This window comes from Cryptomeria japonica, chromosome 9 (assembly GCF_030272615.1).
Source record: "Cryptomeria japonica chromosome 9, Sugi_1.0, whole genome shotgun sequence".
NCBI lineage: Eukaryota > Viridiplantae > Streptophyta > Pinopsida > Cupressales > Cupressaceae > Cryptomeria > Cryptomeria japonica.
The window spans coordinates 672024645-672168823 of record NC_081413.1 but is presented as its reverse complement, the minus strand read 5'-3'; the positions used below and the strand labels follow the sequence as shown (position 1 = coordinate 672168823).

The 144179-nt window shown below is 37.2% G+C and overlaps 1 protein-coding gene across 3 annotated transcripts; it reads right to left on the bottom strand.

Annotated features, from left to right (window-relative positions):
- Positions 1 to 38805: 38805 nt before the first annotated feature.
- On the bottom strand, positions 38806 to 80654 carry LOC131033844 (transcription factor-like protein DPB). 3 transcript variants are annotated; one of them, XM_057965137.2, is made up of 11 exons: positions 80300 to 80654; positions 77434 to 77622; positions 76949 to 77204; positions 76698 to 76780; positions 76400 to 76443; positions 75193 to 75255; positions 74907 to 75053; positions 74600 to 74668; positions 74204 to 74302; positions 39746 to 39816; positions 38806 to 39549 (listed from the first exon to the last, which is right to left on the bottom strand). In XM_057965137.2, the coding sequence occupies exons 1-11, from the start codon at positions 80310 to 80312 to the stop codon at positions 39255 to 39257; spliced, it is 1329 nt and encodes a 442-aa protein (XP_057821120.1). In that variant the 5' UTR covers positions 80313 to 80654; the 3' UTR covers positions 38806 to 39254. The 3 variants fall into 3 exon arrangements, with proteins under 3 accessions (XP_057821120.1, XP_057821121.1, XP_057821122.1); XM_057965138.2 differs by having other exon boundaries at positions 80223 to 80632; XM_057965139.2 differs by lacking the exon at positions 80300 to 80654 and adding an exon at positions 80049 to 80168.
- Between the last annotated feature and the right edge of the window lie 63525 nt (positions 80655 to 144179).

Genomic DNA, 144179 nt, shown 5'->3' with positions numbered 1-144179 from the left:
CATGTATTTATATTGTCATTTTGGACTATGTCTTGGATGGCTCTTGGTAGCCGATTTCGTAGACTTCATTGTACTCTAAGATATGAGATGATATATATATGAGGAGATCCCATATTTTGTGATGATATGTATTTGGATATGTATGGAGTTTATGCTTGATAATGATTTTATGAGTTATGCTTATATGGATGGTTGTACTTGCTATACGTATGCGTTTATGAGATGATTCCTATATGATGTCTATATGATGTCTATATGCATGTTTTATGATGATTTATTCTTACATGATGTCTATATGCATGTTGTATGATGTTGGATGCTAACATGTGGATGCAGGTTGATATATGTGTGCATTGATGTTTCGGGATAAAAATGTCTGATGTATGTAATGCCATGATGGTCATGTATGCATAATAAAATGATTATTTATGATGGTATAGATATTATTTTGTACTTTATATCAATACAATGATGAGATAATGATATGCAATGATGTTAATGTAATGCTTTTGAATGAATGATTTATTTATGGATATGCATCTAGATGGTTTAAAATAAATGTCTATGTGGATAAACAAGTGTAAAGTACAAATGTTTAAATGATGATTGCTAAATGAAAGCATATGTAAAATGGTTAAATGTCAAAATATGATGAAGTAAAATGATAACGTGATGATAATGCAACTCATGTTTAATGAACAACTGCACCTTACTGCAATTAAGAGGAATAATGAATGTAATCCAATGAATCCTAAGTGAGACAAAATGAGTATAAGAATATACTAAAATGGATGAATGAATGCACTTGAACTAATGGATAGATAAATGAATGTATGCAATTTATGGAAATCTAAACAAATGTATGATACATAAGTGTGAAAATGATGATAAATGATTATCACTAACAGATGTTTTTAAATGAATGTATAGTAATGAGTAATCATGGTAGGAAATGCAAATAAGTACAATTATCTATGCAAGTGAATCTAAAATGTTATAAGGGTAATAATGAAAGGATACAATGATACTAATGCAAATAAAATGAGAATGAACTATATGGGGTAAGTGCAACTAAATGATATTAAATGCACGCTAATGAATGACTAAAGAGTAATGCAAATGTGACTAAAATATAATGAAATGATGAGGGGATGATGATATATGAATGCAAGATTGTTTTAGACTTTGCATGATGCACTCGATGACGTACTAGAGTACTCTATCACGATTGTATCCAAGACCAGCGCAATTTTCATAGAACTGCTTGTATTGAACTTTGTTCACACTTGCATGCAAAATTATGTACATAAATAATGAATGAGTAAATGGATGGACGGTATGCAACGGAATGCAATATATACAGATGAGATGAAATGGCGATCCATAGTGCTTTATTTTCATCATTGAGCTTTAAAATGTTGTAAGAACATACAAGCAACTTGACATAATGATTCAAGATGACCTAAGTAGTTCTTTACATGGATTTTGATATAGCAAGTTAATACAAACAACTTGATATAATGGGTCAAGTTGACCTGAGTATTGCTTGCGGAACAGACAAGGATTATCTCCTTTTATGCATGACTTGGATCGTCCTGCTTGATCTTGGGTTGATCATATCCTGATACAAGTTCATATCGTAATAAGAGATAAAAACCTTTATCCAATTTGGATGAGGTAGGAGGAACCAAAGAAAGAGCATTGTACCTGTAAGCAAACAGCATATATAAAGAATAAAGAATATGGATCCTCGATAATGGTTCATGCTCATATGGTCGAGATATACGATGTAGTCAACAAGTCGTAGTGATCTATGACTGTATTTTGCCTATGATCATGTAGCTTAGTGAACTTCCCACGTAGACACCATTAGGACATGCCCCAGTACTTCATCGGAATAATGCACCGAAGATACACAAACAATGTTGTAGGAACCTGATATGAATAAATAACCCACAAATCAACCAAGTATTTGATAGCTGAAACAGAATTTTCTTGTCAAAGAAAATGCCATCTTGTCTTTGTTTTGGTAAGGAAGGATGCATCCTTGTTGAAGACGGTTTGAGTGTTGATGTTGATTGTTTGGTCGATTTGGGAAGTGATCATCGTTGGAGTATTTCACAGTGTTTGTTTGGTATTTGCTTGGTTGAGTATGTACAATGTGTTTGCCATGTTTTTGTTTGATTTTCGATGTTTTTTTTTTTTGGTGATGTTTTTGGATTTTGTGAGATAGTTTTTCAATGTTTTGGGATTTTGTGAAACAGTTTTGAATGTTTTTGGATTTTGATGATTGTTTTGAATGTTTTTGAATTTTGTGAGATAGTTTTCCAATGTTTTTGGATTTTGATGATTGTTTTGAATGTTTGTGGATTTTGATGATTGTTTTGAATGTTTTTGGATTTTGTGAGATAGTTTTCCAATGTTTTTGCATTTTGATGATTGTTTTGAATGTTTTTGGATTTTGATGATTGTTTTGAATGTTTTTGGATTTTGTGAGACAGTTTTGAAATGAAGAACTCAGTGAATCACCAAACAATCTAGTATCCACTTCTATCAAACAGGTGAAGGGCATTGCCCCCAGTTTCTAGACATGACTCCGAAAAAGCGGGATGCAAGGCGCATGAAGTACTATCCTTAATTGCAGATCAATAACGAGCCATGGTTTGGACGGAGGGATGAGTGAATGTAGTGAATGTGATCGCAATGTTTTTGGATTTTGATGATTGTTTTGAATGTTTGTGGATTTTGATGATTGTTTTGAATGTTTTTGGATTTTGTGAGATAGTTTTCCAATGTTTTTGGATTTTGATGATTGTTTTCAATGTTTTTGGATTTTGTGAGACAGTTTTGAAATGAAGAACTTAGTGAATCACAAAACAATCTAGTATCCACTTCCATCAAACAGGTGAAGGGCATTGCCCCCAATTTCTAGACATGACTCTGAAAAAGCGGGATGCAAGGCGCATGAAGTACTATCCTTAATTGCAAATCAATAACGAGTCATGGTTTGGACGGATGGATGAGTGAATGTAGTCCATGTGATCACAACAAGTCTAAAAGACAATGGAGCCATAGCCTTTACGAGTGGCGTCTGTTTGCTAGGTTTTCACCATCGTACTTACCCAAGGTGCCATCGGAGTGGTTGTTCACCGTTTGGATACATGATTTTTCTTTACTATTTTGAGGTGTTTAGTATTTTCTTCAAGACATTTTTCTGAATATTTTTGGTCTTTTGCCAGATATGTATGGGAGCCTGATGCTTTGTGCAGCTTATGTATAAAAATTTTTAAGGTGCATGCTATTGATCCGATCTGCTAGCGGTTCTCCTTCTGAAGTAGCCAACTGATATGCCCCGAACCCAAATACAGTAGTGATAACATATGGACCTAGCCAATTTGATTCAAACTTTCCCTAATGTTCTCGGTTGGGTTGGTTATAAGGATTTTCTCGAAGAACAAGATCACCTACCTCAAATGTACGAGGTCTAACCCGATGATTATAGCTTCTGCTCATGCGCTACTCATAGGCCTTGAGGTGGTTGTATGCAGCTTGTCGTTTTTCATCAAGTAACTCTAAATATTTGAGATGTGATACTCTGTATGCTTCATCATCTATTTGTGTAAGGAAACTCATAGAGATGGTATCTCGACCTCAATAGGTAAGATAGCTTCTACGCCATAGACTAGTGAGTAGGGAGTTGCACCTGTAGGGGTTCGAATGCTAGTTCGATACGCCCATAGTGTTGGATTCAATTGAACATGTCAATCATGACCGGCATCATTGACTATCTTCTTGAGGATTCTTAATATGTTCTTGTTTTATGCTTCGGCCTGACCATTGCCTTGTGGGTAATAGGGAGTGGAAAAGCGGTGTTGGATGTGAAATTTCTCACAGAGCTCACGGACATCCTGATTTTTTAAAGGAAGACCGTTATTTGTGATGATGGACATGGGTACGCCATACTGGCAGATGATGTAATTGAGGATGAATGAGGCAATCTGCTTGTTGGTGACTTGGGTAAGTGGAACAGCTTCAATCCAGTTTGTGAAGTATTTGGTTGCAGTAATAATGAATTTATGGTCGTTGGATGAAGATGGATGAATTTTACCCACAAGGTCAAGGCCCCATTGACAAAAAGGCCATGGTGTTGTGATTGGTTGAAATTCCTGTGCCGGTGCATGTATCAGGTCTCCATGAACTTGGCATTTCTTGCATTTTCTGACAAAGTAGTAGGAGTCCTTTTCCATTGATGGCCAATAGTATCCAGTGCACAGTAGTTTCTTAGCGAGTGATGGACCGCTTGCATAAGTTCCACAAATTCCTTCATGTACCTCTTCCAAGGCCTTTGTTATCTCATCATGTTCTAGACATCGAAGGAGAGTACCATCAAGACTGCGTTGGTATAGGGTTTCAGCAATAATGGTATATCGAGCGGTTTGGCTAATGAAGGTTTTATGTTGGTTATTCGATTGGTTAGGAGGAAGTGTGTGATCGCGGAGGTAGGTGTAGAACTCACCGTACCATGGGGATTCGGAACCGACAAGGCGACATATCATCTTGGATTTAGGGATATCATAAGCGGGAATCCAAAGTTGTTCAACCAAGAACTCGTAGTGTGTTGAATTATGTGGAAGATCCAGGAGAGATGCAATGGTAGCCATAGCGTCAACATCTCAATTCTGATCTCTTGGTATCTGCTCAAAGGTGATAGTAGTGAATGATGCCTTTAATTCGTCCACCATTTGTTTGTATGGCATGATTTTGTCATCTTTAGTCTGATATTCATCTGTTGCTTGTCGAATGACCAATTGGGAGTCGCCATATACTTGTAGTTCTTGTAACTTCCATTGTATGGCTAGCCTGAGTCCTGTGATCAAGGCCTCATACTCTGCTATGTTGTTGGTGCATGGAAATGTGAGTCTGTAAGATTTTGGGATGCTGTCACCTTGAGGTGTGATAAACAGAATGCCTGCCCCCCAGCCATGCCTAGTGTATGAACCATCAAAGTACAGTTTTCATGGTTGTGTTGTGATCATGAATATCTCTTCATCTAAAAAATTGGAAATGAGGGGATGATCGCCTATGAGTGGTGCATCAGCCAATTGATCTGCAATGACTTGACCTTTGATAGCCTTACGGTCCACATACTCGATGTCAAATTCACTTAGAATCATCACCCATTTGGCCAAGCGGCCTGTCAATGCTGCTTTACTGAGTAAGTATTTGAGTGGATCGATGTTTACAATTAACTGTACTTTATGTGTCAATAGATAGTGTCTCATCTTAGTGGCTGCGAAGATTACTGCTAAGCAAGCTCGCTCAATAGGTGTGTAATTGAGTTCATAGCCAACTAGTGTGCGAGAGATGTAGTAAACAACACACTCTTTCCCTTCTACATTATGTTGTGCCAATAGTACACCCAATGTTGTATTTGTTGTTGATATATAGAGTAGTAAAGGCCTACTTGGATCTAGTGGAATCATCAATGGTGTATTCATGAGATAGTCTTTAAGTATTTGGAATGCTTGCTAGCATCTGGTATCCCATTGAAATCACATGTTCTTGTGTAATAGATGTGTAAATGGGTGACACTTATCTGCTAGTTGTGCAATGAATCTTCTGATAGATTGAAGTCATCCTTGTAATGTCCTTAGCTAACTCATGTTCTTTGGAGGTGGCATGTCAATGATTGCTTTGACCTTTGCAGGATCGACCTCAATACCTTTGCTTGAAACGATGTATCCTAAAAGCTTCCCCGAGGTTACTCCAAAGACACATTTCTTTGGGTTGAGTCGAACATGATATTGTTCCAGTCTGTCAAAGATTTTCTCTAATATGTCTAGATGACCTTCTCTTGTTAGTGATTTTGCTAGTAAGTCATCAACATAATCTTCCATTATAGTATGCATCATGTCATGGAAGATGGTGGTCATTGCTCGTTGATAGGTCGCTCCTGCATTCTTGACACCGAAAGGCATTACATTCCAGCAGTAGGTGCCCCATGGACATGTGAAGGTGGTCTTATGTTGATCTTTTGGGGTGATCTTTGTCTGATTATATCCTGAAAACCATCCATGAGTGAAAGCATGGCATGTCCTGCTATTAGATCCACTATGATGTCAATGTTGGGTAGGGGGAAGTCATCTTTAGGACATGCTTTGTTCAGATCTTTGAAGTCAATACAGATATGGATGCCCCCATTCGGCTTGCCGACAGGCACAATATTGGATATCCAATCTGCATAATCAATTGGTCTAATGAAACCAACATCTAGGAGCTTCTTAAGTTCTTCTTTGACTAGTACTGCAATTTGAGGATGCATCTTGCGAAGCTTCTACTTGACAGGTTTGGCTCTTTCTGCTACAGTGAGGTGATGCATGACTAAATCCGAATCAAGCCCAGGCATGTCTGCATATGACCATGCAAAGTTGATCTGATGCTTCCGGAAGAACTCTACAAATTTAGGTTATTCCTATGGAGTTAAAAGAGATGCCAGATGTATGTGGTGAGGCGTATCAGGATTCCCCACATTGTATTCTTTTGTCTCTTCAATGAGAATTGTTGATCATTCCTGTTGTGTACTAGCAGGAAGAATGTCAAACCTTTCATCCTCCAGCGCCTCAGAGAGGTTTTCACCATTGGATACGCTCTTTCTTTTTACTTTTATGGGATCAAACAATGCCACGGTGTGGTTTTCACTAGAAGATCCATGTTTTATTGTTATATTTTTGCAGTTGAAAGGTTTGACATCCACCTCGAAGTATGTTGTGCTATTAAGTTCAATGGCGAATCCGGCTTTGTGATCCCCGCTTGGTATGTTATCCCGTAGTTACAAGAAGTCAATGATCGCCTCATCGTTTTGGAAATGGTCAAGACATGGGGGATTAGGTTGGTTCCATTCAATGAGTTCCGGATGGATAATGGGAATTACCTCATCAATTAGGTTAAGTTTGTTAGATGTGTCAGTGAGGGTTAAGATGTTGTGGTGCAGGTCTTTGATGGTACTCTCCCTGTCAGAATCAGGTGTAGGATGGGACGTAGGGTCTGTGAAAGATGTTTCCAGCTCAGGAACCCAAGAGGTCTTTATATGTGCTTCTCCGTAAATAGGAATATCTTTGTGAGGTGGAGGTAGTGATGTATCTTCCTCATCTGAAGTATTAAGCTGGATGGAATCAAATTTCCATTCATGTGAGTTAGTCTTTGAGTGACTTTCTAGTATCTGATTACTATACCATACTGGGATGTCTTTTGAGTTAAATACTGCAGGTGTGACCAGTTTTGTAGATGAAATGATCGGTGCTGCAGGAAGGATTATGGGGATCAATGAATCCGATACGAGGAGTATCAGTAGTGTTGACTCTGCTGCTTGTGCTGGAATTGCTGGTGTCGTAGATACTGTTGTGGGTTCTAATACAGTTGTTGTTGCTAATGGTGCTATTGATGTTATTGATGTTGTTGATGGGATCGTTGGTTTGATTGGTGGGATGATGGGTATTGTAGATGGTTGTGTTGGGATTTTTAGCCTCGATGGAGTAGTTGCCATGGCATTTGATGTTGCTTTTATAAGCAAAGGTGACCTCTTTGTAATAGGCTGATATAGTGGTTGGCTGGATTTTCCTTTGAATCTAAGCTTAGGAAAGATCTCCTTTTGAAAGCCTAGTCCTGTATTATCCTTGGGCTTTAATTCCGGCTGCAGCGGTTCATGTTGTCCTTGCTTGCAAGGTCCCAAAGCACTTTGACCATCATAACCCATTCTTTGCATAATGAGAAGGCCTTTTCCATACTGATCTGTGGGGAGCTTAGCTTGTGGGATTTTCGTGATGATAGGATCTTTATAGATCCATTATGCTAAGTCCTCATCTCTAGTTTCTTCTTGATTCTTTCCAAGAATGAATGGCGTCAAGGTACATGCTGGCTTGATCAGTGATTTTTGAAGTAACCGTTGAGGTTTACCGTGAGTTCTAGGAGAAGTAGGCATTTGTCCCACACAAAAGAGTTGGCTAAGATTGTATTCCCCAGGACCTTCCTCTGCTATTTTCATTTTGAGCTTCTCTTGCTTGGGTATAGTGGTGTTTGAACTAGAAAGAGAGGCTGGACTTACGTATGATGTGGAGGAGATAGCTTCTCTATTGTTAGGAATGGTAATCTCTGGTTGATGACTAATATTATGACAATATGCAAAGGGGTTTGCATCTCCAAGGATTGTGATCTCTACACCATTATGCGGGAACTTGATACACTGATGGTAGGTGGATGGAACGACTTGCATGGCATGTATCCAAGGTCTTCCTAACAATAGATTGTATGGTAGAGGAAGGTCCAGAACTTGACAAATGATGTGTTTCACCACAGGGCCCACTCGAATTGGTAGCACTATGGCGCCTTTGGATGAACGCTCTGCATCATCGAAGGTTTTGATTGTGATCTTCTTGCGGGGATCCACTGATTCAATTACATATCCCAATGCAGTGACTAATTGTACTGTACAAATATTCAGGCCTACTCCATTATCGATCAAGACTCGCTTGATCCTATGCCAGTTGATAAACCCTTCAATATGGAGTGAGGCATTATGAGGTTGCTGGAAGGAGGAGTTGTCACTTTGCGAGAAAGTGAGACAAGGTGATGATCTTAGATTTCTGACCATGGCTTGGAACTGATCTGTATTTAGGTTTCCAGGGACTGACGCCTCTTGGAGAGCTTGATCCAAGATTGTTTTATGGGATGGAGATAGGCGCAATAGCTCTAAGATAGATATCAGTGCGGGCGTTTTGTCTAACTGTTCCACAAGGTTATACTGCTTTGGGATAGATGGGGTGCCTTGTGGAGCTGCTTTTATAGTAATCTTGCTGCGATGTGTAACAACATTGCAAGTGGAGCTAGGATTTTTTATGGTTATAGTTGCAATTTGTTCACTGGCATCATATAGGTGATTCACAATGTAATTATACGCAGCTTGTGTATAATTGGTGGTATCTGTGTTTCACCCTGAAGTGGAAGGACCCCTTTGATCTTGTGATGGAAGTGGATTTTTAAACATGAGATGATCATTGTTTGTTGTCTTAGGGTCATGTCCTTCAATTTCGATTTCACCTCGGTCAATAAGATCTTGAATAAAAAAATTTAATCTGAGACAATTGCTTGTCTTATGTCCTTTCCCTTGATGGAAATTGCAATGTTCGATGGGTTCCCCTAAGGGAGTGTATGTTCGCTTTGGTTTTTGTTGACGTTGTCTGGGTTCATCTTGAAATGTGATGTTGCCTTGATTTGGAGGAGCAACTAGGTTAGTCTTAGGTGGGGAATTATGTCCTGCAAATCAAACTACAGGTTGTGCACTTTTGATAGTTCTTGCATCCACAACTCCGTTGTTGACGATATTTTTGTTTTTGTTCTAGAAGTTTGGTTTGTCACTATTGAAGCGTGGGCAAGGGCTGTCCTTTGGCTCATTATTTATTTTGATAAGTCCTTTTTTTATGAGAGCCCACTTACATTTTAAGCCTTTGGTGATCATGTCATTGAAAGAGTCTGTGTCTTTTACGTCGAGGTGAAATTTCATTTCGTCATTTAAGTTGGAAATAAATATTTCCACTAGTTCTTGTTCAGGTAACTGAAGAGAACGTCTTCTAGACATTTAATGCCATCATTGCAGAAAGACTGAAAATAGCTCACCCGGTTTTTGTTTAGTGTTACATAGATCAGCCATGGTGATATCACGTTCAATGTTGTGTGAGTAATGTGCCAAGAATTTATGGACTAACTCTTAAAATGTCCTAATGCCACCTAGTAATCGGGAAAACCATGATGTGATTGTTCCTCCCAAGCTTTGGGGAAAAAGGCACATTAGGTATATGTATACACCTAAAAATGGTCTGAAGATAGTTAATTAAATACGCATATATTTGATTAATTCCCCTTCCTAATTAATTGAATTCACAAGTAATTTAATTAATTTCTTTATTCATCTACTAGTAAATAAATCTACATGATTTATTTATATAGTTCATCTCACATCCTTCTTTGATTAATTAATTCTAAATTAATTAATGTCTCCCCATATTAATCAATTCTTCTAATCCCTAATTGAGATTAACAAACTCAAGTTTGTTGAGATTAATTACCATTTTCCAATTATTTGAATTTCTAAATTCAAATGAGCACATGGCTCCTAACTTTAACCACCCAACCTAACCATCCCCTAACCTAACCCATTCAATCTAATCTTGGGTCTAACTAACCCTATCCTATCTTGCACATTCTAACCTCCTTATCCTAACCTCTCATGGTGTGGATATTCTCTCATTGAGACACATGGCACTTTTGCCACATGTCTCCTCCCTTGGACACTTGCCCTCTCATGAGAAAGGCTCCTTGACTCTTGTCACCACAGAGATGACAAGTGTCCCTTCTTCCGACCTCTTCTCCAACTTCCTCCATCTTGGCCCTTGATATCTTCAGATCAAATCCAGACCGTCGATTCCTGCCACCTCAACTTTGGCCTTGGAAATCCTATAAATAACCCTCATTTTGGAGCAATAAGGATCCGATCTCATTTCATCTTATGCATTGTTACTATAGGCACATCCCATCTCATATCAATTTAGGCATTTGCATTTCACTTATCTAGTAATTAGCTTTGGATTTATCATAGCATGTTCATCTAGGTTCTTAAATCATGCATTTCATATCATCTCCATAGTTAATCATGATCAATTAGATACTCAACTCTTGAGTTGTCACTTTGGAGGTCATTGCTCCGCTGAGAGCCCATCAATCCAACACCTTCAAGGTCCTCAAAAATAGAGGAAAATGGGACATTTCAAGGAAGGCTTATGAAAATTTCATTGACAGGTTGATTAGCTCTTTCGGAGTGCAGATTAGCTCTCTTGGGCTCCTGAATCACGTTCTTGGCTTCTTTTGTGGCGTTTCGGCACCTCAAATGACGTTTATGGGAGATTCCTCAACTCTGTTTTTATGTTTTTCTGTACTTTAGCGCTTTCAGTCTGTACTTTAGCATTTTGGGTATGTATGGTGGCGTTTTTGGTACATTTGTCTGCGTTTTCAGTCTATTTGACAGCGTTTTTGGTTTGTAGAATAGCGTTTTTGGTTTGCAGAACAGCGTTTCTGGTGTGCAGAGCAGCATTTCTGGGGTGCAGAGCAGCGTTCTTGGCACATATGATGGTGTTCTTGGTCAATTTGATGGCGTTTTCAGCTTTTTGTTAATTTTGCAAATATTGTATGTTGCATTCCTCATTTCTGCTTCTGGATTATCATTTTTCCGAACCTAATTTGCAGATTGTTGGTTTTGCAGGTACTTATTTCGCTGTGAAAGACCGGAGTTATAAACTATTTCGCCGCCAAAGAATGCAATATAAACTACTAACTTTGCTTGCAGTCACGGGATTTTGCACTTATATTTGTTAAATTAGGCACATAGACTAATTACAATGGAAATGAACAAACATGTCTTACGTGTCTTGATGATAGGCGAGTATGCTCTTACCTTTCTTAGGTGATCAAAAACTAGACTCATCCTTTGCTTTCAATTGCATATCTTTAGAAGGCCTGTCACAGTGGGAAAAAGTAATCACCCTGTGAGAACGACCCAAGTGAGTACAGCTGGACCTGAGCATTCCAACTCACTATAATAAATAGGTCTCTGATGATTAAAGTCTTAGAGAATGGGATTATTTGAGTTTTCTCTTTGAGATCTCTCATATCGAACATTTTGTAGGGCCTCGTGGTCTCAATCACGTTTATGTGACTACAGCTTGTTTCGGTACCTTGTTGGGCTATAGGCCTCAATCATGCTTCCGTGACTTCAAGGGGTAATTTCAAATGGAATTCCTGACTAAGAACTTTAAAAATAGAAGCTACCTGATTCACCTCTGAAAGGGTGATAATCTTTGTGCAAGAGAGATAGTAACTCTCCCAAGACACTTGCCATATCGTGCCCCCATTAGCGTTTGGAGTCGGATAATACGGCGTTGAGAATCCATTGTGTGAGACTCAGCGGTCGTATTTTGATTAGCTATTGGATGTGTACCTAAGTCAGCAAGCAAAGGTTTTCATTCTCAACCAATCTCCTTAGGATAGACTGATTGATGTGTTTTTAACAATTAAAAACTTTTGGGACAAAAATACAATCTGAATTCTATGTTTGTAAGTCAATTCAAGATATCATCCATTGAAATACAACAAACATTAAACACTCAAACTTCAAACTATCAAATTCACAAGTTTCACAGCAGGTTAGCTCTTTCAGTCCAAACAATCGCACCTATGGTCCAAACAGTTGCGCTTACAATCCAAACAGTTGCACTTTCTAAAAAAATAGTAGCTCTTTCAGTCCAAACAGTCACATTTGCATATTAACTCTTTCAGTCCAAACAGTCGCACCTACAGTCCAAACAATTGCACCTACGGTCTAAACATTCGCACTTATGGTTCAAATAGTCGCACCTACGGTCCAAACGGTCGCATTTCTAGTCCAAACATCAGCTCTCTGGGTATGAATGTCAAGTTTCTCGTGGTTTAACATAAACTCTCCAAGGATGAGCACAATTAGAGTTTCTGGTCTAAACAACAGAGTTCTTAGTTTAAACAATAGCTCTCTTGGTCTAAAGGTCAGCTCCTTTGGTCTAATAAACAACTCTTATGAGTTGCATATCAAATTGCTCATGTTGGAACATCAAATCTCCTAATTTGTACTTGTTAGGTCTTAATCCATTGTCTGAGTCTGAAAATCACAAAGTTGGATCAAAATTGAAATCTCCTAAGTTCAAATACTTAATTTGCTAAGTCTACACATCATTATTTGAGCTTTAGAGTCATTCTATTGCAGAACAACGTTTTTGGTATGTTTGTCAGTGTTTCTAGTCTATTTGTCAACGTTTCTAGTATGCAGAGTAGCGTTTCTGGTCAGTACAGTAGCATTGTTGGTGCATTTGTCAGCATTTCTAGTAAGTTTGTCAGCGTTCCTGGTCCGTATAGTAGCGTTTCTGGTAAGTTTGTCAGCATTCCTGGTCCATATAGCAGAGTTCCTGGTCATTTTGTCAGCGTTTCTGATAAACTGCATCAAAATCAGAAAACAAAAGCAACCCATTTCTCAAACAGTCTAACATAGAGACTAGGTCATCTTCTTGGATCATTAAATCAGGTTATCTTCTGTCAAAACAAATTCAAGAACAAGACACACAAAGGTCTCAAGTATTCACCTCAAACAAGTTAAAGATCAAACACCTTAAAGTGTATTATCACCCTCTTTGATAAACTGGTCACTCAAACATAGTTTCTCATCAGGATCAATCATCCTTTAATCATGAAACTACAACGCTTGATCAGAATAACCTCGTTCTTATCATAGGATATATCGTTCCTATTTGAACTTGACCATATCAAAATCACAAAATTTGCACTCCAAAACTAAGATCGAAAAACTTGCCAACAACCAAATACTTGAAAAGATCATTTCCCCAACAATTGCTCACTTATTGCGACACATTGAGCAAGATTTAATCACAAAAACATTTAAAACACAATGACCATTTTAATTACAATGCAAAGACATAAGATCGCTAAAACATTGGAAATACCTGAAGATCATAGAAACATGGCATACCAAAGCAAAAGACAAGAACACATAACAAGCCAACATATTGGAGAAATCAAACAAGTCCAGAATCAAAATCCAACCATGTCAAAACTTAACAGAGATTCAAATGCATATCCAAAGAAAGGTGGCTCTTTTATGCGCCTCTTAAAGAGATCCCTAAAGGATTTGGTTAAGGAAGATCAAAATCATGCACCCGTGTCTAACAATGATCCATCCATCCATAAGCAAATTAACTCTCCAAAGGCATCTATTCTTACACTTCTTAAAAAAGTGCAAAAACCTTCCATAACATCCTCACCAGACAATACACCCAAAGATGATGTTCCCCAAGGGATATCCATAATGGCCATCAAACCTATTTCAGAGGATCCTATTCAAAACCCATCTACTTCATATCCAAGCATTGATTCCTTGCAACATCCCCATAGCGATTTCTTGCACATTGAAGTCCTCATTCATAAAACGCTCGTTAAATGTGTCCTAATAGATGGTGGAGCTAGCTTAAATATTTGCTCATTGAGTCTTGTCCTTGCTCTAGGTTATTCAGAAGATGCAGTTGATCCCCTGAAAAGGATCAAAATCAAAGCACATAATGAAGAAGAGAATTCCTCTAAAGGAGTTGTGGTATTACCCATCAGAGTGGGACCTTTGCAGAAAAACACAGCATGCCAAGTTCTAGATTTGGAACTACCATACAACATACTCTTGGGAAGACCATGGATACAGGACATACAAGCTATTACATCAACATATCATCTATGTGTCAAATTTCCATACAATGGACAAGAAATCACAATATCAGTAGACTCAAATCCATTGCAGTTTTGTAATAATCTGAAATTAGCTCAAGAGGTCATTGTTTCACATAACAGAGAGGTAGCAGCTCCAAGCACACAATCCAAGGAACAATCATTTGAATCAATTTTGTCAAAAATGGAAAAACAAACGCAGCTAAAAGATCGAGGGAACGAAGAATATTTGCTATCATGGAAAAACAAACAAGAGCAACTTCAATTTGAAAGGGATGAAGAAGAAGATATAGTAGTCGATGTAGTTCACATGTATGCAGAACAAACGTTAGGAACTAGCCTACTTGAATCAGAATCACATACGGCTGACATGGACTTAACCGAGGACGATCAGGATTTTCTTGTACGAGGTCATTCTGATGAAAGTATTGTCATAGACATAGAAATACCTACCAAAAGCTCTGACATCTCTATCATGACTCCAAATATCTCTGAAACATATCAACCTGAAGATCCTTTTTCCTTAAGCTATCCTGAACCTATGGACTGGGAAAATGAAGGACATACTGACATTGATACCTTACCTAATGACCATGCCATATCCTTATATCTTAATTTAATCAAACCTACAACAACTTTCACCAGGGATTCTGCTAACGTATCTTCAAGTCAAGTGGGTGTTAAATCTCCTAGTCGCAAAAATGAAAAGAAAGAAAACAATATCAGGTATAATGTGGAAAACCATTTATTGGCAACATTAGACCGGGAAAAAGTAAAAATAAAGGACGCATCTATCAGTGAAAAACTCCTCGAGGCGTCGAAAGATGGGAGATTTGGCACCTTACATGTGTACTATCAAGAGAAGTCATCTATCCTAATAGAACCAGCAGTTATCATTGACACAATCGATCTACATCCAGCAACAATCTCTTTATCAGAACCAGCAAGGAAAAGATATTTGGAATCTGTTAAAAGATGGCAAATCAATTTTACCTGGTCATATGCAGACATTCTAGGGTTGGATCCAGATCTTACAATACATCACCCAAATATCAGTCCAGGAGCAGACATCAATAGAGGAACACAACATGGATCAAGAGCAGACATCAATAGAGGAACACAACATAAATCAGGAAAAGGCATTCTATTTATCAAAATGGCTACAGAATGGAACATTAAACAACTTCAAGTCTTTGGAGACTCTCAGCTTGTCATTAATCAAATCAATGATGACTATCAAATAAACTATGAAAAGTTGATGCCTTACAAAAAGATGGTGGATGATATCAAGAAATACTTTATACAAATCACTTTTGAGCAGATTCCCAGAAATGATAACAAAGCAACAGATGTCATGGCAACACTTGCTTCTCTATTGCAAACACAAGAAAATCAAGAGCGTTATGAATTCCTGGTTGAAGAGTTGTCATACCCTTCTCATAATTGTCTGGATTCCCAAACCCTCTACCAACTTATTGGACATAACCACCCCATCATACCTCTTAATGTCCCATACCTGAAAGATAACACCTTACCTCTTGACCTATCAAAGAACCAAAGGAGAAACTTTATTCGCCAATCCTCCCATTATACTCTCGTCGTGGATACCCTATTTAAACGAGGTCTAGACGGTACTCTCTTAAGATGTCTCAAACAAGAAGACTCTGAGAAGGCCCTAAATGAAGTTCATAACGGCATTTGTGGCACTCATTCAAGTGGTCTTAACCTTTCAAAAAAACTCATACGGTTGGGCTATTATTGGCCAACTATGGAACGAGATTCTTTTCAGATAGTTAGAACATGCAAACAATGTCAGATCCATGGAAATTTGATTGATGCACCAACAAAAGAACTTCATGCTTTAGAAACATCTTGGCCTTTCGGCCAATGGGGACTTGATCTAGTATTAAAGGAAAATCCACGAAATCAGTCAGATCGAGAAAAGAAGGGAAAATTTGAACCAAACTGGTTAGGTCCATTTGTAGTCACAACAACATTTGGGTCAAGAGCATATCAGCTATCAACACAAGATGGAGATCAGCTCGAGGAACCCATCAATAGCATGCATCTGAAGAAGTTTTATGTCTAAAAAAATCCAAAAACAGTGAAAAAGCAGAAAAATCCAAAAACAGTGAAAAAGCAAAAAAAATCCAAAAAAAAGTGAAAAAAGCAAAAAAAAAAAAAATCAAATATGAGAAAAAGTGCAATAAAAATAGATGGTGAAACTTGGCAAACAGGCGCTATCTGTCGGCTAGCTCTGCCATCTTTTGGTTCGCGCTTTCTTCCGCTTGCTTTCATTTCCATCAGCGTTGTTCATATTCATCATAAAGCTTTTTGTATATATGCAAGCATCCCAAGTGATTCCTCATCATGGTTTGGATCATTGACTATATCATAATAAGGCTTGTTTCTGTTGGGAAAAATGGTGTCTCAACCTTGCATTTATGTGAGGTTACTATTTATAGAAGGTTTTCATTTGAGCACAAAATGGTGCGAAACTCTCCCTGAAGCTTCTAGTTGGCTAGATAAGCATTCCGGTAAAGTTGCGTCGCAAGGTCACAGCTAGTTTTGAAGATATTAAAGTTTTCATCTTGGAGGGGTGCGATAAAATGTTTAAACTTAATTTTGGGGGCTTTAGAGGCTCCAAAACATCCTGAAAAGTGGTCGTAACCGGCACAGCGGGTTATGAGATGATAGAGCACTTCGCGAGCTTTCCGACGCTTGAAACGGTTCATCAATCGGACACCTGGTTCTCAAGTTATGGCCTCCGGAAGTTTGTACTCCTGAAATAGGAAAAAATAATTTGTATCGGATACATAAATGAGCTGTAAAAGGGAGCGACATGTGTTGATGTGTGCTTTAACATGTCATAGGGCATCTAGAAGGGAGATAAGGTCGGCTACACCTTATTGGGTGGTTTTAGCCCATGGTTTTGTAATACCGTTTGACGGTTTCTTGTATTGTATCTCCTATTTATGAGGTGTGTGAGATAGATTTTGTGTGTAAGAGTCTTATGGCTATTGAGTTGCCTCTGAATCTCTGATTAGTGGTACTTCTGCAAAGAGCTTGCTCTGCAAGTATGTTGTAATCTATTTTGATTGCTGAATAAAATATCGAGCTGCTTTTGGAGTGTGGGGTTTTTTTCCCGAAAGGGTTTTCCCCACGTAAATCACTATGTTGTGGTATGAATGCTATTATATCTATTTCTATTTTCTGTAACTGTTGTAATGATCTGAAAAAGTTTTGCATTACCCTCCTCTCAAGGTTAGTGTAGAAAGTTGTTTCCGCTACTTAACTTCCTTACAGTTTCTAGGCTGGGGGCAAAATCCTGAACCTAGATGGAGACAAAAAGTTTTGATCATTTTGAGCTTAATCAAAGCAGGTAGAACAACAGTCAAACAACGCTTGTCAAGTGAAAAACTAAGACACATCCAACATTGAACATAAGATCACATTATCAACCATTAACTATCACATATCAATCTAAACATGACAAAATACATATCAATGGATGATATATCTTGACTCATGATCTTAACACTTCAGTAATAATGGTTCAACAATTTTATTTGGATTTTCGCTATCATGATTTCTGAGTAACTCTCGGATGTCTTTGACTAGAGGAACGAGGAAAGAACATGATATTTTTCTTGTCTACTGTCTGTAAATTAATCATTAATATGTGCAAAGTTGTCTAAGGAAATGATCATCAGAATATCATGGAAGACCTTTCGGACTTGCATATAGAAGTGGTTAATACTGCCTGTTTTACGCAAGCAACACTCTGGTCATCTTGGTTCAATTATACCTCGATGCTTGTGCTAACTTGCAATATCAAAACCCAGGAAAGTAGTGCTCAGGTCATCATGGTTCAATTATACCATTGATGTTTGCACTCACTTCCCACATTTTAGAGGCTCAATGATAAAACAAAGCAAAGACTCCATGATCGGTCTGATCATTGCATTGCATTGCATTTTAAGATAGATTTGCATTTCATTCTGCATGGGATCACAATGCTCATCTTTTCCAAGGCCAAAGCTAACATGGTGTTATCTCTCTTATTACATGATTGAGTACATTGGACAATAACAAAAATAATCTATTCATTCATCCTGCATGATAAGTTAGTTCATCTCAAGTAACCATTGCATACCAAGGCATCATTCATAAAAAGCATCAAATCATTAATTCATTTAATAGGATCATTGCATGACATTCATCAAATCTCAAATCATATAAAATAACACCATTGCATTGCATTGCATTCATCTCATATTAACATGCATGAGAAAATCATAAAAAAAATATATAAACATAAAAAGCATTGCAATCACACAAACATCACATATAAATTATAAGCATCACCATACATCATGTAAATACTGCATCATCATATATTCATCATCTAGAATTCATAAGCATATAGAAATTAAAGCATACATCATGAGAATGCCTGCACATCATAATCATATGTCAAATAGCACGCATCCATCATCTCATAGGTCATGTAGAGCGAATAAGATCGACTGCATATCATATCATCAAAACAAGATCAATGTCCAATGTACAATGATATCACAAAATATATGAGATATATCACAAGTATACATCACGGGAATCATCAATATCTCATCACAAATCATCAAAAATCGAAAAATCATCAAAAATCGAAAAAATTATCAAAATCGAAAAAATTATCAAAATCGAAAAAATCGTCAAAATCGAAAAAAATCATCAAAATCGTCAAAATCAAGAAATCGTCAAAATCAAAAAACCAAAAAAAAAAACAAAAAATCGACAAACCGAAAAAATCAAAAATAAAATTGAAAAAAAAAAAAGGGGTTCCCCCCCCCCCCCGGCCTGCAGTGGCGCCTAAGGCGCCGCTCGCAGTGCCGGCGGCAGCTGCAGTGGCACCGAAGGCGCCTCCCACAGTGCTGGCGACGCCGGCGGTGGCGCCCGCGATGCCTCCCGCAGCGCCGATGGCGGGCCTTTGCCTCCGCCCTCCTCCGCCTCCTCTCCTCCAGTCCGCCATCCGCAAAAATCAAAAACAAAAATTTTAAATGTATTTTTTTAGTACATAAAAAAATTTGCGAGGCATATGGAATTTTTTTTTAAAAATCTGGAAAAACCTAATGCAAATCTTATGCTACTCCCCCAAATATGCCAACATCAACATATATGAATCTCCCTGCAACATGATATCAACAAACTGTCAGTTCTTTATCCAATCAATCTTATCAATTCTATCAATCCATCTCATCTGATCCTTTCTATTAGGTCTTATACAAGATGATTCCTTCCTAGAACCAGACATTTTGATCAAGTCTTATACAAGATATATCATTCCTGAAACCAGACGCTTTGATCATCTTTACCTTATACAGGAGGTGTCATTCCTGAAACCAGACTTGATCTCGATCTAATCAATCCTATCAATTCAATCAAACTTTATCAATCATCACATCAAGAACCACATCAAAATGATCGAATAACTCACACTTTCATCAACCACAGTTGCAGGAATCATCCAATAGTCTATCGGGAAATCAATTTTGCAAAGATCCAAAAAACTCCAAAGGTCAATTATCTCAATTGATCTCCCGAGGGGGCATCCTCGCATCAATATCTATCAATCAGCATTTGGGGCATCATATCAGCATCATATCATCTCAAACATCGAATCAACATCATATCGAGATTTATCATCTCCAAGATCGAAACAAAATCATATCGAGATTTATCATCTCCAAATCAAATCAGTATCACATCGAAACCAAATCTGCATCCAATCAAAATCGAATCTGCATCCTATCAAAATCAATATCAAGAACATCATCAAATCAAGCTTTCTTTGAACCAACGCGTCGTCACACGTCGCTTCAAAGAGGGGCAAAATGTATAAACCTAAAAATGGTCTGAAGATAGTTAATTAAATACGCATATATTTGATTAAATTCCCCTTCCTAATTAATTGAATTCACAAGCAATTTAATTAATTTCTTTATTCATCTACTAGTAAATAAATCTACATAATTTATTTATATAGTTCATCTCACATCCCCCTTTGATTAATTAATTCTAAATTAATTAATGTCTCCCCATATTAATCAATTCTTCTAATCCCTAATTAAGATTAACAAACTCAAGTTTGTTGAGATTAATTACCATTTTCCAATTATTTGAATTTCTAAATTCAAATGAGTACATGGCTCCTAACTTTAACCACCCAACCTAACCATCCCCTAACCTAACCCATTCAATCTAATCTTGGGTCTAACTAACCCTATCCTATCTTGCACATTCTAACCTCCTTATCCTAACCTCTCATGGTGTGGATATTCTCTCCTTGAGACACATGGCACTTTTGCCACATGTCTCCTCCCTTGGACACTTGTCCTCTCATGAGCAAGGCTCCTTGACACTTGTCACCACAGAGATGACAAGTGTCCCTTCCTCCAACCTCTTCTCCAACTTCCTCGATCTTGGCCCTTGATATCTTCAGATCAAATCCGGACCGTTGATTCCTACCACCTCAGCTTTGGCCTTGGAAATCCTATAAATGCCCCTCATTTTGGAGCAATAAGGATCCGATCACATTTCATCTTATGCATTGTTACTATAGGCACATCCCATCTCATATCAATTTAGGCATTGTTACTATAGGCATTTGCATTTCGCTTATCTAGTAATTAGCTTTGGATTTATCATAGCATGTTCATCTAGGTTCTTAAATCATGCATTTCATATCATCTCCATAGTTAATCATGATCAATTAGCTACTCAACTCTTGAGTTGTCACTTTGGAGGTCATTGCTCCGCTGAGAGCCCATCAATCCAACACCTTCAAGGTCCTCAAGAATAGAGGAAATGGGGACATTTCAAGGAAGGCTTATGGTTTGCATCTTTGATTTAGTTTTCAATTAAGCTTTCAATTATATTTTTATTGTCTCATTATATGTGTATGTCTCTTATACTAACCACATTTTTAGCATCACAGTATGTATCCTCGTATGCCACTTCGAGGCAAGCTTAATGGAATTCTCTAACATGATCACGTGGATCTCCTCTTCCTCGGTACTTTTCAAACTTGGGTGTTTCAAACCCTCGCGGAAAAGGTGGCATATGAAGATTCCTATCAACGGGATAGGGACAAATGTCATTGAGTGAAAATTGATTTGTTTTTACACCACTATGAAGTTGTTGGGCGAGATTTTCGAATTGTTGCCGCAACATTTCTATCTCATTTGGAGGAGGAGGAGGTGGGGGATTACCTTGATGAAAGTTGTATCTAATGTTTTCTCGACCTCTTTCATCCTCATTACGACTTTGGCATTCTGATGCTTGTCTTTGTTGTGCAACATAAAAGTCAGAGGGTAGTTTAGCCCCTTCTTGAGCAAGTTTTAAAAAGTGAGCATCAACATTACTCTTGAGTATCTTATCAAAAAGTCTATTGAAGAGAGGGTTGTGTTGCGCCCTTTCTATTGCCGCAGGAGTAGGAGTGCCTAGATTGTCATCATTTACGTTTCCTCCAAGGGCTTCTTGGAATTCATTAATATTTTCCTCTTCTTCCTCTTCAATTTCTTATTGTCTAGATCGGGACCTGGTATGAGCCATTTTGTTTATAAGTTTTTGTTGAAGTTGGGTGAAAATGATGATGAGTTGTTGATGAAATGAGAGATTTATGGTTGGTGTGGTGTGTTGCATATGGATCTCTAGCACTTAAAGGTAGATGTGACCAAAGTTTTCTTCTTGAATTGCTTGTTGTTTTTTATGAGATTTGATGTGATAAGGTTTAGAGGAATCTGAGATGTGTTACAGACTCAACTACTTAGTAATGAGAGGATTCACTCATAGACTAGTTTTAACCTGTGTAGAAATGTCTCTTAGAACAAGTTTATCCTAAATGTAGAGACACTCTAAAAAGTGACGTTTTGCGTTTGATTCAAGCAATATTAAAATAGAACCTTAGAACAAAAACCCCTAGGTGTGTTGAGAGTTGGAATGGAACTGATGAGATATGGATATGATAATAGATGAAATGTTTAACTTCAATAAAAGTTGTGTGTCACATATGGGACAAATTCTTCCTCTTTTCTTTCGGGAGTTGGTGGTTCTTCCTGAGCTACGTTATATGTGATGCAAATGTCTGGAAAGAAGTCAGGATTGATCTTGCCTCCTTTGTTTTTGTGATAACTCAAAGCTCGATATTGTGTAAAAGCTCTGCGGTTTAATGACTCTGGATCAAATTCGTTTGATTTCCCTTGAAGATAAAGACGCATGTGGCGTAAGAAGGCTCTATGAGAGACAAAGATTTGTCTATTAAGATAGAAGAATTTCCTCCGTTTGATAAGAGCCTTTGAGCTCAATGGTCTTTTCTTCAAGTTGATGTTTTGATGAAGATTCTTCTTTCTCAAGATGTGAAGAATGGTCATATAGTTTGATACTTTTGTTGTTGCTCTTTGTTTTTGATCTTCTTGTTTTATTTGGAAATGTTTGTGTAGGATGAATACTTGTTCTTTGGAATTTGATTTTTGATTTTTCTTTGACAAGAAAACAAAGCAAGAACACAAACACAAGAATGTTGCCTCAAAAGACACAAATAAGTATGGGTCTAGATCAACCCAATCCTTGGACTTTTTATGACCCTTTCTTTTAAGTTTATTTTTACGTTTTTTCCAAAGCCTGAAGTCGGCTCAATTTGCACTGGTCTTGACTCAAAAACGAAAACACTTTCAAACACTTTTTATCCCTAAGTTCAAATGGCCAGTTGCGATAAATTCACCCCACATCTTAATATTTCTTCGACTTTGGTACTACATACCTTAGGAATCTCGTCGTGGCAGGTAAGGATGTGATATACTAAGTCTTGCACGAACATAACAAATAGATGATCCCTATGATGTGGGAGTCATCACTTTCATCAAGCCACAAGTGACTTTTCAAAAAGCTATGTTTCTACTCAAAGAAATATGTATGGTGAGTATCTTGGGAGCAAAACCATCTATGCTCTTGCACTGAATTATATCAAAAATATCTTCAATCAATAGAATGGGTGGGCTACTACTTAAAGGTATTTAGTAATGTTCGATGTCTTTGGACATAAGTTCATTCTGCAGTGACTCACTTGAGAGCCTTGTAACTTGTGGTGGGGCCCATTTGTCCTTTCGGCAAGTTACACTGTAGGAACAGCTATACCCAAGGCTACAACTTTTGCTCTCACCTGATTTCTATAGCGGCTCGAAGGATTTACCGCGCGAGGTCGTCCCAAGAGTGATGTGTCCCTTGGTAGGCCTCTCTTAAAAAGATAAAACTTTGAGTGTTACTAACACTTTTCTCTTGCACCTAGGACCACGAAAGTCAAGGGAGAGGATAGTGTGTGTTAGAAGTAGGACCACTCGACAAACTCTTTTGCACAAATGTGTCAAACAACAAATAAACTTGTTATTTTTAACTTGTCATTGCAATGATGTTTTATCTATTTGGAAATGTTGCTCTAACAACAACAATGTTCTTTTTAACTTACAAAGCAAAGTGTTTGAGTAAACTAGAATTTGAAATCCTAGTCAACTGAAATAAGAGCACGTATGCATGAAGTAAATCATTTTGCAAAATAAGACAAATTGATTATTCTTTTTAGTTGCCCAAAAATGGAAGTGTGGATTGTGAATTCTTAGTTTGATGCAAGAAATAAAATTTTGTCTTGTCTTGTTTTAAGCACCAAAAAGAGAGTGTATCCTATCTTGCAAGAAATGAAATTTGTGTTGTTCAGTTTTAGAGCACCAAAACAAAATTCGTCCTAACTTGCAAGAAATGAAAATTTTGTGTTGTTCAATTTTAGAGCCCCAAATGACAAATTTTATTTTTTAAACAACAAAAAGGAGTTAGTTTAAACCTGCACAAGAAATGAATAGTTAGTAAAATCTGAACCTATGGTGGGCTTCTACAAGTCTAAGAAAACTTATTTTCAATGTTACAGTCTTTTTTACAACGTTTTGTTACAATAGCGCTACTCTATGTACAAACAGAAGCGCTATTTAACACAAACGTGCTAAAAGGAAGACAAAAACGCTAAAAACAAAATTTTAATAGCAAAAACAAAAGCGCTAAAACATGTGCAAATGCGCTACTTAAGTCTCAAAAGCGTCAAAAGATGGGCAATAGCGCTAAATTTGAGACAATAGCGCTATTGTGAATACAATAGCGCTAGAATATCAAATTTGCAATAGCGCTAAAACATGATCAAAAGCGCCAGAGCGCAACCTGTGTGTCAAGTTAAACATTCAAACAAATTAGTTTTGTTAAAAAAAAAATTGTGTTTGGGTGTTTGGATTCACGTCGAGTTCACCAAATGATGCTCTGCGAAATGGGAGAAGGTTAGACTAGAACCTGTGGTGGAATAACACACAAGAAACAATGATCAAAGTTAGTGTTATTCAATCAAAGACTAATCTAAGCAGGCATATCAAAAGAGACACCAAAAACATGAAAGAATATTTAACTAGGAAAGTAAATATAATGAGACATCTCCAAATGCCTCCTAACATGCTCTTAGCTCCTTCTCCTTTGTTCCTCTCCTCTCCAAATTCCAAACTAGTGTAGCTCTCAACAGCTTTTTGCACTATGGATGCTTATGGAGGTTCAAGATTGAAATGTTTACTCTAAAATGCTATGCAAATGTGAATAAAAGCTAATATTGGATGCTATGATGCTAAAATGATTTATTTTAGGCTAAAATAACAAGATATTAGTGGTTTATGCTAAATGCTCTCTAAAATTTTCTATAACTTAGATGCATACAAGTTTTCAGGATCTAGATTATGAAGAAATGGGCTCTATTTATAAGAAAAATGGAGCAATGGATGGTTGAGACTGAGTAATCTCAACAAGGGTCGGGATTGAATGATATCAAATCCATGTGAGGGCTTTCAACCCAATCCCAAGATGACAAGTGTCAATGTGAGATAGGTTGAGAGGAGAGGGAATAAGCATTAAATGATTGACATGATCTGAGAGTTAACTTAGGAGTTAAGGTCAAGGTTAGGTTGAATGAATAAATTCTTTATTCAAAGAATAAAGCTTTTATCCAATGGATAAACTCTTGTGCAAAGGCAAAAGGGATAACCATGGTCAAAGCAATAAATGTTTGAGGAGACACATGAGTGCAAGTTGATTTAACCATAAATGGTTATGTAAGAGCCATTAATGGTCATGTAAGAGCCATTAGTGGTTTTGGAAGACTTTAGAGGTTAGATTGTTGAACACACAAAGCATTAAATGTTTTTCAAAGACTTCAGAAGTGACTCCAAGTTGCTCAGGAATGTGACAATAATTAGGAGATGGATTAGGTTAATTGATTAAGATTAGATAGGTTCTATAAGAATTTAGGAAGGGCAAGTGGGAGATGTAGGAAAATGCAAGTGGGGGGAATAAATGATTTAAATAAATGTTTTATTTAATTTATTTAAAAGAGAAACGATGATTAAATGAAATAAATATGATTTATTCATTTAATTGATTGTGAATTTGGTTTAATGAATTAATTAAAATAAATTAAATAATTTATTTAATTAATAGAAGAATGTTTGAAGATGAATTAATTAAATATTAATTTAATTAACTGATGGCTAGTGGTTTTTTAATCAAATAAATACGAACTATTCATTTAATTAAAATGGACAGATTTATGTGATTACAGAATGTCTTTACCTCTTCCAACTTTGCAACTGAATCTGTCCATCTGGCATCTGTAACTGCCCTGGCCTCAACAATAAACTTTGCATGGTCAACCTCAACCTTGAACAGTGAATCAATCATATCGTTAAGGAAATCAGCATCAACCTGTTCATCTATATGCTTGATTATTTCTTTTTCTTCCAGAATCAAATCAAATTCATTGGTCCAATCAGAAACTGATTTCAAATCTTCATTACTACCATAAATTGAAGGCACCAATTTACTATAACCTTCCCCAAATGTCTGCAAATTTTCATTTATAAGCACATCCTTCCCTATGAAAAATGCATAAGTTGCATTCATTACCTCCACCATGTCTTTAGTGTCATTGATCTTGGGAGGGAACTTGTCACTATACATCATTGTAGTATCTAGCTTATCCATTAATCTACTTCTTCCTGACCAAACATTGAACAAAGGTCCAAGAAAAGCGACAACCTCAAAGGATGTTTTACTTGCCTCTTTCAAAGGACTGTGCAAAATCATGCACTACCATCAATTTTCCTTTCAATACATTAATCTTGTGTTTCAGAATTCCTGACACAACAGAGATAGCCTTGACATTTTGTTCCTTTTCAAGCTTTTCAAATTTTTTTTCGTGTATTCCTCCATTTTTGCTATCACATCAACTAGTATTTCTTGTACTTGTTTTGTAATATGTATTGGAGGGGGCTCATTTGCAATTTTTTCTTTCAACTCCATTAACTCTTCCTCCAGCCCGCCCTTCTTCATCAGTGTCTCTTCATATTTTTAAGATAATGCAATCAATTGGCTATATGTTTCTGTGTATCTTCTTGACAAATCCTCTATTTTTGATAAATTCATGAAAGAAACTTGAGTCAAAAATGAGGCAATCTCCGTGTCAGTTGTGTTCTGCAAATTCCAAATCATTTTGTCAGCTTTCTTTTCTACTTGGATATTTAGAAGGTGGGGTTTTTGAGTGGAAGGGGCCAAAGACCAAGTACCAAGTGTCTTTACCTTAGGATTAAATCCTAATCCTCTTATTACATCTCCAATTTCAAATTCAGTTTTAAACATTGGGTCCTCTTGTTTCCTAATCTGATCAATAATAAAAATAGACTGGATATCCCAGTCAGGCATCATAATCATACCAGTACTCTTAATCAATCGTCTTGCATGTTCCATAGATATTTGCTCCCTGTCAGGATCATATTCCTGTAGTGCCTTGATGATCTCCTCTTTCTTTTCTACATTTCCTTCCTCTATGATCAGATTTTGTCTTAATTGATTTTGTTTCAACCTTGTCAAAAAAATTTTAAAGTCATCATCTTTCATGAACTCATTTGACAACATCACATGCTCATCAAAGCCTTGAGCAAGGGCTTCGTTTGTTTCTCCCTGTTCTTCATTCTGTCCTACTTCTCTTAGACGTGTCCTTATTTGATGAAAGTAGTGTCCTTGTTCTGTAATAATTGCTCTAGCAGGGTCTCTCCTCACAATTGTACCGACCTCTTTGGTTTTTTGTTTCTTTGCAGTTGGCACTCAGGTAGATTGAACTTCATCCCCAATTTCTACATCATCAACAGACACACTAAGTGGCCTCTTGCCATGTGAAGAATGTCCATCTTGGGGGTCTTGCTACTGAGCAGCCAATTCTGGAATTTGAGGCATTTGTTCCATCAGAGTTTCATATAAACTCAGCATTCTGTTAATCCTCTCCAGGTACGGGTTATTAGGACAAAAACTTGAGAAACTAGGGTCAACAACCTTCAATTATGCTTCAACTCTCATCAAATTTTTCCATTTTCTTCTCCTTTCTTGTACTTCCTCTTTTCTTAACAAATTTCTAACCACATCTTCATCATCCAATGGTTCATGGTCTTTTATTGTGGCCCAAGGTGTCATTTTTGGCAATGCACGTTTAATAAAATGTTCAAGATCACGGAATCTAGACACAACATTAACCAACCTATATTGTTTAAGGAAATTGTTTACTTCATCAAAGGAACTCCTACCAATGGTAAAATCAGACACAACCCAAAGCCTAGGAAGAAGAGAACCCTTCTTGTGTTTGTCAAGGTATTCTTTTTCAACTAGGGTCAATTGCCAAATAAACTCCATAAAAGCAAATCCTAATTGGAACAAATTTTGGTAAAATATGGGGAGGCTGAGGACACCCATAGACTCTGGTCACAGTAAAGTTATCACAAAAGAAAAATTCCCCCCAGTTATGTGAAATAGACCAGTTTGGAACATACTGGTAAGGTCTCAAAACTCTCCTAACATTAATTGACAATCGTTCCCTATTTATTCCTAGCATTTCCATAATTGGCAAAACAATCCAATTCAAAGAAAAGGAAAGAAGAATGGGGAGAACTACTGTCCCAAACCTGGGTCCGTCTTTGTATTGGCATTAAGACACCCAATTCTTCTTTGAAAAGCTCCAATTCTTTATCCATGAACTCAACATTATAGAACAAGATTAAGTGCACCACTCTGAATTTCAACTAGAGCATTATGAATGTGTTCAACCACATAGCCCACATAATTGTAAGCGTTGTTAACATATGGGTGTTGAATGTCCATAGCCATCATCCGTAATTCAGCTGACACTATTGAATCTCCATCAAAACCCAACACTCTGCATAATCCATAGATTGTACAATGCATATAATGGTGGAAAGGTGTGATGTAAAATGGTGATTTGATACTATCTGGAATTATAACCGGTTTCCTATTCACCCTAGGCATGTATATGGGCATTGCATGCTTCTTGATAACACCTTTGTATTTGTCATAATCCTCTGCAATCCACTCCAAATCTATATATGTACATGCAGCACCAGTAATCTGGAAAGCTTCAACAAAGCTAGCTCTATTAATTGAAACTAAGGGAGACTGGTTCTTTCTTCTGATTACCCTGGATACTAGGCAATAGCATTTTGCCAACTCTTTGATCAAATCCACATCAACATACACATCTGGCACAATTAACTTTGTCATATTTAAATCCCAAGGGTTTGACATCGGGACACCCTTAACCCTATTATTCCAGAAATAATGAAACAGAGCAGAACCAGTCATATGCAGCGTGGTCGGGTTTCTGCATTGGCTCCATAAATTTTTCCATGCCAAATCATTTGTATTCAAAGCAACGGAAGTCCCTGGTAGCAAATCTACAAATTCTTCTTTGTATTTCTTATCCTTTTTTTCCTCAGTGGCCTTGGGCTTGGAACCTCCAGTTCCACTCATCGCCTTGCTCATTTTAGCTGCAGGAGAAAAACTTAACCAATTTTCTAAAATTTTCCCACACCCAACACTCTGAATTCTCCAACGTTGTTGCAGAGCTCAATTCACTAAATTACCTCGAAGATAGAATGCATTAATGCAATTATACAAAATCTCGACTCGATCATGCAATTTATGGTATTTGGGCGCCATCACTTCTCTCAAGTCTCATTAATTGCCACACTTGCGTGAACTAGCTATTGTGGCATTAATTCAAAGCTGAAGTACTCGAGCGAAATTCGAATTCAAGCCCTTCTATTTGATTGGCGATTATCATTCAAAACTTTTACAGAACCCGACAAACAAGTCCACGTTGCAATCCCCATCTTTAATCGCACACTCGCAACCGATTATAACAATTTGGAAAGTAACCGACGAGTAAGCGACAATGCTACCAAATCCTCTTAATCGCAAGCTCGCAACCCTTTTTACGAATCCTCAAAGAATCTTGCGAGTGAGTGACAGTCGTTGATCTTCATCAAGCCCTTCAGTTGCAACCTCGCAACAACATTTGTAATATTTTTTCTTTACCTACGAGCTGACGACCACTGTAAATCTAACGAAACAACTTATTTCATCGCAAGCTTGCAACTCGAAACTTAGCTTGACTTAAACCCTTGCGATCTCGCGACAACAAGACACTTAACCGCCATCGCATGCTCGCAACACTTTTTGACATAAGACTTACAAACCCGCGAGCATGCGATGACCACAAAATCAGACCAAAACTTACCTGTCGCCAGATCGCAACATAAAATGCTAAACAGCTTCAAAACCCACGAGCAAGCAACTAAACCAACTAAGTTGCAATACCAACCACATCGCATGATCACAAATTAAAATGACTTAACCGCAAACATCTCACGACCTTGCGATAACATAAAATCACACCCAGACGCAACCTTGCAACATAAAATGGTCAAGTGCGACAACTAAAATCTCCCAGTACTCGCAAGCTCATGACTTAAACTGACTTGATGATAAAGGACCTGCGAGCTAGCGATAACCATAAAATCTCAAAACTATTTATCTATTGACCGCAGCGACCCAATGAGTACCAACAAAAATCGATGTTTTATGTTAATTACCTTCATAAACAGGCGCAAGCAGTGGTACACAGACCATTAATGACGTACTCGCTAACTCTCGCGGCTATAATGCATGGCATCAAACCAAATCGAGACCTTATGACCAAAGCAATTTCATTAACAATATCCAACTCGCTAACATAAAATGCTAACACCCAAAAAAATTAGAGACCTCGCTATTTAAACTCAAACCAACACTCGCTAACTCGCCACTTAAATTGTTAAACATGAAATTTATCTGCGAATTAGAGATGAAACATTAAACATGTCTCATTGTCTGACCAACTGTTTGACCACACTTGACGTTGACATGGACAAATAAAGAGAGGACAACTCAGATTTTCAACGCACGACAACTTCGGTTTACTAGCCAACTAAGACAAAAAACACAAAACACAAAACCCTAATCGCCATGAACATCATGTTAAACATTTAATGTAGAACAATAGAAAGGTTCTAACAGTTATGCAATATGAATAATTTTATGGTTCTTGTGACACAAATTGTTGCATTTCATGTTCAACATAATGTGGAACCAATTTACGAATAATTCAATTGTTTACTAATAATTCAAAAAATAAATTCTAATTGTTTACTAATAATTAAATTCACAATTAAAATTTTGAAATAAGTATCTGTTCTGATTGACAAATTCAAGGAATACAATATCAAAAATCATCAATGACAACTTAGTATTGCAAATTGAAATTGTAATATGACTCAAGAACTGTAGTATAATTATAAATACTTATAAACTGACTGCTAATTCACTTCAGTGACTCAGTTTGAGGCTTCTATATCCCAAATGGACTCAAGATCTGGAAACTGACTAGTACTAACAGGTTCATCTTCATTCTGAGTCGGGTATTCAAAAATTTATTTGTCTTCATGTTGACTTTGAGTCTGCGATCCATCATTTGTCTCAACAGTAGCACTAGCAGTAGCACCACCAGCTTTTAAAGTGTTGCACAACCCTCGTCTTTCACGCATGGAATTCCAGATTGTTAGTGCCCTATCATATGGAAAATCTCTAACATTATACTGAGTTACAAACAACCTCAAGCAATTTCCAAATTTTTGTCTAAAATGTTTCTGATCTTTGATTTCAAAAGCCCTAATGCAATGAAAATTCTCTCATCTTCCACCGACCCCAATATCATTGTTTGACATAAATCAGCAAGTTTCAAATATTCTGGTATTGCAATACGCAACGCTTCACTTTGATCTATCCTTTTTCAAAGCCTTGTGATTGATCCAGGTTCAAATGGATTCTCCAAGTCAACCAATTGTTGTTTCATAAACAATGCAAAGTGTTTACATTGTTTTTTAAGATGATCTGAATTTAAAATTTCTTCTATTGGTTGTCCATTGCAATATGCATCTTTTGAAAATATCAATATCAATTATTCTAGTTTTTTTATGAAACATCTTTGCATCATTTGGATTATCTCCAATTGAATGTCAAAATTGAGGATACACACAACCCATGGCTTCAAGTATTTCTTCTCGAGAGAATCTTTCACGAATCTCAATTGAAAGTTCATATGCAATAGACTTCAAATTATCACTAACAGATTTGACAATCCTGTCAAAATCTTCCTTTTTAACTGGCTCTGTCTCGCTTGCCCATCTTAGATTGGTGCATTGGTATCTGAAATCCTTTTACAAAGACACATAACTCATTTTTTGTATTGAAATGAAAAAAAAATTCAGCATGATTCAAATCTGTAATTATCTGCCACCTCAAAAAATTCAGGCTTTCGCCCTGTTAGATCTGAATATAGACCATCCAGGCTCAAGCATGTCATTTTACGTAGAGTGCTATACTCATTGATATACATAGTTTTGTCTTGGGATTTCTTAACAAGTTTGTTCATTGAATCCAGCATAGGGAGAAGACTACCTAAAGTTAACAGATTTATATCACTTAACTTATGTAAGAGATCAGGAGCTTTGTCTACTGTGAGGCGATGCTCATACATTAGTCCGATCAAGGATTGATATTCTATTAGAACTCGTTCCGCTGGTCCATGCAAGGAAATCCATCTGGTCTCAACATCCCTGAGAAGCTTGTTTCCTGTTGTTACTTCCTCAGCAAAAATTTGAAATTCTGCAAAACGTTTAGGACTTCGACAGAAGTATGAGTGGAGCTCGTGGACCAGATCTTCAACTTTTGACACTGTATGGTGCAATACTAGTTTGTAATCTTGCGCAAAAAACCGGTCCTTTAACCTTGCATTACTGCAGCTCCATCAGCTCCAACACACACCAACTTCTTGGCAATTGTCAAATCATCCATACCGGCAATTTCATTCAAAGCTTTCTTAACTTCCAAATATAAATTTTTTGTTGTTAAATTGCCCCTCATTTTACGAACACGGAGTAGATGAGCTCAACGGACGTGTTCTTTTACGGTATACACATGCATACAAACCCAAGCAGTGTTATCTACCACAGTAACTTCATCTATGGATAATGAAATGAAATTTGACTCTTTTACACTTGTAAATTTTGTTTTTCCACCTCAGTGAGACAGTTTGCCATTTTCCATCTAGCGTTTATTGACCAATGTGACATAGGATAGTGAAGAACATTCAAAAAAGATAATAAATTACTAAATTGTGGGAAATCTTTCATAGGACATCCTCTCGACAAAATATGAAAAATAACACTCATCTTAACAGTCTTTGCCAGGTTTGCATCTTTCGCTGCATATTCAAGCCCAACCTTGATTGTATTTCCAAATCCACTATTACCAATCAGTGTCATTTTGTGGTTATGCTCTTCATATTCCGCAGCATACTTTACATGAAGACATTCTTCTTTTGATTTCCATCTTACTACTGGTGTTTCCTTTCCATCTATGATCTGTTTTTCATAAACCTTACCAATATGTTTTTCTATGGTGTCAAGCTTTAGCTGCATCTTCTTCTCTCTTTTAGTTTTCCAACTACAAATCTTACACCTGCATTTTGTTGGTTGTTCATCATTGTTTGGGACTGGTTCAATGAATGGGTACTTTGCTACCCAATCAATCTTCAAACTCCTTGTCATCTCCCACTCTCGCCTCAATATTACTTTTCTTCTTCTTTTCTTCCTACCAACATCATCTTTAGTACTAGCATTTGCATCCGAGTGAATTATCTCATTGTGTGTATCCCTTAGAACATCTTCTGTCGTGTCAATATTGTCATCCTCATTTGATGCATTTAACTCAATGAAAATTCCACCTTTTGGTGGTGGTGAGCTATTACGAATGGCTTCTGCAATTGCAAAAGTTGATGGACCAGAAACTTTGCCAATTCCAAAGAAAGACTTTATGGTAGTATCTTTAAGTTTAAGTTTTGGGTGTTTTGATGGCCTCCCAATCCCTTCATTTTCACCGCCCTAAGGAGTCTTACCCTTGTCTAACATCCCAATCCCTTCACCACCTTGTCTCAGTCTCAACCTTGTCTAACATCTCAATCCCTTCACCACCCTGAGGAGTCTCACCCATGTCTGACTGTGACATCTTGAGTCTTGACCTCTCACTACAAATTAAAAGTTAAAACTAATACTATCAAGTATGAAGAAATGATGAATCAACTTTATGCCTTCTCAATTCTCTGAATCATGAATCAGGAATGCATGGGCCTGTGTTGCAGGATTGTAACTCTGGCCCTCCACCCCACAATGAACTTTGACATTCCAACTCAAATTGCGGAATGCGAATCGAGAGCTCCCAAATTTACTAACAGACATGAACAAATTGTAAGAAAGAGTGTATTTATATCAATCCATGATTGCATTTTTGGCGAATTGCGCGGGCGTTTCAAAATGCATCTTGATTTAAGCAAGGCAAAATGGGTCATCGAATGCTTATAATGTTTTAATTGATATTGGCGAATTTGGCTGACGCGTGCAATGAACATTTAATTTACCGCTCGCAAATTAGGTCATGGGTACGTGGTCGTTTTACTATTTCTGGCGAATAACAGAAGTGATCTAATACCCATGTCTGAGTGATTCCAGGCGAATATTATGAGCATGCACGTCGAATGGTGTGGTCAATGGCGAAGCCAAAATACAGTGTACCATTAACCCCAAAATTCTGGTCAATTTGACCACTATGTTGCCCCAGACTATTCGCCATTTCCTCAAAAAAAATACGCGAAATTCGCCAATTGGCAAAGATTCGCCACTAAAAAACCTCCACAAGACTCCAATCCATCATCTTTCCCTCTTCATCACTCTCATTCTTTATCACCTCATCTTCTCACCCATTTCGAGAGCACACCCGTGTTCTTCGAACCTGCATGTCCTCTCGAGGGGGCATACAACTACTTCCTCGTCTTATGACTGAGGCATCATGCTACTAGTTCTTATCCTTTTCTTCCACTATGTTTTATTCTTCTTTGATATAACATCACTTCATGACGCTATATCAAAGAGGGGCAAAGTGTAGACACCTAAAATTAGTTAAACCAATATTTAATTAATTTAAGCCTGTCAACGTAATTAATTGATTTAATTGAGTTATCCTTATTCTTCTCGATATTTGTTAAATCTAATTTAATTAATCATGTCACTATAGTCTAATAATTAATTATTTCCCTATTCTAAAGTCCATCCAATAATTATTTCCTCTAAACCCACTCAATTAGTTAATTTTAATTAATTAACCTCACTTTAATCCCACTTATCATTATTCTCCAATTTTAAATTTCCCCCCTCATGTCACATCAATTCGATTTATAGTCAACCAATATAGATTTATAATAAACTATTATTTATTTTTATTTTCTCATAATTGATTATACTAGATATATCTTATTTATTTTTTATAATAAATTTATAATTTATTGTTTCACTTTATTTCTATAATAATTGTAACTTGTTATAATTCATTTTTATTATAGTCCATATTTATTATATACAATTAACATATTGAACATTTTTTTTTTTACTGTTGATGTTGTCTATTTCACCGTTTTGGCTCCTCCTATCCTGATGGACCTTGTTGCCTCTGATTTGTAGCTTCGCTCTACACCTACTAGTCCTACTCCTAATGCTCTACAGCAACCTTTTGTTCTACAACTAACTCCTATTTTGCAAAAGTTGGTTGTCGTCTTGCAGCGGCCTATTGTTGGCTTCACTAATGGTTTACAAGCGAGTTCCTTACCGCTTGGTCATTCCCTTGATGGCCCCGATAATAGTATCACCTGGACTGTTGTTTGTCACAGGCGAAAGGGGAAGTCCTCCCCGGCCCCCCAAGGATCGAGTGTCCACACACCCCTTCTTGAGTTGGGTTTGTGTTGTTGAAGGTTAGACAAGTTTCATTTGTTCAACCTTGTTAATCCCGAACTTGCTCCGATGCGCTGTCTTTTTGCCTTGTCGGCTTTTCGTTTTTTGATAGTCTATGACTATGTTAAGGGTCAACACCCTAGATAACGTTGCTTTTTTAATCAAAAACATATTGAACTGTGTTATAGTTTGTACAAATCCTTTAATTTACAAATATTATAATTGTAAAGTGTTTTTTATTAATAAAGCAGCATTAACTAAGAAGTTGACCCTTAACATAGCCAAGACTATCAATTTTACAAAAACAACAGACAAGGGTGTTGACCCTTAAAAAACAAAGCCCAAAGGCAGTAAAGGAAACAACAAAAAAGGGATAGGTGAAAGTAACCTATCAAACCTGCAACAACCCAAAACCTAGCTCAACAATGGGGAGAATCATCCGAGCCAAGGCAAATTTGGGGGAGGGGGGAAAATTTTCCCTTCCACCTGCAACAAACCATGGTCCAGGCAATACTATCATAAAGACCATCAAAAGAAAGATTGAGCAGGAAGGGCCCCGTAGAGTTATAGTCAGCAACAACAAGCTATTGTAGCAGATTGTTGTAGCAGAGCATCAGTAGGTTGTTGTAAAAGAACAGCATCAAGAGCAGATTTTGTAGGAGTGGATCGGTGATGTTAAGTAGGAGCAGTAGTCATAGGGCCAGAGGAGACCAATTTAGAAGCACCGAGGGGTTCAATAGGAGCTTCAACAGCAGTGAGAGGCACTACCTCATCCCGAGAGGAGTCATCATCCGCTAGAGAGGAGTCATCAGTAGTAGTAGCATTGACCGTCAATTGATCAGCAGTAGCATCCTTCCACCAAGTAGCAGAACCTGTGTCGAAAGAGAGAGAAGAGTCTGAAGCCAAGTGACCTGTAGAGAAGAACCTTTGGCAACGAAATGGTAGGCCCTCATAGTCCAATGATTTTGTCCAAGGCCTGTCCCCAAACATAAGAACCACATCCCCAGGGAGAGGCTTGGAAATGTCAATGTCGATTAAAATGCGGGCAAAGGTAGAGTGACCCAATGGCCTCATAACAGGAGTGCTCCCAAAAATGAAGAGGAAGATTAGGTAGGCGAACCCAAACCGGATGCACATTGAATGGTTCGGTGAGGGGGTTAAAGGAAGATGTCCAAGGTTTGGCAAATTGAGAGTGATCTCCCCCAGCCCACAGATTGCCCAAAACCAAATCACAATCATGGGAAGAAGCAAAAGCAGCAATGAAAAAGCCTTTAGCACAAGGGAAAAGCTCAACGCTCCAGGTCACCAAAGATTTCCAGGAAACACTCACCCAACAATGGAGATCCGAGAGAGAAGGCCGGAGACCTATAAATCTGCATACCAACGCAGTGCGCTGGTAGCAATCAATATTCTCAGCAACTTGCAGACACATACCACCGCAGGAGAGGTCTTGGCTCAAGGAAAAGGGTGGATCCCCTTGGCAATAAGAGCAGCAGAACGAGCCACACGAGCAAAGCTCCGCCCACCAACAGAAGGTTTGGAAACCTTAGAACCCGCAACATTGGTAGCAACAACGGTAGCAGATAAAGCAGCTCCAATACCCAAGACATTTTCAACAGAAAGGAGGGTAAAAGCAGCACCCAGCTGAAAGGAATCACTAAAAAACCCGAACACCAAAGGGCGTGAGTGCAGAAAACCCAAGCAAATCCCCATGGGGAACGGCAGCATCACCATTCACCCATGGAGCATCACACCCAAACCCAGCAACGCTGGCAGGGGGAAGGGAGATGACAGAAGGATCCGTGACGGGAAGAGCACCTGCATCACTGCAAGCAACGCCAGGGTCCACATCAAGAGGAAATACCACCACGGCAGAACATTGCAGAGAGGGCTCAGAACGGTTAGCACAATGGCTGCCACCAGCACATAACACCCCAGACGCCACAAATGCACTACCAACGGGACCGTAGGGCATGAAGCAGGCAGGGGAAGCGGTTGCAATGGTCGAGTTGCAGCTGAGAACGAGAGCGGGAGAGGGCATTTTGAATTTTCTTAGAAAGTCTAACATTGTAATGTGTTTATTGTAATAAGGTCAATAGGTATTAATTCATTTTTATTACCTTTTGGACTTTTCTCTATGTTTTTAGCTTTGTATTGTCTTACAACTCGCCTTGAGTTCCATGTGCTTCCTTCCCCTCTCTCTCCCCTTCCCACCCCTCCTTTTTATTGTGTCTTGGTCTGCAACTTACCATTTCTCCTTAGGATGAATCACGAAGTGTGATCCTAAATGTTGATGCAAAATCTACCACACAATCAAATCCAGAAACAGCAAATCTATCAGCATAATGGATTGTGGAAATCTAATGTCATTAACTAATTTCCTTTATGCCCAGATCATTTACAATAGTATGCTCTAGTTATCAAGGTCGACAAGGTCATAAGAAATTCCTACATGCTGTTCAACAGGTATCTGCTAAGTGTGGGCTTTCTGTGGTGGTCTAGATTTTCATACCTGAAGCTTAGATTCTCTACATCAATCAGAAAGCAGCAATGTTTTTCAGAGAGGGGTTGTCTACTAATAGTTTCTGAAACAGTATTTAAAGCACATAAAAATCAAAACTAGATCGGCACATTGTTGTGTTCGACTGTCTATCATGTTTGAAGCACTACAAAACATTTTTTATGCAGACCCTATAAGTGAATCGTCTCCCATAAGAGCCTGATATAACGAATAATGCTGTGTGCAATACTCAAAGTTCTGTTTTGTGAACACTTACATTTACACTTGAATTCTGTGCAAATGTTCATATTATGCATTTTAAAGTAAAAGCATACTGAACAGAAAATAGGCACTAAAATAGAAGTGGCTTATTCTTTTAAGTCATCTGCCAAATAAATCAAAGGGCGTTTATATTTAATGTACTCAATGAATCATTTCAACCACCAAACTATTTAGTCTATGTTACCTAAGTCAATACATGCCAATACGATATAATACTGCACGGCATTGATTGTGGATTTGAACTGATTTAAACAAATTAAATCATAAGCATCAAGCAAAAATGTGTTGCTCCAGAAAGTTGCAAAAGAATATTAATCATGGGTATCTTGATTGTGGATTTGAACTGATTTAAACAAATTAAATCATAAGCATCAAGCAAAAATGTGTTGCTCCAGAAAGTTGCAAAAGAATATTAATCATGGGTATCTCCATGCACTGGACATGCTGTATATATTTGCCACTATTTTTTAATAAATTATGTGGCATACAGAAGCAGACGAAAGTCTGCAGAACTCACAGCCCTATATAAAGACAACCATGACTATAGGCAGGCTAAGTACAACTTTCTTTTAGGCTCTAGCTTAAAGTATACCAGGACTCTTTCCGATGGGATATTTGCCATACCCATGCTAAAACGACATTCTTTAACTCATGATGTCATGAACAACAAAAATCACAAATGAGAACAACTTCAGATTGTATCTGCAAAATGCACTTGCACTAAAAATACATACTGCACAAATTCACATCGTGGGTCATTGTAAGATGTGTTCATGCTTAACACGGCCTTTTAATATACCTGGAACAGGTGGATATGTGTATTTTTTCACAGGAGAGGAAGACATGGAATATGAACCACCAATGCCCTGCAACTGAGGATGTGAGGGCGTGTGATAAGGCTGCAAGCTAGATACCAGTGACTTATTTTCATCAAAACTAGTTCCATTGCAGCAATCTTCATGGCCAGCATGCACACCAGTGCTAGATGGGCTTTCACAAAATCCCATTTCTTTCAGTACATATGCATCATCCCGTAGCTCAAATGGTGTGCTGCAACCATTTGACAAAAATAAACATGAGAACTAAGAGACTAATTATATGACTCTCTAACTGTGATTACGACCACAAGTCAGTGTCTGAGTGAAAACCCATGTGCGCCAGACTTAAAGACTACAAGTGCAAAGAGTACAAGGAAAACTGAAAAACACATGATATGGATGCTGCAAAACAGAAGGAGATGAAATACCTGTCCAAGTCAAAGTGAACGAATTGCATATCTTCAGATATCTCAATCTCAACAGTTGCATGTGGACGTGTCTGTTTTGACAAGAAAATACAAACAAAATCAGGGAAACATTAGGAAAATGAAAAACTCAACAATGTTAGAAATTTTAGTCAGGAATTTATTTTTCTAACAGTCGTCTATGTACAGTGTATGTTGGAGAAAAGGAAGCTGCAATATATAAAAAATTGCTAACTTATGCTTCAACAATGATCCATAAACTGCTCTATATATTCCAAAACAGCTCACCAATTACAGATTCCTAATGCTAGCTACTAAAGCATCCTTCAAAAGAATACAAAAACAAGAAATATAGTGCCACAACCATAACCATAGGAAGCATAGAAATAGAAGCATTAGAGTTGTAAGATTTGATCTGTAGAAACACAAAAGGTAGAAAAACTGCAGTTGAATATTTAAACGTTCTCCAAAATCCACTATAACCATGTAAGTACTATCAATATGGAGAAAGGTCATTCTAAATCTAACCTTTACAAATCTTCAATGAGTGACAAGAGTGATTCCATCCATCCACAAGCTACACTGCCTCAAGCCCTATTCCAACAATGGTTGAACCAGCATACTTTCTCTTTTAATGAAGGTAAACAAGAGTACCAACCCCCAAAACAGATTGCTAAACTCCCCAAGTATGCGTTTGAACAAAAGATCCAGGACTCACCAAGACTCGGCAAGTCCCGAGCCAGGTGACCCTAGGTGAGTCCCAGGAGCCCGGACAGGTCCGAGTCCTTGGCAAGTCCTGGTGAGTCCAAGGACTTGCCGATCCGGCCCAGACCTGGCAAGTGTCAAAGCAGAAATAAAACATGAAAAAAAAAGTTTGAAATGATTGTTCTAAGTTATTGTTTTTTTTTACTTATATTGCATCCTTGACCCTAAAAGTGAACTCATTTGATTGTATTGGAAAATTAGGAGAAGACTGAGTTGTGAGGAAAAACAAGAATGCATAGTAGGGCAACCAGCAAGGAAAAAGAGTGAATTTTCTTCAACAAATCGCATTGGGGCAACTTAATACTTACATTTGGCGCATCAAGAGCTTGTTAGAAAGGATCGGAAAGAAGTTGCATTTCAATTCAACCTTGTTCTAAGAGGTAAGATTGAATTTTTTTGGTTTTTTTGGTGTTTTCTAAGCAAAATTTACATTGTTTTAAAAAAAAACATTTCTATTCATTTTCTTTCAAAGGACCTACAACGTACATTGTTTTTCTTCAAAACATTTTCTTCTTTGAAAGAAAATAAATAGAAATTCTATTACATTGTTTTTTTTGTATTCGTTTATATTTTAACAATGCACAAAATGTTAATTTTTTTGTAATTGAGTCTTATTCCAGCAACCTTCAACTTTTGAAAACCACATTTTTCACAATGTCTAGTTCTACTCCTACCTCCTAGAACAATCTTGGGTAGAAGAGATCCAGCTTGGAAACATACTGAATATTTTCCCAGGCAAAAAAAAGGGACAGGCAAAATGTAAATATTGCAAAACAATCTTTCATGAAGGCATAAATAGATTGAAATAACACATTGTCGGCATACATTGTCATGATGCTCCTTGCACAAAAGAAACTCCTGAGGCTATTCGACAGTGCCAAGTGCAACTAGAAACATTTGAAGCTCAAAATGAAATGAAAAGAGGCGAAGGGAGGAGTTGGCTAGCATTGATTATATTGGAGAGGCTTCTTCCATGCCTCCATATCGTGCTAGTGCTTCTACCAGTGGTAGTGTGAGTGTTAGCATTGATCCTAGAGTTCGTAAATCTAGGATGGATTCATATTTTGAGCCACGCACTACTCCTGGTGCCCGACTGTCGCTTGAGAGCAGTGTTGGAACAAAGAGATACATGATGCGGCTAGACGTGCAATCAAGAGACTTTGGTAATTCCTTTTTATTTGATTGTTTTAAATTTTTTATATTATAGTTTTTATTTGTGGCAAGTCTCCTTATTAGCAGAGCATGGTTAATGCCATCACTATTTGTAGGGCGGGGTTCGAAGCCCTTTCTAAATCTGACTTAAGTGGCCAAATTTTGACAAAATTAGTGGTTGATGTATAAGCCATATTATAGGACCAACACGAGATATGGAACAAGAAGGGTTGCACTCATTTGATTGTATTGGAAAAATAGGAGAAGACTGAGTTGTGAGGAAAAACAAGAATGCATAGTAGGGCAACCAGCAAGGAAAAAGAGCGAATTTTCTTCAACAAATCGCATTGGGGCAACTTAATACTTACATTTGGCGCATCAAGAGCTTGTTAGAAAAGATCGGAAAGAAGTTGCATTTCAATTCAACCTTGTTCTAAGAGGTAAGATTGAAATTTTTGGTTTTTTTGGTGTTTTCTAAGCAAAATTTACATTGTTTTAAAAAAAAACATTTCTATTCATTTTCTTTCAAAGAACCTACAATGTACATCGTTTTTCTTCAAAACATTTTCTTCTTTGAAAGAAAATAAATACAAATTCTATTACATTGTTTTTTTTGTATTAGTTTATATTTTAACAATGCACAAAATGTTAATTTTTTTGTAATTGAGTCTTATTCCAGCAACCTTCAACTTTTGAAAACCACATTTTTCACAATGTCTAGTTCTACTCCTACTCCTAGAACAATCTCGGGTAGAAGAGATCCAGCTTGGAAACATACAAAATATTTTCCAAGGCAAAAAAAAGGAACAGGCAAAATGTAAATATTGCAAAACAATCTTTCATGAAAGCATAAATAGATTGAAATAACACATTGTCGGCATACATTGTCATGATGCTCCTTGCACCAAAGAAACTCCTGAGGCTATTCGACAATGCCAAGTGCAACTAGAAACATTTGAAGCTCAAAATGAAATGAAAAAGAGGCAAAGGGAGGAGTTGGCTAGCATTGATTATATTGGAGAGGCTTCTTCCATGCCTCCATATCGTGCTAGTGCTTCTACCAGTGGTAGTGTGAGTGTTAGCATTGATCCTAGAGTTCGTAAATCTAGGATGGATTCATATTTTGAGCCATGCACTACTCCTGGTGCCCGACTGTCGCTTGAGAGCAGTGTTGGAGCAAAGAGATACATGATGCGGCTAGACGTGCAATCGAGAGACTTTGGTAATTCCTTTTTATTTGATTGTTTTAAATTTTTTATATTATAGTTTTTATTTGTGACAAGTCTCCTTATTAGCAGAGCATGGTTGATGCCATCACTATTTGTGGGGCAGGGTTCAAAGCCCTTTCTAAATCTGACTTAAGTGGCCAAATTTTGACAAAATTAGTGGTTGATGTATAAGCCATATTATAGGACCAACACGAGATATGGAACAAGAAGGGTTGCACTCATTTAATTGTATTGGAAAAATAGGAAAAGACTGAGTTGTGAGGAAAAACAAGAATGCATAGTAGGGCAACCAGCAAGGAAAAAGAGCGAATTTTCTTCAACAAATCGCATTGGGGCAACTTAATACTTACATTTGGCGCATCAAGATCTTGTTAGAAAGGATCAAAAAGAAGTTGCATTTCATTTCAACCTTGTTCTAAGAGGTAAGATTGAATTTTTTTATTTTTTTTGGTGTTTTCTAAGCAAAATTTACATTGTTTTAAAAAAAAACATTTCTATTCATTTTCTTTCAAAGAACCTACAATGTACATTTTTTTCTTCAAAACATTTTCTTCTTTGAAAGAAAATAAATAGAATTTCTATTACATTGTTTTTTTTGTATGAGTTTATATTTTAACAATGCACAAAATGTTAATTTTTTTGTAATTGAGTCTTATTCTAGCAACCTTCAACTTTTGAAAACCACATTTTTCACAATGTCTAGTTCTACTCCTACTCCTAGAACAATCTCGGGTAGAAGAGATCCAGCTTAGAAACATACTGAATATTTTCCAATGCAAAAAAAAGGGACAGGCAAAATGTAAATATTGCAAAACAATCTTTCATGAAGGCATAAATAGATTGAAATAACATATTGTCGGCATACATTGTCATGATGCTCCTTGCACCAAAGAAACTCCTGAGGCTATTCGACAGTGCCAAGTGCAACTAGAAACATTTGAAGCTCAAAATGAAATGAAAAAGAGACAAAGGGAGGAGTTGGCTAGCATTGATTATATTGGAGAGGCTTCTTCCATGCCTCCATATCGTGCTAGTGCTTCTACCAGTGGTAGTGTGAGTGTTAGCATTGATCCTAGAGTTCGTAAATCTAGGATGGATTCATATTTTGAGCCACGCACTACTCCTGGTGCCTGACTGTCGCTTGAGAGCAGTGTTGGAACAAAGAGATACATGATGCGGCTAGACGTGCAATCGAGAGACTTTGGTAGTTCCTTTTTATTTGATTGTTTTTAATTTTTTATATTATAGTTTTTATTTGTGACAAGTCTCCTTATTAGCAAAGCATGGTTGATGCCATCACTATTTGTGGGGCGGGGTTCAAAGCCCTTTCTAAATCTGACTTAAGTGGCCAAATTTTGACAAAATTAGTGGTTGATGTATAAGCCATATTATAGGACCAACACGAGATATGGAACAAGAAGGGTTGCACCATCATGACCAATGGTTGGACCGATAAGAGAAACAAGACACTCCTGAATTTTCCTGTTTCTTTTGCAGGTGATTGAATTATTTGAAATTGATTTACTGATTAGTATTTTTAATTTAAGATTATATTGATGATCATTGATTTTGTTTTATTTTCAAATTTCAGGTGGTACCATGTTCCTAAAGTCCATTGATGCAGGTAAACTTTTGATGGAGAGGCATCCATCTATATTTTGGTCTCCATATGCTACCCATAGCCTTGACCTCATGTTGGAGAATATTGGCAAGTTTCCATGGATCAGGACATTTGTAGAGAAGGCAAAAAATATTTGCAAGTTTCTATACAATCATTCATGGGTCCATTGCCTAATGAAGCAATACGCAAGGCAAAAGGAGTTGGCTCGTCCAAGAATCACTAGATTTGCCACCAATTTCATCACATTGCAATCCTTGATTCGGTGTTAAGGCAGCTTTGAGGCATATGTTTGTTGGTGACAAGCGGACTTCCTCATCCTATGCTACAACCACTGCAGGGATTGATGTGGCAACTTGCATTTTTTATGAGCTAGGCTTTTGGGTCCCATGTGTCGAGATTGTGAAGATAACAAATTTATAAATTCTACATTATGTTTTAATTTTTATTCATATTTTTCTTTTATTTGCTTATTCTCATTCACACTTAAGTTAATTGATATTAGATAATGTTTCGCAATATTTGCAATTAATTGATCCCTTGGTAGTTCTCCTACGAATAGATGGGGAGAAGCCCGCATTGGGCTACATATACGAGGGCGTGGATAGGGTCAAGCAGGCCATCAAATATGTCTATAGAGGGTATGAGAGTAAGTATCGTCCCATTTGGGATATCATTGATAGGAGATGGTAAGTCTAGCTTCACAAGCCCCTCCATGCACCCGCTTATTACCTCAATGCACCATTCCATTTTCGCCCTGATTTCAAGGCAAATGAAGAGGTTCTTAATGGGCTCTACTTAATGATAGAGCAAATGTCACCTAGTCATAGTAGCACTATAATCCACGAGATAGAGGCCTTTTCTAATGAAGAAGGGGAGGTCTTCTCTCTTCAGTTTTACAAAGACAATGAAACAAAAACGTAGCCAGGTAAAAATATTTTTTAATAGCATAATTTTAATTATATATTATTCAATTCATTATCAAATGAGTGATTTTTTTTTCTTTTTCTCATCTCAAATAGATGGTGGCAAATGTTTGGTCCGAAAACACCAAATCTTCAATGGATAGCCATTCGTATTTTGAGCCAACCATGCAATGCTTCTGATTGTGAGAACAATTTTGAAATATTCTAACCTCTGATTCTTGGTAGAAATTACAGTTTTGTCTTGTTTAATACATCCAAGTTTGTTTCATAACATAAACTGATTGTGCATGCAGTAGCAGAAATGCATACTTTCTGAGTTTATTATTGAAATAACAGAAGTATTACACGCTTGTATCAATTTATTTTGAAGTGCCGATATCGGTCATTAATCGCTTGTATATTTCAGACTGCTTTGGCATCTCAGATCATCCTTGTATGCAGCAATTTTTGTAGCAATAATTCACTGCGACTGGAATAATTCAGTCTGCAATTTCAGAAGTCTGGCTGTGAATACCTTCAATACAAGCCTTCCCAAAACACACAGGAATCTGCCTTTAATCCAGTAGATAAATTTGTTGCCTTCAATACTGGGGAAGAACTGATTTGCTGTATTGATTCTATGAGAATCTTCTGGGGTTTCATCCAGAAGTATCCTCTCCAGGGGTTCTGTCCTGAAAAAGAATGGCTGAAGTTCAATTTGCAGAGCAAGTGAAAATAATTAACATTCATCAATAATCATCCATAAGGAAGTCGATCCCTTTAAATAACAACTCCAGCCACTCCCAAAAAGCCATCGATTGCCTCCAGAAGATTCCTCATTAGCGATTTAGGCAAATATTATAAGTTGTATTAATTATTAAATGACCCCTAAGTATGGTCGCCTGGGAGAAATAACGTTATAACTTAAATATTTTGCACAAGAGTTTAGCTTTTTAGGGCTCATTCTTCAATTATTCATTTATTCTCAATATTCCCTTATTAAATTTGTTCTAACCTTTGGGAATAAAAATAGGGGACATTACAGTCCTCCCTTCCCGAGATTGCTTTCCCTCAAGGAATCATCAAGCACCCTGCTACTCCACTCTAATCAAGACATCATACATCACAATCTGTGAAGCAACAACGTGGAATCCATACAAACTACCAATCAATACCCGGATCCCATATCAATATGTAGAACCTGCTGTAAGGGATGAAGAAGTTTGTCAACCAATTGTCCTTAAGTAACCATCCATATATGTAGGACACCAAGACAATGAGAAGATAAATTCCCATATGCCAATAAACCAACACAAATGGCCACCAAACCCAACTGTCATAACTCTGATCAGCAACATAGATGATATCAAATATGCCATCAAACCAATGCCAATCAAAGAAATTCACTCCACACTTCATTTCTATCCAAAAGTACCCCTCAACATTCCCAAACTCCTCAATCGCTGATGCAGTCACTGTAAAATCAAGAAATGCTACATAATTCCAACTAGGACAGCCACTAATCCACAAGGAATCAAAGAATATGAAGTCACCAATCAACAAAGATATCACTGCCATATCAAGAGAAATAGGTGACAAATTAAAAAATGAAGAATTTATGCCACTATCGCCCAACACAGACAACTCTGGAATGGCTGGCCCACTAAGAGAGTCATCATCCAAGTCACTATCACCATCATGAAAATGACTATCTCAACTGGAAACTCTGGATTAGGCAACACATATCTCTCATCATCAAGATAAGTTTGCATACACTTGGCTGCCACAACCTGTGGGTTGGCCCCAACTTAAGTCATAACGAATAATTAAAATATTTTGCACAAGACTATAGCTTTTCGGGGGTCATTCTTCAATTATTCATGTATTCTCAATATTCCCTTATTAAATTTGTTCTAACCTTTGGTAATAAAAATAGGGAACATTACAAATTTAAGTATGTTTGAGCACATACACTCCAAGAGGTGCAATAGATTGTTTGTGGAGAGGTTGAATGATCTAGTCTTTGTTCATTACAACCTCAATCTTAGATAGAGACAGGTTTTGGACCATGACACCACCCCGATCACACTAGAGGAGGTCAATCCAAAATCTAAGTGGATGACTAAGGCTGCGGATCTGTCTTTAGTGACGAGGACCTTGATTGGATCAACCAAGTAGATAGAGATGTTGAGGTTGTAGCCATGGCAGAGGAGGAGGTTAGAGCACGAGCTGAGCCAGACATAGAAATAGCTAATGTTGGTAAGGGTGGACTGGCGTCATGGGCAAACACTATGGCTGTTGAATCATCAAGGACCTACCTTAGATGCCTTCGTAGTAAGGATGTAGGTTCCTCTAAGCCATAGACTTATAGTTGTTTTGATATTGAGTTTTGTAAAATATGTTTACATTTGACAATATTTATATATCTATATTTGTTATTTCCTTCAGCTACAATTTGTGTTTATACTAATCTGATCAATGTATGCTTGTGTATGTGATCAAATTAGCTTCTATTTGATGATGTTATTGTGTATTTGAGGTTTATTTAATAAAGGGTACATGAAACAAGTTTTAAATCCTTAAAAATCTCTAAATTTCTTGAAGTTGAAATAGACTGAGAATTCTTTTCAAATTTATTACCACAATCATATTGCCTACATTCACCTTTGTTGCTACTACCGTTCACCAAAGTGACCAAGCATTCACCCAAGTGTTCTCCTGACACAACCAAACTGTCAATTGAGTGAACATGCAAATGCGAGACAACTCTATTTTTCAAAATCATGTATAAAAATTGTCTTCATCCTTAGGATGCTCTGGATCACCTTAAGTCTTTAACAGTCCTATACATGCCTCCTCAATGTGCCCAACTAACAGAAACGACTCTCCAACAGAAAAACATGCTTGAATTGAACTCCTCAATTGAATTAACTTGAAACTGACCTTTTGATTGTAAAATAGAATCAAATTGTAGAATCACTTCTCCCCAATTAGAGGTTTTTCGTCCCCAAAAGCTCAAAGGCCAATAAGATATGAAAATTCCTTCCCAACATCATCTTTGCCAGACCACTTTGCTTTAGATGAAAGTTGACCCTTTTAGCTCAACCAAACAGATCAAAGGCACCTAAATATTTGCCTTTCCTCTTCTAAAGTAATTCTGCTCAAACTCTTCCAATGGTCATGAACTGAGGTCTTCCATGGATGGTAAAAGTTAACACCAATCCCTCTTCCTCATCTAACATTGAAGGCTCAAATGATCTTAAATTTTCCACATTAACCATCGAATACACGTTCATCTATGCTGGCAAATCAAGTCAAAAGGCACTTTTACCAACTTGTTCCAAAATTGAGAAAGTTCCATTCCTTCAAGGCTTCATCTGCCTTGTGGCCCCATGAGTCCTACCCTTGCTCAAATTCAACCAAACTTGATCACCCACCTTGAATTTGTGTTCAATGCATTGATATCAGGATCAATGAACCTTCCAGTTCTATCTACTTCCGAGTTAAACTCCTTACCTTTCTCATATAATTGTCATGCAAGAACATCCAATGGGCTAGGAGGTAAAATACCATGACATATTTTATATAGCAAAAGCTTCATAAATGAATAGATTCCCCAATTGTAGGAATGTTGAATATATACTGTGCTTTCATCCCATGCCACCAAAAGGATCAGAATATACCCACCAAATAACTAAACCAAAGTCCTATTTACCACTTCAGTGTGCCCATCTGGTGTGCACCTTTTCAGCTTAGCGTCCTATTTCTCCCAAAGTAAGTACCAAAACTTAACAACAACAAAAAAATTAAATCCCTCTCTAAAATGATGCTTTGAGGAAAACGAAAGTCAAACCATTCATTTGCGAGACAACTCTATTTTTCAAAGTCATGTATAAAAATTGTCTTCATCCTTAGGATGCTCTGGATCACCTTGACTCTTTAACAGTCCTATACATGCCTCCTCAATGTGCCCAACTAACAGAAACGACTCTCCAACACAAAAACATGCTTGAATTGAACTCCTCAATTGAATTAACTTGAAACTGACCTTTTGATTGTAAAATAGAATCAAATTGTAGAATCACTTCTCCCCAATTAGAGGTTTTTCGTCCCCAAAAGCTCAAAGGCCAATAAGATATGAAAATTCCTTCCCAACATCATCTTTGCCAGACCACTTTTCTTTAGATGGAAGTTGACCCTTTTAGGCGATTTTAAGAATTGTTGAGCGAATTGGCAAGGAAATGGATAAGTTATGCATCAAGGGATGAGTCTGGAGGTAAAGTCAAGTCAATCTTAGAGGAAATCATGCCAAGACTAGGATTTCGCTCCTGACCCTTCCAAAGGGTCCAGAGCGAATTCCTCCACAAGACACTCCATCCTGACCCAAACTCTGAGCTAGCCCATTCCTAGGCTTGAAGGAAGGTAAAAGCACTTGTTTGAACGAGGAAATGAGAAAAATGAAGTCAGGATCATGGCCTAAGGGTGAATTTCGCTCCTGACCCTTCCAAAGGGTCCAAGGCAAAATTCATGTAAAACCCTATTTTTCAAAAAACCTTGAGTTATATGTCGGCTTGAAGAGCAAATTTGCATGATCATGATGGAAGAAAGCCTAACAAAGTGTGTCCAAGACATGAAACGAGAAAAGAGGTGAAAGACTAGCCTAAAACTAGGATTTCGCTCCTAACCCTTCCAAAGGGTCCAAAGCGAAATCCTCATTTGACCCTCAATTTTGGCCTAAGGCATTGAAAATGAAGATTTTGGAGCCAAGTGGATGACAAATAGACTTGGATGTGGCGAGAGGAGAGCAAATTTGATCAAATTTTGAAGATGGATTGGATGGTAGGAAATCAAGCAAAACTAGAATTTCGCTCCTAACCCTTCCAAAGGGTCCAGAGTGAAATTCTTAGAAGAGACCTTTTTCCTCTTTGTTTGCACTAAAATGTCTTTTTTCTTGGACATGGTGGGGGTAAATGATATATCTTTGCCTTTTCAAGTGATAGAATGTGAAAAGTGAAGGAGTTTTGACCAAGACAGGAATTTCGCTCCTGACCCTTCCAAAGGGTCCAAAGCGAAATTCATATTTCCTTTACTTTGCTCTTTAGCTTGACCAAGTTTGGAGCTTCTAAGGAATGGCTTGGAGGACTTGGATGCATATTTGCCTTGGAAAGAAGGTTTGAGGCAATAAAATGATGGAAGTCAACCTGGAAGGAGAATTTTGCTCCTGACCCTTCCAAAGGGTCCAAAGCGAAATCCTCCATTTGACCTTCTTTTTGCCTTAAGCCCTAGGTTGGCCTTGTCTTGAGCTAGTTTTGATGATGGATTGCCTTGGATATGATGAAAGGACCTTGAAATTGATCAAGTTTGAGAGAGAATCGGATAAATGAAGTGGAAAATCAAGCCAAGAATGAGGATTTCGATCCTGAACCTTCCAAAGGGTCCAAAGCAAAAATCCCCATAACTCTCATTTTCTTCCTTGTTTTGGCCAAGTGTTGGTTTCTAAGACATGTTGGAAGGTGGATTGATATGTTCTTGCCTTGAGAAGTGGTTGAAAGCATTGAAAAGATGAAGATTTTGCCTAAAGGATGAATTTCGCTCCTGACCCTTCCAAAGGGTTCAGAGCGAAATTCTTTATAAACCTCATTTGCTTCCCTGCTTAGGCTACAAACCTTGTTCCTTGGGCAAAGAGTGATGTATTTTTGCCTTGCAAAGGAGATTGGAGTTGAAAAGATAAAGAGTCAAGCCTAGAATGAAGATTTCGCTCCTGACCCTTCCAAAGGGTCCAGAGCGAAAATCCCCATAACCACTCTTTTCTCTCAATTTTGTGCCAAGTCAAGTGTGGGTTAGGATGAATTAAGATTGGAGATGTCTTTAGGCATGACTTTGACTTGCTAGTAATCAACAAATTTGAAGGAATTGAGCAAAAACTAGGATTTCGCTCCTAACACTTCCAAAGGGTCCAGAGCGAAATTCCTAAGATCACCCATTTTGCTTTCAAAATAAGTCAAACTTTTGGTTTTTATGGTTTAGAGAAGAATGGAGTAATGTTTCCTTGACCTTTGAAGTGAGTTGAAGTGGAAGAATGAAGAAATGAACTCAAAAACAAGGATTTCGCTCCTGACCCTTCCAAAGGGTCCAAAGCGAAAATCCTAAAACCTATTCTATCTTCCAAAATTTGTGTCAAGACAAGCCTAGACCAAGGTGAGAGAAGTTGGGAGATGCCCCTAGGATTGCCCTTGAATGGATTTTGGCCACCAGAAATGAAGATTTTGAGCTAAAACAAGGATTTCGCTCTTGACCCTTCCAAAGGGTCCAAAGTGAAATCCTAAATAGGTCCTGTCCCTGGCCATGATTTCTAGCGAATTTCCCCTTTCAGGCCTTTCGGGGGTCAAGCAAATGTTGTCAGGTTGAGAGATGGATTAAAATGAGAAAGTCAGGGAAGAACAAAGTGATAAGGATGGAGCTAAATAAGAGAGAACAAGCAAGGAATGAATTTCGCTCCTGACCCTTCCAAAGGGTCCAGAGCGAAATTCTTCAAATCAACTATTTTCTCCTTGGGTGAAGCCAAAACTTTGATCCCTATGACATGATTGGACAAGGAGTGATGTATTTTCACCTTGCAAGATGAATTGAAGTGAGGGAGATAAAGGATCAAGTATAAACTTGAATTTCGCTCCTGACCCTTCCAAAGGGTCTAGAGCAATATTCACAATATATCATTTTTCCTCCTAGTTTGTGTTAAGCCAGGACAGTGATCAAGGTGGATTGGACTTGAAGATTGCCACAAGCTTGCATTTGAGTAGGTTATGAGTTCAAGAAGTAAGAATTTTGAGCTAAGGGATGATTTTCGCTCCTGACCCTTCCAAAGGGTCCAAAGCGAAATTCTCAAGATCACCTAATTCACCCATGATGGAGGCTAAAAAATGAACCCCTAGGCTTTGGAAGAGCTAAGACTAGCATATGCTTACCTTGAAGAGCAATTCGAAGTGAAGGAGTGAGACAATTGAGACCTAATCATGGAAAGGGCGAAGTCCTTAGAGATCCTCATTTTTCACCATAATTAAAGGCAAAACTCATGATGGCAAAAACATTATAAGGAGGATCAAGATGGTGGAATAATAACGAAAAATGGAGAAAATGGCAAACATTAAAAAACATCAATATCTCCTAGGTTTGCCTATAACCTCTCAAGAAATTCACAAATAAAGCCACATTCTAGATACACTTTTTATGAGTTGCTAATCAAGCATCATTTGGGTAAACAATGCAAATCTCCCTTAATTAAAACTTGTAAAATGTGTTAAAATTGATTTTTTTTAAGCCTTAAAATTTAAAATTTCACCCTTGGCTGCCCAATTATTTTTTAAAACCTTATTTGCTAGGTCGGCCACCTCAAGGATGAGATTTTTTTTTTTAAAGCCAAGAGGTCGGCCTCTTGAGGAAATTAGGAAGTCGCCATATAAAGGGAAGGAGGTTTGTGAAGTTTTTATCATTCATTCATTTGTGTCTTTCCTAAAGCGAATTTTAGGAGCAGAAATAGCAGAGCAGATTACAATAAGAAGGCGAATTTCTGATCCATAAAGGTTAATTAAGGGCTGGATCATCTAAAGTGCAGATCAAAGACTTTTCAAACCCTTAGAATACCACTTGGAAGGAGGGCAAATCCAACAGAAATCTTCATTTTTTATCCATCTTTTCAAATTAACAAGTGGAAATCGAAGGTAAGGTGTTTAATCTGATTTCTTTGGGCAAGGTATTGAAGATCTAATTCAAGTTTCTATTTTAAATTTTCTTAAGGTTAGGTCTTCTATATCTAGTTTAATTTCTAGGTGATGCCTAGTTTGAAAAATTACATTTTTTAAAGGTTTCATCTTTTAAGGAATCTCAACTCACTTAGCTAAGATTCTACACTTAAACCTAACTTAAGCCTCTTTTTTGTAGGTATCAAATGACGACCCCCAAGGCGAGTGGATACGCTACCCAACAAGCTCTCATCAAAGAAGACCAAAAGAACGATGATTTGGAGACCAGGATCGTGTCCAAGTGGGGCAACATTGGAGACACCAACTTAGGGAACTTCGATGTAAAGAAGTTTCGACAAGCACCCTACATAGGCAAACCATCACCCGTAGCCAAGAAGATAATTGAGAGTGGCATCATCAAGGCTACAGGCTTCCCTCCCGCAATTAGATGTCACGAGCTAATGATTGAATGTGCCAGGCACTATGATTCACATCCGAGGACAATCGTAGCCGAGGATGGAACTGTCCTAGCCTATCTTTCAGAAGAAGCTATAAGTGAAGCCTTTCATCTCCCGGAGCCAAGAGATATGATCTATAAGAGCTTGGAAGGAACTAGGTCTATCTACGAAGATGATCCTGATACTTGTCTGAACTTCATCAATAAGAATTGGTTACTCAAGAGTAGGCCTCACTTGAACAAGATACATAATACGGCACACAGAATTGATTTCCAAGAGGAATTCAAAGACTTGATAACCATGCTCAATTGGGTTATAGGTGCCTCTCAGGCCTTCTTCTTCGACAAGTGGATGTTCTTCTTCATTCAAGTGATCGTCCAAGGAAAAGGAATGTTTAATTGGGCCAGAATTATTAGCAACAACCTAGATGTGCAGTTGAGGAGGCTAGTCCCTACTAAGTCATTCCACATGAGTTCATATGTTATATATTCTTTAGTCAGAAGTTTTGAGTATGCAGGGCTACCACATAGAGGAGTTGTTGGGAGAGGGACAGGAGAGATAAGAGCATGTGATTCTTATGCTCAACTGCATCATCCGCCTAAGAATGACTACAAGTTAGTCAATGACACCTTCACAATGTATATCACTAGGACATTGCAAGGAGGGATTCACCATCGACTGTCTTCGGAGGTGCAGGAGCTAGTGAAGAAATGTGGTGCATGGTTCATTCAATTTCTAAAATTCACCTACGTTAGGGTCCATGGATGTCCTTCACCTCCCTATATGTTGCCAAGGTATCCTACAGACAGAATAATATTGTAGCATAGGAAATTAGGAATCATCACAAACAAGTATAAAAACTAATCTAGCTCAATCACAAAAACTAAAATGTAATGATCTATCCTAAAACACATTCAATAGAGACATAAAGATAAAACATTCAAAAGTAAATACTATGCAAACCATATGTGGGTATGAATGCTTCCTTCATGCGGCTCCATTGTTCTTCTTTCCTCTTCAAATAGTTTGGTTGTGGATCTCACCTACAAGTGCACATACATGATTGAAAGCAAATAGGTAAGAAAATTGCTCAAAAGTACTCGAAGCGTGATTGATTACAAATTCGATAATCTGATTAGGGGATTTGATTGAAGAAATTCATCCAATTTATAGAAGGATTGGAGAGATGATCAAATTAGCATGATTCAATTCAAATGGAAATTGCAAATCAATTATGTCAATTATGACAAATTTATGACAAATTATGCACTTTCTATGCAAAATTTGTTGATTGATAATTTATGACAATTTATAACAAATTTCTATGTCAAGAATTGATTGATTGTCAATTATGACAAATTATGACAAATTTCTATGTCATTCCCATGAATTTAGGAGAAAAATAGGAGGAAATTGAAATTAAGAATTTAGAAAATTAGAAAATTAGAAAAAAAGGAATTAAGAAATGAGGAATTAAGAAATTGATGAAAATTAGAAATTAGGTAAATTAATTAATAATCTTTCATTTATTAATTAATTCACAAAGAGGAATAATTAGCCAATTAAATGAACATTTAATTGTGACAAGAAGACTTAGGATAAATAAATAAATTATTAATCCTAGAGAGAGAAATGACAAACAAGGTTAAATGATTAAATCACGAAACCCTAGAAGATGAATTAGGTCTTGATGAAAGATAATTGATGTTGATTCGATTATGATCATGATTCTGACTGACAAAGGACCAATGTGATAAATGATTTGATTGATAAATGCGCCAATTGACGAGGAACAATGACTAATTGATCCAAATTGACATAATTGAGACAGACAACAATCGATAGAGAAATGATTGCAAAATGACAAAAATTGACAAGGATCGATGACAAAATAGATTGCAAGACGATAAGATTGAAAAATGACCACGATCGATGACAAATCGATCGCAAAATGACAAGATCGAACATGACAACGATCGATGACAAATCGATCGCAAAACGACAAGATTGAAAATGATAAGGATTGATGACAAAACGACAAGATTGATAAGAGGACAAAACCCTAATTAGGATTGACGATGTCCAAAATGATGACAAATGAGTACGCACATTGATGCGAGAGGCTAAAATCGATCAAAATCATGATTGGATAGTGTTGTCGACAAGACCAAATTTGAGAGCGAGACAAATGAAGAATGTAGAAGAATGACTCGATGTTCGCAAATGATAAAAACCAAGTGCGTGTCATAGGAGAAATGTTAATGCGACGCAAAAACCTAAAATGAGGCAATGCGCAAATGTTAAAGTATGACTCCGCAAGCATTGACCATTTTTAGGTGTCTACAAATATTACTTGAAGTAACTAGACAGTTGGCAGCTTGTGCTAAAGCATCAAGACATAAGCATGGAAACGGTATCCCCGTACCTATTTTACTGGGAAATTCAATTGAAGTGTGTCCTAATACTCAAGCAGTCGAAGATGCAGAAAAGGAACTGTCTCTGTCTTCATTCACCTCCTTTGCCTCGAGAGAGAATTTTGATCCCCATGGTCATATGGAAGAGACAGTTGGGAAGAAGTACAAACATGTGTTTCAAGTAGAAGACTTCTGGATGAATAATCAGGATGATCTGGAAGTGAAGAGAAAGATGTATTCCAAATTGCCTTTGGAGCTTCAATTGAAATTCAATTGAAGTGTAAGACATAAGCATGGAAACGGTATCCCTGTACCTATTTTACTGGGAAATTCAATTGAAGTGTGTCCTAATACTCAAGCAGCCAAAGATGCAGAAAAGGAACTATCTCTGTATTCATTCACCTCCTTTGCCTCGAGAGAGAATTTTGATCCCCATGGTCATATGGAAGAGACAGTTGGGAAGAAGTACAAACATGTGTTTCAAGTAGAATACTTCTGGATGAATATTCAGGATGATCTGGAAGTGAAGAGAAAGATGCATTCCAGTTTGCCTTTGGAGCTTATCGGGAAGTGTAAATTTTATAGAGTAGCCGATCAAGCCCAGGACAATGGTCGATATCTCCAATCATCCTATGAAAGGGAAGACAAAGAAGTGAAAATAGATTGGAATGAACAAGAAGTTGCAGACCTGAGAGTATTGATGGACCCAGTTTTGAATTGCACTCACAGATGGGTGGATGTTCAGCATCAAAAATTGAAGGAGCGGAACATAGCCATGACATTCACCCTAGAAACAAGAACAGAAGAAGGAGAAGCAAGTGTGAGTGAGAATACTTCTCATTACAAGGGATCGAAGAGAAAGGAAGGGCCTAAGAAGAAAGAACCATCCAAGAAGAAACAAAAGGCGAATCCCAATCATCCATCGAGTACTTCTTCTAGACATGAGAAGGAGATAAGTCAAGGAGAGGATCAAAGAGAGAAGGTGCATGAAGTAGATGAGTCTATGGAATCCACAGTACAGAATGATAAACAAGGCAAAGGACGAACACCTCAGCACTCATCAAATCAATCTCTTCAAGTTGGTGCTAATAAGCAACAAGAAGAAAAGAATAAGGATGAAGCCACATCCCCTTTCAGAGACAAAAGACCTCTACCCAAGGAAATACAAGTAAAGGAAAGAAAGTCTTCCATTCCAGATTCGCTGAAAGAAAGATTGACGAGGGTAGTTGTAGTTGAAGAGGAAGAACAAGTATACGATTTGGAAAGTCTTCTAGGAAGCTCCCAAGAAGAAGGCTACAAAATTGTCAAAGGTAATTAGAGATGATGCAGGATCCAGGAAGATACAGGTAGCTACACCAGCAGTGGACAAGTATGAGGATGAGATTAAGGCAAAGGAATATGATTTAGAGACATTTGATCTTGGTCCACTTACCTCCGAGCAGGCCATGGAAGCTGATTCAGTGAGAGCACTTATTGATAAACTCAAAGAAGAAATGGAAAAGAATAAGAGGCTAGAAAGGGAGGTTAGCGCTTGGAGGAATTATTTTAGCCACCTTAATCAACCATTAAGGCGACAAGATCCAGCAATATCACCTTTGCATGCACTTCCTCCTGAATCAATGAATGAGGCAGAAAAGATGAACAACTTAGCCCAACTCATGAGTTCATGGATTGATGAATCTTACAAGGTAGCCATTGAATTTGTAACAAGAATGATGAAGACAGTCCATAGGGCTATCCAAGTCCTTGAGATCATTCATAATCTATTGATAATTGTAGATGCATTCACTCACACTAGAGACATTGTCATCCCGATCTTACAAGTGATAAGAAGGACACCAAGGCAGGTTTTAGCACAAGAGAAGATAATGAATGGAGGAACTCATAACCTTCTGCAATGGTCAACTTTGCTCCAAATGAAGGAAGTTCTTTTCGAAGACATCAATACCAGATGTAGCCGAGTTGAAGGCACTATCCACCCTATTCAAGACAAGGTGTTTGATGTATTATGTACAATCCTTGACAGAAGGATAGAGATCGAAACAGACGTGGATCTCCAAGAATTGGAAGACAAGATCAAGGTTATTTTTTGCAAAGAGGAGAACATGATCACAGACAAGCAACGAGATGAGATGTATGCTACTATGTTCCTGATCGAGAAAACAAAAGAACTAGAGAATGGGTGGGAGATGACCCTTCTTGCAGCGTATGATCAAGCCCTGCACTTGGAGGAGTGAATGAAGAACCTTCATGAGATCCCCATTGCAGATATTGAAGGGATTATGTCCAAATTCATTGAATATGCCAAAAAAGAACATAGAAAAGGGAACAAAATTCTAGATGAGAAGTTGTTGTAAGATGATGTGGCAACTCGATTCCTATTGGGCTATGTTTCCTCATTATTTGTGCCAATTTCTATTGGCTATGAATTAATAATGTTTATCTAAATGGGGTCTTTTTGTAACAAACCCTAATTAGGGTTTAGGTGTGTCAAAATATCAGCCTTTGATCTTCTTTAGATCCAGGTCGTTCATTGTATTTGAAAGTGCTATATAAGCCCTCACTCAATTCATTCTAAGAGGTTAGATTTAGAGAAAAAGATTAAGATTGTTAGCAGCAGAGAAAGAAGTAGTGAAGAGAGAAAGTTGAACAATTGTTGTTTTATTTTGCTATGAGATCAATGAAATATTGAAGTTATGGTGTTTTATTGCAATCCTTGTGGCTATCTTCATGGTTGTTTATCTTCTTGAATCACTCTTAGTAAAGATAGTACTTAAATTTTAGAATTAGATTGAAGGACGAATGTTGTGTTTGATCTTTGGTAAAACTCATAGTCCAAACCACTAGCTCCATACTAATTGTTAGCACGCCTTGTGTGGTCTACTGGAGATATTAAGATTGTTTCAAGAGTTCAATCATTGTTGGAGATATTGATATGTATCTTAGTGATAGTATCTATTCCATTGATGATTCGAAATCATTGAATCCCCTTAGAAGATCGCATCAATTCCAGTAGAGTTGTAATCTTTTGGCAATACTGAAATTGGTAGAGTTTTACCAAGATCACTCCTCATTTAGTCATTCCTAGGCTTAGTTTAGTACCACCTCCTTAAAACCCTTACCTTTTACCTTTTTTGAAACATCAAGTAAAGTTAGGAGAATTTAGTTTCCTCATTGAAAAGTAGTTGCAAGAACAAGCTTTCTTAAAAAGTACATAAGGCCCCTTGTAAAACAGCAAACACAACGACCACTAGTGCTTATCCACGAGTAGAGAACCTACATAACAAAACCTTGGAGTTTCTCCGATTGATCCTTCTAATATCTTCAGCATTTGGGGAGCTTTATTCAATAGAGGATAAGATACCTCTAGGTATTTTATTCTGTGTTTGGTCGTGTACAAAGGACACATCAACACCATCTGACATGCACATTTTCAGCTCAGCGTCCTATTTCTCCCAAAGTAAGTACCAAAACTTACCATAAAAATATTAAAATCCCTCTCTTAAATGATGCTTTGAGGAAAACAAAAGTGAAACCATTAATTTGCGAGAGGATAATTCAGCTGCATCATTCCTTTGTCAATGGTTTTCTATATGGAATTAAAACACGCATTTTGTTAAATCTATCAAACACCACAAACAAATAATCATACCCTTTCCATGTCATAAACAACCCTTCAGAAATCCATTGAAATTCACTCCCATAAATGAGTTGGGACTAGAAGTGGCTGATAAAATTCTAATTTTCAATTATTGGGCTTACTTACATTGCATAATTTACAACTACAAACAATTTTTTTTTATCTTTCAGCACATAAGGCCAACATACATATTGCTGCAGATTGGAAACTATTTCTGTAACCCCAAAGTGACCAGCTACTCTAGAGGTATTTGTTTCTCTTAAAAACTCCAATCTCCTCTCTGTTTTGGAATCCACAAAAAATTAACTTTGGTAATCCATCCTTAAAACATAAATCACACTTTGCCTAGAATATATTGAACTTATCTTCTTTCATCTACTAAAGTCTAATATAACTCTCTTAAATCTGCATCATGCTCATAGTTCTTTGCACAACCTCTTTCCCAAATGGTTCAAGCCAAGATAAGTAAAAATAGCTGAGACCAAAGGTGACCTGGAAGATATATCATCAAGTTTATTGGTTATAAGTTCATTGTACTTAATGACCAAGTGGAACCTATTGCAAGAAGCCCATCCATTTGTAGTGCCTCAACTTTTGTATCTTCATTTAAACTATAAGATATTTTAGTTGGTGATCTAAAAACACTATGGTTTCATTGCCCAATAAATAATATTTCCATTTTTTAACCATTTGCACCAATGCACATAATTTTGTCACAAGTGCAATATCCAAGAATGGATCTATAAAATAATTCTGAATGATAAGAGATTAGCCTTCAGCCTCACAATAAAACGCCTCCATAGCATTGCCATTATCTATCTCCACCTCGATAAAAAGTTGCCAATTGGGTAACGCTGAAATAGTTGCATTACTGATTTGTTTCTTAATCCATCAAATGCCTTCAACAGCACATTTCCCCATTTAAAATTCATCTCAAGACTAGTATCAGCATGTAATGGAGTTGCAATGGATAAAAATGATTTTACAAAACTTAAGTGAATATTGAGCTTCCCCCAGAAAGCTAATTGTATCAGTTACACATGTGGACTTAGACCAATTTACATAGCCTCAATTTTTGTTGGGTCAATCTTAAACATACGATGCCATGTCCACGATAAACAAAACTCTTTTGAACAAATTCGCATTTGTTACAATTTAACTGCAGCCTGTCTCCAATAAAATCTATAATGTCTTCCACAAATGCTCAACATGCTCTTCATATGTCTAGCTTAAAACAAGAATGTCATACAAGTAAACTATGACACACACATCGGCAAGGGGGTGTAGCACTTCATTCTTATATAGAAGGACTAGCCATTCAAGTAATCCATGCCTAGTCTTGAATGTTCTTTTCCAGATATCCTCTTCTTTAACCTTGAGTCAGTGATAACCAAACCTTAAATCTAATTTTGTAAAATATTTGGCATGTTGAAGCTGATCTGAATAGCTAATTAATGTGTAGCAAAGTGTACCAATTCTTTACCATAATTTTATTTAGCACTTGGTAGTCAATGCACATGCACCAAAGACATGCCATGTATTATTTTAATCTCAACTGCTAGCTCTTCGTTGTTCTATCCCCATAACACTAATAAAGCAAATTTTCCCATAGCATTTATTAATTGTCTTGCTTGCGCAGCACTCATCCTGAATACCTTGGATATAACCCTCATACAATTTTATCATCGTCCCTTCTCCATTTTTCTTAAACCAGCATTTGTTCAATCTGCAATAAAAATTTGCATCCCATTTAGATAGAGATTAAGGGCTACCAAGAACAATCCCACATACATCTGATGGTGTAACATCCACGGTTACCTCATCCTTTAATTCCACTAAATATGCAAAACTAATTGTGCATTATGTTTTGACAAAAATTTCTACTCCCTATTTCAGCCAACCCAAAAAATATGGTTTTGGGTGCTTCATTGTTTCCAACCCAAGTTCTTGCACTAGACTTTGAGGAGTTAAATTTGGCAGAGAACTAGTATCAAAATGAGCATCATTTTTCCTTTCAGCTGAAATTTCACATGAAAAAGCTTGGTAAACTCATCCTCATCTTGAGCTTCATCACAAATCGCATTTGCCTCCTTCTACATAGTTGTACAAAATATTCAATCATCCATATCCAAAGTACATTCAATCTCCTTCACCTTATGTGAATCTTAGTTCTTTTTAAACTTTTACATGGGCATAATACCATGCAGGTGTCTTTATTATGACCCTTCTTATCACAAACATTTGCAATAGAATTTTTCTTTGGCCTTATCGTTGTTCTTCAGTCTTAGTAGAGTTTTTTTCCTTTCCATTTATCTTTCTCTTTTTGTGAATCATTTTTCTCCCAACCATATTTCTTACCCAGCTATTTTTCCTTGAACGAGCTGGATTTCTTGTTAGCCATCTCCAAACAATGGACCTGCACTTGCCTCCTCATCAAGATTTTCAGGTTTTGCCATGAATACTACCCTACAAAGATGTCTAAGCAATCCTCCAGCATACTTCATTAGCATCTCTTTTCATCACATCTCTTCCCAACTAAACTGCTTTTTTTCAAAATTCGCTTGCATTCATTGAATAGCTCTATCATCTTCATAGCCTATAGAATAAAATAGTTTGTTTTTCAGTAACTCTTTAAAATCTTCCCCATTTTGAAATGGATGAGGCTTTCATCCTTGCAAGAAAGTTACATGTGCTTTGTACCATCTTAATGCATGTCCAAATAGCTTAATCTGCTGAGAAGAACTCAATTTATGTAAGCGAAAATATATCTCCATTAGAGAGACTGATTGATCCAACTTTTATACATTTCTCTGTCGAATGTTCGATCTCTACCTTGGACTCCACTTTGAACAAAAGTGAACCCTTGTTTTCAAGGTCTCACCATGCTTATAAGTTATATGTAGCCTCGGACACCTCTACTTCCACGTTTGGGTTCTCTTGAATGCCCAATTTATGAGGTATGGTCATCAACAAACTCACACAAATATTCATTTTCCCCATATGGAAAATCACAGCAAAATCAGCCCCTAATTTCTTGAATCTCTTCTTAGCCTCATCCATACCTTTTCCACCCTCACATTCCATCCAACTTTGTACCTAATTCCAGCTATGGGTTCAAATTCTCATGAATCTCCATTACCACTAGACCATGTTGTGGACAAAGCAATACAATCCCACTAAAAATGATTTAAAATTACCTGTAAGCTTTCCAAACCGACTCTGATACCAATCTGATCCATAAATTGGACTGAAATTCCCAAAGAGCTCACCAATTACAGATTTCTAATGCAAGTTACTCACATTCTTTAAATGAATACGAAACAAGAAATACAACCCACAACCATAGCCACAACAGTAGGAGGCAGAGAAATAGAAGCATAACACTTGACAATCATAAAGACACAAGATTTGGTCTAGAGAAAACTAAAAGGAGAAAAACTCCAATTGAATAAGTTAACACTCGCCAAAATCCACTATAACCAATCAAGTAAATTAATATGAATGAATGCTGGTCTAAATCTGCCCCTTACAACTCTTCAACAAGTGACTCCATCCATCCACAAGCTACTCTGCCTCAAGCTCTATTCCCTGTACGTGACTCGTCGACAAGCTACTCTACCTCAAGCTCTATTCCTTCATGGTCTTTAATATGAAAGAATGCTCATCTAAATCTGACCTTTACAACTCTTCTACAAGTGACTCTATCCATCCACAAGCTAATAAATGGTTGAACCTAGCAACCTACATAATTTCTCTTTCAATAATGCTAAACAGGGGTGCCAACTCCCAAAATGGATTGCCAAACTCCAATAGTAGATGTTTTAACTTCCCAATTAATGAATATCAAGAACTCTACCTCTAGAAGTCAAAACAAACTAACACTTAATTGTAATCTTATTGCCACATTCATACTCTGCGTTCACCTCTATTTCCAATACCATTTGCCTTGTGACCAAACTATCAACAGTGGCAAAACTACCAATGTAAGCTAAAACTCCATATTTCAAAATTGTATACAAAAACCTCTTCCTCCCCAAAATGTTCCAAATCCCCCAAGTTTTCAACAAAACTATTAACACTTAATGTACCCATATAAGAGAAATAGCTCTCCAACACTAAAATAGGATCCACTTTCTAGATCACACAATAACGTTATGAGGCAAAAACAAAACTACTTTCCATGTTCACACTACAAATATCAGTAGATGTAGAGAAATTCCATCCTCTCATTCAATTCGATACACGATACAATAAAATTACCAAAAGCTAATAGTCTACTGAGTTGTGCTTTCGGCTTGCACATGCATTGTGGCCAATTCTGCATCTGATGGCTCAAGGTAATGACAATATTGGGGCTGACATCCCTTTTAAAAGGGACCTAAAATGTAACATAAAAGTCCTAATATCTCTAGGTAATTGAGATACCTGATTTATGAGGGGAAGAATTTGTATCCCAAACACTTCTGTTCCATAACAGCAATTATCCGACTGGATTTTCTTTGTAAATAATCTTCCTAGATCCAGCCATAGAGAAAGTTTACAACGGGTCCCTATAGCCTCTAACCAGACCAACCCTCTTACTATTTTTTTCATTAGCTCAGATTATCAAGGAGCAATTTATTGAATGCTCTATCAGCTCCATAATAGAAGGGGTGCCTAGAAAGTTGCTTATTTGTAACCTATGTCAAACATCTAACATGGAAAAAAAATTATTGTTTTGGCTTACTTTGTCTTAGACCAGAAACCAATACTATTGATGACAACAAAACCTAACTACCCACTTTCATTTCTTATTCCTGTCAGATGTATCATTCATTTGCTCCATTAAATGCTCCCTCGAAGAAGCTCTCTTGCAAACATTTGGATAAAAGATGCAAGACCAAACTGCATAAGATCTCAATAAAAGTAATAAGCCCTTGGCATAAAATGTCTTTTAATCACTGGACTGCGTGGGAGTGCCACAACATTTAGGTCATGTTACAAATGATGCCACACGACATCAAAGCTATACTCAGGTTTTAATATTTTGTACATAGATGGTGCTTTGACCATTAAAGAGATTGTACCTGCATTAAAAGAATGTCTCAACCAAGATTAAAACAAGAGCCAATGATAGTAACATCATGATTACCATCTGCTACAGCGTACAGAGTACAAAGGATTCTATATAAATCTCGAATACAGTCAATTCCCGGTCAGACAGGAAATCCTCACTCAGTTAATCAAATCCTTCCATCAATTTGATGGTTTTACTTTTTGATTCAAAATCCATCAACTACCCAGTATAATAATATCAGGGACTGGTTCCACAACCCAAATCAATATAACATCTTCCTAAGATGCATTCTGGCCAGGTTGTTATGAAAAATGCTTTCGAAATTGTCAAAGAGCAAAATAGGAATTCCAAACAGATTCATCTTAAGGAAGATATTGCCCACATCCTGAAATGGGTGAGCCAATGCTACAAAACCCAACACCAAAAAGGGTTAGTCAAAGCCAGTATGGTATTGCTAAATCTAAGCTTTTCACCTTGATAGTATCTAAAACACCAAATTGAAGAGAGGATGGAAAACTAAGTTAGAAAGGCGACAAATGGAGGTACTGGAAGCTGACAAGGGTGGTACCTTAAACACTAAAATGAAGAGCGGATGGAAAACTAAGTTTGAAAGGCTACATAAGGAGGCATTGGAGGTTATCAGGGCTGGTACAAAATTGACCATGGAAGCTCTCTTGTCTCAACTGAGAAGGAAATTTTTGTCTCTTCTTTCATGACATCTTCAAATTATGGTAATGACCTTTAAGGTTTCTGTTTTGAAAGTTAGATGGTGACCTATAGATGCTAAGTCAGTGCTTCCTAGGTTATGATTTTTGAAGGGCTCTTTCCCTGGCTTTTTGGCTAGCTCTGGTGGATTTTTCCCATTGAAATTGGGAAAATCCCATTCTTTTCTTACAAATGCTGGTCACATTTGTTTCGGTGTGAGGAACCCTTAGCATTTATTTTATCAAGCTGAAAAAATATCAGCATGCAGTCTACAAGGGATGACTATATATATATCAACATTTCGGTTCACATTCCATGATCCACCATCAAGATAATAGAGAATTAAGAGAGACGTAGTTTATAATGTCCCCTTCCAATTTTTGTCCTATAATTATAATTATAACAAATTAGTGTAGGGTTACTCTTAACTAAGTAAGGTTAATGATACTTCTTACTAGGAAGATCAACAAATTTCAACATAACTATTATGCTTAGATTCAATTATTGCAACTAATGAACATTTAGCTTTCATAATACATTTGATAACTATTATATTTAAGCTCCAATCCTTACTTCTAACCTAATCCTCAACTCTACAAAAGATGGGGAATAACCATGGTAGGGTGCTAGAAACTATCCTTCACAAATAGTGCCTTTGTATGATGTATCATGTAACACATGCCCATTCCACCGCAGGTCTTATCTATTGCCCTTGTATGATGTAGCATGGTCCATTACACCATAGGACTTACCTATCTGGCGAGGCATTATTACCGCCTCTCCCTAACATTCCCACATTCAATCCTTCTTATAGGGGCAATAGGAAAGATTAAAGATTTGGCTACCATATAACAATGTATCTTTAGTCAGGCTGGTTATAATAATCAGACGGAAAATACACACACACACATATATATAAGGCATCCTATATTATGTCACATTCCTATACCTTTATATATTAAGCAATCATAAGCGATAACATAATATGTATTATCAATGAACTGATAGGAATAACATCCATTATGCTATATCAAGCATTCATAAACAACACAGCAAGTATTCATTAAACTATGCATAAGGAACTCATCCCACAGACCCCAGTATATGATACTCTTCATTATTTCTGCCCTTTGAAAGGGACACAACCTTTCACAATCAGATCTGCACTACTGATTCCCAAATTATCCCCCCTTCAAATGAGTTCTCTTCTCCCTTTTATAACTCATATTTGGGGGAGTCGCAACTTATCGTTTCATGCCTTTTGAGCATTCATTAAATTTAATAATATTTTAATTTTATTTTTATTTTTATTCTTTTGTATTTTGATTTGATTATTAATTATTATTAAATTCTATTTCAAGGTGGGGACATTACATAGTTGTTCTTTCGTTATGTTTTCTTAAGACTGCTTGTTAGTTCTGGTTATACTTTTGTATTTTGTATTTCAAAACCTTTGGATAGGTCCCCCATAGAACCTCTAAATTTATCCGAAAAAAAACAATGTGAAGATGTTTAAATTTAATGAATCGGATACCTTAAATTAATAAGGCAGCCTTCAGAATGTCTTTCAATGAGATTATTCTTTCCAAATGTTATGCTAGATTGAACGAGACAAAAAGATGCATATAAATTGAAATCGTGTGTTGAATTATGTGATGGTCTTGAGCTAAAAACTTCAAGTTCGTGGAGCTTAACCTCAACCTCAGTAACAGCACATGTATAAATTGATTCAATACTTGCCAGATGATTTTGCATATGTCAAAATATAATTATTGTAAGTTTCCAATGCAATTAAAGTAACAGATTTAAGCATCACAGAAGGAAAAACACAACTGGCAAATTTCCTTCGAGAATAACATGAATGTATATGCCAAGCCAACAAACACTACAATACTGGCGGTATTATTTGCTGTCATTTCCATATTAATTGCATTTATTAAACTTATGCAAACACTATCAGTCTAACACTGTGTGATTTAACAAAGTAAAACAAAAGTTTTCAAAATGGTGCTTCTCACCCAGCTCTCTCCAAAAATCTAATGCAATTGCTGTTGCAGAGGAATCAAAGATCAATCAGCAAGCAGTACACAACAATGGATGTTGTTCTCGATAAAATGTAAAGATGAAGGGGTCTTGGATTTGCAACTCTGGGCCTAGTGGATATTGCAGTTGTCGATCTTACAGCTCCAGTCACACCAAACAAGAATATTTTATTTGCTGAGAATAGATCCACTGCAGCTCAGGGGTTGTTGGATGCACCTTGCTGAAAGCATATTTCATTTGAGATGTCCAATAAAACCAGTGAGGGACTGGTTTCAGCTGGAGGTGTTCAATCCAAGGAAGAGATTACTTATGAGGACAATGCAAACTTCAAACCATCACATGTGGCCCCAGTTGCAGGCACTTCAAAGCTGTAGCACAAAATGGATATCATCCTCTCATGACTCATTTCCTTTAACACGTGAAGTTTTACCATGGGCTAATCTGTAAGTTTAATTCTTTTTAGTCTGGTTTAGTAAATTTGCATTCTTGGATAATGGTAACATGGAAATGAATTTAAAATAATCAGTAGAGATCTATTCTAGTGCCCAAGAGTTTTGAGTTATTATCTAAGTCTGTGGAAGATGGGGATTTCGTTCTAGGCAAGGGTCCTTGATTCTGGGAGAGCCATGTTACATTAATAAAGCCCTGGCTTCTGCCTTTTATCTCTAGATTCTCTACTGCTGAGATTTTTCTTGTCATGCGCATCTGGGTCCATTTACCCTATCTAACATTGCATTTTTGTGTAGGTTCTTGTTTCCTAAGTATTGGGAATGCTCTGGATAGATTTATTACAATAGACCCAGCAACAGATGAACTTATTCATTTTATTGCAGCCTGCATACAAGTTGGCATTGAAATCTTGAAAGTCTTACCTGATGAAATTAGTTTAAGGTTGAAGATAGGGTATGGAAACAAGTATTGGACTACAACAATGTTTCATCTCATTGCCATAAATGCTTTCAGGTGGGACATGTCGCTGCTAATTGTAATGTTGCTAAAGCATCTGCTTCTAAAAAAGTGAGTTTGTAGGAACATGTATTCATCATCTATCTGCAAACTAACCAGTTCCAAATTCTTCTGGAGATTGGACCTGTTCATCTCCCAAGTCTCCTCAAAACACATGATCAATGCTAATATAAATTATCCCAAAAAGATCAATCTTGGAGACACTCTACTTTTAAGGCTCGCCAAACGAATCACTCACTGGTGAAGTAAGAAGCACTACCTGAACTTAAGGATGGTATTGAAGAGAATAAAGACCAAGCAAATTTGAATGGCATGCATCTACATTCTTGTACTGGTGGTAATCTTGTGCCTAATCATCCTAGCATATATAATTCTTCTTTTGATTAAAAACTTTAGTAAATATGTCCACAACAAAATCTCAGACGGATCGATCTAAATCTGCAGTAGTTCATATGCCCACTCCCCAGCCTTTTTAAGTAGGAAAGAATTTGTGGCAAGAGAGATTGATTTAGGCTGAAAAATGGGATCTTGGTAAACTGCTACAAGATCAAATTAATCAGTCACTTTCTGCAGGTCAAGAATCTTGCGAATTTGATGAAGAAGATAATAATACTGGATGGACTGAAGTGCTATCCAATAAAGTATGGCCAAAGAAAAACTGAGAGGATACATATGGTTCTCAAGTCGCAAAGGAAAAAGTGATGTTATGGTGCTAATATGTCTAGGCATTGTCTTCCTTGAAAGCCTGTCAACTTTATTTTGTTTTGCACGTGTTAAGATTTTATTTTAGTTCCCAAGGTTCGACTTCAATGCACTGTTCTGACTCCTGACCATAAATCCAAGACTCAGACTCAGTGAGGATGACTCGACTCAAGACTTGGCAAAAGGCAAAGTGAAAAACACAAGAAACCTAGAGATTTTTAAGGATTTAAAACTTGACTCATGCACCTTTTATTAATAAACCTCAAAGACACAATAACATCATCAAATAGAAGCTAATTTGATCACATACACAAGCATACATTGATCTCATCAGTATAAACACATATCATAGTTGAAGGAAATAGCACACTTAGATATATAAATATTGTCAAATGTATACAAAACTCATGGAATATGAAATCCATGACATCAAATGTTCCAAACAATATCAAAACAATAACTAGAAGTCTATGGCTTAGAGGAGCCTGCATCCTTCCTAGAAAAGCATCTACAATAGGTCCTAGATGATGTGGCATCCATAATATTTTTTACCTATGAAGATGCAGAGATTTGCTACAAGGGCTATGTATTATGTAGATTTTTATGATCATGATTCATCATTGACCTATTACTTACTTAGTCTTATAGTTTGATGGGGATTTGGGGACAACACCAAAACAAGGTTGAGAGTAGCAACCTTCGTGGGTATCTTAGGGTGAAAGAGAGAGAGATAGGCCAAGATCCTGAAGGAGAGAGGAGAGTGTGAGATAAAGAGAGGTAGAGAGAGGGGATAGAGGAAGAGTGATAGATCTAGAGTTCAAGGCACATAACATGAGTGAGATAGAGAGAGTGAGCGATATAGGAGCCTATCAATTACTGAAATTTGACTAAGTCTGAAAATTTAAAAGATCTTCTAAAACCTATAATTTGCATTACAACTCCTAGAGATCTGAAACCACTCTCAAACATCCTGTCAAGATATACATGAAATATAACTTTTAAGTATTTCATGTATATTCTGAGGGCATTTCATAAACCAAAACCACATTGAAATTTTGCGACCATAAAAAAAAATTGAGTCTAGCCGAATCTAGGTGATGAGACTCACCCAGACTCAGCTGAATCCAAATCCGGGTCACTAGGACATGCCGAGGGTGACCCGACTCGTGACTCACCAAGTCTGTACGAGTCTGGGCAAGTCTCAAAAGTATGGTCCTGATAGATCCCAAATATTCAAACCCAAAAAAGAAAAATGCCATCATGGTGTATATTACCTTGCGCATCTAATTTGCCAAGGTTTATTAGAATATTTAATTATATTTTAGTCACCTATATTTAGTTCCTTGTTTAATGGTCATTTAGCTTTTTAGTTAATTAGCTTTTAAGCTTTATTTAGCATTTAGCTTTTTCTTTTTAGTTAATTAGCTTTTAAGCTTTATTTAGTTTTCACGCTCTTTAATCTTTTACTTTAACGTTATGTTCTAATTATAGAACATCGTCTTGTAACCTCTATATATACGTGTGTATATCGTTCAATGTAATCATCCAATTATTGAATCATTCATTCAATTTATTTTTCATGGTATCAAAGCATGTAAATTCAAAAAATTCAAAAATTTTTGTTATTAAAATTTTTCGAAGTTTTTATTGAAGAGATTTTTTTAAAACTGTTTTTTTTTCTTAAAAAGAGCAGATTTTTTTGTAGGTTCAAATTTTTCCTAGGGTTTCTGCAATTTTCGACTAGGGTTTTGACCCTTCAGTTCAAGTCGAAATTTTATTCTGGTTGCAGATTCTTGGTGGGTCTTTTGAGACCTCAATTGGGTCATCGTCAGATTTTTTGGGTGCATTGTTTTCCGTGCCTCAAATTTTGAGCCGTTGGATCTGCATTTTGTTTTCAGATTTTTGGTGGGTTTTTCGAGAGCTTTTCTAGGTTGGTCTCAGATTTTTCTGGGTGCCTCGTTTTCTGTGCCTCGAATTTTGTGCCAGCAAATTTGCCTTGGAATTTAAAAACGGTTCGCAATTTCTACTATTTCTGTGGACGTTGGGATTTTGGCTATTTTTTGGGCACCGTTTATGCTGTTTTAAGTGTGCAGGAAATTTTAATTTTTGGGTCGAAATTTGTGCATTGGAATTCGTGCCTGAATTCTCCTATAGGGTTTCAATTTTTTCAGCAGCTGCTTCTATTCTGATTTTTTTTTTAAATCAGATTCTTCTGTCTCTTGCTTTCACTCAGTTGACCTTGATCAACCTCAATTTCCGTGATGGCATCATTAACCAACATCATGTTGGAACACAGTCAGAAGTTCAACGGCCCCAACTACAACACCTGGAAACAACATATGCTTACCATCTTTGAGTATCGTTGCGTTGATCAGCTTGTTTTGGGCAAGGAATCTTGTCCTACAACAGCAGGTGATGATCAAAACAAACATGATGTGAACAATCGAGGCTGTCATGCTTATCAAACTCTCTGTCACAGATGATCAACTCCCACAGGTGCCTTCAAGTAAAACAGCAAAAGAGATCTGGGATCTTTTGAAGGATCTTCACGAAACGTCCAACAAGAGCCGAGCTTTCTTTCTGAAGAATATGTTGTTTTCTTTCATGATGGATGAGAAGTCATCTATCCAGGCACATCTTACGAAGATCAAGGACATCCATGATCAGTTAGAAGCTATAGGCCGAACCATGGAAGAGGATATGGTAGTGATCACACTAAAAAGCCTTCCTAGATCCTACAAGCATTTCATTGATACGCTCAATATCTCCTCTACTAGTGTTGATTTGAAGTTTCCTGATCTTAGCAACAAGCTGCTACAATAGGATCAATGGAAGCAACAGTTTGGAAGCAGTGCTAGTTCATCCACTGAACAGGCTTTCACAGCCTCAGCTTCGCATAAGTACAAGGGTAAAGCTCCATCCTTCCAGCAGAAAGGGCAAGGCAAGGTCAACCTCAGCAGTCTTCCAAAAAGAAGAGCTTATAGTGTTCCTACTGTCATATATATGGCCATTTGGTGAAAGATTGTCGGAAATTGATAGCATCCCAGCAATCCAAACAGGGAGGGTCCAAGCAAAAAGCCAATTCTGCCACGCATCCTAATCAGAAGGAATCTGCCTTCTATGCGTTCATGGCCCAAACCTCCTCTGATGATGTTCAGTCATCAGCCTAGTACATTGACTCTAGAGCCTCTCGGCATTTCACACATCGTCGGGATTGGTTTACAGAGTACATGCCTTTCACTGATTCAGTGATCTTTGGTGGAGGTGAAGAGTATACTGTTGTCAGCAAGGGCAACGTTCAGATTTCATCTGGTGGGAGGGATTTAATATTCCTCAATGTATACTTTGTACCTGGTATGAAGCTCAATCTACTGTCAGTCAGTCAGATTATATCGCATTCACCACAGCTGGATGTCATCTTCGGGTTGCACAAGTGCAACATTGTTAACAGGGAGACTCGCACTACAGTTGCAGTTGGTATTGAGGATCATGGTCTATATAGACTTGTTGATTCTACTGATTCTCAGGAGCTTGCCATGGCAACTAGGAGTACTTTCATCAGCACTCTTTGGCATCAGCGCTATGGGCATCTCAATGTCCACTATCTCTCTCAGTTGGTTCGAGAGGATCTAGTCGTAGGATTACCTGAGATTCAAACTCAGAATCATGGAGTTTGCGGAGCGTGTCAGCCCCAAAAGTTGAACATTGGGTTGCAGCAAAGCGTGTGCTTAGATATGTGAAGGGCACTCCTGATTTTGGCATTCTGTACAGCAGAAGCAAAGATCCTAGGCTGGTTGGTTTCACAGACTCAGATTGGGCAGGTTGTGTTGATGACAGAAAGTCAACTTCTGGGTATGTTTTCAGCTTGGGTACAGGTGCAGTCACATGGACCAGCAAGAAGCAACAGGCAATAGTTGTTTCTTCGACCGAAGCAGAGTATCGAGGAACTGTTAAGGCAGCATGTGAGGCAATTTGGCTACGTAGGATGCTTGCAGACATGCAAATGTCTCAACCAAGACCTACTCCCTTGTTTTGTGATAATCAAGGGGTTCTAAAATTAGCCAAAAATCCAATTTTCCATGAGCGGACAAAGCATGTGGAATTTCATTGTCATTTCATCCGCCAGCATGTTGAAGATGGATTAGTGATACTGCAGTACATTCCTACAGAAGATCAGACTGCAGATATCCTCACCAACTCCTTGAGCCCAGCAAAGTTTCTCAAATTTAAAGGGCAGCTTGCTGTGATAGATAGCATGACCGTTAAGGGAGGGTATTAGAATATTTAATTATATTTTAGTCACCTATATTTAGTTCCTTGTTTAATGGTCATTTAGCTTTTTAGTTAATTAGCTTTTAAGCTTTATTTAGCATTTAGCTTTTTCTTTTTAGTTAATTAGCTTTTAAGCTTAATTTAGCTTTCACGCTTAATTTAGCATTTAGCTCTTTAATCTTTTACTTTAACGTTATGTTCTAATTATAGAACATCGTCTTGTAACCTCTATATATACGTGTGTATATCGTTCAATGTAATCATCCGATTATTGAATCATTCATTCAATTTATTTTTCAAGGTTTGACTTCGACATACTGTCCTAATTAAATTTACAATTGTGCTTAAGTAATAGTAGCCATATTGAAGTGGTGGAATGCTGAATGTTGGGGATTATTCTACCAAAATTGTAGAAGAGAAAGTAACATTGAACTAGAAATGTAGTGTGTATATGGAGTCGTTAAGACCAGCAAACTGATAAACATCAGGTCAGTGTTTTAGGAGGGCCTTTCAAAGATTTTGCCTCAAGCAGAAGATGCAAGCATTGTGTTCCCATCCAAATAGTTTATCAGACAAACACAAGTATCGTTCTTTAAATTTAGTCACTATGGCTACAAGATGTCCTCATAGCCTCTCCACATTTCCTAAACATTTGGAAACTTTTTTTGTTTCAGGTAACTTACTATTAGCGTAATGGAAAAGGAACAAAAGACACACATAAAGAAATGCAATTCTATCAGAAAATCAAAACGGGACTGAAAAAACATTTTACAAAACATATTTGAATAATATAATACCTGGACCAATATGAAAGGTAATGTTACACCCCGTGCTGGAGTATTTCCAGAACCATATAAATGTGCATTCCTCGAAACCAGATTTTGTATGCCTAAATACTTTGACCAAAAAGAAACCAAGCATTAATCACAAAGTGAGACATGAGTGAAAAGAAATAACAGAATGAAAGAGCATTAAAAAATTTGCAATAAAGATAACAAAACATCATGTTTTGAATATTAGAACCTATAAAGCATTATGAAATACAAAAGACAGCTTCCCCAGCATATGAAATTGTTCTTTCCTTTCAATTTGAATTTGGGAAACAGAATGAAACACATATTGCTTGGAAAAGTCTCAAGGGACTAGAAATTACTATATAACTGGTAAGATTCAAGTTGATTATAAACTATTACCTGTTCTTCAAGTTCACGTAGATAAGATGCTTTCTCCTCAATTCTACTTTTCACTAGCAACTTCTCAGCCTGTAAACATTTTCATGATACTGATCAGCAGCCCTAAATTGCATAGAATTATGCTCTCTCAAAGTGAGAATTTCTGAACATATGATACGATCAATCTATTAAACATCAGAAGGAATTACACTAGAATATCATTAGCACTTAATTCATTTATTCTTCTTTCGTATAAACACCTGTGTAAGTTCATAACCTGGATCTTTATAATGAAATTCAATTAACCATTAAGGATGTCAGGACAAACCTCAAGCTGTTCAACATCCTCTACACTAGTGCTAGGCAAACCTTTCCATTGAATTTCCTTCTTCTCCTTTGATATTATATCCATTGCCATGAGCACATTTAATGCATCATATACCCTCCGCCTAATATTTTTCTCTTCATATTGTTGCTGCAAATAAACCAAAATTAATATCTCATGTAAATGTCAATTAACTCATATTAGTTTATACAACTTGATTAAGAACGCCATAACCCATAGTAATCAAAAACCAGTAATAAAATATCAACGATAAAAAAGGGATACCTACCCTTTCTGGCGAAGCACAATTGCTGTCGACATTTACAAATTCAGCTACAAGTTCATCTGCAACCTGAAAAATGAATAAAACATTAATTATGTGAAAATTAAATAAACTAACAAACAATTTAACAGAAGTTAAACCAAAAAAACAGGATTCTTAATTATTCAAAATCAAATAACATTACTTGCTAGAAAATATATTAGAAAAAATGAGGTTAGACTGGGTAGAATATTATCCTACAATCTGTGGCTAATCCAAATCAAGTGTCCGTACTAGAGATAAGCTGTGCTGATCAAAGACTTCTGAAGAAGAAATACTTTTAAGGATCAAAAATCAGAGATACAAGTGTGTAAACTTGCTAGGTGCAAATTATTGTATTAGACTTCTGGCTTGCTAAAGCCTACAACTTACATTTTACTTCTGTAGCAGAAATTTAACCATCAGATTTTAGACAGCATTATTCCTGATGAAAATGTAAAAAGTCTATAACAAATAACTATGAAGACTATTTATTTTTCTAAATTTCTTGAAGTTGTTCTCCAACAATGGGAAAATTCCATCAGCATAAAACAGAAATGAACTATTCAAGTGGCATATAAAGCAGGGCATAAAATATGTATAGTAAACAATTAATTGCAACAAAGCATTTAACTGTACTCAAAAGTTAGGAATTAGTTACATGCCCTAAACCAGACAACACTCACATCTAACATCAGCAACCTACTAGTTGAACAAAATTAAGTGCCTTAGTTAAATCTAATCCAAAAGCAAATTTCCTATACTTAATCTATAAACACACTACCAACTACCTTCCTTCAAATTACTACCTCTAGACATTCTCATGTATACAGCTTAACAAGTCTATCATTTCAACTAATCTTGTATCATTCTCAGATTCTTATCTCCAAAATTATGTAATTCACATATACTAACTTGATCATTATATCATGCTTTTGCAATCCTAGGAAAGTTCTTCATTACTGTAATAGAATAGCTACATGGTCCAAGTGCTATAACGCTATGACACATTTTCTTCACAGATGCCTAATGAATTTCAGCTTGGTTAAAATTAATAATACGAGGGAGATTAGCAAATCGAATTACACATAAAATTTAAATAGATAAAAGCAGATTGAACGTATATGTTTAACAAATAAAAGAGGGAAATCAGCTAAAGTTAACAATAAGCAGTCAACTGTTGACATGTATTTACCTCATTATAGGTAGTCCGGCCCTTGCTTTGGACCTTCTCACAGACTGAACACAAAAAAAAAGCTAAAAGTGAGTGAAAAAATCCCCAAGTATCCATTAGTCATAGATACATAGAAACATCACTATACACGGGATTTCACAATGGATAAATTCTATAGATAACAAAAAATGATCTTTATGACGCATGAATTCAATACATGACGGATATAAAAGACTCATGGCATTCTCATTATTCTAAGCAAGAGATGTGTTTATAGGTTCAAATAAATATTATAAAAAATTAAGAGACTAAAGCACACCTTTCATGCTAAACTGTCTAAGACCCCTCCCTCCTTTCTCCCCACCAGTAACTCGTGTTCCTCTTTTCCTCTTCTTTGTGCTCCTAACATGCAAAAAACATTTGCCAATCAAACATGGTGGCAAAAATCAAGGTATTATCCTCGCATATTCAATCATTGCATAATGAGTCCAATTATGATGCCTTTTCTTTCTAATGATGTGCATACACTCCAACAGATCAGGATCATGGCAGAACCAAAATGTGGCTCACCCTACAGTCTCAGGAGAATCCATGTCAAGAGAGTCTACAGGTGCCCTTGCAATGTGCTTGATTGGTGCGACCATAGTGATTGCTGCACCATTACCTCTAGAGGGAGAGTCGATGCTTCCACTGTCCATAGATATTGATTGTCCTGATGCACATCCAGAAGTTCTTGAACATCCACCAGCCATAACATTGGGTTTGACTGCTGGATGCTCAACCTCCTGTTGCTCTGAATTTAAATGGTTCATATCAGCATTTGTTCCTGGGCAGAAAGAAATTAGTAAGTGAGATTCAAAGATAGACAACCATTGTAGTATATAACTATTATATGTAAACTCTGTAAAACCATCCAACATGTACTAATCAACTAAAGCAGCAGAAAATTGAACCTCTCTTATAAGTTGGATAAAGTGACCAATTAAGGTGTGAGCTGTGAAATTTTACAAGAAGAATATGAAAGCAGCAAAAAGAATGGAATACAAAGTATTTACCATTGGTACTTGTCCCATTTAGAATAACACTGCAGCCTTTGGCATATTTGCACATGCCAGTTTCATGAAAGTTACTAATATTATTCTGTAAATTATTGCTACTGTTAGGATGAGTTGATCCAGGAGACTGTGTGACTCCTCTTCTGCTCCTGACTGCACTTCTTGGTCCAGTCACCCTTCGGATAGAACCTGCAACAAGATGATTATTCATTTCAAACCTTTCCGTTTTTTATCATACCATAATTCATCAACTAAATTGTCCACAATCCATTTCACCAAAATACTACACCTTTAATTTGGTTTCTAATTTCTTTATACATTAGAAAGCTGTATCAAAATAAATCTAAAGCCTTAGAACCTTCCCACTTTTGCTACATCCTTGCAAATTCTTTAAACTCTTCAAAAGCCTAATGCTAATCCGCCACTCAAAAGCTAGTGAATACCACAGAAACTCAAAATTATTCCAAGATATCATAAAATCCATTACTCACATTTACATTATAATGATGTGAAAGCCTAGTTCCAACTGTCACTATTAAAAAACCAACTATCCAAAAAATTGTCCATACACAAGGATTGTAACAATCAAAAATGAGCATATAAGAAAATATATAATTAATATTGATATAGGGCAACAAGAAATCTAAACACGAGCTATTTAAATCTACCATTTAATTGACTCATTCATAAAAGGCAAGCTATCGGCTGTAATTATATAGGCCCACCTTTATATTGTGAATATCCATAACCACTTTTTCAAACAAGAAAAAAGGTTCCATTAATAAGACACATACCGTTTAAAAACACAAAATTAGACATCAAGAACACCCTGCTCATGCTCCTACGTAAGCATCTGACCAAGCATTTAGAGTTTAGGAATAAAAGTGTAAATGTGAAAAAGCTAGGGAACAAATAACGTTACTAAGTCAATAAGAACTAAACTCAGATTCTCTACACACAAAAATGAGATCAGTGTAATTCTAAATTGGTAACAACATAGAGGATACCTGAAAGTGGTTTGTGTTTAAGTATTTGTTTTTCATCTTAAAAATAAAAATATATATGCAAAAGATTTATTCTCTATTCATTTAAACTATGCAGTGATTAAAGGTTTTCTTAACATGATTGGCATCAGGATTATAGCAGCTGTAGATATCAAGGTCTAATGGTGTGTATCACCAATCTGGAGGATTCCTGAATAAGTGTTATCATGGAATTTCTGTACAGAACATGTAGCTAAACGTATTTATTCCTGTTGTTTTTTAATTATAGAGACATTTAGGGTTTGTTTATGATGCTTCATATATGATATCTACATAAAACCACCAAGCTAAGCATTTATAATTTGAAAAACATCATAGCGAAAGTGCTAGCAACAAACAAGTTGTCCAGCACATAATCCCAATATACCAAACTATATTGATTTAATAAATTACTTCTAAATGACTAATGTAGAAAATTTTGGACTAGATGTTATGTTAAAGGACTATTTAGACCTTAAAACTATTAGACATGCACTTAAAATTTATGCCCTGCTATTTTGAAGCATATAGGCAAGATTCTTTCAAGCAGCTCATATCAGGGTTGCATCAATAACCAACTCCAAAATCTATATTTACACAATAATGGCTCATCAAAATCATAAAAAAATTACGAGACAAATCAGTGCTCAATGGGAAGAAAAAATAATCCGTAATTCCTAAAATTTCCTGGAAGTGAAAACTTCTTTTCAAAATTCATGAGCAGAAGCAGCAAATCGAGCTCACAGTTCAAATTTGGCTACACACAACTATGAAGCCAAACATTTAAATCTTGGAAATAAAACATAAATGTGTAAATGCTAGTAGAAAATGAATGCATAACAGGACCTCCAAAATACAAACCCTAGTACACAAAACTGAGATTTACTAATTACGGTCATGCTGGACCTCCAAAAAGACATATGCCTGACACATTTACTTCTTGTTATCTTCAATTTCTTATGGTCAATATCAGCGTCCACTTCAAAATCTAATCTCACAGAAAAATACCCCATCTAAAACATAAAAAGTGACAAATTTCACAGTCAATAAATCGTTCCTAACAGAATCTCAGCTCTCTGAAAACTGAGATTTTTCAAATCTTGAATTTAGGTCTTCAAACTAGAGGTATCTTGAAGTATTTGTTTTGCTTTAAATTCAAACATATGTGTGACTTGGAGACCTATTTTATCACGTTTGAATCATGAATGTGTTACAAGTTGACTTCTAATGATGAGGACGAGGATTGCAACAATATCAACTAGATAAAGATATATTTACACAATATGACACATCATAAAAGCGAGAAAATATCAGTCTTTTCACCAACCACATGATTTAGAATTCCTACAATTTCCTAAAATATTTTATTTGATATGCATAAGGAACACCAAAAAAAGTTATCCATCATTCTTGCTAGTGTATTTCAATCCAATTTCACCACGAATGCCATAAAAAATTTAACCATAATCCTACAATTTCTGGAAATTTTTGTTTCAAATTCATCCGAGATACGCAAAAATGAGCCCTGCAGCTCAATCTGTTTGCATACTATAATCCAAAAAGCAGTTCCATACAATAAAACAGTCTACATACCATCTCAGAACCCTAACCAATTCAACAAGCCAAAAGCTATCCAATCAACAAAGCGCAAAATGAACCCACCAACCCTCCCCACAAATCCCACCAACAAAATCCAATTGAAAAACGATACCAAAAAACTCTTTTTTCAATGCCCGCTCAAAGAAACAAACCAAAAGCTGAATGTACCAGCTCAAAATTAATCAAAATCCCAGCTGTCCGCCTAATACAGAACTCAGGACAGAAGACTCTTTGCACAAACCCACCTCGAGGCAGCATCTTAACCCATTCAGCGAAGCGCCCACCAAAGACAACCTGCAAAACTGGCCTCAGCCCCCTAAAATTCTCGGCACCCACCAAAACGACCTGGAAATCTGGCCTTTATCCCATAAATTCGAGGCACCCACCAAAGATTGCCCCTTGAAACACAACGCAATCCAAATCCTGTTCTCCCCGTTTAAAGGCCAAATCTGCAGCTGGGTACTTCTAAATATAAATTGGGTGTTGGCGATCGGAGTAAGACAAAAGTAATGAACATTGAAATCAAATTAGGAGAGAAGAGAACTTGATTGGTTGTGGCAATTCAGGACTATTCATTTCATGGCTGTGGACTTCTTTTTATATTTATCTTTTTTGTGATTTTTATTTTTTGGTTTATTAATTAAACTGCCAAATTGAGACGACGGCAAAGTTCGCCACGTTGGAATGAATAAGCTGCTTTATCCCACGTCACATATATTCAATGATTTTATTTTTCCCGGATTTCCGTGGAGTTATTATAATTAGTGGTAAACATATTTTTGACCTTTTCTATTTGTATTGAAAAGCGTTCCCTTCTTAAGAAGTATCAGATGAAATATAGTATTCTATATTATAGATTAGAAAGATTACCATGAAATACTATCAGTAATTGCTTTTTCTAATACGATAAATAAGAAAATTAATAATTTTGTCCACTGAGGGTCAATTACTATTTTAATTTTTTGGTCTTATTTCAAGATTTGAAAAAAAATCTTATTTTATAAAATATTTTAACTCATAAATATAAAGAAATTATTTTTTTATAGAAAATAGATTAAATTTTTAAAATAAATTGGTAATAGATGTTGAAAGTAGTAATACCAATTTACATCATGATATGTCTAAAAAAATGACAAGCAAAACACTAGATGATATCAACTAATAGATGGGGGATTTCTTTTGGAAAAATATATTTGAAGGATTAGAAATGTCCATTGATTTCATGAGAAACAATATGAAGGTCAAGAAAGTTAATCGTGTCGGTCTCAAAAAGTGGTCAATTGTTAATACAGTATTAGACCAAATTGATATGGAGAATCTACTTGAGATCACATTTTAAATGGGTCAAGATACTACACCACAAACTCGTGGATTCAAAGCTCTAGACAAAATATTTACCACTATTAATCCTTCTCTTTAAGATCTTCTTTTTTTTTTTTGCTATCATGCAAACATGTAATTGTGAAATACATCACTTTGAAATATAAAAATGGCATAAAAGGGCCTTGCTTTTGGAGGGTTCATGGAATGGTTGTCCAATTCTCAAGGACGTATCCAACATAGAATAAGTAAGAAAAACATGGAAGAAAATTGGGTTCAATATCTAAGAGGTTACTTGATATCGATCAAAAAAGAAGGGAGACGAGAGTGGCAATGGAAGAAGTTACAAGGATTGAACATTCATTCAAATTGGAGTGACCCTACTATCAAAAAAGAGATAGAGGGCATAAAGGTCATTATTATTAATGAGGAAGACAACATCAAATCATGTGGAGCTAAATTAGGTAATCATAACATGAAAATTGGATACATTATGGAAGAAACAACAACCAAAAAAGAAGGATGTACAACACATTTATGTTGGCATAAGAATTGTCAGCCCAAAGTTTAGGTTTTTGCATGGTTAGTCGTATAAAAAAGAATTATCTTACTATAGAAAGATTTTGAAAAATGTGGTTGTGATGTGTCATTTAGGTGTGTAACATACAAACATGAAGAAGAAAGTGTGTACCACAAAATGTTAAATTATAGATTTACAAAATATGCTAGCAGTGGGTTAAAAAGAAACTAAAACAAGTTGGCATAACCCAAAGAAATTGTACCCCTAGTCATGGCATGGTTGGTTCTCTACAAGAAAGTTATCTTATCTAGCATCTAGATAATTAGCCTCTTGTTGATCTTTTGTGAGATATGGAAATAAATGATAGAATAATTTTTCAATAAAAAAAAATGTCGATCCACAACTTTCTCTCCAAACTAGAGAATGTTATCAAGAAAATAGTTGATAATGCAACCAAAACACATAAAATAATAAAAACAACTATTTTACATCGTGGGATAATGGGATAATGAAGGAATGGAAAGGCTTTATGGTCCCCCCATTTGTGGAGATGTAGGGGTTAATCTAGAACTAAATCCAAGGAAAGAAGTAAAATGGTTCTCACCCTTCAAAGGATGGTACAAGCTTAACTTCAATGGAATGTCAAGAGGGAATTGGGATTATAAAGAGTTGGATGCCTAAATGGGAACCGTGAAGAAAGGTTCATCGAGGTAGCATACAAAAATTTTAACTAGGTACTAATAAAAAAGTTGAAACTCAAGGCCTCCTTTTGGGACTACAATATTACAAACATTATAGAATAAAACAAGTACATGTAGAGAGAGATTCGATGACTTATAAATTCTCAAACTAGAAGATTAAAAATATTTTAAATCAATGTTGGACTCTAGTTGAAAACTCAACTACCTACACTTATAAAAATGTGTATCATGATGCAAATGGGGAAGAATATGTATTAGCCAAGATGGCAATTTATTTGGAGGTTGGGTACATTGTAGATGACTCACCTCACTCTTGGCAACAAGTGGCACCAAAAATCACCCACTACTTCCTATGCAAGATAAGCAAGAAAGAATCATGATTTATAGCATTATTGCATTTGGCACAAGAAAAGCCGAGAAAGGATACTAAGGGCAAGTCCCCATGTAGTTGCTTAGCTTATTTTGGCTAGTTGTTGCTTAGCTTATTTTGGCTAGTTGTTGTTAGCTTATTTTGGCTAGCAGTTGCTACTCAACTTTTTTAGCAGCAATTTGTGGAGTTGGTGGCCCCATGGCTAATGAAATTTGTTGCTTATTTTTTAGCAGACCTCTTCAATGATATTTCAATGTGAAATTCTTAAAAATATAAAATTTCTAGGCAAAATTAAAGGCAAATAAAAAGGAGAAGAAAAAAAAATGGTGAAGCCACGTGTCCCTTTTTCTAATAAGCAGTGGTTGCTTTTTTTAAGCCGCTCCTTTTTTCCTACAACCTATTTTCAATTATTAAGCAACCTTTGCTCCACAAAAGGAGGAAAAGATTCCAAATTTTCCTCTTCCCATAATTAAAAGATTACATGGGGACACTTTCACTGCTTATTTTTAAGCAGAAAGTGGAGTTAAGCAGCCGCATGGGGACACGAGGTAAAATAATTTATGGTAAGCATACAAAACATTGCAACAAAGTATGTAAATATGCCACTCGTCACATTCGTAAATTTAAGGTTGTTTCTTTTGTCTTAGGGATGTTGGAGAGTTCTTGTAAATGGATACCACAATCCATTTGGTTGCCAAGAAGTAGATTATTTTTCATGGGGAGATATTTGGCCTTAGACTCGAGAATATATTTAAGGTTAGTGTTGTGATCATGCTCCATATCATTACGATTAAATTGGGAAGGACATTTCTCTCAATTCTACATCATATTAGAGTAAATGTAGGCATCTCATCTATGTCTTTAATAATTTTACTTGAAATGCATGAAATAAAGGAAGTTATTAAAATTGTCTCTAAATCCCTAATCAAGCCAAGATGGAGAAAAGGATTAAGGCCCATCCGTGATGACATTGTTATAGTTTGATTTCCATCTAGGAGTGGTTGTTTAGTTTATTCTCAACCCAATCTCAACCAGTATGTGGGTTCTATTTGTGGTATCAATAGTTAGCCAAAATGAGACTATGCACAAACACCAAGCAAAGCACATAATAGAATTTCTCAAATCCACCATGGCAATTGTGCCCACACAAAGAATGGAATGGTCCTTTGCTTTTAATATGTAGAGTTCAAATAGCAAAATGGAAGAGGAAACTTGACCAAAGTAGAGTGTGTGAAATATCTATGTAAGTTGACAATACAATATGTAATTGGTAGGTATATAAATCCATTATAGTCTATAAATATATAGTTAAAGTTGTAAAGAACAATGGCTACTAAAAAACTATCACCCTTTAGGGTTTTTTGATATTGCCAAGTCCATTGGAGCTACTGATAGAAAATGTAAAACTTCTTCAATATCAATACTATGGGTATGGCACCCTAAGCCAAATTCCCCATTAAAATTAATGAATAAAATGGTAACAAAAACATAAATCAAACTATACAAAAATAAATCAATTCATTCGTAAACAAGGCCACAGTGATAGAAATACACAATAATTTAATGTGGTATATAATATAGTAATAGTAGGTTTTGCGGTTCGTGAGGAAGTGGTTGGTGGAAGTGAAGTAGATAGTGAGATGGGTGGGGTTGTATAATAGAAAAGAAGGATCTAACGACCTCCTCTTTGGTCTTTGATGTTGGGACATTCTCGGTTGGGTGGGACAGTTCCAAGGTACTTGTAGAGCTAGGTGGTTGTTAGGAAAATAGTGTCTCAACCTTGCAATAATAAAAGGTTACTAGTGTGTTTTGAAGGTTACTCGTGTGTTTTGAATGTTGCATAAGGTGCCTTTGGAATTCTAGATAGAAACTTGATTTATTTTTTTGGTGTGTTCTGAGTGCTAGATAAGATGCATTCTAAATGCTAGATAAGGTGCATTTTGAATGTTGTGTAAGGTGTGTTTTGAATGTTGGATGGGCATTTGTGTTTTTTGAGCTAGTGCATTCAATATGTTGTGAAAACGCATCTAGATTGCTCGATAGCTAATAAAGCCACATTTTATGTATAATTTATCATTATAAATCTTGACTATATATCATTAGGTCATAGATCTAATGATGAATATTTTGTATGCTTTGTTTGTCCTAGAAGGCAACCCTATCTTTATGAGTGTATTATATTATGATTGTGCATTGTGGTCTATTATAAGAGTTTGATAGTTATTGAGTTACCTATGGATCTCCCTTGGTGATATTCCTATGGGAAGCTTGCTCTACAAGTATATTATAATTTATTATTGATTTGTGAATAATATATTGGGAGGATTTTAGAGTGAGTTTTTTTACCCGAAAGGCTTTTCCCCACATAAATCATTGTGTTGCAGTATGCATGATATGTGTGTGTGTGTGTTATTTTTGTTTGGTTCTATAATTGTTATAAATATTTTAAAATTTTTGCATAACCTTGCTCTCAAGGTTAGTGTACGGAGTTGTTCCATTACCGTAAATTCCTTTCAATGGTCAACATTGAGGTTTTGTACCCAAGATTTTTGGCTTATATTATTGTGTAATTGGTCAAAAGAATAGTAATAGTCATGTTGAGACTCCTATTATCTCGAAGCCCAACTAGGCAGCTCTATTTGGTGCTAAACCTAAAGGAAAATGCACCTTTTCCCCTTGTCCTTTGCAAGACTTCCTCTAACACTAGTGATTTTTCCACTGTTATCCCTAATTATATTATTGAGAAAAGTGTGTCCCTTACAGATATGTCTTTGGTGGTGTAGCGTCCTAAAATTGCGACACTTGCAATTTCGACTGCATTTGGGTCTTCACGATGGCGACGCAACACTGAACCTGAATGGAGACCCCGAAACTTGTTCATGACATCAAAAACTGCATTTTTCAGCACCTGGCCTGATCCTCCTTGCACCCTGTTGTCCTTGGAGGTGGGACCATGGCGCCCAGCGCCCTGGTCCTTGGCCCTATTTTGGGCCCGGTCTCTTTTGGGGCCTCGGGTCTTTATGTTTGCAAATTGGAAAATAATTTTTCCTGGTCGGCCTAAGGTCGAAAAAATCAGTCTTTTGACCCTAATTAGCAAGTATATAAACTACATTTCCTCTCCCATTTTGGTAAGAAGATGGAAAAAAGGCGGAAGCGATATTCAAACATTCAAGCATTCAAGCATTCAAGCATTCCTTCAAGCAATTGATCATTCTAAGTCTCCATTCAAGGCTAAGTGTTGCATTCAAGACAAGGATTCAACCATTGAAGAGGAGATCACATACCACATACAACATACAACATACAACAACATCTACACCTTCGCATGTAAGAATACAAACATTCTTACAACAAGGTACTAGTACTTGTTTTACATTACAATCATTTACATTTACAGCATTTCTCATTTCTTGGTTAATTCCAAAACCGGGGTTTGACCTAAGGGCAAACCCCTAATCCCTAACCCCCCAATCGTCTTCACCTTTCTGTGTGTAGGTTGCAGGTACGCGGCTGTAATTGAAGATCTGGAATCCTTGTGCAGAGACGAACAGATCCCCCTTCATTTCACGGATTTTTCGGAGGACCGTGTACACGCCGAGCACCATCGTCCCGTCAACTTTCGCTCAAATTTGCAGGACAACGTCGTCTCGACATTTTACTGCTAATTCATGGTCCACAGCTTCATCCTATATTCCTATCTCTGTTTATAAGCGAATCTTTCTTACTTTACATGCATTCCTAGTTCAATCTTTCTATCTACATTCTTTACAAAAGAGGGTAGCCTTGTTGTCTTAACCCTCGAAACTCATTTAGAATCCAATCTTGCATTGTGTGGGATTGCATCTTATGGGTTTCAACCCCTCTTTTGAATGTAAAGTCTCCTCTAAGTGAAAACCGTCAACCCTAGTGACCCCCTTTCTCTCTCCTTGGAGTGGCGGGGGGAACACTTAGGGTTCGCTCGCGATTTCCGCTTTACATTTTGGTGAACCCGACGTGAACATCCTTTCTGATTATTCATGGTTAGATCTGAAAAATTTGCTGCCTTGATTACATTTCCATGTTTGATCTTTTGCAAAATTTTAGAGGTTAATTGCATAAAAACCCTAAATTTTCTTTTTAGTAATTGAGCTTGCGAAATGTTTAATTGTTAATGCTTGTTTTAGATCTCCCTTCTATTGCAAATTATCAATTCATATTTGTGCCTTAATTCTGAAAATTAAGTGGTTAAGTGTCAAAACCCTAATTTTTAAAACCCTCTTGATTCAGCTTTTGACTGATGATTTCACTTATTAAAACATCTCCAAATCAGCTGTAACTTTGGATTCCGCAACAAAATCATAATATCTCTCATCCCTGAAAATTTGGAAAAAAGTTGCGAGGACCGTGTGCACCCCGAGCGCCATCGTCCCCGACATTTTTTTCAAAATTTTGGGAGTTAGATCTTACTGTATTTTTTTGCTAAAATCCAGAATTTTGGCTGATTTTATCAATTACAACACTTTCAAAATTAAGGTCAAAGTTGGTCTAGTGATTGCTTGGATTAAGGCTTCTAATCATTCAAAATTTGTTGAAATTGAAATTTTGTGTCAAAATTGTGTTCTTACTGTCCTAAATCTGAAAAGTGTGTTGGCATTCATTCGAAATTTCAGTGCTTCATTCAAATTCTTGCAATTTGTGACTTTTGAAATTAAGTGTTTAATTACGCCAACTTTGATTTCCGCTTTCAAAATTGAATTTTGCGTGAAATTAAGTCAACTTTCAAATTTCAAAGCTTGCATTGCTCTTGGTATTCCCTCTAAAATCATAAAATTCAAAATTTCAGTTTCCCTCTCTTTTTCAAAATTTAAATTTTGCATTTTTCAACAATCTTGGTAGGGTTCAATTTTGAGATTGCAACTTTAATTTGGCCTATCTACAGATCGTAAAATCACTCAATTTTTTCAGGTTAGCTTTAAAATCATCATAACTTTCATCCCTGCAAATTTCGAAAAAAGTTGCGAGGACCGTGTGCACTCCGAGCGCCACGGTCCCTGACATTTTTTCTGAAATTTTGAGAGATTGTCGTGATTGCATTTAACAGCTTAAATCTAGGAGATTGGCTAATTTTATTGAAATTTGCTACCTCTAAATTCAAAATCTTCTCTCTCTCTCTAGTGCATGAGTTTTACAACAATAAGCCCTACTTACACTATTCCCGTTAGACGAAGCCTTAGAATTAAGTCTTTCCAAGGTTTAATTACCGAGGAGATGGAACCTAATTTCAATAGCCTTTTTAACGAGGACATGGGTAATTCCTCTAATCCTCTTAATGATGAAGAAGCTCTCCATGATGTTTCTGAATAGCAACTTTCGAAATTGGATAACCAATTTGGTGATTTTCAGCAATGGATGTCTCAAGAATACCCCGATAGTCAAGCTCTTCCCTTAATTGAGGGTCTAAAACGTATGGTTCAAAGTGATAAGAATGGAATTGATATTTTGCGTGGTATTGCACACATTGTGGATTCGAATGTGATGCCTATGAAGAGTTGTGCCAAAACTTTAGGTTATACACAACCTCCCACTCAAGTCAATCATTCTATTCCGTTGACAACTTCTATTGCTAGCATACCTACCTTTACATCAAACATAATGACTACTTCAATACAAGTCATTCCTCCTATGATCACCAGTCATGGGGGCAATCCTTCTTCTTCAATCAACCCTCTACCTTCATTCAATCCGACTTCTTCATTCATTCCTTCAATAAGTGTTCCTATCACATCTCCACAAATGAACCTAGCGCAAGGGGGCAATTCATTTAACCATTCCATTCCTCCTTGTAGTGCTCCTCCTTTCCAATCATCTCCTATGACTAACTATCATAGTGTCCCGCCACCTTACTCTCAATCAATACCTTCTTTCAATAACATAATACCTCCATCACAATCTAACACGTCTAATATGAATTCTTCGACTGAAGCGACCAGTAACAATCTTGCACAAACTGTCTCTTCTTTACGGCAACAAATTGCCTCTATGAATCAATCTAAGTTTAGTGTGCCTACATTTGATGTTGCAAGCCCACTTTCTCTTGACATTGTTCGAGCTATCCCTCCTAAACATGTTGAAATCCCGCATTTGGAGCTTTATAATGGTAAAGGTGATCCTCTAACACATGTTAAGACTTTTCAAACAATATGTACCGATTTTGCTTATGACCAAAGGTTGCTCGCGAAACTGTTTACTAGGACATTAAGAGATAAAGCCCTACAATGGTATTGCTCATTGCCTTCTTATTCTATTACTTCTTTCGAACAACTTGCAAATGCTTTTATTCAACAATTTCAAAACAATATAAGTCCTAAAGTTACTTTGATTGATTTAATGCATTGTAAACAAGGTGTTAAAGAAAAAGTGATTGATTTCATTGGTAGATATAAGCATTTGTATGCTCAAATATCTTTCCCAGTGCCTGACAATGATATTCAAAGAATCTTTATTTCTAATTTACAAAAAGATATTCGAGACAAACTTCTGTTTTCTGAGTTTACTTCTTTCCAACAGTTGTGTGCAACTCTTCACAATTATCAACTGACTGTGAGTCAAATGGAACAAGCAAATCCTATGGCTCCGAGTGATAAGGGTGATAGTAGTCAACAACCATTTGGAAAGTTTAAACCAAACAGAGAGTCCGTTAAATTCAATGAAAACATCATCAACAACAATGTGAATGCAGCATCAGGTGTGCCTCCTATTTCTAAGTTTTTCAAGAAAGAAAGAAAGTTTACTCCTTTGAATGAATCATTGCATAGTATTATGAATAAGTTATTGGAACAAAATGTGCTTACTCTCCCTCATGTAAAGCAAATCGATCCTACAATGATTAATTCACCCTATTTTGATAACAAATCTTTTTGTCAATTTCATCATCAACCTGGGCATGATACTGAAAAATGTTTTGCTTTAAAGGGTAAAATTCAAGATTTGATTGATAATAATACTATCTTTGTTTCAGGAGTGAATGATAAAGGCAACACATCTGTAGCTCCTCCTAACCAAAATCTTAAGATTTTTACTGATCCATTACCTTCTCATACCTCTAATGCGATTGAGGCTAATGATTCCTCTTTCTCATATGATGGTCTTGTGTCTATGACTCCGAATGTGATTAACTTTGTAGGGCAGCAAGAAAACCCTAAAGAACCTTCCATCACATTTGATTCTAGTGAAACTATCAGGGCACCTGATGGTCCTTTATACATAGTTGCAAAAGTCAAGAATACACCTTGCCGTGGAGTGCTTATTGATCCTTCTTGCATGGTTAATGTTATTACTGAAGAATTTCTTTTTACTTTGCAATTGAATCAAGTGATCTATGACAAAACAAATGTGGTTGTGAAATTATTTGATGCATTTTCTTCTCCTGCAATTGGTTCTATTACATTACTTATTGAGGTCCATAACAAATCCCTTGATGTGAACTTTGCTATTATTCCTTCATCCAAACAATTTCGTGTGAAGTTAGGCTATCCTTGGCTATCTTCCATGAAAGCTATTGCTTCTCCTATTCATAAGTGTTTGAAATTTCCCCATAATGGTGAAGTTGTTATTGTCAATCATAGTCTCTTTAAACCAGCTGAAAGAACTTCTAGTGTTCCTATTGATTATTTTTGGCCTAAACAATTCCAATCTCTTCCTCCGCGAAGTGATCATCTTTTCAAATCTTATCAAAAGTGGAAAACAGATATGATCCTATCTCTAAGTGAACCTAGAACACCCAAACTTGATATTCCTATCATTCTTGAGAAGGAAGTTCTTCCTTTGAAAGATAAAACTAATGTCTTTCCTCAAGAAGATTCCCAACCCATTCCTATGGATGTGACTATGTCTACGTCTAATAAACTTTGTAAAAATAGGCCTATACCTCCTCGTCATGATGGACTTGGTCTCCTTCCTAAACCAAATATTCCTCCTTTATATGGAGCAGTTCCTCCTCCTTCCTCTTATGGAGAGAAGAGACCTTCCTCTTCTCCTATTATCCAGCCTAAGAGACCACAACCTAAACACCCAAGTGATAAGGATGAGAACATTCCTCCTCCTCAATCTTCTCCACTTCCTACTAAGACTAGACGAAATCGCTCTGCACGTGAACGCCGACGAAAGCGTCGTCTTAGAGCTCAGGCAGCTGCTTCTCAAACTTTGCAATCCCCAAAAACACCTTCAACAAGAATTATTCCATTTTCTCCAAAATCTCCTAAACATAAGATGCATGATGATCTTGATCCTGTGCGAGTTAAAGATCCTATTTTTATAAATCTTGATGATGATATAGATGAAAATGTTATTCATGATGAAAATGTTACTTCTCTTGCTTCTGATAGTGAATATGAACTTGTTGATATTAATAACCATTTATCTAACGAATTTTCTAAAGCACTTATCCTAGCTCCTAGACAAGAACAACGTGGCTTGGAACATGAACATAGCCCTTGTTTGGATCTTGTGATAGCTCCATCTGTTGTGTTGGATGTTCCTCCTCTAGCGTGTTCCCTGCCTTCCCGAAACATTGATTAGCAAGATCGGGGGTAGATGATGTGCTAGACTAGTTTCATTAGCATAGCAGACTCTCTCCTCCTCTCTTTTGTTACTTCTTCTATGTGTTATTCTCATTCTTCTATTTGTTGTCCTTAGTGTTGTCTACTTGAGGACGATGCAAAGCATTGAGATCTCTTTTGGTCTCTCTCATGTTGACTCAAAAGACACATGTGTTCCCTTCTTCTAGGTGACCTTCCTTGATTGAGGAATGAAGAACAATTATGCATACATACATATGATATACATGAATTATCATACAGCACACTGACCCCAAGGAAAGCGAAGTCACCTTGTGATTTGTGTTTTGTGTCTATTATCCTTGGGTTTATCTCACACTTGGGGGCTAAATCTTTGTGATAACGTGCTCCTTTCCCTTCTCATTTCTTACGTGTATCACTACCTTAAAGCAATCACCCCCGTTGAGGCGTGTGCGATCGCTTTAACGTAGGGGGGCATACAGCCCGTCTATCCCTTCAGGATACTTGAAAATTTCTTGGCGAACTTAGCTTTGCCTTGAAAATTTTTGGTATTTCTCTCGCATGACTCATAGTGAGGGAACCTTACTACTGACAGTCATGGTTCTCCCTCGTGATCTTCCCTTTTACTTTGTCAATCGAAGTCGTAAGATCCTTAGTCCACTGGGGGCTTGGTGTGTCTTGCCTCCTTGACGTGGTGAAAGTCTTTCAATGTTGTTTCCTTGTACTTTACCAGAAGTATGAGGGTACGCTTATACTCCCGCTAAAGTGGGGGCTAAATGTAGTGTCCTAAAATTGCGACACTTGCAATTTCGACTACATTTGGGTCTTCACGATGGTGACACAACACTGAACCTGAATGGAGACCCCGAAACTTGTTCATGACATCAAAAACTGCATTTTTCAGCACCCTGGCCTGATCCTCCTTGCACCCTGCTGTCCCTGGAGGTGGGATCATGGCGCCCAACGCCCTGGTCCCCCAGGACCATAGCACCCAGCGCCCTGGTCCCTGGCCCTATTTTGGGCCCGGTCTCTTTTGGGGCCTCGGGTCTTTATGTTTGCAAATTGGAAAATAATCTTTCTTGGTCGGCCTAAGGTCGGAAAAATCAGTCTTTTAACCCTAATTGGCAAGTATATAAACTACATTTCCTCTCCCATTTTGGTAAGAAGATGGAAAAAAGGCGGAAGCGATATTCAAACATTCAAGCATTCAAGCATTCAAGCATTCCTTCAAGCAATTGATCATTCTAAGTCTCCATTCAAGGCTAAGTGTTGCATTCAAGACAAGGATTCAACCATTGAAGAGGAGATCACATACCACATACAACATACAACATACAACAACATCTACAACTTCACATGTAAGAATACAAACATTCTTACAACAAGGTACTAGTACTTGTTTTACATTACAATCATTTACATTTACAGCATTTCTCATTTCTTGGTTAATTCCAAAACCAGGGTTTGACCTAAGGGCAAACCCCTAATCCCTAACCCCCCAATCGTCTTCACCTTTCTATGTGTAGGTTGCAGGTACGTGGCTGTAATTGAAGATCTGGAATCCTTGTGCAGAGACGAATAGATCCCCCTTCGTTTCGTGGATTTTTCGGAGGACCGTGTGCACGCCGGGCGCCATCGTCCCGTCAACTTTCGCTCAAATTTGCAGGACAGCGCTGTCTCGACATTTTACTGCTAATTCCAAGTCCACAGCTTCGTCCTATATTCCTATCTCTGTTTATAAGTGAATCTTTCTTACTTTACATGCATTCCTAGTTCAATCTTTCTATCTACATTCTTTACAAAAGAGGGTAGCCTTGTTGTCTTAACCCTTGAAACTCATTTAGAATCCAATCTTGCATTGTGTGGGATTGGATCTTGTGGGTTTCAACCCCTCTTTTGAATGTAAAGTCTCCTCTGAGTGAAAACCATCAACCCTAGTGACCCCCTTTCTCTCTCCTTGGAGTGGCGGGGGGAACACTTAGGGTTCGCTCGCAATTTTCCGCTTTACAAGTGGGTACATTTTTAGGGCCTTGGCTGAACATTGAGTTGGTATGCACTCTAGTTCAGACAAAAGTGGAAAATTAAATGGTGGGTGGATGTTTCAATTCTCGTTTTCCTACTCTCTTGAAGAGGATCCTTGTGCAATCTTGTCTAAGGTCCTTGGCTTGTTGATAAATCAACTCTAAAACTTAAAAAAATGGAACTAGGTTTTGATACTACCAAATGTTTGTTTATTCTAGTTCCTATTTGGGTTAAGTTACCTAGTCTTCTTGTGAAATTATGGGATGAAGAAGTTTTCAAAGGTATTGTTAGTGGTTTCAACCAACTACTAGCTATTGATGAAATGAATTCGTCTAGAAAGTGCCTTGTTTTTTGCCAAAATTTGTGCCAGTGTGGATGTTTCTTCAAATCTTCCCTCCTCTATTAAGATTAACTCTAAATTGTGTGAATGGGTTCAATATGGGAGTTTGAATCTATTCCTTTTGAGTAATTTCTTTGCAATAAAGTGGGTCATTTGGCTAAGAATTTTCTAATTAAACCTCTCATTTCCAACCAAATGATGTGGAGAGAAAAGGTTTCCAAAAGTGTTGATGGGTTTGGTTTGTCTAATCATGGTGATATAGTTGTTGGCTTTAAGAATGTTGCAAAGTCTTCTAAGCCTATTTTTGTTCTATATCACCCTATTGGTCCCGAGGTAATGGTTAATACTTCTCTTGCTATCGAGGATCCCCATTTTGTTGATGGTTATTGTGGTTGGTTCTTCCACTGAACAGGAGGGAGCTTCTATTGGCTCTAAAGTTATGAACTCTAGAATGGAGTTAAAATATGTTCCTCGTAATGGGATGGTGTAGTGTCGTAAATTGTACACCTTTAATTGGATGGTACAATTTTGCGCTTATGTTAGCACCCGCATTAGTGTGTTTGCATCTTGCATTCTAATTTCCCTTTAAGCATTTAATTAATTAATTTAATAAAATCTAAAGTCCTCTTTTATCCCTCTACACATCATAAAATTAGGCCCTTAACCCTAAGTGTGCCCCTTTTTATTTTTCCTCCAATTACTTATTTCATCAAAAGCCCTAATTAAGTCTTATTTCAACCTTCAAGGCCCAATTTCGCATATCTAAGCACCTTGAATTTCCACATACTCTTGGAATTGACTTTAGAATCACATTATCTTGCTTCTCTTAAAATTTGGCAAAAAGTTGGTCAGACCAAGAGGAAGCCTCTTGGTCCCAATATTTTCTCACCAATTTTTGGGAGCATGTTTGGCAGTATTTTAATGTTTGAATCCAGAGAATTGTGAAATTATATCGAATCTAGGTCAGCCTATGGCCCAAAACAAAGTTAGAGTTTCATACATATAGCCTTTCCTTCCCTTATTTGAAGGATCCATTCTCTAGCAATTTTAAAGGAGCCTCTTGCGAAGTAAAAGTATAGGTTATGTTAAGACTTCATTAGAAAATCAAGCATCTATCAAGCCTACATCAATCACCTTCAACATTAATTAGGAGCTTTTAAGACATTGAAGAGTAATAGGAGATCATTGATTGTCGATTGGCTTGTACCTCTCCCTTAGGGTTTGGTATTGTTTCATGTTATTTTTGTGTCTTTGTATGAGCTTCATAACGTTTATTTTCAAATTTACATTCATGCTTTAGATCCATTATTGTCTTTATTATTTGAAGCATTTACATCTGCATTTACGATTATTTAGGATTTGCTCTCCAAAGTGTCAAGTAGTACTCTAGATTTGCTTTCTCATTCATTTAGGATCTTGCATACACACAAGATTCTTGCACGCACATTTTCAATATATTATTGGCTATTTGTGGAGGTGGAAATCACCAAAACAAGGGGTTTGACTAAGGAAAACCCCAATATAGCTACCTAGACACCATTTTTCAAGTTACAGGTGTAGGTACAGGAATCTAGTGCATGCATGAATTTAGAGACTGACGAAAGACATGGGTACAGATTTAGCATCAGAGCTAGATCTTAGTTTTTTGAGACCAAGCATGGTGCCTTAGTCCAAGACCAGGGCGTGGCATCCTAGTCCCTTATGTTTTACAACATTTTTTGGCAGATCAACGTTTCAAAGTCTCAAGGTTCTAGATCCAGAAGTTTAGCCTCCTGTAGTATCGGAGACTAGGGAGTGGAAATCTAGTCCTACATAGTCAACATCAAATTCCGGTGACAGGTTCACATCTGAGTTCCTTTTCCAGTCTTGTACTTAGTCATTTAGTTTCATATCTTCAAGTTTCTGCATTTTCAGTTCATATTTACATCTTGTTCATCTCCTAGCATAGTTGATCATTGCATTACATTTTACTCATCTCCTATTCATTGCAGCAAAGGAATAGAAACCGTAAAGATATCCCTTGACTCTCTCTCTCTCTTGAAAGTAGTCAAAGTAGATCATCTCCTTAGGCTCTTTTATATTCCAATGTGTGCATGGGAGCGGGATTAGGTATTAGCTACTTGATTCCATTTTCATACATCACAGATGGAATAGAAAGGTTAGACATAATCTTTTAAGGATGGTTCTCACATTTTCAATTCGCAGGGGGTTGACTCCTTGACTATTCATATGCCTAAGGTGGTTGAGTTTGTGATGACCGCATTATGGGACTTTTAAGAAGCTCCCTTTATTATGTTCAAAACCAAGAACTAGAAGAACGATCATTCTCATAATCCCTCTTAAGGTGTGACTACAAGGAATAGACAAAAAGTTGATTGTGTTTTGGAAACAAGAGGTAAGGGAAGACCTTTTGTTCAACAATGTAGAGATAAAGAAAGCAAACAAGACATTGATGATGGGACCCTGAATACTTTGTTTAAAATGTGCTCCAAGAGCACTCCTAAAAAATCCCAATGAAGATGATAAGGTTAAACAACCCTTGTAAGCATGATCTCTTATCTATTTTGATTAGGTATCGTAAACCTAATATTATGCTTGTGCGAGAAATCAAGATGCAAATTTATAAGTTGGAAAAGATTATAAAAAATCAGGGATTATTACTTTCACGGTAGTATCATGCAGGGTGCTTCTGGTGATGTGGATACTTTTTGGAATCCAATAGTTGTGATGGGTATGAAACTAGTTGAATATTTGAATTATGTTGCAACTCAATTTTCTCATCTTTGGGATGATTCCTCTTAGATTGTCTGTAATATTTATGCTCCAAATAATAAAAATACTAGAAAAAAAATGTGTCAAAACTTGAGTATCTTTAAACCTACTTTTTTGGATATTAATTAGCTTATTATCGAGGATTTCAATACTCACCTTAAATAAGATGAGAAGAGGGGAGGGTATAAACTCCCTGAGATAGTAGATTTAATTTGACAGACTTAATCAAATCAAATATTTGATTGATGTTAATCTTTATGGGGCTTCTTAAACCTAGTCGAATCATCATGCTAGGGAGGACTTGATTCAAGTTAATTTGGATCTTGCTCTTTTTTTGGTTGATTTCTCAATTGCTTTTCTTGCTCCCTTTCTACATTGATAAGGCTGGGATCAAACCCCAATTTCAAAATTAACCATGAAATTGAATTGATAAATATAAATGAAAGACTATACCGAAATACTGTCCTTTTGAGGGAAAGGTTGAAAATGCCCGAAACACTAATGATATACCTCAATGAATTTTTGTTTGACCTTCAAAAAGGAATTAGAGTTTCATGTGTGTTGTCTTCACAAAACATTGATCATGGATGCCATCTTCAATGTTTGAAACTTGACTTCACTTCTGATCCAATGCTTGACAAAATATTGATTGCTTGCTCACTTGAATTTAGGATCTCAATTTTTCCTTCTTGAATTGATTAGGTTTCAAATGAGAGGCATAGACCTTCTTTTATACATGTCTACCCAAAAATCAAATTAATTTTTTGGAGTAGGCCAATGCGAGATCTAGGTCCCTGCCCAAATTATGTGACCACTATGAGGCCCAAATTGGGCCCTTTTTAAGAGGACCATGGCATTGGGAACCATTGTTTTGGAAATCAAGGCTCTATGTTTGGGAGGAGACTGTGGAGATAGTGAATAAGTATATTTGATAAGTTACATTAAGAAATCGATGCTTCAATCAGGCCTCTAAAGATGAAGCACCAAATTGAGGTTCGAGTGAGGACAAAATGGTAGGCAAGTAAAATTTAGGACACTACATTTATCCCCCGCTTTAGCGAGAGTATGAGACAAATCATACCCACAATAAAGAACAAAGGTTTGTATTGAAAACTTCCATCAAGATATCAAAGAGACGAGATGAACTAAGCCCCAAGGGACTTTAGGATCTTACTACCCTAATATTAAGATAAAAGGAACATCATAAGTAAGAGAGAGAGAGAGAGAGAGAGAGAGAGAGAGAGAGAGAGAGAGAGAGAGAGAGAGAGAGAGAGAGAGAGAGAGAGAGAGAGAGAGAGAGAGAGTTACTACTAGCCTAGTAAGGTTTGCTTACCATGAGTCATGAAAAAGCAAAAAAAACAAATTACAAATCAAAAGGCTTAGTTTGCAAAGTAACTTGAGTATTGAAACATGTCATGGTGTGTGCATAAAGTGCAACATTGAGTGGAGTGTATGCCCTTAGGTTAAAATGATAGCATATGCCTTATTAGGAGCAATTTATTTAAGGTAGTATGCATCCAAAAGACAAGCACGTTACCACAATGAGGTTCCCCCAAGAAAGGAAAAATCAAAGGATAATGATCACAAAACATAAAAGCACACGAGGGATCCACTATCTTTGGGGTCAATATGCTCTTGTGATAAATAATATATATCATGAATATTTATATTGAATTGACCTCATCCCATGAACGTAGTGGAACTACAAACACAATGTAAGAAGAGAACATGTGTCTTTTGAGTCAACATGGAAGAGACCAAAAGAGATCTCAACACTTTGTATCGTCCCCAAGTAAACAACACAAGGGACAACATAAAAAATAATGTCACAATAGATTCAACCTTTTTATTACCTTATACCAACAGGGTAACGAGGGTCATCCAAAGAGAGCCTAACATAACACAAAAACACATCACGGGGGAAACACATTAGAACAAGAAAATGCACAAGAGAGGATCTACAACATGAATGAATCTAATCAAGCAAATCATCTACCTCCCAATCTTGTTGAAAAATATTTTGGGAAGGTGGATAGGTTGCACTTGAGGAGCTACTTAGAGCACAATAGATGGAGCTACTAAAAGTTCCAAACAAGGACCATGCTCTGATGATGCATCACTTTGTTTGTCACTAGGAGCTAGGATTAACGCTTTAAAAAAATGTGAAAATAGATCACGATTAACATCAACAAGCTCATGCATATCATCATAATCATTAGAATCAACATTGTTAGCATGAACAACATCATCATCCATATCATCATCTAAACTAATAAAAAAAAGATCTCTAATACGAAAATAGCATGAACCATCATTTTTCTTAAGAATTTTTAGTCTTGGTGATTTAGATTGAACTTACTCCCTAGGGTTATGGAAGGCTGGACAAATTAGATCAAGTCAATATTTGGTGTCTTCGGGTAGGAAATGGTTTGGGAAGCAAGTTCACGAGCCTTGGTAGGATGTCTTCGTCAGTGTTATCTCACACAATGATTCCTTTTAGTTTTAGTTGAGGGTTGTGAAGGTTGAGGATCAGTGGGCATAGGATTATTGTCTTCCTTTAAAGGAGGAGGATAGGGATAAGCCCTACTAGGTTGATAAATAGGAGATTCCAAGTACTTTCCTTTATAAGACATAGGAGGCAGGATTGCAACATATATGTGAAGAATAAAAGGTGTAGGAAGGATACTAGGTCCATCATGAGGAGGAGGAATATGTATAGGGTTTCTAGGATTACTCAAAGATATGATCATATCATTTTTCCACTTTTGATAAGCTAGAAATATGGTCTCACTTCTAGGCTCAGAGGCTCAGGTTGTTTAGGCAAAAAGTAATCAAGGGTGAAATTTCCACACTTTGTCGTGGGTTGGTAAAGGCCATGATTAATTGTTATGATAGTGCCATTATGAGGGAATTTTAAATATTTATGAATGGTAGGAGGGATATCTTTCATGGAAGAGATCCAAAGATGTCCCAACTTCACACAAAATTGATTAGATGTGGCAATAATAACAAAAGTCACATCTAAGCACTTAATATCAATCTCAATGGGAAGGGTAATAGAACCAATAGTAGGGAAAGAGAAACCATCGTACACCTTGGCCATAACATCATATTTATCATATATTACTTAATGTAATTATAAAATGTATAGATGTGAATTACAATGATCACATTCACCATACACACTGGATCAATGAGCACTCCTCATGACAGTTTGTCTTTGCTCTTTGTAGTATCATACAATAGGCCATCAGGTGCAACAATAATCTCACTAGGATCAAAGGTAATGCACAGGTCCTTAGGAGGTGTAGATTTGTCAACGAGATTCACAACATTATTAGATTCTACACCAAGGTCATCGAGAGAAAATACAAGAGACTCTAACTCAATGACATGTGTATTTGTTTCATTTGTCATTCACAACAATTAAAAATATAGTATTTGTGCATTAAAAATTGCACATTCTAAACTAAGGATTAAAAGAACAAGCTAAATAACTAAACAAACATAATACATCATACACCTCAATATTAGAACAATAAAATGAAAATGAAATTCAAATTAAATAGCTAATGCAAACCAAAATCTCACTTATATTTGATAGTTCCTCAATTTTTATGTATGATCAATGACGCCTTCATATGTTTGATATTGCTCCATGATATTGATGCAATGATAAATTGATTTAATAAAAATGATAATGGATATGGGTTGAGTGGTGGTTTTTGCAGAGTAACGGTGCATGGAATGAAGATGGATGAGAGAGGGTTTGGTCTAAAAAAGGAGGGATTAAATAGAAGATGAGAGGAAGGAGAGGGGGTGTGAAGAGGAGACACTTGCGCTCCAAAAAAGGACATAAATATTTAATTAGGAGGATAGGAAGAAAGGGATTTAGGAGATTAATTAATTATGAATTAATCAATAGGAAGAAAGGGATAGAAAAATAATTAATTAGATTGATTAATTGGAAGAATAGGATTTAAATTTGATTAAATTAATTAGTCAAATTTAGGTGTCTACAATATTATCATCAATGAAGTCTTGAATCTTACTCCTCAAAGTATAACACTTCTCAGTATCATGGCCAGGTTGACGGTGATATATATTGACAAAAGGCTCTGGGATCATGATAGAGTGGAAATGTTTTAGAAGAGTCAATTGGTGTAATGGGAAGAAGTTTCAACAAAGTAGCATTTAGAAACCTCACCATTACACCATGCAAGGACTTGGAAAGATAAGTTAATCCTTTTTTAAATATCTGGATAAAGGAGCTACACTTGATGTCGTGGTTGCCACTTGAGTATTTATGTTGTCACTTATCTTGATGTATCCTTTGTTAGGTTTAAACTTCACAAAAGTTTGTTGAGCACTCTCATTCTTATCAACTAGAGCCATTGAAGGAGATGATTCAAATCGACTCACTTGGAGCTAATAGTTATGAAGCACTACACACAATTGCATAAAGGATGTAAACTCAAAACATAGAAGCTTATCTGTAATGTATTTTTGTAAATTAGCAATAAAAATTCCTTTGAAAATCATGATCAGGCATAGGATAAGCTATTTGAGAATACAAATGTTTATATCTATCAATAAAATGAATCACTTTTTCTTTAACTACTTTTTTACAATGAATCAAATCAATCAAAGTAATCTTAGGACAAATATTATTTTGAAATTGTTAAAAAAAAGCATTAGCCAGTCATTGAAAATAAGTGATAGAATAAGGTGACAAAGAACAATACCATTGCAAAGCTTTATCCCTAAGGGTTCTAGTAAAGAATTTAGCCATAAGTCTTTGGTATACACAAAGTTCAAAATATTTTTAAATGAGTCAAGGGGTCACCTTTTCCATTGTACAACTCTAATTGAGGGGATTCCATATGCTTATGAGGGACAATGTGTACAATGTCATTGGATAATGGGCTTGCTACGTCAAATATAGGGATATTGAACTTGGATTGAGTAATAGAAGCCAATTGATGTTGTAGGGATGTAATAGTTTGGGCTAAGTTGTTAATGGTTGCTTCAGTAGAAGGATTGAAATTGGAAATATTGGATTTTGATGGAGTAATATTGTTGCACGTGGGTGGAGATTGGGAATAAGGAGGTGGAACATTATGAGATGTGGGTATGAGAGATTATTGGGATACAAATGGAAGACTCGCATGAGGAAGGATATAAGAGCATTGATTAATATGATTTCCCCCATGACTAACATGTGTAGGATTAACATTTTGTGTGGAAGTAATCATGATAGAAGATGTAAACGTGGGAGCACCAGGCAAGGATGTAGGCATAGTAATATAATGGTTAACTTGACTAGTGGGTTGAGAGTAACCAAGGACTTTAGCACAACTTTTTATTGGTATAATATTAGTGTCAACAATATGAGCAAGGTCATGCAAGAAATCAACACCAATTTTATCACTTTGCACCATTCCTTTTAATCCTTCAATCAATGGGCTTGCCTCACTTTCTAGGTATTGTTGACCCATCCATTGTTGAAGATTTTCAAATTCATTGTCAATCTTCTCCAATTAGTTAGTTTGATAACCCTAATTAGTGATTCATCCACATCATGAGAATTACGAGAATGGAGATAAATGATATCATTTGTTGGGTTGGAGGAAGCACCAACATTCTCATGAAGTGAGTTAACCTAATTAGGCTCCATATCCTTAGTAATTAAACCTTGGTAAGCCTTATTTCTACAACTTCTTCTCACGAGTATATTGTATGTAGGACTAATGGTAACAAAACTCGTGCACAAAGGAGGGAAATTTGAATGCCAAGTTTGAAAATTGTGATCAAGCAATGCAATTTGTTGTAACAATGTTTGATTAACTAGTTAATTAAGCAATATGAATTATGATTCTGAATAATAAATGCCTCTAAATCATAGCATAACATGTCATAATAATTGGATCTGATAATAAAATTGAAAATTTATGTAACCAACAAGTTAATTTTAGAATTAAAAACCTAGGGTAAAATGAGATCTATGAGTTCAAATTTGAATTTTAAAATGCATTAACAATCAGATTTGAGACATTAAATCAAAATTATGCAACCCAAAAGTTTAATTTTAGAATTATAAATTAGATTTTTTGTTAATTTAACCTCTATTTTTTTGTAATTTAATTGAAAACAAAACTTATGAGTACAAGTTTGAATTCGAAAATGCATGCAAATCATATCTAAGATCACAAATCAGAAATTAGGGTGTAAGAAGTCGTATTCACCAAAAATGTATTGGTGGAAAAGTAGGGTTAGGGTTAAATTAATGCAATAAAACCACTAAATGACCTAATTAACCAATAAATTTGGGAAGGATAAAGAATCTAATAGATCTAGCCTCAAAAGACTGAGATTATGATCAAAGTCAAACTCTTTGGGTAAGACCTTTCTCCTTCCTAGATTGAATTGATTTGATTGTTGATGATTAGGGTAAAATAGGTGATAATTGAAGTATTCTAACAAAAATAGTAAGCTACACACATCCCATGGAGCCACAAACCTAGATCTGGGAAAAATAAGTTGTTTGGAATCTGTTCTCAGAAGTTCAGCCTAATTTATCAAGACCAAGTAGTATTAATTCGCCATTGTCCACTAAATTTTTCACCATTGAAAGCTAAACCTATTCATCACTATGAACTCTGTCGATCCTCCCAAGTAGAACTTTGTACCTATTCCAACACATAGAGAGAAAGGGAAATATTTGGGGAATAGGGGTTTGCCTTAGATCAAACATCAATTTTGGAATTAACCATGAAATTGAATTGATAAATGTAAATGAAAGACTATACTAAAATACTTTCCTTTTGAAGGGAAGGCTATAAATGCTTGAAAAATTAATGATATACCTCAATGAAGCTTTATTTGACGTTCCCGAAGGAATTAGGGTTTCATGTGTCTTGTCTTCATAAAACATAGATCATGGATGTCATCTTCAATGTATGAAACTTGACTTCACTTCTACTCCAATGCTTGATGAAAGATTGATTGCTTGCTCATTTGAATTTAGGATACCAATTTTGCCTTCTTGAATTGATTAGGTTTAGGGTCATGTAAGAGGGGTTAGAGAATCTTGGTCAGTTATTTAATGCATGCTTAGAGGTGGATGAAAAACGTGTCACATGGATTTGAATGCCTACCTATCTTGGCTTTCTCTAGAAGCTACTTCAAACTTGTATTTCTCTATGTATTGTATATATTTTATGAGGGTTTTATAGAGGAGTGATGAAAACTATTCTTTATAGGGTTACGGTGTCAAATTTCCTCTAGAAGAGAAAGATGTAGATGCTAGCAATATGCTAGATTTGATTAAGTGTTGTCATTGATGTCAACATTGTATCACAGTTGGAGGCTATCCTAATTGGACCTATCTCGGTTAGTCTTGGTGATCATCTTGGCTTTGGCTATGATTTTGATCCAGTATGATAAGATCTTTGGATTCGGTTTTGGATGCTTACTCTAGATGGTCACATGCTTTCCATATTCCGTTGGTTCATGATTTGGTGCTCTGGTTGCTATCACTTTTGTTCCCGGTTGATATTTCCTGGTACCGGTTAGCTTTATTGGTAAGCCGTATTTGATGATTTGGTTAGATGATTTTGGTCTGGCTTATGGGAATGGTTTCTATTGTGTTGATGGTGCTTCTTGATCATGTCCTAATTGTTTGGTGGTGTTGCATTGACTGGTGTGTTGTTATGATGGTCCTATTTGGATCCGGTTAGAGTTTTTATTATTGCACTGAGGGTTTCTACTGGTTAGTGAAGCGTGTTGGATTTTGGTCTTAGCGGGATTTTCGGTTGATGGAATCGCTTGGTTACTTGAATTAGGTCCATAGTATGTAATGTAAATCATAATATTGGTCTGGTGGTATCATGTGATGTAATTTTTGTAATTATGGGTTTATGGGTTTAGGGTTTAGTCGACCTTGTCTATAAGGTAGATGATCTGTATTTATAGGTGACTTATTCATTCATGTAATTAGGATGGCTAAGGGATGGTCATGTCTACATTATCATAGAGTAGTTTATGTGTGAATAAGGTTATATCATTTAGCGAAGGTTTGAGGAGAGTTTTGTATTGCAGGGCAGACATCTGTGCTTAACCGGAACTGTATCAAGCATTAGTAGATGCTACTTTCATTGTTCATTCTTTCTGGATTATAATCTGATGCTTTGTAAGTTAGTGAGTCTTCCTTTTGTGTTGAGCAGTGAGCTCTAGGTGGTTGGCTTGATTGCAAGTGCAATCCCCATTGTAATTATTTCATATACTGCTGCAGAAGTATTATCTAATTGTGGGTAGGGTTTCCCACCGTGGTTTTTCCCTTTACCAAGTTTTCCACATCAAAAAACATTGGTGTCACGTGTGATGTGTTTTCATGCTTTATCTTTCATTGTTTTGGTTTCTTTGTGCTCCGATTCAAAGGGTTTTGATATGCAATAGTTCTGATTTCTAATAGTAAATTGATTCAAGCCCCCCCCTCTTAGTTTACTCCCGGTTTCAGATTTGTCTAACAATTGGTATCAGAGAAAGGTCCTCTCTGCAAAAGATTAACCACTTGAGGAGATCTGATGGTATTAGCATCAAGTTCTACATTCAATCCCTATCGGAAGGAGAGTCCCAGATTTGATGGTACAAATTACAAAATATGGAAGGAGCGAATGAAGATTCATCTCAAATGTCTTGGAACTGAAGTTTGGGATATAGTGGAAAAAGGGTATATACCTCGTGATCCTAATTATGGAACACCGACACCTGCTGATGAACAAAAGAAAGTGATGTTAGAGCAAAAGAAGCATTGTTAAGTACCCTATCTAATGAAAAGTTATTGAATGTCATAGAATTGGAGAATGCAAAACAAATCTGGTTGAAGCTTGAAACTGTTTATGAAGGTGAATAGGTAGTAAAGATTACAAAGCTTGAAGGTTTTCGAGTAAGATATGAAACTTTGAAGATGGAAGAGGATGGGAAGATTAGTTCTTTCATGGATAGAGTGAATGAAATTGTCATGGGTATGAAATGTTGCAACGAATCAATCAATGAGGATGAGATTGTGTCAAAGGTTCTGATAGTTCTACCTCCAACTTACAAGATGAAGGCTATTGCAATTAATGAACTCCGAATAATGTCAAGTACCCCTGTTACTAGAGATACATTGCTTGGAAAATTGACTGCCTTTGATCTTGAAGAACTTGGAGATCAGAGTGCTACAAAAATTGAGACTGTATTTAAAGCATTTGCCTCCGGTAAGAAGAACATAGATTGGAAGGAGTTGTATGCTAACGATTTGGAGGACATTGAGAGAGAAGAAAGAGAACTTGAAGAGCTGGAAGACCTGATTTCTATAAGAATTCCTAAAGGACCAGCTGGAAGTAAGTATGAAGGAAAAGTCCCTTTTAAATGTTTTTCATGCAATAAGATTGGTCATTTTGCTTCTAGATGCCCTGAAAGAGTTTCTAGGAGTCATGAAAGATTTGCAAGGAAATATAAGCCTAATCCAAAATATCAGAGCAGACCTAGATTTAGAAGGAATAAGGATAAATCATGCTATTATGTTGGTGATGATGATTTTGGTATTATTGATGATGATGGCGATGAACTTGTGAGTGGATCTAGCAATGGAAGCTTCGGTAAAGACTGGGTCTTTATTGCTATCAAGGATGATTCTCTGGAATCTGTCATTGAAGCAACTCACACTGAAGAAAAAGGTTTAGCTGCAAAAATTGAAGAAAAGGATGAATGGGTCGTAGATAGTGGATGTTCACATCACATGACCGGTGACAAGAGAAAATTTCTAACACTGCAAGAATTTGACGGCAGACTAGTCAGATTTGGAGACAACGAGGCATGTCGGATCAAAGGCAAAGGAACAGTATCATTGGATGGTAAGACTAATACTGACAATGTTTATTATGTTGAAGGATTAAAACATAATATTTTAAGTGTAGGTCAGTGGTGGATAAAGGATTTCATTTGCAATTCAAGGATGGAAAATGTAAGATCATCAATAAATATGGAATGGAGATTGTTTCTGAAACTTAGACCAAAGGAAACATCTTTCATTTGAACTTTGGTGAGAAGGCTCGATTGATTTCTTAGATTGATGAAAGTTGGTTATGGCATAAAAGGATGTGTCATGTAAATTTTGATTGCATAGTCAAGATCAGTTCAACATAGGATGTCAGATTTTTGCCCAAGATTGTTAAACCTCATAATCCGGTATGTAGAGAATGTCAAATGGGTAAGCAAGTTAGAACTTCCTTCAGAAGTATACATGATAAATCTAATGAAATTCTTAATCTTATTTATACTAATTTGTGTGGACCGACAAGGACTAAAAGCTTTCAAGGTGATAGATACTTTATGTTACTTATTGATGATTCTTCTAGAATGATGTGTGTAGCATTTTTGAAAGAAAAATCTGAAGCTCTTGAGAAATTAAAAATCTTCAAAGCTATGCTTTAGACTGAGATAGGACTGAAGATAAAGTGATTAAGATTAGATCAAGGTGGTGCATTTATATCCAGAGAGTTCAACGACTTTTGTGAGAGGAATGGAATCAAAAGACAACTTTCTACACCTAGGACTCCACAACAGAATGGATTGGTGGAAAGAAAGAACATAACCATATTAGATGATGCAAGGACAATGATGACTAAAGCTAGATTACCTGATATCTATTTGAGGGAAGCTATCAATACAGATGCATATACTTTCAACAGAGTACACATTAAAAGCGATACCAAGAAGACTCCGTATGAATTATGGTTTGGTCATACTCCTACTGTTAGATGTTTCAGAATTTTTGGAAGTAAATATTAATTAGGAGAGATGATGCAATAGGAAAGTTTGATCCTAGAAGTGATGAAGGAATATTTTTGGGATATTCTACTAAGAGCAAAGCATATAGATGTTATAACAAAAGATTGAATAGGATAATTGAAAGCATAAATGTCAAGATGGATGAACATGGCAGTAATCAGATTAGATCATACGACTATGGACTGGAAGATGAATTTATCAGACCTAAACCGGTAATGCAAGAATCAGTTCAGAATAGTGAACCAATGACACCGGTAACATCAGAAAATTCAACAATGACAAATGAACAACAAAAAGAGTCAAAAAATCAAGAAGATTCAAAGACTCCCAAGTATGTGAAACTAAATCATTTTGATGATTAGATCATTGGAGATAAAAGGAAAGGTGTGATGACTAGAAGAAGATTAGTTGTTGAAGAGGTATGTTTAATTTTTCAAATTGAATCAAAATCATTTATTGAAGCAAGGATGAAAATTGGATAAAAGCAATGGAAGAAGAACTAGATCAAATAGAAAATAATAAGACATGGGAATTAGTTCCTAGACCTAAAGACAAGAATATTATTGGAACTAAATGGGTTTTCAAGAATAAATTAAAGGAGGAAGGTCAGGTTGTGAGGAACAAGGCTAGATTGGTTCGCAAAGGATATTCATAAGAAGAAGGAGTTGATTATGGAGAGACTTATGCCCCGGTTGCAAGAATTGAAGCGGTAACACTTTTTCTTGCCTATGCTGCACACAAGAACTACAAAGTATATCAGATGGATGTCAAATGTGCATTTCTGAATGGAGATCTTGAGGAAGATGTTTACATTGAGAAATCTGATGGATTTTCTTTATCAGAAGACAGACATGGTTTCCAGACTGAAGAAACCTTTATATGGACTAAAACAGGCTCCTAGAGCATGGTATGTTAGATTACACAGATATCTTTCAAAGCTTGGTTTCAGCAAAGGTTATCTTGATAGTAACTTATATTACAAAATTGAGCATGATGACATATTAATTATTGAAGTCTTTGTGGATGATATCATTTTTGGAGGAGAAGAAAGTCTATGCATGAAATTTGTTGATGATATGAAGAATGAATTTGAAATATCTATGATTGGTGAGATGAATTTTTTCTTAGGTTTGCAAATTACTTAGATTGATAAAGGTATTTTCATTTGTCAAAGTAAGCATGTGAAGGAGTTACTTAAGAAATTTGGACTTGAGAATTCTAAACCTGTCAGTACTCCTATGATAACCAGTTGCAAATTGTCAAAGGATGATGAATCCCCTAAAGTGAATCCAAGCATATATAAATCAATGATTGGTGGATTGTTGTACCTAACTCAGACTAGACTTGATATAATGAATGTTCTTTGTATTGCTTCTAGATTTCAATTAGATCCTAGAGAAACTCATGATATTGTTATTAAGAGGATATTCAGATATTTGGTAGGTACAACAGACTTTGGGTTATGGTATCCAAAGAATGATGACTTCAAATTATGTGCTTATACATATTCTGATTGGGCAAGAGATGTGGATGACAAGAAGAGCACTGCTAGCGGTGCATTCTTTCTTGGAAAGAAGTTGGTTTCATGGCTTAGTAAGAAACAATCATGCACTTCATTGTTTACTGCTGAAGCGGAGTATGTAGCTGTTGCTACCAACTTTACTCAAATTTTATGGATGAAACAAATGTTGAAAGATATAAGGAGATCAGTTGGGGGTCACCTCCCCTCCGGAAGAAACTTGGAGATGCAGGGATGCATCAATCCGATGAGCTTATCAAACATATTTTTCTGATCCGGGTTGATGAGATGTTGCTACTACTCAGGGAGAGTAGTCAGCTATTTGGTTCAATTTTTTTTGTTTGGTATCCATCCTTTGTCATTGATGTCAAAGGGGGAGAGATGGTGTTCATGTGAAAAATTGTTAATCTTAGGGGGAGTTATATATTTCAAATCGGTCTTTCGGAGATTGTTGGCATTCCTTGGCACTTGGATGTTTTCCACATTTAATGTTGGCATTAATGCCAAAGGGGGAGATTGTTGGCAATATGATGGATTCGATTAAGTGTTGTCATTGATGTCAACATTGTATCCCGGTTGGACCTATCCTGGTTAGTCTTGGTGATCATCTTGGTTTTGGCTGTGATTCTAATCCGGTATGATCAAATCTCTAGATTTGGTTTTGGATGTTTACTCTAGATGGTCATATGCTTTCCATATTGGTTCATGATTTGGTGCTCTAGTTGCTATCGCTTTTATTCCTGATTGATATTTCCCTTACCGGTTAGCTTTACTGGTAAGTGGTATTTGATGATTTGGTCAGATGATTTTGGTTCAACTTATGGGAACGGTTTCTATTGTGTTGATGGTGCTTCTTGATCGCATCCTAACTATTTGGTGGCGTTGCATTAGGTGGCATGCTATTACAATGGTCCTATTTGGATCTGGTTAGACTTTCTATTATTGCACAAAGGGTTTCTACCAGTTGGTGAAGCGTGTTGGATTTTGGTCTTAGCGGAATTTCCAGTGGATGGAATTGTTTGGTTACTTGAATTAGGTCCATGCCATGTAATGTAAATCATAATATTGGTCCGATGGTATCGTGTAATGTATTTTTTGTAATTATGGGTTTATGGGTTTAGGGTTTAGTCGCCCTTGTCAATAAGGTTGATGATCTATATTTATAGGTGACTTCTTCATGTAATTGGGATGGTTAAGGGATGGTTATGTTTGCATTATCAGATAGTAGTTTATGTGTGAATAATGTTATATCATTCAATGAAGGTTTTAGGAGAGTTTTGTATTGTAGGGCAGACATTTGTGCTTAACAGAAACTATATCAAGCATTAGTAGATGCTACTTTCATAGTTCATTCTTTTTGGATTGTAGTCTGATGCTTTGTAAGTCAGTGAGACTTCCTTTCGTGTTGAGCAGTGAGCTCTAGATAGTTGTCCTGATTGCAAGTGCAATCCCCATTGTAATTATTTCATATACTACTATAGAACTATTATCTGACTGTGGGTAGGGTTTCCCACCATTGTTTTTCCCTTTACTAGGTTTTCCACATCAAAAAAATTGGTGTCATGTGTGTTGTGCTTTCATGCTTTATCTTTCACTGTCTTGGTTTCTTTGTGCTCCGGTTCAAAGGGTTTTGATATGCAATAGTTCTGATTTCTGATGGTAAACTGATTCACCCCCCACTCTCAGTTTACTCTCGGTATTAGATCTATCTAACAGTAGATTCCATGTAAAGGTTTAGAGCTTGCAACTGTATTGTAATATTTTTTTGTAGATTAATGCATTGGTTCGATGCTTTGGATTGTGCGGTTTTTTACATGAAAGGGTTTTCCCCATGTATATTGGTGTTTTTTCTCCCATGTCTGTCATTTTTCTATTCTTCTTATTTCATGTTCTTGAAGTGTTGATTTATATATTGTTATTGTAGTCACATAAATCTGTCCAGCTTAATTAAATAAATATTTCGTATTTATTTGGTTAAAAATCCACTAGCCATCAATTAATTAAATTAATATTTAATTAATTCGTCCCCAAACATTTTTCTATTAATTAAATAAATTATTCAATTTATTTTAATTAATTCATTAAATCCAATTCCAATTAATTAAATAAATAAAATCTATTTATTTAATTAAATCCCCTTTTCCTCTTTTAAATAAATTAAATAAAATATTTATTTAAATCATTATCCCCACCCCACTTGCATTTTCCTACAAATGCAATTTACACACATTTATTGAAATAAATGAATTTTTATTTTAAATAAAATCATATTTTCCCTCACCCACCAAATCCACTTGCAAAAATCTAATCCTCTTCTAGATTCTTCTAACCCTTTCCTAATTAGCCTAATCCACCTCCTAAATATTGTCACATTCCTAAGCAAAATGGAGTCACTTCTCAAAGTCTAAAAGTCTTTGATAACCATTAAAGGCTTTTAACCTTCAACCACTTAATTCCTCAAAGTCTTTGAAAACCATTAAAGGCTTCCAACTTTCAACCACTTAATCTCCAAAAGTCTCCAATAACCATTAATGGTTAAATCAACCCTCCCACATGGTTAAAACATTTATTTTGACTCAACCTCTACCCAACCCAAGGGTCTCATCAAGCCTTCAATGCTTTGACCATGATTATCTCTTAATCATTTGCACAAAGGTTTATCCTTGGATTAATTCCTAATCCAGTGGGTAATCCTAATTTAGGCTTGACTCTTAGCCTTTAGATAACCATGAGGCCTCCTCAGGCCTTTAATGCCTCCAACCTCTTCTTTCAACCCAACCCTATGTTGACATTTGTCACCATTTCATTGGTGTCAATTGTGCACATGGATTCCCAACTTTCAAGCTTGACCCTTGATTAAACCTTTCAATCCTGACCATCCATTGCTCCATTTTTCCTATAAATAGAGCCCATTCCTTCATAATCCAGATCCTGAAAACTTGTAAGCATTTAGACTATAGCCATTTTAGAGAGCATTTAGCATAGCATACCTAAATCTTGTCTTTTTGGTAAAATCAATCATTTTAGCATTAAAATTAGCTTTTTTCATTTCATATTTGAAGCTTAATATTAAATCTCAATCCTCCATAAGCATCCATAGTGCAAAAAGCTGCTGAGAGTTACACTATTTTGGAACTTGGAGAGGAGAGGAACAAGGGAGAAGGAGCTAATATCATGCTAAGAGATAGTTGGAGATGTCTCATTGTCTTTACTTCTTTAGTTAGATTCATTAGCATGTTTTTAGTGTCTCTTTTGGAATGCCTTCATATGTTTTAGTTTTAGATTGACTAACGCTAATGCTTTGTGTGTTTTGTGTTGTTTAATCTTAGACTAACATTGTGTCATTTAGGAGGGCATCATTTGGTGAACCCGACGTGAATCGAACATGCAACCTTCTGATTCATTTTTTTGAAAAGTAACAATTTTGCTTGTTGAAACTGCCACACAGGTCGCGCTTCGGCGCTATTGAACACGTTCTAGCGCTATTGCAACATTTTCTTTTAGCGTTATTGTCCATATAATAGCGCTAATGAAAAAGTTTTAGCGCTACTGATTCAGTTCTGGCGCTTTTGTCACAGTTCTAGCGCTATTGCAACCATTTGAGCACTTTTGACCTTTCGGATTTGCCTATTATTTCAGCGCTACTGTGTAAAATAGCGCTTCTGCAACCGCAGACTAGCGCTATTGTATTAATTAGTGCTTTTGTTTAAAAAAGCAGAATAGCGCTATTGTGACAGAGTGTTGTCCAATTCGCTTTGTAACCAAAAATCAAAATTTAGGCTTGTGTAAGCCCACACTAACATTTTACCATTGACCAGGTGCAGGTTCTAATCTTTTTTTTGTGTGTGCAGGGGAAGGAGTTAGTTTAAATACCATAAAATCTTTCTTTTTACTTTCTTTAAAAAGTTGGTTAAAAAGAATTCATTTTCCTTTCTTGCACAAGTTAAAATCAACCTCACATTTTACTTTGGAGTGCATAAAATGAACCTAAAATTTGTTTTTGGTGCTTAAAAAGAACATTCATCTTTCTTTTATTGCAAAGTAAAAAGAACAACAACTTCAAATTTTGCTTTCATTGCAAGTTAGGCATACATTTTGTTTTGGTGCTTAAAATCAACAAAACAAATTTTCTTTCTTGCATCAAACTTAAAAATCACAATCCACACTTCAATTTTTGGTGCAGTAAAAAGAACAATCCACTTGTCTTGATTTTTGGCAAAAACAAATTTTCCTTCAAGCAAAACGTGTTTTTCATTAAGTTGACCAGGATTTCCAAATTCTAGATTACAAAACACATTGCCTTTGAAGTTAAAAAGAACACCATGGCTGTTGGAGCAACATCTCCAAATAGTTAGATTATCTTTGCAAATGTTGGATTAAAAAGAACAAGTGAATTTCGTGTTTGGCACGCTTGTGCACAAAAGTCAGTCGAGTGGTCCTACCTCTAACACACACTATCCTCTCCCTTGGCTCTCGTGGTCCTAGGTGCAAGAGAAAAGTGTTAGTAACACTCAAAATTTTATTTTTTTAAGAGAGGCCTGCCAAGGGATCGATACTCTTGGGAACGACCTCGAGCGGTAAATCCTTCGAGCCGCTATAGAAATCAGGTGAGAGCGAAAGCTGTAGCCTTGGGTATAGCTGTTCCTATAGTTTAACTGGCCGAAAGGACAAATGGGCCCCACCACCAGTTACAAGGCTCTTAAGTGAGTCACTGCAGAATGAACTTATGTCCAAAGTCATCGAACATGACTAAACACCTTTAAGTAGTAGCCCACCTGTTCTATTGATTGAGGATATTTGAGATATAATTTAGTGCAAGAGCATAAAAGGTTTTGCTCCCAAGATACTCACCATACATATTTCCTTGAGTAGAAACATAGCTTTTTGAAAAGTCGCTTGTGGCTTGATAAAAGTGGTGACTCCCCCATCATAGGGATCATCTATTTGTTATGCTCGTGCAAGACTTAGTATATCACATCCTTACCTGCCACGACGGGATTCATAAGGTATGTAGTACCAAAGTCGAAGAAATATCAAGATGTGGGCTAAATTTATCACAACTGGCCATTTGACCTTAGAGATAAAAAGTGTTTGAAGTGTGTTCGTTTTACAGACCTAGTGCAAATTGAGCCGACTTCAGGCTTTGGAACTACGCCTTAAAATAAATCTAAAGGAAGGGTCAAAAACAAGTCCAAGAATTGGGTTGATCTAGGCCCATACTCATTTGTGCCTCTGGGGGCAACATTCTTGTGTTTGTGTGCTTGCTTTGTTTTCTTGTCAAAGAAAAGTCAGAAAATCAATCCCAAAAACAAAGTATTCATTCAACATTTCTCAAAAACAAACAAAAATACCCAAAAACAAAGTCCAAACAACAAAGAGTCAAAATTTATGACCATTCTTCACATCTTGCGAAAGAAGAAGCGTCATCAGAATATCACCTTGAAAAGGAGACCACTAAGCTCAAAGGCTTTGATCAAAAGAAGGAAGTTCTTCTATATAAATAGACAAATCTTTGTCTCACATAGAGTCTTTCTACATCACATGCGTCTATACCTTCAAGGAAAAAACAAACGAGTTTGATTTAGAATCATTGAACCGCAGAGCTTTTATGCAATATAGAGCTCTAAGTTACCACAAAAATCAAGGAAGAAAGATTAATCCCAACTTCTTCCCAAACATCTGTATCACCTACAACACAGCTCGAGAAGTGCCACCAACACCTGAAAGAGAAGAGGTAGAGTTTGTTCCATTTGTAACACAAAGTTTTTATTGAAGTTGAAAACAAAACATCCATCGTCTCATTCATACATCATTATTCCATCATCAATCCATCCCAAACTCTCAAAACATTAAGAGGTTCTTGTCCCAAGATTCCTTTTTGGATATTGCTTGAAATCAAAACACGTCACATCACTTTTAGATTGTTTCTACATCTAGGATAAGCTCATCCTAAGAGACACATCTACGCAGGTTAAAACTAGTTCATGAGTGAATCCTCTCATTGCTAGGTAGTCAAAATCTGTAACACATCTCAGATTTCTCTACACCTTATCACATCCAAAAATCATCAAAACAAACAAGCAATTCAAAGAAGGAATTCTGGTTACATCTACCTTTAGAGTGCTAGAGATCTACATACCATACAATCACCAACCATCAATCTTTCATTTCATCAAACTCATCATCATCTTCAATCAACTTCAAAACAAACTTGCAAAAACAAAATGGCTCAAACCCAATCGCGATCAAGGCAACGAGAAATAGAAATTGAGGAAGAAGAGGACAACCTCAATGAATTTCAAGAAGCACTTGGAGGAAATATAAATGATGAAAACCCAAGTACTCCCACTCCTTCAACAATCGAAAGGGTTCAGCATAACCCTCACTTTAACAGATTGTTTGATGAAATTCTCAGGAGCAATGCGGATGCTCACTTCTTAAAACTCGCTCAAGAAGGAGCCAAACTCCCCTCTGACTTTGATCTTGCCCAATTAAGACAAGCATCAGAAAGACAAAGTCGCCATGAGGAGGAAAGGGGTAGAAATCAAATCAGATATAATATTCCTCGAGGTAACCCACCACCTCCTCCTCCAAATGAAATGGAGATGTTGCGGCAACAAGTTGAGAATCTCGCCCAACAACTTCATAGTGGTGTTAAGACCAATCAATTCTCACTTAATGACATCTGTCCCTATCCTTTTGATAGGAATCTTTATATGCCACCCTTTCCACGCGGGTTCGAAACACCAAAATTCAAAAAATATAGAGGAAAGGGAGATCCCCGTGATCATGTCAGAGAATTTCATTCCGCTTGTCTTGAAGTGGCTTATGAGGACACATACCTAATGCGCCTCTTTCCTCAAAGCTTGGGAGGAACAACCACATCATGGTTTTCCCGACTTCCAGGTGGCATTCGAACATTTGAGGAACTCATCCAGAAGTTCCTATCTCATTACTCTTATAATATTGAACGCGACATCACCATGGCTGATCTATGCAACACCAAACAAAAACCAGGTGAACTATTCTCAGTATTCCTGCAACGATGGCGCCAAATGTCTAGCAGACGTTCTCTTCAGTTACCTGAACGAGAACTAGTGGAAATTTTCATTTCCAACTTAAACGAAGAAATGGAATTTCACCTGGATGTCAAAGACACAGACTCCTTTAACGATATGATCACCAAAGGTATAAAATGTGAAAGGGCACTCATCAAGAAAGGACTCATCAAAATCTTTAATGAACCAAAAGATGGTCCTCGCCCGCGATTCAATAGTGATAAACCAAACTTCTGGAACAAGAATAAGAATATCGTCAACGATGGGGTTGTGGATGCTCGAACTATCCAAAATGCACAACCTGTGGTTCGATTTGCAGGACAAAATCCTCCACCTCAAAATAACACAAATGTTCCTCCTAATCAAGGTCGCATCACATCTCATAATGAACCAAGACCTCGTCCACAAAAACAAAAACGCACATACACTCCCTTAGGGGAACCCATTGAAACAGTGATGCGACAACTCATTTCTCAGAATTTGATCACTCTACCTAAGTTATCGAATTATGAGCCTCAAGTCAAACCAGCATGGTGGAGAGATACTAAACACTGTGAGTTCCATCAAGGAAGAGGACACAAGACAAGTAATTGTCACCGATTGAAAGATCTCATTCAGGATCTTATTGATCGAGGAGAAATTGAGATTGAAGGAAATGATCCAAAAACAACAAATAATGATCATCAGATGTTCAAGAATCCACTTCCATCACAAGATCAAAGAGGTCCTTCCACTTCCTGGCGAGGCACTGATACCACAGATTATACGCAGGCTGCGTATAACTACACTGTAAATCACTTGTATGATGCCAGTGAACAAATTACAACTATAACCTTCAAAAATCCCACTCCCAATTGCAATGTTGTTACGCGTCGCTGCAAAGTCACCATCAAGGCCGCTCCACAGGGCACCACCTCCGCCCCAAAGCAATATAACCTTGTGGAACAATTAGACAAAACCCCTACGCTCATATCCATTTTAGAACTATTACGCCTATCGCCATCTCATAAAACAATCTTGGATCAAGCACTCCAAGAGGCGTCAGTCCCTGCAAACCTTAATACGGACCAGTTTCAAGCCATGGTTGGAAATTTAAAGTCATCACCTTGTCTCACTTTTTCTGAAAGTGACAACTCTTCCTTCCAACAACCGCATAACGCCTCACTCCACATCGAAGGATTTATCAACCAGCATCGGATCAAGCGAGTCTTGATAGATAATGGAGCTGGCCTCAACATTTGTACACTACAGTTGGTCAAAGCATTGGGATATGCAATAGAATCAGTGGATCCTTGCAAGAAGATCACCATCAAAGCCTATGATGATGCAGAGCGTTCATCCAAAGGAGCTGTGGTACTACCAATCCGGGTTGGCCCTGTGGTAAAGCACATAATTTGTCAGGTTCTGGACCTTCCTCTGCCATATAATCTATTATTAGGGAGACCTTGGATACATGCCATGCAAGCTGTTCCATCTACCTACCATCAATGTATCAAGTTCCCACATAATGGTACAAAGATCACAATCCTGGGCGATGCAAATCCCTTTGCATTTTGCCATAATATCAGCCATCAACCAGAGATTACTGTTCCTAATAATAGGGAAGCCATTTCCTCCACATCATATGTAAGTCCCGCCTCTCTTGCCAGTTCAAATACTCCTATACCCAAGCAAGAAAAGCTTAAGATGAAAGTCGCAGAGGAAGGTCCCGGGGAATATAACTTGAGTCAGCTCTTTTGTGTGGGACAAATGCCCACTTCTCCTAGAACGCATGGTAAACCACAGCAGTTACTCCAAAAACCCATAGTCACGTCTGCATGTGCCTTGACGCCTTTCATCCTTGGAAAGAGTTAAGAGGAAGAGACACAAGATGAGGACCTAGCGGAATGGATCTATAAAGATCCCATCACCACTGATAAACCGCAAGTTACACTTCCTACGGAACAGTATGGCAAAGGCCTCCTCATTATGCAAAGAATGGGATATGATGGTCAGAGTGCTTTGGGATACTACAAACAAGGACGACATGAACCTCTACTGCCAGAATTCAAGCCCAAAGGTAATACAGGCCTAGGCTTTGAAAAAGAAGTCCTTCCTAAACTCAGATTCAAAGGCAAACCCAGCAAACCATTTTGCCCACCTACTGCAAAGAGGACACCTTTTATAATCAAAGCACCATCAAGCATTATCCCCACTACCCCATCGAGGCTCATGACTCCACCGCAACCATCACCAGTGCCAAACATCCCACCAATCGAATCAGTAATCCCATCCACAACAGTCATCCCATCAATAAAACCATTCATAGCAGCAACTATATTGGAACCCGCAGCAGCATCTATGGCACCAGTCGTTCCAATAGAAGCCACTAAATCAACACTGTCGATACTTCCAGTGACAAATCCTTTAAATCCCATCACGGTTCCTGCAGCACCGATCACCTCAAAGGTACATAAACCAATCACGCCAGCAGTATTCAACTCCAGCGACATCCCAGTATGGTATAGCAACCGGATGCTGGAAAGTGATTCAGAGACTGACTCACATGAGTGGGAATTTGATTCTGTACAGCTTAACACTTCAGATGAGGAAGACACATCACCACCTCCACCACGCAAAGACATCCCTGTTTACGGAGAAGCACAGATAAAGACCACTTGGGTACCTGAGCTGGAAACATCTTCCACAGACCCTACGTCTCATCCTACGCCTGATTCTGACAGGGAGAGTACCATCAACGACCTTCACCACACTGTCTTAACCCTCACTGATACATCTCCCGCACTTAACTTAATCGATGAGATAATGCCCATTATCCATCCCGAACTTATCGAATGGAACCAACCAAATCCCCCATGTCTTGACCTCTTCTAAAACGATGAGGCTATCATTGACTTTTTGGAATTAAGGGATAATCTACCAAGCGGGGATCACAAAGTTGGATTCGCCATTGAACTTAATAGCGCAGCATACTTTGGGGCGGATGCCAAACCCTTCAGCTGCAAAAATATAACATTAAAACATGGATCTTCCAGTGAAAACCACACTGTGGCGCTGTTTGATCCAACAAAAGTAAAAAGAAAGAGCGTATCCAACGGTGAAAACCTCTCTGAGGCGCCTGAGGATGAAGGGTTTGACATTCTCCCTGCTAGTACACAACAGGAACGATCAACAATTCTTATTAAGGAGACCAAAGAATACAATGTGGGGACTCCTGAAAACCCTCATATTATACATCTGGCATCTCTTCTCACTCCAGAGGAACAGCCTCAATTTATAGAGTTCTTCCAGCAGCGTCAGATCAACTTTGCATGGTCATATGCCGACATGCCTGGGCTGGATCCTGATTTAGTTATGCATCATCTCACAGTAGCAAAAGGAGCTAAACCTGTCAAACAGAAGCTTCGTAAGATGCATCCTCAGATTGCCGTGCTAGTCAAAATAGAACTCAAGAAACTCCTGGATGTTGGTTTCATTAGACCAATTGATTATGCAGAATGGATCTCCAACATTGTGCCAGTTGGCAAACCAAAAGGGGGCATCCACATTTGTACAGACTTCAGAGATCTAAATAAGGCATGTCCTAAGGATGACTTCCCCCTACCAAATATCGACATCATAGTGGATCTGACAGCAGGACATGCCATGCTTTCACTCATGGATGGCTTTTCAGGATACAATCAAATAAAGATCGCACCAGAGGACCAACATAAGACAGCCTTCACATGTCCATGGGGCACATATTGCTGGAATGTAATGCCTTTTGGTCTAAAGAATGCAGGAGCAACCTATCAAAGAGCAATGACCACCATCTTCCATGACATGATGCATACTATGATGGAAGATTATGTGGATGACTTACTAGCAAAATCACTTACTAGAGAAGGACATCTTCACGTCTTAGATAAAATCTTTGATAGATTGGAACAATACCATGTTCGACTCAACCCAAAGAAACGTGTCTTTGGAGTGACCTCCGGGAAGCTTCTAGGATACATTGTCTCAAGCAAAGGCATTGAGGTTGATCCAGCAAAAGTAAAAGCTATCATGGACATGCCACCTCCAAAGAATATCAGTCAGCTAAGGACACTACAAGGACGGCTTCAATCCATCCGCAGATTCATTGCACAATTGGCTGATAAGTGTCACCCATTCACACATCTGCTACACAAAAACATCCGCTTTCAGTGGGATAACAAATGTCAACAAGCATTTCAGGCACTCAAAGACTATCTCATGAATCCACCATTGCTGACGCCACCAGATCCAAGTAGACCATTATTGCTCTATATCTCAGCAACAAGTACAACATTGGGTGTGCTACTGGCACAACATAATGCAGAAGGCAAAGAGTGTGCCGTATACTACATCTCCCGCACACTGGTGGGCTATGAACTCAATTACACACCTATTGAGCGAGCTTGCCTAGCAGTGATCTTAGCAGCCACTAAATTGCGGCACTATCTGTTGACACACAAGGTACAACTCATCGCAAAGATTGATCCACTCAAGTACTTACTTAGCAAAGCAACATTGACAGGTCGCTTGGCCAAATGGGTAATGATTCTAAGTGAATTTGACATTGAGTATGTGGACCGTAAAGCTATCAAAGGGAAAGTCATTGCAGATCAGTTGGCCGATGCACCACTCACAGGCAATCATCCCCTCATTTCCAATTTTCCAGATGAAGAGATATTCATGATCACAGAAGCACAGCCATGGAAACTATATTTTGATGGTTCATATACTAGGTACGGCTCGGGGGCAGGCATTCTGTTTATCACACCTCAAGGTGATAGCATTCCGAAGTCTTACAGGCTCACATTTCCATGTACAAACAACATAGCAGAGTATGAGGCCTTGATCACAGGACTCAGGTAGGCCGTACAATGGAAATTACAAGAACTACAAGTATATGGCGACTCACAACTGGTTATTCGACAAGCAACAGATGAGTATCAAACCAAAGATGATAAACTCCTGCCATACAAGCAAATGGTGGACAGTCTAAAGACATCATTTACTACTATCACTTTTGAGCAGATATCAAGAGATCAGAATCGAGCTGCTGACGCCATGGCTACCATCGCATCTCTCCTAGATCTTCCACAGAATTCAACACGCTACGAGTTCTTGGTAGAACAGCTTTGGATTCCCGCTTATGATATCCCTGAATCCGAAATGATATGTCACCTTGTCGGTTCTGAATCCCCATGGTACGGTGAGTTCTACACCTATCTCCGCCATCACACCCTTCCTCCTAACCAATCAAATAACCAACGTAAAACCTTCATTCGCCAAACTGCTCGATATACCATTATTGCCGAAACCCTATACCGATGAGGTCTTGATGGTACTCTCCTTCGATGTCTGGAACAAGGTGAGATAACAAAGGTTTTGGAAGAGGTACATGAAGGAATTTGCGGGACTCACTCAAGTGGTCCATCACTAGCCAAGAAGATCATGCGAGCTGGATACTATTGGCCATCTATGGAAAAGGATTCCTACTACTTTGTCAGGAAGTGCAAAAAATGTCAAGTTCATGGCGACCTAATACATGCACCAGCATAGGAACTGCAACCAATAACAACACCATGGCCTTTTTGTCAATGGGGCCTTAACCTTGTGGGTAAGATTCATCCATCTTCATCCAATGGCCATAAATTCATTATTACCGCCACCGAATATTTCACCAAGTGGATCGAAGTTGTTCCACTTACCCAAGTCACCGGCAAGCAGATCGCCTCATTCATCCTCAACTACATCATCTGCCGGTATGGTGTGCCCATGTCCATTGTCACAGATAACGGTCTTCCTTTCAAAAATCAGGATGTCCGTGAGCTTTGTGAGAAATTTCATATCCAACACCGCTTTTCCACTCCCTATTACTCACAAGGCAATGGTCAGGCTGAAGCATCCAATAAAAACATACTAAAGATCCTAAAGAAGACAGTCAATGATGCTGGTCGTGATTGGCATGTTCAACTAAATCCAACACTATGGGCATATCGAACTAGCATTCGGACCCCTACAGGTGCAACTCCTTATTCATTGGTCTATGGTGCAGAAGCTATCTTACCTATTGAGGTCGAGATACCATCACTACGAGTCTCATTGCACAATCTCATCGATGATGAAGCATACAGAGTATCCCATCTGCAGGACTTGGAGTTACTTGATGAGAAGCGACAAGCTGCATACAATCATCTCAAAGCCTATCAGCAGCGCATGAGCAGAAGCTACAATCACCGAGTTAGATCTCGTACATTTGAGGTAGGTGATCTTGTTCTTCAAGAAAATCCTCGCAACCAACCAAACAGAGAACATCAAGGCAAGTTTGAATCAAATTGGCTGGGCCCATATGTTGTCACTGCTGTATTCGGGTTCGGGGCATATCAGTTGGCTACTTCAGAAGGAGAACCGATTGCAGATCCAATCAATAGCATGCACCTCAAACGGTTTTACACCTAAGGTGTACAGAGCATCAGGCTTCCCTACATATCAGAAAAATACCAAAAAAAAATTCAGAAAATGTCCTGAAGAAAATACAAAAACATTCAAAAAAGTAAAGAAAAATCATACATCCAAACGGTGAACAACCACTCCGGTGGCACCTTGGGTAAGTATGATGGTGAAAACCTGGCAAACTGGCGCCATTCGTAAAAGGCAATGGCTCCAGTATCTTTCAGGCTCGTTGCGATTACATTCATGCACACACACATCCATCCATCCCAACCATGGCTTGTTATTTGATCTACAATTAAGAAAGTAGTCCATGCGTCTAACATCCCACCCTTTTCATAGTCAGGTCTAAAAACTGGGGGCAATACCCTTAACCTATTTGATGGAAGTGGATTCTACATTGTCTTATGTGTCATTACGCTCTTCATTCAGGCAATCATCAGAAACTATCAAAAACATTCACAAATGTCTCGCAAAATCCAAAAACATTCAAAAATGACTCTCAAAATACCAAAAACATTCAAAATTGTTTCACCAAAATCCAAAAACATCGAAAAACCATCGAAAATCCCACAAAAACATGGCAACACATTGTACCTACTCATTCGCATAGATGCAAAACAAACATTGACAAAACTACTCACACGATGACCATTTATCAATCAAACCAAACAATCGACATCAACAATCCAAACTGTCTTTAAACAAGGATGCATCCTTCCTTATCAAAGCAAAGACAAAGTGACGTTTTCTTTGACATGAAAATTATGTTAGGCTATCAAATACTTGGTTAATTTGTGAGTACAATCGGCATTGTTTATCTGTATCGGCATCTTTTAGCATTGTTTTGTATCGTTTGCGCATCATTTCCGATGAAGTTTTGGGGCATGTACTAATGGTGTCTACGTGGGAAGTTCACTAAGCTACGTGATCTTATGCCAAAATGCAGTCATAGATCATTACGGCTTGCTGACTACAGCGTATACCTCGACCATATGGGCATGAACCATTACCAAGGATTCATATTCTTTATTCTTTATGTATATATGCTGTTTGATTGCAGGAACAATGCTCATCCTTTGATTCCTCTTCCTCCAAATTGGATAAAGGTTTTATTTTCTTAGTACGGTATGTACTTATCTTAGGATCTGATCAGCCTAAGATCAAGGAGGACGATCCAAGTCATGCACGAAAGGAGATAATCCTTGTCTGTTCCGCAAGCAATACTCTGGTCGACTTGACCCTTATATCAAGTCGTTTGTATTAACTTGCTATATTAAAATCCATGAAAGAAATACTCAGGTCATCTTGAATCATTGTGTCAAGATGCTTGTATTCTCTTCCAAACATTTTAAAGCTCAATGATGAAAATAGAGCACTATGGATCGTCATTTCACCTCATCTGTTTATATCTTGCATTCCGTTGCATATCACCCATCCATTCATTCATATGTAGGCTTTTACATGCAAAAATGATTAATAAAAGCTGGTCTTGGATACAATCACGACCGAGTACTCTGATACATCATCAATGCATCACGCAAAGTCTTATAAAACCTTGCATTCCTCATGATCATATCATCCTTGCATTTAGGTACATCTTGCATTACGTCTATTCATGTCATTTAAAAAAAAACAAAAAAAAAACATTGCATATAGTTCATTGTTGACATTAGTTTTCTTTCAAAAATCATTTTCATCATTGCATCAATCATAAATAAATTAGATCCATTCATGGGATTAAATTGTCTTTGATTGTATTAAATCATTTAAATAAGCATTCATTTCATATCAATTATCCAATATCATTTTATTAAACTTTTCATCATTTATCATTTGCATTCATTTCTTTATAGTTAAAAGATGCATTCATTCATTACTAAGTATCTTCTTATGCTCATTATAAGATTCATTCACATTGCATTCATTATCATTACATTAAGGTGCAGTTATTATACCCATTAATTATCGTATCATCCCATTATCATTTGTACTTACAAACATATTTAAAAGCATTTAGAATCATAAAACAAATTTGTTTACACAACATTGGTTCATACCATCTAATATATTCATTTTACATATGCAATCATTAAAAACACATCATCATATAAACATTTGTCCTTTACATTTGTTTATCCGTATGCATTCATTCTATACATTATCATATAAACATTTGTACTTTACATTTGTTTATCCATCTGCATTCATTTAGGCATCATCATATAAACATTTGTACTTTACATTTTGTTTCTCCATATTACATTCATCTAAAACACATCTAGATGCATATTTATACATACACATCATTCATTCAAACCATTGCATTAACATTATCTCATCATTGCATCGCAATAGGAAACACCATAAATCCTGTTCATCCATCAAAGCATAAGCATATATCATCATGGCATTCCATACATAAAGCATTACATCAAAAATCAAAAACAAATCATACATATAAAAACCTGCATTCATATGTCAGTATCCTCATCATAAAAACATGCATAAAAGAAACATCTCATCAAATGCATACATATACACATATCCATCTACGCCAACAAACATAATCATGCATAAACATCCATACATAATCACATGCATATCATCACAATATGGGATCCCCTCATATATATCAACTCATATATCAGAGTACAATGACGTCTACAAAATCGGCTACCAAGAGCCATCCAAGATACAGTCCATAAATAGACAAAGATACAATACATATATGCAAAAATGCTCTCTCAAATGCCGCTCTGGCCAGATGCTGTACCTACACCACCCCTACCTACTCCACCACTGGTACCGGCACCACCTGATCCATCTCTCCGTGGAGGCCTCATCGAACCCCCACTCCCTCCTGCATCCCCTGATCTCTCCTGCCGTAGAGGACCCATCACACCCCCACTGCTCTGCATCCTCTGCGATCGCTCGGATCTGGCCTGCCGCATCTGTGAGTAGCTGAGAGCTCGCTGGCTAATCGGTACCACCTGCTCATATAACCCCCGCCAGTACTCTATCTCCGCCTGTGCTCGCCGTATCTCCCTCATAATCTCCCCTGAAGGCCCTTGTGCACCAGTCCGCACTCTCTCCTGCAGCTCCGCCAATCTCTCCACTGCAGTATCTCTCTCCCGCAGCACCACTGTCAGCTCTGACTCACGTGCAAATAGCTGCACATCCCTAGCTGCTACCTCCGCCTCTAATCTCTCCACCCGGGTCTGCAAATAACCTATCATATGATCCCGCAGATCCCCAGTAGCTCCCTCCCCCAGGTCCATGGCTGCTGCACCTGTATCACCCCCTCCACTAGGTCCCTCCCCTGCACCACCCTCTCCTACACCTGTATCCATCGGGATCTCTCTCTCCATCCCCCTCCCACTCAGCTGCACTCCTCCCTGCATCAAAGGACCCTGTGATATCTGCAGCGGTAATCCACCTCTCCCTCTCCGCTGTCTCGGCATCCCCAAACCTCCTCCACCTCCTCCAACACCTCCACCTCCTCCTCCACCACCTCCTCCTCCTCCATCTCCTCCTCCTCCTCCTCCCCCTCCTCGGCCTCCTGCTCTCCGTCCTCGTCCCCTCTCATCCTCAAAAGATGGGATCGGCTCAGCTGGGTCTGATATCCGCAGGATCGGGTGCGTCGCCCGATACTATGTATACTCCGCTGTAACCCCTGCATCAACAACCCTCGGTCGTAAGTCCCATGGCCTCGCCTGCAGTGTCTGAAACTCTGCCAGTGCCTGATCATACGGTAGCACTGGACCCCATGCATACCGCTCTCGGATCACTCGTGCATACTCCCCTGATCCGCTAGGCAGTCCCTGCTGCCGTCCAAACTGCCTCATCACTTGTCCTGGCACCTGTCTCTCCACATGATAAGAGGTCCTCCCAATGAGGAATCGGGTCATGAAGCAATACGGTAGTGCCTCTGCATCATCCTCCCATGGCTCACACTCCAAGTATGGCCGCTAGATCACCGCATCTAGGTCATCCAATGCCCGCCGCCACCACTCTAACTTCCCCAAGTGGGGCTGACTCATCATGCCACTGTACATAAACATGTATGGCTGGTCCACGGCTCGGAATCTGAGACTCACCGGTCGAGTCACTGGTAGGTGCTCCCATGCCCAAACATGCAGCAGCGTCATGCCCACTGCAAGAGACCCTCTCCCCCGGTACACTACCTCGTGTAGCTCCTGATACATGTGCGCTAACACGCACGGCCCCCAGGCAAATCGGGTCCCCTTCGTCATCATCATCTCTATAACCTGTCCCCATCCCACCGCCAATCCATGTGACCGCCTGTCTGGACACAGAAGTCCTCCCACAATCCCTGACAAAACTGCTGGAAGGGGCTCATATAGTGCCGCTATATCCTCCCATGCGATCGAGCCATCATCAATGTATACATCCTCATCAAATATCCTCTGACAAGACACCGTCCCCCAGGATCTATCATATGTCACCAGCTCACCCCGAATCGGAATCCGGAGGATACGCCACACGTCCTCTAAAGTCACCGTCATCTCTCCCTGAGCTAGATGGAACGTGCACGTCTCACTGTGCCATCGCTCTGCCAATGCTGTGATCAGGCCGTGATTCATCCGAATCACGGGCATATGCATCACCTCGTAGAGCCCAGTAGCTGCAATACAGTCTATCTCTATCTGTGTCAACCGATCTCGTAATCCGTGTGTCGCGGGGTGGCACTCGCGTAACTGCAACACGCGCAGATCCTCCTGCACATAGACATTCATCCAACCACTATCAGTTGTTTTGTTATCAAACTTTCTTAAGTTTAAACCTAGACTATCATCAGATACTTTGATCAAGTATCTTCGGGTCTCAACAGGTAAGCAATCATGGCCGCCTAGACTTCAACAGGCATTTATCCTAACAAATGACCTAAGTCTCATCGGGCTGCTATGGTTCAAAACAACTCCCACTTCACCTCGCCATCCATCAATCGTTAGGCATCAGGAGATTTATTTTGTCCAAAACTGGGGCATCTCGTTATCCTAAGGCAAAAGCGTTATTTCATCTACAATAGCGCTCATTCTACACAATAGCGCTACAACCACATCAATAGTGCTCAAACCAGACTACAATAGCGCTACAAAACCAAAAGCGCTAAATCCGCTATACAATAGCGCTATTACGGGTCAATAGCGCTCTTGCTTCGACTTGACTTTGACTCAGTTAAAAACATATTAAAAATGCCTGAAAAGTGAGTTTTCCAATTTGCGTACCGCTGGTCCGTAGTCGGCTGGGCGCTGGAACCGACGGACTCGCTCGAATCTGTGCTCGGTAATCGGAAACGGCATCGTAGCTCCTCCTTGCTCCTCCAAATGTCACTGTCAGAGCTCTAGTTTTCAACTGGTCGCGGTCACAAATGATCCTATTTTCACCCCTTGCACCCCATTTATACCCCCCGCCGTCACCATAACTTCGCCCCGCTCATCGCCGTGGTCCCCCTGAACTTCTCGAGCCCCCCATTTCTCCATGTTTCCCCCGATTTCTTCTATTTTTCACCAGTATACCTAACTTCTTCTCTTCTACCACCCTGCCAATTTTCATTCTTTTTCGAGAGATCGCCCGATTTTTCAAAAATTTTCGGCCCATCTCTCGAGGGGGCATACCACCCATTAAATTTACATTTTATGGGGCATTTCTTCACACCAGTTTTTCTTTCTTTGAAACGATGCGATAAACTGCACCGTCTCAAAGAGGGGCAAATGTAGTCACATAAATCTGTCCAGCTTAATTAAATAAATATTTCGTATTTATTTGGTTAAAAATCCACTAGCCATCAATTAATTAAATTAATATTTAATTAATTCGTCCCCAAACATTTTTCTATTAATTAAATAAATTATTCAATTTATTTTAATTAATTCATTAAATCCAATTCCAATTAATTAAATAAATAAAATCCATTTATTTAATTAAATCCCCTTTTCCTCTTTTAAATAAATTAAATAAAACATTTATTTAAATCATTATCCCCACCCCACTTGCATTTTCCTACAAATGCAATTTACACACATTTATTGAAATAAATGAATTTTTATTTTAAATAAAATCATATTTTCCCTCACCCACCAAATCCACTTGCAAAAATCTAATCCTCTTCTAGATTCTTCTAACCCTTTCCTAATTAGCCTAATCCACCTCCTAAATATTGTCACATTCCTAAGCAAAATGGAGTCACTTCTCAAAGTCTAAAAGTCTTTGATAACCATTAAAGGCTTTTAACCTTCAACCACTTAATTCCTCAAAGTCTTTGAAAACCATTAAAGGCTTCCAACTTTCAACCATTTAATCCCCAAAAGTCTCCAATAACCATTAATGGTTAAATCAACCCTCCCACATGGTTAAAACATTTGTTTTGACTCAACCTCTACCCAACCCAAGGGTCTCATCAAGCCTTCAATGCTTTGACCATGATTATCTCTTAATCATTTGCACAAAGGTTTATCCTTGGATTAATTCCCAATCCAGTGGGTAATCCTAATTTAGGCTTGACTCTTAGCCTTTAGATAACCATGAGGTCTTCTCAGGCCTTTAATGCCTCCAACCTCTTCTTTCAACCCAACCCTATGTTGACATTTGTCACCATTTCATTGGTGTCAATTGTGCACATGGATTCCCAACTTTCAAGCTTGACCCTTGATTAAACCTTTCAATCCTGGCCATCCATTGCTCCATTTTTCCTATAAATAGAGCCCATTCCTTCATAATCCAGATCCTGAAAACTTGTAAGCATTTAGACTATAGCCATTTTAGAGAGCATTTAGCATAGCATAACTAAATCTTATCTTTTTGGTAAAATCAATCATTTTAGCATTAAAATTAGCTTTTTTCATTTCATATTTGAAGCTTAATATTAAATCTCAATCCTCCATAAGCATCCATAGTGCAAAAAGCTGCTGAGAGCTACACTATTTTGGAACTTGGAGAGGAGAGGAACAAGGGAGAAGGAGCTAATATCATGCTAAGAGATAGTTGGAGATGTCTCATTGTGTTTACTTCTTTAGTTAGATTCATTAGCATGTTTTTAGTGTCTCTTTTGGAATGCATTCATATGTTTTAGTTTTAGATTGACTAACGCTAATGCTTTGTGTGTTTTGTGTTGTTTAATCTTAGACTAACATTGTGTCATTTAGGAGGGCATCAGTTATGTTGTTGAAATTTTATTAGATTTACAAACTATATTATTTTTTCCTCTGAGATTTAATGCATGAAAATAAACTATGCTTGTTTCCACTTTAATGGCTCAATAACATGAGCTTGTATCGAGCTATTGAGATTATGACTACAGATGTATAGTGGTTCTTATAGGTCTTTTTAGGTTCATCTTTCCCTTTTTATAAGGGAGGTAAAGCACATGAAAAAAAAAAGTTAGGCCAACTTGGAAGAGGCCTAAATGCCTCAACATTTTGCATCATCCCCAAAATATGCAAATATAAGTAAACTGAAAATAATAACAATGATTGAAATAGAGGAATTTACAATATTAAATCTAAATTATATGCATGCACCCACAAGGGTACCATTGGTACTCAAAGATATATTAATATGAAGGTACTACTCCAAGAGTCATTCCTGAATAGATTTCGATCTACCAATATTGATCATAAGGGGGGGGAGATCAAGACCATAAGGAAATTATTGTTAGTATAGTAGTAGGTGTCTCACTTATGGCAATTGTTTGCTTCACCAATACGAACAATAACTATAGCTAAAGTCTCAACCTGAAGTTTGGACATTCACTCTGTGAAGTTTTTTATCTCCATAATTGAAGTTCATTTGTTTATCAACCCAGGGATGTATTACTTGAAATGGGTCTGCACTATATATGCACTAAGTTCCTGCAATAGCTATTATGTATTACTCCAGCAACTAAACCTATTTGAAATAAGTAAGCAAGAATTGTAACAATTAAATGGCTATAGGAAAAATCTGCATTAACATAAAACCCAATTAAAGAACTTGTTAACCAAGTCCAAAGCTGACAAACAAGAATTACTCTATTTACTTTGGCTGCAGGAACAGTCACAAGATATGTTTCCAGTGGCTGTAGGAACAGTCAATTGCCAGAATGACTATTGTAGAAGAAAGGGAAACTAAGTTAACAAATGCATAGGAATACTCACCAAGTGGGCCACCTTGGATGAGTGTATCCAAGCTTCCGAAGATAACTCTAAATACTTAGAATACCATCACTTTATTCATTATCTTTCAAAGGTCGATACAACATACAAAATGACAGAAAGCTAAAAATACTCTGCAACTTTATTTCTAAATCTTCTGTCTCTTTTCCCCTTCTCCTTTTCTAACCTCAGAGAAGAGGCGCAAACTCTTATTTAAAATAAAACTACAACAACTCCCTACAATCTAGGTCATGTCGATGAAACAAGGTGGAGAATATTTATGACAGAGAACAAATGGAGTCAAGACACTAAAAACGTGGATCACTACTAAACCGCAACTAGGAATATAGCATGGTGGTATTACAAGATTTAATGTTTATTGAAGATAGACATAAATGAGTATTGTGCGCCCTATTATTCCTTTGCCGCTCCTTTCGCCCATCATTCTCTTTGTTGTTTTGAACTTTTAACCGCCCCTTGAATATCTCTAACTGCCTTCATGACGTGACACAAAAACAACCACAACAACATCTTATTTATTCCTGCAATTAAAAAGATAGAACATACAAGCATACACATATATCTATTTTAATTAATCAAAACACTTATACATTTCACACATGATATCACCTATGATAATCTGCATGGCAACATGAATAATTGGTCAAGACAAAACAGGATTTATTGAGTTCAGTTAACATATGTATTGCATATAGTCAAACTCTAATACATCATTACTATCCCATTATACAAATTAAAACATGGTAAAAACTTATGAGTTTTAAGAATAAAAATAGCTAATATCTTAGCTCATCGTGCCCCCCAACTTAGTATCTTGTTGATCCTCCAACAAGAGGAAAATTTATGATTCGACCACTTACTCGCAAGTCGCCAATAGTTCCCTGTCCTGTCCCTCCTGTAGCCAAATTCCAATAAAATCCCTTCATTTTTTCTAGTATGACCCATCTAGCTTCTTCGGTGGCCTCCTCATATGGCTTATCTGCAACCCTACATCCCATTAATGGCCACATAAGGATAGGTGGCTGAAATATCAAGGGTAGCCAGTTATTTCTCTTCACCCTACCCAAATGGATGTATTTAGGGGCTCTTTGTATAGCTACATGAAAATTAGGTAGTGAATGAGGTTCACCCTGTTTTAAGTCTTCTGGAAGATTATTCCAATGTTGAACCAGACAATCCATTACAGCTGCATTTTCATTTTTAATCAAATCTCCATATTCCTGGTATGTTTCCTCTCTTATTGGTAACACATGGCTTCTTACATCAAATCTTGCTAACAATTTCCTACCAATCATAATAAAGAAGTCATGGATTCTTGGCTTCAGCTCCGAGTGGTAATGGACAGTCAAATTCCAAATTTCTATATGTTTTGGCTTGAGTCCCCATGCTGATTTCATTTTGCACCCATGACATTAATGCTTTTATGTGAATGTCACCAATGTATAATAAGGGATCCCACTCACTGTTAGAAGTTACAACATAGTTATGCAAATAGAATTCACATAACAAATTCTTAATAGTTGTTGGAGAGGTTTGATAAACACTATAAAATTATTCTGGGGTATCTAAAGAAAGACTAAGGTCTCTAACAATGTGGATTAGCTTAAAACTTAAATACTGCTCTTTTAGATGCAAAGCATAAACCCTTGGAGGAGCCCTACATTGTATCAACTCAGGAACTATACTGACAATTGTGTTAACTTTAGCTTTCAATTTCTTAATATGATTTATCCCTCTTTTCAATTTCTTTATGTTGTTTATCAATAATCCCATGTAACCTAGCCCTCTCTATCTCCCACTTCTTATAAAATGTAAGTGCAATAGACAAACTAGTGAGAGATGAAGGAGGTCTATTAGCTATTACATGAGGGTGTGAGATTTCTTCAACGGGTTCTCCAAATTGTTCTGCTATTTGTGCTAGATTTGAAAGTCTATCGACACTATGTTCTTCTTGTGATTTAATCTTTGTTTGACTCTCATGCCCTTCCTCTAATGTTTCTACTGAAATGATTTTCACCGCTTCCCCTGCTGCTCGGCCTTTCTGTTTACTGTGTCGAGTCCTTCTTGAATATATTTTCAAAGTGGCTGCAGGAACAGTTCTTGTAAGAGGCATTGCTGCAGGAGAACTTTCTTTTAGCCTACGCTTTTTGGCTGCAGGAGAAACCCGCGCTGCTTGAGGCTGCACTATGGTTTCTCTCTCTGCGTCAATTGTCTCTACTTCTTTCCCTTTTCCTTTAAAAGATGTTGCTCCACTTTAATGAGTGGAGGGATGCTCAATATTTGTTTCCATCACTATTTCTTCTACAATATTCAAAGCTTCATTAGCAACATGAGGTTCATCCTCTGCAAAAAACCTAGGGGATGAGGGTTCTTCGATATCCTCCTCTTGGGCTGCTAATTCTTCTGCAATAGGAGCATTTTCCTCCCTAAATTGAAGTATATCTTTGAATACCACACATGCCATTTGAGAAACATCCTTAAGAGAACATTCTACTAATAATTTTATCAAGCCATGATGATTGACAAAACGATTTCCTCCCTTTCGTGTTTCTTTTCCACTTATGGAAATAAGGTGATATAGAAAATTGGGAACATTTATCCTTCGGCTATGTCGTAAATGATGAAGCAGTTTAAAATAGACTGAATGCAAATTTGAGTACCTTCCATCGCTGGTAATGTATTTCATCACATACAATGCCACCTGGGGCCATTCAGCTGGAAGAGATATCCGTCGAGTTTCCTGTCTGTCCACCCTTAGGGGTCCATCTGCTGGGTGTGTAAAATCTACCCTAGCACTTCTTGCATCCTTAGATTCAGGAAACAACTCCACTTCCTGCAGCAACCCAGTAACTTTAGCTATTCGTTGCTCTGTGGTAATAACTCTCAATCCCTTAACAATGGCCTCTCCTTCGTTTAATGTATGCATGAATTCAGAAGCAATTTCTTCACTGTAATCTATTATTTTTCATAAAATAATCAATCCACCCATGCATATGGAAATAATGCTCACACATGACATCCTGCAACAACATGTTATGAATTGTAGGTTCATGGCAGATAGAATCTCCACCCATGTCTATTTTGGCTTTCAAAATAATTTCCACATCAGAGAATGAGGGACTGAGATAACTTGCAGAATTGAAACTATTTTGCTCGAAAATACCTTACTTACTTCCAACTTCTTTCAATGATTTTGGTGGTAGGATGAATTGATCACTCATGGCAAAGAATGTCTTATTAAAAATGATGTTAGAAAAAACAAAGCAGATTACTGACAAGGACGGATAATTACTTGACTTGGACGGACCATAAAACACCCCCCAACTTATGATGGCACGTGTCCACACATGCAGAAAGGACAAAGGGAAGGGTAGGCAGATTTAAAATAGGCAATAATCATAGCAAAATAATAAATGCATAATTAATAAAAAAATAAACAATATACATACTTGCAGTCGTACCAGTAAATGTTGCATGAAACGATTAGCTAATAAAAAGGGGGAAATGAGATGATGTGACATGAATGAAGTGATAGAAATAGAGATGGAATGGGATGACGTGGACTGAAAAAAATTATTATCAGAGAATAATATTTCCATAAGACATGGAAATATCTTTATGAAAGCATGCGTGAAGAATTTATTAAATGCTAAGAACGTTCCCTGCAGAAGCTGCAGGAATTGCGCCCTTGATGTCTTCTCCAGTTGCTGCAGGAAGTTCCTCAGATGTTGAAGGAACTTCTTTAGTTGCTGCAGGAACTGATGTTTTTTCTTGGTTGGTGAATTATTGTAGGAACTGTTCTTTGGTTGCAGGGTTACGATACAGGCGTAGTCGATGACCATAGACTAGAAGCTTGAATATGACTGGATCTATAGAGGTCAAGCGGACTGCTCCGTTTATAAAAACATCATCTATTTCATATGAGCCTAACCATCTTGTCTGCAACTTCCCCATAGTATCTTTATATCTTGAATCATGTATTAGTGCCTAATCACTTGTTTTAAATTTTTGCTCCTTTATGTACTTATCATGCCACTTAGCTCTTTGATTTTGAATAAGTTTTGTATGTTGGACAACCATCTTCCTCAGCTCATCTAAAGCATTTAATTGCAGAATACGGTCTGTTTGTGCTTCAAAGAGAGTCATATTCAATTGTAGAGTTTTTCTAAGAGTTTTGTGCTCAAACTCAATGGGCATCATTGTTGTTTTTCCATACATCGTTTCAAAAGGTGTAAAACCAATTGGTGTCTTCCATGTTGTTCTGTATGCCCAAATGGCTTCAGGAAGTCTATGTGACCAATCTTTCTTATGAAGAGCCACTGTCTTAGTAAGAATGGATTCTAAATCAATGTGGAAGTAAACTATGGTCCTTGGTTTGAAACAATCTCTCTTGGAACTCCATACCTGTTAAATATTTCTTCATAGAGAAATTCAACCACTTTATTGTCTCTTGAATGTGTCATAGCTTGTGCTTCCACCCATTTGGTGACATAATCAGTGCATACTAGAATATAAGATTTCATATTTGAAGGAGGATCAATTGGCCCAACAAAATCTAATCCCCATTTATCAAATGGTGCAACTAATATTTGGGGATATAATGGCATTTCATTAGATCTGGTAGGTCTACCCACGCATTGGCATCTATCACATTTTTCTAGTATATTGTGTTGCATCCTTATATAATGTTGGCCAGTAATATCTTGTGCTAAGTATTTTAAGTGTTGTTATTTTAGCAACAATATGTCATGCACATGGTTCATCATGGCATGCATGAAGGATACCATATGTTTCATCCTCTCTTACACATCTTCTCATGACTTGGTTAAGTCCAGTATAAAATAAGCAATCAACAATCCATGAGAAATTAAAGCTTTTCTCAACTAACAATCTTCTTTCTTTAGGAAAAAAATGATTTGGCATCTTATTAGCAGCTAAATAATTTGCAATATCAGCATACCAGGGCGTGTGTGCTTTTACAAGGAACAAATGTTTATCTGGAAAAGCATCGTCTATGGTTGCAGGATCATCTTGCAATTGAAGCCTAGAGAGATAATTTGCAACTACATTGGATTTACCTAGTTTATCAACAATTGTAATGTCAAATTCCTACATCAATAGTAACCAGCGAGCCAATCTTCCTGTAATTGAAGGTTTATTCATGAGATATCTGATTGTTATATGATCAATGTGCACAAATGTCGGATATCCTGTTATATAATACCTGAATTTGTTGAGTGCATATATAACTGCTAACATCTCCTTTTCAGTGACAATGTAATTCAGCTCAGGCCCCTGCATGTTCTTACTGATAAAATAAACTACATTCTCTAAATTGTCAATCTTTTGTCCCAAAACTGCTCCTATGACATAATCTGATGCATCTGTATGAATATGAAAAGGTAAGGACTAGTTCGGACCCTTGAGCAATGGTGCTTGAGTCAATGCATATTTGAGCTTCAAGAAAGCTTCATTGCATGATGAAGTCCAATTAAATTTCATATCCTTGGTCAAAAGAGAATATAAAGGGCCTGCAATTTTGTTGAAATCTTTGATAAACCTCCCATAATATCTAGCATGACCAAGGAAACTTCTGACATCCTTTTGCTTTTCAGGTGCAAGGAGGTTTTGAATGACTTCTATTTTTGTTGGGTCAACTTGTATTCCTTTGATAAATATATGATGACCAAGAACTATACCTTCCTGCATCATCATGAAGCACTTTTCATTGTTTAATGATAAATTGTAGTCTTCACACCGTTGCAAAATTTTCTTCAGATTCTTCAATGCCTCTTCAAATTCTGAACCATAGGTGGTAAAATCATCCATATAGATCTCCATGCTGTCTTGAGAGATATCTGGAAAATATGCTTATCACTGCTCTTTGAAGAGTAGCTGGAGCATTACATAATCCAAAAGGAAGAACAAAATATGCATATGTTCCCCGAGGACAAGTAAATGTAGTCTTTATTGATCTTTGGGAGCAATTTGAATCTGGTTGTAGTCATTGAATCCATCCAGGAATGAGAAGTATTGCTTCTCTGCCAAGGAGTCTAATACCTGATCTACAAATGGTACTGGGAAATGATCCTTCCTAGTTGCTAAATTCAAGGCTCTATAATCCACACATACCCGTCATTTACCTCCTTTCTTTGGAACTATCACTAGAGGTGACACTAATTGACTATACGAGATAGGATAGATAAATCCAACATTTAATAATTTATGCAATTCCTCTTTAACTATTTCTCTTAATGCGGGATTGATTCTTCTTTGTGGCTGTCTATGTGGTCTATAGTCCTCTTTTATGTAGATACGATGGGTACAAACTGTAGGATCAATGTCTTGCATGTCTTTTTAATCCCATGCAAAAGCGTGTTGATGACATTTAAGCAAGTCAATCAGTGTTATTCTTTGAATCCTTATGAGTTGATTGTTAATATTCAAATATTTGTTTAGATCAACTTGAGATGCCTCAGAAAGATGAGAAGTGCAGACTTCCTGCGGCAACAGGGTATGCAGAATATCAGTAGCTGCAAGAAAATATGATGCTGGAATATTTGATACTAACTCCTGCGACTGCTTCCCTTGTCTTAACTGATTTGCCACAATTTTATAGAGAATTGAATCATCATCGTGAAGTTGTATGAATGGTTCTCTATTAATCATCATGAGATGATTGACAGAGTCAACTCCTTCCTCGAATTCTTCTCCCACATTAGGCCAAACGACTTGTTGATCAAGCTGGGGCTAAGCAAGAGAATACAGAGCCATAGTTTTGGTTTCATTTCCATCTAAAATAGTCATATCTCCTGACCGACATCCAATATATGCATCGACTGTAGCAAGACAAGGTTTTCCCAAGATAATTGGATATCCTCCCAATGTAGCTTTACGAGACAAGATCATAAAATTTGCAAGATATTCCCAAGAATCCAAAGTAACAACCACATCTTCAATCATACCATCAGGCCGAACTGTGGAACTGTCAGCAAGCTGCAGGACTGTAGGTGTAGGTCTAAGACTAGTTATGTCAAGTTTCTGCATAACATCTCTTGTGATTACATTGATGGTTGCTCCCAAATCTATTAAAACATTTTTTATCTGAGTGCCATTGATGACTATTTTCACAACAGGGCTACCAGGATCAATATATTTAGGAATTAAAACCTTTCCTAACATGATATCAGCCAATTGACCCATTACATGCACTATTTGCGGATCCTTTTTTCTTTCTACCAGGCTTCTTCAAACACGCCTCCTTAAGTGCCTTACCATAAATAGGGACATCCTTAATAGCTTGTAACAATGGAATTTTAACACATACATGTTTCAGCTGATCTATGATATCAAAACTTATTTCCTCTTCCTGTAGAATCTCTTTAGCTTGCAACCTCTGAGGAAATGGGGGTATTTGTTGATTTTGAGGTATTTGGGCTGCTGGACTAGAGATTTCTTGTTCCTTTTGTATCTTAGTTATAACTGGTGGAGATGGGTTGGGTAAACTTGTCCCAGATTTGAGGTGAATATCACTTATAGAAAGATAATAAGTCGGGTATTGATTAGGATCAGCTGAATAAACGTGTTGTTGTTGTTGAGGCTTGTTATTAGGATTTGACATTGGTTGAGTGGGCAGCTGTGTAGGTTTAGGTGGAACAGTATTGGCTATAGGAGGAGTATTATTGTAGGTGGTTGTGGCTGCGACATAGGTTGTTGATAACCAGATGACTGATTTGCCCATGACTGACCTCCTCTCCATTGAGGAGCAGGTTGCCAATTCCCTTGGAATTGTTGCCATGGTCCCTGAGGTTGGAACCAATTTCCTTGTGGCTGCTACCACTGTGGAGTTTGATTGGCAAAATGTTGCCCTTGGACTTGAGGATTATACCAATTTTGATAGTTTCCAAAATTTTGAGCATATGGAGATTGCCATTGATTATTTTGTACACACTAATTTCCACTATAACCAGAAAAATAAAGTGGATCGAGAGGCATACCTTGTCTTGCAAAATTTGGCCTTCTCTGAGCAACATAGAAAACTTGTTCATCATCACCTTGGATTGTCTTGAAATCACGAACTTCAAGATTTGCAACCATTTTACATCTGCAATCTCTTTTCCTCTATTTACAATGTGGGCATAATTCTTCAAGAACTGCATCAACTTCCTCATGTTTCTTCTTAGCTGAAAGTGTGTCCAATTGAGTAGCCATATTGTTTATGATATCCTCCTTAAAATCCTTCAACAGATGGTTAAACTCCATTTGAGAAACCCCATTACTGGATGTTGATGAAGAAACCTCCGACTTGAAACGCCTACTCTTCTTAGAAGAAGATCTGGAATACTTTTGAAATTTTTTTCCAATGTCATTCCATGTTGATTGTGTTATGTCACCTCCTCCCATAAGATCCAAAGCATCTGTGCATTCATCACCGATTCCTCTTAAAAATAGTAACTTAAGAGATTCTTCATTTAGAGTACTATGCTTGGACTTTTTGACACTGAATAGAAATCTCTCGAGATAACCCTCTAGACTCTCATCTCCTTTCTGTGTCATTCTAAAAATATCATCCCCATGGCGGTCAGTCCTTCTACAATAATTCTTGTATTTCACAAGAAACAACCGTTTCATCTCATCCACATGTAGTGACTATCCTTCTGCCTAGACTCATAAATCATCTCAAAGTTGACTCTTTCAAAGTGACAGGGAATATTTTGAGTCGATGGGCATCTGTGGTATAATCAAAACTCCTACAGAGGACATCAAACTCAAACAAGAAAGTGTTGGGGTCTTTTGTCACTGATCCATAGAATTTAGGAAGGGAATAAGTTGGAATGTTCTTAAGATTAGCATTATCATGTTGATCAGAAATAGGAAACTCAAACACTGGAGTCACAAGTGGAGGTGGGTTATTCCCACCAGGGGTGGATTTCCTTGCATTGGGCTTTGAAGGGGAGTTACTAAATGAAGTTCCTCTTCAAGACGTCCAAAGAGGAAATGGAGGTTGTTCTCTAGAAGTTCAAATTCAAGAGGGTTCAAATTATCCAGAGTTTGGTATAGTGCAACAAAAGGATTTACATCGGGGGGGTCATATGGATTGAGTCTTGTATGCTTAGGACGAATGGGAAGGAATCTACCTTGAGCATCTCTTATTCGTCTATGCATGTAGATTCATGAGAATTACTTTAAACAAACCGAGTTATCAAAAACAACTATACTGAAAGCTAAAAATTAATAGCCATAACAGGTTCTTAGCTTGACACCATCCCCGACAACGACGCCAAAAATGTTTGCTTCACCAATAGGAACAATAACTATAGCTAAATTACCAACTCGAAGTTTGGACATTCACTCTATGAAGGTATTATCTCCATAATTGAAGTTCATTTGTTTATCAACCTAGGGACGTATTACTTGAAATGGGTCTGCACTGTATATGCACTAAGTTCCTGCAATAGCTATTCTGCATTACTGCAGCAACTAAACCTATTTGAAATAAGTAAGCAAGAATTGTAACAACTGAATGGCTACAGGAAAACTCTGCATTAACATAAAACCCAATTAAATAACTTGTTAACTAAGTCCAATGCTGACAAACGAGAATTACTCCGTTTGCTTTGGCTGCAGGAACAGTCAATTGCCAGAATGACTACTGTAGCAGAAAGGGAAACTAAGTTAACAAATGCACAAAGATTACTCACCAAGTGCCCCCCCTTGGATGAGTGTATCCAGGTTTCCAAAGATAACTCTAAATACTTAGAATAGCATCACTTTATTCATTGTCTTCAAAAGGTCGATACAACATACAAAATGACAAAAAGCTAAAAATACTCTGCAACTTTATTTCTAAATCTTCTATCTCTTTTGCCCTTCTCTATTTCTAACCTCAGAGAAGAGGCACAAGCTCTTATTTAAAATAAAACTACAACAACTCCCTACAATCTAGGTCACACCGATGAAACAAGGTAGAGAATATTTATGACAGAGAACAAACAAAGTTAAGCCAGTGGAAATGTGGATCACTACTAAACCGCAGCCAAGAATATAGCATAACAGTATTACAAGATTTAATGTTTACTGAAGACAGACATAAATGAGTCTTGCACACCTTTCTATTCCTTTTCCACTCCTTTCGCTCATTATTCTCTTTGTTGTTTTGAACTTTTAACTGCCCCTTGAATATCTCTAACTGCCTTCATGACATGACACAAAAACTGCCACTGTAGCATCTTATTTATTCCCACAATTAAAAAGATAGAACATACAAGCATACACGTATATCTATTTTAATTAATTAAAACACTTATACATTTCACACATGATATCACCTATGATAATACGCATGGCAACAAGAATAATTGGCATGCTAACATGAATAATTGATCAAGACAAAACATGATTTAATGAGTTCAATTAACATATGTAATGCATATAGTCAAAATCTAATACATCATTACTATCCCATTATACAAATTAAAACATGGTAAAAACTTATGATTTTTAAGAATAAAAAGAGCTAATATCTCAGCTCATTAGCAATAGCTAAGGAATCAACTACAAGCAAAAAATATTCTTGAAAATCTTGTTGGATGAGTGTCAATGCTATTGTGAAGATTGAAGATGACATCAAAATATATATGAAGGATTCAAATAAGTCCTCATGAGGAGAGGTTGGTGAATCACAATGTAAATATTTAATAAGAGGACTATGACTTCTAAGACCCTAAATAGGAGAAGAACTTGGAACCTCTTATGTGCAAAGAACTATTGATGAATGGTTTGGAGGTAGTGAAGAAGGTGGGTTTGGCTTTTATATTTTGTATGAAGCAATAAGACAATACTCAAGTTTTCTTTGGGAGGAGGGTGAGGGTTGTCAATATCAATGGTGATAGGATGGATAACATCTATAAAGATATGATGATAGGTACATTAGAATAGAAGAAGCGAAGAAAGAGTAGAACTAAAAACAAACTTTGTGTTAGGTATATCCAATGTCTCAAATAAATGAGGAATTTTAGCAAAGTTTGTGATGAGATGAGGCTCTGTCAAAAGAGACAATAAAAATTTCACCCTTTTGGTGTAAGTGATAGGGTTTACCTAGCTTGCTCACACTTCTCCTATATTGGTGTTGCTCACTCCACTAACTCCACTAGGCCTTGCTATGCTTCAATACCCCCTAGTCCTTCTCAAACTCTACTAGTACTATTGCTTTGTCCACCTTCTTTCAACAAGTGTCTTCACTAGGAACTCTACCAATTCAATGTTCTCCACTACTTCTCAATCCTTCAAACTGACAATTTGTCACTCTCACCCCCAATGTTGTCATGTGTTTTGCAGAGGTGTGGAGGTGTTCACTCAATGTGGGATTTGGTCAACAAGGTCCATTTGTTTTATTTCTAAACTCATCTCCCTTACCGATTTCAAGAAAATGCTCATAAAGAGGGCTACTAGGAAAGAGCCCCAAATAGGCCTCCAAATCCGGGTTTTTTAGGATTTCTTGGTTATACGGTTCAAATGACCCTGCAAAGAGTGATACGATTATTCAAACACTCATTTAACCCCAAGAGATTTTGTTTGTTTTAGACCCCCAAGTGTCCATACAATGCCCTAACCCAAAAATGAGGTTTTACTAGGGTTTTAAAGGCTTCTAGGACTGTGACTGTTCAACTTGGTGAAAAGGCCATCAAATGGATTTTTCAAGGCTTCTCCTTTCATTTGAAACTCTGTATGGACCTCATGATCAATGCAAAATGCTTAGGTCAGGTTTTTGGTTCCACCCCTGCATTCTTTCACCATTTTTCACCTTGTCTTTCCTAGCCGAGTTGCAATAGGACTCCCTTAGGGCAAGGTGGCAAAAATAGAAAAATTCATTTCCAGAACTTCTCCTTGCATATTTACAATGTAAATTGGGTTGCCTACCATTTACCAACAAGCCGTGATGATTGCACAATGGGATTTTACGGGGCAACCATTTTTCAGAGGTATACTATTTACAAGCCAAAACTGGCTACTTGAAGACAAAACAGTAAAAGAACTAATAAAATCTAGTTACATAGCATGAAATGGATTGAATGGCACTAAAAAACACCAAATAAAAACTATCCAAGTTTGTTTCAATGGATTCAATCCATTTGTATTCACTCTTTTATGTAAAATAAGGCAAAAACGGTGATAATAGTCCGAAAATGAGTGGTTTTAGATTGTCATTCGCAAAAATCAATGCTTCCAACCTTGGTATCCATGCAAGAGAGGGTTTAAATAGTATTCCTCACATGTGGAGGCATCTCAGGCCAATGTTTGAACCCTAACTCCACCGCTAAGCTCTTTTAGGACCAAGTTGTCATGACAACTTTTACAATTTTCCACATCTTGCCTTTCTCACTTAGGCAACCTATTACAAGTCATTACTAACTTCTATTTCAACATTTACAAGGCTATTTTGAACCCCTCTAATAATTGAATCAACCTATGCCTCTTTTGACCATCTAGAAGGCATCATTGACTACTCAAACCAAGAACAACCAGCTAAGTGCAAACCTAGAAATAAATCAATTAAACTAGGCATACACTTGAATCAACCTATACTCTAATCACACACATTGGACCCTCCTGGAGTCCTTATTGGAAATATGACTTGGCTAAGGTCAGTACAAGCTAAAATTGAAGAAGGACTATTATCCTAAGTCCTAGGTGCTCCTGCACCATACTCCCAAACAAAAGAAATTTAAGTCACCTCTTTTGGGATCAGATTCTTATCAATGCCTAACTTCTTGAACTCTGTCTCAGGCACCCATGTAGCCTCTGCATCATCCATGCCCTACCACTTAACTAGGTGCTCCCAATAAGTTTGGTGTCTTGTATTTTTAGTGATCCTTGAACTCATTACCTTCTCAGCCTTTGGACTTGGTTTTGCTAGCATTTGAAGGTTATTTGCATCATCTGCTATCTCTGTTAGACTGTGATCTGAATATGGAATTGGCCCTTTTTAAGCCACTAAATCTACTATATTGAAAACTGATGACAACCCTATTTCACTTGGTAGATCCACCTTATATGCATTTTCTCCATACTTGGCTAAGATGGCACATGGACCCAACCTTCTTATCTGCAACTTGTTAGGTATCCTTTGCTGCAACCTTGCTTTGTTGAGGTGTACCATGACAAGATCTCCTACTTGGAATTATAGGTTATTTCTTCTCTCATCAACTTTTTGTTTGATCTTAGTTGTGTTATCTTTCAATGCTTGCTTAATTGATTCATGGATCTCTTTCATAGACTGAGCAAAATCTTCAGCAAATCCACTCCTTGTTGTTGCATTCCCTAACTCTCTTAGTTCAAGTATACCCCTTGAGTGAAGACCATAGATCACCTCAAAAGGGCTCTTGCCTATGGTTCTATTTATGTTATCATTGTAAGCATATCCGGCTTGTGCCAACACTTGATCCCATGTCTAACCATATTCCTTGGTAAGGC

Excerpts from the sequence above, each read along its gene's own strand:
- LOC131033844 (XM_057965137.2), bottom strand. Across the intron at positions 74,669-74,906 it reads AGGATGTTGAACAGCTTGAG|GCTGAGAAGTTGCTAGTGAA; the intron begins GTTTGTCCTGAC and ends AAATGTTTACAG. Across the intron at positions 39,817-74,203 it reads TACCTTTCATATTGGTCCAG|ACACGTCCACATGCAACTGT; the intron begins GTATTATATTAT and ends TTGTCAAAACAG.